Genomic DNA, 125795 nt, shown 5'->3' on the forward strand with positions numbered 1-125795 from the left:
GGCAGTTTCATTGTTCATTGAACAGTGATGCCAGATTGGAAAACCAATCCCACCTCTGTGTCTAGAAGGACCATGTTACCTTAGACCAGCTGTGGTCCACACAGACACATTTGGGAACTTCCCAGAAAACCTGAGAAGTGGATGCTGTAACTATTAAAGATTATGAACTGTTTTGTGGACTTTTCTGGGACTGGTCTTGACAGTAAAGCGTCAGGTAACAAATGCTTGCAAAACTGAGAACACTCTCCCCAATATAAAAAAACCTACATTTTTAAAAGGATAAAACCCCTCACTTATTTTACAACAAAAGCAAACAAACAAACAAACAAACAAACAAACAACAAAACCCCCCCAGCCCAAGTTATTTAAATTATCTGAAAACAGCTTTGCTTAGCACAGCCAAAGCAAAGAGAGTTTTAGATTTTTTGGGGGGTAAGTTTTACAAGAAAGTTTGCTCTGGTATTCTTACTGAAGGCATTATCAAAATGAAAAAAAGAAAACCTCTTTTTCTTCAGAAAAACACAAACAGATCTTGTTTAGTAGCTTGCTGAGGTTACAGCCCTTTCAGCACTGGTGTTCTTAGAGCTCTTGGGCTAAATCCAGCATAACTGGGCATTTCACCCCAACTTACAATTCAAAGTGAAAGCTTAGTGTTGGGATGGGTATGAGCAGGAGCAAAGCTGGGGGACCAAAGCCTGGCTTACAGAAATGTACAGTCATGATTAGCTGTTCAAGGAACCTTTCTGCAGCTGTCAAATAAATTCCTGCACTTGCTAAGCATTGTGTGTCAGTGTAATTTCTTGGGTTAAATTTAATTTCTGTTGCAGTCCTGTCAGAGGAGTGACTGAAGTGGCTAATTTGGCCTCTCTTATTTCTTCCTTCTTCTCTCAGTTTGCACTTAGAATTTTCTAACACATCTTTTTTTCGCTGCCTCCCTCTGTCATACATTTGCTACTCAGGAAACCACAGGCCAGTTGTTATGAGAAAATTTTTCCTGTCACCCACGAGTGCTGTACAAAGTGTGTTTATACAGCATTTTGGAATTTAAGCGGCGGTTTGGGAAATGTGTAGACTTCCAGATGATCATTCTTATGACCACATATATGGTGTCGTGAAAGTATTTCAGGTGTAAGACATGTAAGAGATACAGTTTAGTTCTTGCTATTCTTAACTGTTATTCTGGACTAGCAAGACATCAATGTGAGATGCCCAGTGATCTCTTTGCAGCTCCTGAACAATGTATCCAGTGGCACTGGTCACCTGGGCAGGGCTTGGTGGGTCAAACCTTGTATTTGATGACATGACTACTCTGCTGTAAACCAAATGGTGGATGCTCACTGTTTCAGGTGTGTCAGTCCTGTAAAGGCTGCTGCAGGGCTGGAAAGGGCAGGACTGTGCTCCTGTGACTGATGAGACGCCAGCACAGTGGGAGCATGGCTCAGCATCCTGAGTCATTAAAGAGCATTGTCCCTCCAGCATGCTCTCCAGCTTGTTCAAATATGCTTCATTTTTGCTGTATGCTGCCAGAGATGTAATCCCTTGTTAATTGGAAAGTATTTTATTGCTTCTTCTTTCTGTCTCTGTTTTCTCCTAATGGACAGCACAACAGGGAAAGACAGTGTGTCAGGAGGGAACAAGTCTCAGAAAGGGACATTTTGAGATGGGTGTTTTTGTACTTGCTGGGAACTTACAGCCGCCTTTTCCCTCATGGACTGCAGTGTAGGCACATGCAACTCAAAATAATCAGACCGTTAAGAATAAAGGCATTGGATTTTTTTTTTTAATTTAAAGAAAACGGCTTTCTTTAGTTTTTAACAATATACACAGTTCCTGAATCCCACTTGACAGAAAAAAGCACTGTTTTTACAGCTATCTTACCTAGTTTTTAACGTGCCTCTCTGCCATTATCCATGAGAAAAATATTTATTTATTTTAAAAACAAACTAACTTCTGTGTGAGCTGCTGCCTGACAGAAAACCAGGAGGCCTTTGGGAGATTCATAATCTAAAGCATTATTTTTGCTCTTAACCTTTTATAGCAGGGCACTGCATAGTCAAACCAACCACTTCAGAAAGCATGTCACCATTATTAATTCCATTTGTTGATGTTAATTTACCTGCTTGAATCTTTCTGCACAATTTTTTTGCAAGTCTTCTCTAGCCATTTGTTCAAATCATCTTTCAGAGGAGCAGCAAAGGTTTTGGCACTCAGATACCAGACCTCTGTAAGAGGTTACATGGCTGTTAGAAGTTTAATTTTAACTGACATCCTACTTTTCCTATATATATCTGTGAGAAAAATTCCCCAAAACTGTCAGGAGAGGCATAACACTGATGCCATTTGGAACGAGGTATGTTGCCCTCTTCCTAACTGTGATTCAGACATTAGGTCTGTACAAAAAATCTACTGCTATTTTTTTCCTTTTATTTTTTATTTTTTTTTTATTATTTCTTTGGTGATATAAAAATCCAAGACATTGAAAATGGCCATGCTGTAGGAGCAGAAAAATTTCCTCTAAGGGTGAAAAGAGAAACAGATGAGTTAAGAAAAAAACAAGGACTCCCTGACCCTGTATTTTCCGTAGTATACCACAGCAGGAATTAAAATGAATGCTAGCAGATGGGCAATGGAAAAGTTTGCTGCTGCTAACACTGAGGTGATACTGCTCTATGTAACTGCAAAAGCAAGGACTGTTTCCATTTCACTCTGCACGTTTGTTTTGCTTGCATTTTCCAGACTAATCTCCCAGGCATCTGCACGTGCTTGGCCACTGATACTTGAAATAAGTTAGGAAAGAAGCTTTCTCTGCCCATCTCTCTCTCCCTTTGGTATGTGTCCATTGCAGCAAACACTGCTGTACTTCTGTATGACTAAGAACAACTCTCAGTACTTGAAAAATAAACAAAAATGTCCTTCTAGGCTGGTGTTTGCAAGCCTCTGTTCAACAAAATATTTATATGCCTGTTTAAATTTGTCAGTGGAGCACTGAAGCATAAGTTTAATGCTATCCACATGCTCAGTTCCATTAGGTTTAATGGTCTTTAAGCCCACATTGAGAGTCAGATGAATGCTGTTGGATGTTCAGAAGAGTGTTGGCTTGCCTACAGTCTCATGACTCTGTGAGCTGGGTCATACTTGCTGGGCAGTTGCTCTTCTGTCAGCATCAGTGATTCAGAGTCATGACTGTTAACTTGAAAGGACTGGTGGTCATTTTCATCTAGCAGAAGGATGTGCAGGGTGGAATGGATGAGCTTTCTGAGATCTGAACTTTTTTTCTGGGACCTGTATTTGGTGGCTGAATGGCTGGGAGGAGAGCTTACTTTTACTTAAAGAGAAAATGGAGGCAAAGGCATTGATGGGAAGCTCTTGCCATCTTTCCCAATAACATTTCATTCTTGAGAGGATCTGCTGTTCACTGCAAACTTCTCCAGCCCAAAGCCAGGCTGAGAAATATTTCAGGGTATCAGACTACCTTATCTCAAGCAGGAGTGATTTTGTGTTTGGAGAAAGTTAGAAAGCACCCAAATGCACAGGCAGGGAGTGCATCCAGCCAGGTCAGTGCATTGCTCTTCCAAGGGACAGGACAGCAGCCTGGAGCACTGATGGACTTACCTACGGAGACAGTGGAGTTTTGCCATTCTTTAGTAGCTGAGAATATGGCCTGAGGGGAAATGGAAGAATGCACATGACAAAGGAGGCAGGAAGGGAGGGGGGGCATTTTTGGCACAAAAGGAGCCTTTACTTTACCAAGTTTTCAATTAAAAGAAGAGAAGGGTGGAAAATAGAGAGATGAGGGGAAATTGCCCACTGATTACCAATACAGATGGAGGGCCAAAGAAAACAGACTTCACAAGAGGGTTATGAAGAGGTTACCATAAAGTTTCTCTTCACCTTTTGACCTGTATTATGAGTCACTCCAAGATAAGGCTGAGTAGAGAATTGTCATATGGGAAACTAAGCAAAGGCAGCTCTTCTAAATAAATAAATGCTCTGCCCAAGAGGAATTACAGACATGGAAGTTGATTTCTCTTTCTCTCATGTCCTTTAGTTTTGTGTTTCTGGGCACTGCTTTAGGCACTTGAAGTGCTGGAAAAGTTAATTGTCTATACAGTTATTCCCTCTCTGCTTGGGCTCCATCAGGCATTAAGCAACTTTATAGAAAGAATCCCACGAACTTCTGGGGAGTTTCTAACAGGCCAACAGAAATCCTTGGCAGTCTTCTCTTGATGTCTGTAGTAGGATCCATCCCAAGTTCTGCTGCTGATGCTGGGTGGGTGAGCTGCCTGACACCAGGCAAACTTCTGAATTAATGACAGCCTGTGCTCTTATTCGGATTTGCAGAAGTCAAGCGTAGAGCCAAGGAAGGCAGAGCAGAGCAGATCAGAGCAGTGACTGGCTTCTCTCCACCTCCCCCAAGTGGGTTTTGCACACAGCTACTCTGGTAGCAAAACTAAGCTAACTTTTAGTTACTATGGAGTGTATCTGGATAACATCATGACCTGCCATGAATCCATGACTGCTCCACTGCACAGAGCAGCACTTGGTACAAAGGGAATGAAAATGTCTTGAGCTTGTCCTGACATGCATTTGGATAGGGCCTTGTCTGATTCTTTGGACCTTGACACACAAGATAGTATTGCTCTTTTTCAGTACCAAAGAAACCCCTCCCATGAGATCATGTTCCCCACTCTCTCTGATAAAAGTAATTTGTCTGCTCACCAAGGGCTTAGTACTCGAGCAGTTGTCACTGAGCTTGTCCTGACAGTGTCAGAGTGGGGTGGATGTGCAAAGCTGAGTGCTGTTAAGCCAAGCCATGAGGAAACAGTGAGGTTTGCTACACAGATGTATTTTTGGAACTCCACTTCTTTATAAAGGATCAGTGATAATGAACCAGAACGGAAGAACTAACAAGTAACTCAAGCAGATGGTGTTTCCCCATACTCAGTAATTTCTCTAACACAGTGCTTCAGCAGTGCCTGTTTGCTGAGGAATGGGTGTCATACAACGATAAGAAATGATCTGGTTTTATTTTTAGTTATGGTCTTTCTTCATACAAGGAGTTTAGTTTTATCTGCTCTGACACCATCACTGGACAAATTTCAGTTCTATGAGTTTTGTTTGGATTGGAAAAGAAACTTCTACATTTTCTCCCATCAAAATTGACATTCATCACCTTGGAAAGAGAGACTATGAATAAAAGACTAACAGTGCAAACCTCCCTCTCCCACTACGTCTCCCCTTCAGCTCAACCCCTTGCAGGTAAGTCACTGCCTTCGCTCCTGACACCTGACAGACATCACACAGTTCATGTGTCACTGACTGCCACCACACCTTTGAATTTGCATTTAACTCAGCTCTTCTCTTCTGCATTATCTACTTGGACAGTATCCTCTGCGGGATAAATGACTGGAACAGAGCAGTACTTTGATAAATAAAAAAACAATTGCAATAATGGCAATAAAACCAGTGTTAGTAACTATGGCAGCAGAAACAGAATGAGCAGGTTATCAATTTCACTCTTTAGTGAATACAGTTGCTTGGAAAATTAAATCAGATTAATCCCTTATGAACAGCCAATCAATTTAAAAATTGTATGCACAGGACTAAGGTACTTGTCTGTTGTGTCATGGTCATGGTCCTGCAGGTGCTCTTGGAACATGGCAGACAGAGTGAGATACCTTTATATGGTTCCAGGAGAAAAATGTGTAGTGTGATTGTCATCACCTTGCAGTCCCTGCAGATACACACAGGGTAAGCACCACTGCTCAGCCTGTGCAGAGAGGCCCATTGGTTGGCCATAGAGTTACCTTGCACTGACAGCTGGTCACACACCTGGACCTGGACCAGGTGTCATGAATAACCCCGGATGTCTTTGTGCATTGAGATGCCAGAACTCCCTCAGAAGCCCAGGGCATAGCATTTTAGTAGGATTTAACTGACAGGAGAAAACCCGTGTTTTCAAAACAATTTTGTTGATCTAAAACCAAATGGCAGATAAGCTTTCAAAATATTAAAAAATAAATCCTTGGAAAACTCAAAAGTTTGACCATAAATGCCCCCAAAAGTTTTTTTTTATTGTTTTGATGGGAGGAAAACAGGCTGGAGGATCCTTCCCAGACTCATAGGTCAAAATTTCAACCTCAGCATCTCTACTAGCAGATGTTTAATTTATTGCACTGAATTGCTGGAGCATCATGTTTGAGGCTGCTTCTTTGATTGATATGTGAAAGTTAAGAAGAACCCAACCAAAACACCACAAGTCCCAAGGAAACAGATCTTATTTTGCTGTCAACAGCCTGACAGAGAATGAGGCCCCATTTTCCCTATAAGCTATCAAAGACTAACTTGATCAAGCCATATGAGATAAACAGGGAAAATTCGGTCATGCTGGGACAGGAAACACGCCTCCAGCAGTGGCAATGCAGTGTGTGTGTGTGTGTGTGTGTTTGCTATGGAAAGGACAAGGGTCCTGCTGTCTCAAGATGCAGATTTCTGCTTTAAAATGCTTTTCGAGCAAGTGCAAACATGCGGGGTCTTTGCTGTCCCAGCCATTGATTGTAGTGGGAAACCAGGACCTTCTCTAGAGGAAGAAGCTCATGTACTGTAGGGAAAATAATTCTCTTTGGGGTTTTTAGTTACTTTTTTTAGTAATAAAGCTGAAAACATCAGTCTGTTTGAAACTTTTAATTAAAACACTCAAGTAAGCCAAAGAAGTTTTCTCAAGTGATAGATGTCCTTAGCAGGACCTCAAGAAGTAGGGTCCTGTCTGTTCTGTGTTCCTAACTGCTCTGGCTGAAACAGGAGAGTATGTGATAGTTATCAGGCTATTCTGGCATTACAGTTTTTCTCCAGCAAAAATTCCATCCTGGACTTAAGACAAGGTTGGTCAACGCTGACATGCTTCTGCAAAGCTGTTTGGTTTTCAGTAAAACATAATTTTTGAACAGAAATGTTCTGAAAGGCATTTCGTTGGGTCAGGTGCTTTGGCAGTGCGTCCAAATGTGGACAGTAGTAAGTGTTTTTCCAGCAATAAAGTGTTCTGCATTTTTCAGTCAAATAACTGGGGGAAAAAAGCATTTAAACATTACATTATAAAGGAGAATCTGCTCCTGCAGTCAGATAAACCTACACTGAAGAGCTGCTTTGAACATTTTAATGGCAGTTTTTATTTCATGTCCAGATACTGGTTTGAGGTTGAAAATGTTTTGCAAATGTATTTTTGACAGAATAGCTCCTGAGGCACTGAGATAAAGGCAAATAATATGGAGACAGGAGGTGTGACTTCATTCTGTTTGTGAAAGCATTTTGGCTTTTTCCCAGTCTGGAACAAAAACAGCTTTAGGCTCCCTCATAAGTCTGTCCCATAGCAGTGTCACTTCCTGCCTAGTCAGATAGCAGTGTTGACCAGGTGGCTGGTTTCTTTTAGCACTTTGGTGGATTCTTGAGAAACCGTGGAATGAACTATGAAAAGGAATAGCACAGCCCATGCAAATCCCCTAGATGCCCTCATCTTTCATGTTATATTCAATTCATCTCACCCTGGCTGTGATGCTTCTTTTTCTAGCCTACCACAGGCATTTTAATTGACAATATACAAGTGCCCCAGAGTTTTCCTGTTTCCAGCTCTCTCAAGCACACATGGACAAAAGAGCCCATCACCTTCCTGGAAAAGATTATGTGTGAATCAGAGCATGTGTGCAACATTTTCTCAGAGCCTCTTGTAGCTATTGGAGGGACTTCTCGTGGGGTAGAATGGAGGCCTTTCAATTCCCCCAGGCAAGTGTTGAAAGCAGTGTTCAGACTCAGGACAGCATCAGCTACCTTTAAGTAAGAATCAGAACTTTTCATTCCTGAATATGCAGGATTAGAGGCATCTGTTGAAGAAGCAAATCAGGTACTGTTCTCAGGTTACCATTCTTAATGTTGAAGGAGTTTGACCGTAGGATGTAGAGCTCTCACACACAGGGCAGGAGATGGATTTTGTCAAGGAGAAATTTGCTCCCTTCCCTGAGGTCATGGGCAATCGGGAGACCCACATCTCACCAAGGTGTCTACATTCATGTGGGGATAAACTGTAGCCTCCAGACTTCTTGCAGTGGGGGAAATCTCAAACACCTCAAACGCTGGTGAATCTTCAACATCTTTATAATCAGCTTGGATGTGGGACTAGAAGGAATACTAAATAACCTTGCCAATGACACTACACTGGGAGAAGCTGTTGATGCCCTCCAAGGCAGAGAGGCCCTGTAGAGAGACCTTGACAAATGAAAGGACTTAGCAATCACCACATAAGGGCTGGATTGTGCACCTGGGGTGAGACAACCCTGCATGTACAAACAGACTGGGAAATGAGACTGGAGTGCAGTGCCGTGGAAAGGGACCTGGGGGTCCTGGTCCATGGCCAGTTGAACACGAGTCAGCAGTGCCCTGGCAGCCAGGAAGGACAACCCTGACCTGGGGGGCATCAGGGACAGCATCACAGCTGGGCAAGGGAGGGGATTGTCCTGCTCTGCTCTGAGATGGGGTGGACTCACCTCCAGTGCTGGGGGCAGCTCTGGGTGACACAATATAACAACATTAAATTATTGCAGAGCTTGCAAAGGAGGGCCATGAGGATGGTGAAGGGCCTGAGGGGAAGCCCTGTGAGGAGTGGCTGAGGTCACTTGGTCTGTTCAGCCTGGAGGAGACCGAGAGAAGACCTCATTGCAGTTACAGCTTCCTCATGAGGGGAAGCAGAGAGGCAAGGACTGATCTTTCCTCTGTGCTGCCCTAAGGAATGGCCTGAAGCTGTGTCCAGGGAGGTTTAGTTTAGATATTAGGAGAAAGTTCTTCACCTAAAGGGTGTTTGGGCACTTGAAGAGCCTTCCCTGGGAGGCTGGCTCCCCAGGCAAGTTGTCACAACACCAAGCCTGACAAAGTTCAAGAAGCATTTGGACAATGCTCTCAGGCCCATGGTGTGATTCTTGGGGTGTCCTGAGAAGAGCCAGGAGTTGGACTTTGATGATCCTTCTGGGTCTCTTACAGCTCAGAATATTCTATAATTGTATGAAACTTCTGTTCTAGAAACAAACATTAACCTTTCTTAGCTGTATTTGACTGCTTATGAGATAATTTTTTCAGTCTGTTTTAGGACTGGAGAATTTCAGTAAAATCAGAACATATACTTTGCATTAACCAACGTATGATGTGTAGAAAGATCTGAATTTTAGGATTTATTCTTTCCCTGTTTGAGAGGAAGATGTCTGCTTAGTCTTCATTCAAAGATAAAGAGAAAAACACTATTTTTGTGAATTTTATTATGGTAAAAATATGTTCATCATGAAAGGAAATGTCCCACATATTATCGGTGCTTTGCAGTACACACACTGCAATTCCAGGTAGCCAGAGCTTTCTTCCGGAATGAAATTAGGCAATGGCATAATTCATTTCATGCACCACATGTGCTTTCCTTCATTTTGAGGATTTCATTGTGCTTTGCAAATGTCAATTGCTTAAGGCACACAGCTCAAGTAGGTATAATTTATGGTTTTTCATGATATTTATTACCGAGATCATTTAAGTGGAACCCAGGTGTTCTGGGATAGAAACCCTTCCTCCTCAGCAGGCAGCACTCCCTGGCCCTCAGGGAGAGACAAATCTCTTCAAAGTGATTCCCAGGAATTCATTTCCTCAGCTTGTGATTAGGTTTTCTAGCTTTCCTCAGTTCTGAATTGTGGTCTCTTACATTTATGCAGCTGGGCATATATCTGAGTTCTGGGGGCATGGATGCACAGATTGACAATCCTGATAAGATTTCTTCTTTTGTGTAGAAACATGACATGGGTGTCTACTACCTGTTAACTCCACATCAAGTGGGACATTTTTCAGTCCTTTCTTTTGACTGAATGTGAGATAATAAAGAATGAATGCTCATGCCTGAGATCGAATATTGCATCTGCATTTGACTTTGCAAAGTGTTTAAGCTACTTTAATTCTAACCTCCTATTTTTCCCCATTCATGAGAGTGGGAACTGACAGAAGATTTCTGAGGCTTTAAAAGTAACTGAATTGCATTGATTTTGCTCTGGTAAATTTTATAATTCTTTAACAGAAGTAGGGTAGCTAACTGTTTCAACACTGTAGTTTTCTATATTACTAGTTTTAGTCATCCTTTAAAGAGAATACCAAGCTGTGTTCCAAGCAGTGCCAGCATAGTTAAGTCCCAGTTCATAAATCTATTACTATTATTTTTGACAGCAATGTGCATCTTTCAGCACTTTTCAAGATTAATATGAAACATCAGAAATTAGGCTATATGTATGGATATCTTTTACTAACCTGTCTGAGTTTCCGCATAGAATCCACATAGAATTTTAGAATGGAAAAAATAACACTTTCCAGTATTTGACCTCTGTTATGTAAAATGGAGATGGGAAAGCATCAGTTTTTTGAATGATGTCTTAGCAAGGGACCAGGGATTCTGGAAAAATCGAAAAAAAATGTATTGGATGGATATATAAAAAAATTATTTCCTTAGTTTTATGGTTTAACTGATTTCCAGGTCTTCTGTCTTTAATAAATGGCTTCATTTCATTGCAATTCCCCCTATGAGATCATCTGCATTTGAATCAAAATACTGAAATATGTTTTGACCAATATGACTATTTTGAGATATATTCACAGAGTACATTGACAGAGGCATGTTCTTAACTTGGATTTTGGCATCACAACATATTCATGGAGAGGAGAGAAGCAGAAAAGTTTCCACAGCATTATTGGCAAGGGGAAGATAGAAGGGGAAAAGGGCTAGAGCATCACCTCACAAATTAATAACTTCAGGCAGAGGTTTGGGACTTGACTGGCCCTGCCTTTTTATGCTGGGATGTGACTCAGGACCCCAGATCCCTGAACAAAGTTCTGTAGCTGGACCATTGGCTGTATACTGCTACACTGGATGTGTAGCATAAAGAAAAGTTCTGATGGAAGCCTTGGGGAGAAAAAATAGAGAGGTTGGGCAACTTGTCTAAGACAGACTTAGGAAATCTTCAATGGGTTCATGACTGGCTGACATCAGTAAAATAAGAGAGACAGTGAGAGCATCTGCAATGTGATGTGCTGATCTTGCCTGTAGGAAAGGGTTCAGCCTCAGCAGATAACGATTTGACACGAGTAGCCTTTGTGGACTCCCTGTTGTGTTTGTGCTCTCTGACCCTGTACACTGCCTTCTGGACCTGGTCACCTACCCTGAGCAGCCCAGCCTGACCCCAATGGGACCTTCCAGTGCTTTATCTTCCTGATATGAAGTTAGCTGCATCGCAGACTGCTCAGGCTTATTGATAACCATGTGGAAATAATCAACTGCTACAAGCAGCCTTCGGCACAGCAAGAGCTGCTGTTCAATGCACAAACTAAAACAAACCATCTTTCCTTGTGAGAAACTCTTAGGGCTCAGCCCTTATCAAACTAGGCTTAAGATAAGCGCAGCAAAGGTCAGAGTTATTTCTAAGTGATGAGAAATAGTGCTGCGACACCTTTTTTTTCTCTGGCACAGAGCCAGTCAGTGGCTTCGAGCACTAATCAGAGGGCTGAAAAACCTCTGTTCACACATCTTTTCCTCTCTGTGGGCCTGCTTGGACCTGCATCTGCTGAAGCACACCTGGTTCTGCCAGCCATCATCATTTGCCATTCATGATCAATCTGCAGACATCCCTTAGCTCAGGTTTTCTGGTTCCCATTCAGGATAGAGACCTTGGTCTTCTTCTTTACCAGGGCCTTGTGAAGATTTTAGACGTCCTGCCTCCCTTGTACAAGAGGGCAATCTGATTGCTGGAGAAAGAGCCACCAGTCCAGTTAGAAAATGCCAATGTGAAACGGTGCACCATATTAGAGCGGGGAGCACTGCATTCTGTATTTAGAAAGGACAGGAGTAAATCTCAAAACCTAATGGTGTTTTACTAATAGGCACCAAAGTCCTAACTCATTTACATAGTGCCTTAAATCAATAATTGCTTCCTGTGGGCCGAAAAAGTGCTGTGGGAAGAGATCTGTCTTGCTGTATGTTGCTTTCTGTTGACACAGAAAACTAAAATTTAGGGCAGTGTGCAATCACACGCTTGTCAACATTTGTTTTTCAGAAAGCAACAGATTTCAGTTTTGGCCCATCACTGAGGCACATCTCACTTCTCAGGTGTAATAGGAACAGTATATCCCATGTGGAGTTACATGAAGGAGAAAGAAGAGGCACAAGCAAGTGCTCCTTGGTGCTGTAATTTTGGAGGTATGAACCAAAAAGGTTCAGTAAGTGGGAAGTAGCACATGGTCCTGAGGAGACACAAGCAGGGGAGAGGTACAATAAGGAACTGCCTCTGTCACTTCTGCAAGGAGAAGATTTAGGGTAGAGGTGTTTTAAGGAAGAGAGTGTTTTAAGGAATTTGGGGAGCAGAGCTCCCCACGTTACACCCCAGAGCATGGGGACGGAGGGTAAAAAGGTGGAGGAAGCAGGAGAGGGGCAAGTGGCTTGTGGAGGCAGCTGTCACCCCCAAAAGGGCTGGAGCTGGCAGGTTAGCAGGCTTATTAGAACTCCATCTTCTCCCTAAGGGAGAGCTTTGATCCCATGCTGTTAAAGTCTTAGTATTGGTCATCGACTAAAAAGCAGGCCAGAAATGTACAGCTTTATTGATTCTTGTGAAAACATTTACACAGACCAGTTTTCATTCTTCCTTCTTGGAAACTTGTTGGACCAGACCTCTTCAATTTAGACCGCATCTCCATTCCTGAGGCATCCTGTGATGGGGAGTATCAGCTCTCTTGAGACCAGAGGTTAGCTGTGCTTTGCTGCTCAAAGAGAGCCAAGTCCTATAGCTTGCTTTTTCCTTTTAGCTCGGTACACAAAGAGCAGATGCAGATGGGTTCTGACATATCAGTCCCAGCTGTTGTGCGTGATAGGCAGGAGAAGGAGGGGACCAACAATCATTCTGCCAGCAAGGAGTTTCTACATAAGAAAATCCTGCTTCTAGAGCACTGGGAATTGTAGTTTTGCCCACTACAATAAGAAAATAAAGTGTTTTTCTTTCTCGTGCAGAAGTGGGAAGGACAGTGAAGAAAATATTTTGTCACATATCCCAAAGCTGACGGTTAAATTGTGATCCTCACAGTATTTCCACATGTACAGTCCTGTTGATAAGACAAAACACAAGATTACTGCAACAACTATAAAGGTTGGATGACTGCACCCAACCCTCAGGCTGTGTGCTAAGTACTGCAGTATTGTCTTCATGGAGGAAGATTTATTTATGTGTCCCAACCTGGGTCATATGAAAGGCTCCCACAGTAAAGCAACATTTAAGAAGAGCAGAAATTAGTTCCACCAGTATGCCGAAAGAAAGAGCATTTTGGGAAACACTTAAGAAAAGCGATTTTGTGTTGTAGGAGTCCTCTGATACAACAAAGCCCAATAAAACAAAGGAGGACACGTACTGCTGTCACTGAATAAATGGGGCTTCTGGTGAATGAAGAGTTTTCATTGCTATTGTTCATCAAGAAAACATTACCTGTGATTGTATGACATGTTTTAATCAGAAAAGGTCAAATAGGCAGTGTGGCGCTATATTAATGGCAGACAAAGCTGCTGAAACCTTTAGAGGTTCAGCTTGCCCATGGAATACAGTTTAGAAGTTTTGCACTTTCATGTGTTTAATCAAGTATTTACTTGCTCTTTTGAATATCTGTAAAAATGTAGCAACATGTCCTTCACTGTTAGAAAAAAATTGACTTAATCTATCCTAGAAAGTTTACTTTGGGGATTCTTCAAGTGATTTAGAAAAAATTGAGTCTATTTCTTGACCAAGATGTCCAGTACTTAACTAGGAAAAGACATTAGGAATAACTTTGCAGCATAATGGACAGCTTTGGAACATACTTCCCATGGAGCCCATAGATTTTCCATCACTTCAGGTCTGTAGGAAGGGATTGGACAAGTTCCAGTCAGTCATTACTTAGCTCTCCCTGCCCAAGGGTATGGGAATGGAGTGGACAGTCATTCTGCTCTCCTTCTACAAGGGCAACACACGTTCCTCCAGAAAAAAATAGAAGTTTCATGTGTTGTTCTCATTAATGATCTCATTGCTGAAAAGGTCCTGAATAAGCAAGAGGATTATTTTAATGAGTGTAAAACACAACTTTAAAGTAGCTGAGCTAAGTCAATAAGTATTCTTTAAAAGTTGCTAGAATTCATTCTGTGTGATGGGGTCCTTAGGGAAATTTTGCTCACATGCTTGATTAAGCATCATAGATTCTAAACTGGCTTTTGAGTGGGTTCAATTGAAAATCATGAAGTATAGTGAGGTTAGAAGAGACTTGGGGCCATATTTTATGAAATGAGCCTGCAGTTTATGTAAGTGGCCAACTAATCTGAGGGAGCAATTAATCAGGTTTTTCCTTTGCCTCTTTTCTATGTCCTTATGTGAGGGGGAAAAAAGCTGATGTGATCCAGATGGATTGAGCATGATAGTCAGATTATCCCTGTGGATGCCCTTCATCTGCTTACACTGCTCAGTCAAAAAAATCATTTGGCACACCATATCACATTCAGAAGAGCAGGAAAATGTATACAGATCAACTATAATTGAATCTTTTTCTGAACCAAAAATATGCAGGCTAGGCGACTTTTCAGGTAAACATACTGTTCAAATATTGGCTGTGATATCTAGAGAAGAAAGGTTTGTAATTACCTATTATTTAAAAACTTAATGTATTAAAAATTGCATTTAAAAATCACTTATGGGTAGTTTGTTTTATTTATCCTCTTATCTCTTCATCGCTCCAATCAAAAGTGTACACAAGTCTCTGAAGGCAGCTACCCTAAAGAAATATTTTTTTTGCAGATTTCATATGGCCCCACACCTCAGATTTAATCTTGCTCTTACCTGGAACCAGGTATTTTTTCCTATATCAGCTCTAAGAAATGCTGATCGATGAGAGAGAGTTGTCAGGGTTTTCTCTTAGCATTTATATTCTTATTTTCTTAGTGTTTATACCCAGAAATATTGATCTTGGGGGCAAGAAACCAGCTGTTGGCCTTTTATACCTTTATATAATTTTAGCAAGTGAATCTAATTTTAAAGTGCCAACAGAATAATGTCATAACCTGTACTGAATGAATTGTTGTCTCTTTCAGAAGGGCTGGCTTAGAACATTGGATCTTCAAATGATGGAAAACTAAGGACCTCTATAGATTAGATCATAGTTATAGTATTTTCCACAGTGAAGAAGGTAGTACAGTTTATACTATATAAAAATAAAAATAATTTAAATTAAAATTAGAATTAAACTATTTGTGCTTGTATTTGAATATCTATCTCACAATGGAGGAAACCATGAGAACATGAAATTCTCCAAGATTGCCAGAAAGGGTGCATTTTTCCCCACTTGATGCCAAATAACATTGCTGGATCAGAGCAGAGAGGTTTGTCTGCTCCTCTGGGAAGGTGACCAGTCTGGCTTTGCTGGGGCAAAGACCAGTTTGACCCATCCAATCTCCTTTCAGAGAAGAGCCCCCTGGAAATGATGGGGGTTGACCTAAGATTGCATGTTTGTTGTGCCATTTTGGGCTTGGCATTCATTAAGGACACTGTCAAGAGCAGTTGCTCCAGACTTGACAGGACCCTTGGTAGAGATGCTGAATTGCTGTATGTTTCTGGGGGATAGAAATCTAACTAAATTCAACAGATATTACTGAAATCAATAGCTTTTCCTTCTGTGTAGTTGTACAGACCACGTGCCTGCACATCAGGTTTAAGAGTTTAATTCCTCCATTAGCATTGCATGTCTTAAAGATAAAAGCTTGAAGGATACTTTCTGGTCCAGTGAAACTGCATGTGTGGCTTTTCATTAAAACCTAAGAGGGTGTGCAGCAGAAGGCTGGCTAACTCATTGGCACAGTTTTATGACAAGGATTTGCATTTTTATCATGTCCAATTTTATGACATGGATTTGCTAGAATGCTGTGGTCTCTGGGAGAGTGATCATGACAGGTTGTAGGAGAATGAATTCGTGGGAGTGCTCAAAGTTGAGCACTGGAAGGTATAGATTACTGAATATCCAGTCTGAGGCCTCTGGAGACAGGAGGAGACTGCAAAGCAGAGACATCTACTCCAAGGAGGTGACCTGGACAGTAGAGCTGAGCATCATCAGTTTGCACAGCAATGAACACTTCTAAGTTCAATAGCTGTGCAGTCCTGAGCAGCATCCAGATCCTCATGGGTATAAGGTGGGGCTGTCAGATCTTAAACATGTGCCTTATTTTAAGAATGTGGACAATGCCACTGACTATGTGGTTAGAGTGTACTCCAGTTTTCTGTGTGCTGCCTGCTGAACAGGCAAACCAGAGGGTAACAGTGCATCTCCACCACTGCTACTCACTGGAGAGTGGCACCTTTGGCTGTGGCTGGGCTGGCACCAATGTTGTGCACCAGCTGTACCTCCCTGTCTGAACACACAGCATTTTACAGGAGCGCCACTGCAACAGCATAGTGGTTTAGTTTGAAAAGCAAACCTGCTGGCAAGATGAAGAGGTAATCTCCCCTCTCTCTCCCATTTGTCTTTCAGCTGGAGGGAACCATGCCTGTCAGTATGTTGTAGATTATTTGGATCCTGGCAGGAATATTCAAAATTAAATGGCAAGTGAGTAGGGGTGGAAGGGGAAGGCTTTGATTCAAACATACTCTATTCCTTTTATTGTGTGCCAAGAGATCTTGTGATCTGAGTGAAAGCTGTTATTACTCAAACCTTTACTCTAAGTCCTCTAGACTTTTCTCTACACCTGGCAATAGGATGGGTGGAAGTTCTATTACCTCACTTATGTACCTAAAATTAGCCATCAAAGTCCAGGTCAGTCCTCTTAAGTCTCCTGGGGAGAAGATCTTCAGGTGTGATTCTCCATGCCTTTAAGGCACCTGGATATCCATTTTTCTTCACTGGGTTTAGAAGAATGCTTGGGGGAATAGAGGTTTGGATGTTTAGTGTCTCAGACCACCGTACTTTTATGTGTCTGAAGTTAATAAAACATTTTCCTTACTAAATTGTGATAGAAAAACGTCAGTAGACATGCTGGATCAGACTCAAATTTCACCTACACAGATGGACTATTACTTGCCTATGTCCAATGTCAGTGGCTGGGAAGGACACAGAAGCGGGGTGAGAGTTCAGACTACTTTCATTCCACTGTAATTCCTCATTTAGCACTTCACTTCAGCAGGATCTTCAATCTAATCTTTCATCAAGAAGTCAGAAATCAATAACCCCAAGACAGAAGTTGTTTGCACACAATTCTACTTTCAAGTACCTGTTTCTGGTATTAATCCAGAGGTCCATGCTTTGCTTATACCCTGAAAGTTGCAACTCCAGAGACAGTGCTAAACCACATGTTGTTTTTTGATTCATTTGAGCTTGAAGATTAATTAGGAAATTAAGATAAAAGTTGTAGAGTTAAAATGAGAAAAAAACTGAAAAAGTTAGGTGTTTAAAAAGGGTACAGCCAGTAGTGTTAAATTTACAAGGCTGTTTAAAAAGGTCAATTTCAGCCACAATGTGCACAGATGCATCTCTACTCAATAATACTAATTTAAAGGAGACTTAAATTTAATCCTGCATGATCCTGATCCCTGCAAATCCTTTCCATGTCACTAAGCAGCTCCATATTCCACTGCTCATACACCGTGAACATTTACCACCTGTGCACTCCATCTTCACGCTGTGTGACTCCACTCTGCTGCTTGAACCTTCCCAAAATATGCAGCAAGGGGGTTTTATCTTCCCCACCCAGACTTTGTGCTAACACTTGGAGAGGTATCTTTGCTGCTCTCCCTTGCTCTCTGTGGCTGAGCCCAAGAGCTGGAGAAGGGAGTCAGCAGAGAAGGGAGGCAGCCAGCACCTCACTGACGGCTGATCTCATGCTGCTCTGTCTAAAGGGCAACTTACCTGCAAGTTCTTTTAGTGTGACTTGTCAGCATCCAAGTGGCTCAGACATAAGAATGAACATTACCTTCTTTTTATCTCCAACAGTTAGCAGAGGGCTGTTTAAGGTTTTTGCTTGCCAGAACTCCCCAGGTTTTGACACATAACCAGACATGGACTTCATTTTTACATCATATATTGAATATACTTGGAGTTTATCTCTTCATCTACATTTTTTTCTTACATCTTGCCTCCTTTTTTTCCTCATTAAGGTTGTAAAATCTGTTTTATATGGCTGGACTAGAACCCACATTTGTTGTTGGATGATATTTCTTCAAGCTAAGTGAATAAACAGTGTTATAGTCAAGAGAATAATCTCAAAGTAGTTTATCCAGTATATCAGAGCCTGTCAGCTGACACAGAAGTGGTTGTGTCATGTTTGCCCACAGAAGTGCTGGAGCAACACAAGCCAACTCTCCTTTTATCTGTTATCACTTCCCCTTTGTAAGCTGAAGATGCTTATGTGCAGCATAAGTGTATGGGTGCATTACAAACAGTCAGACATCTGCTGGGAAGAACAGTTGTACTGAAAATTACTATAATATGTTTGGGATTCCCAGTTTGCCTATTATCTAGAAAACTGGAGTCTTCAAAGCAAGGACCTCGGTACAAAGGTCTTATCCAGCATTCAGAATTGAGTGTCTGAGAAACAGAAGTTGGGGACACCATGAACAGATAATTCCAATGTACTATTCATTAGCTTCTGTTGAATGAAAATCAATGATCCCTGAATTTCACAGAGATTTATTAATCTGGAGTTCTCCTCATCTTAAGTCTTTTTTCTTTTTTTGCCAAGTATTATAGGGAAAAGACAGAAAATGCTACAAGGTCCAAAAAAATTATCCTGAAACAAAAACAAACTTTTCTTTCCCACATTCCTCATCCCCCCAGAAAATTCAGCTATCCATTACAAAATTAAGTAAACTATATTTTTCTATTTTTGCTCCTTAAGAAATAAGAACACTATGAGGGTTAGAGGTAGGGTAGAGGGTATCTGCATGCAAATGGAGGAGCGGACAAAGAAACTTAGGCCATATGTCTGGAAAGAGTTTTTCACTCTTCCAGGGACAGATGTGTAAAAAAAAACCTTTCCAAGACCAAGAACAACAGGGTGTTCTCATCTGTGAAGGGTCTTCTCCAGAGTGATGTTAGTACAGAGTAGGGTTCTCTGTGTGTGGGCTGGACTGCCTTCCCACACCCCAAGTCCAGCAGGATTCACAGCCAGGCCTCCCAGGCTCTCTGATGGGGTAGGGGAAGGCAGCCATAAGGGCGGTGGGACTTTTGGCACAGCCTCTACAAGCCTGCCTGAGCCCTCCATGCCTTTTTGGGGGGTCCTCAGGCTCTGCCTCCCAACTGACTCTTCTCTACAGGGAGCTGGACTAAAGTTACAGGTCTGGGACAAAGGGACACTCGGACAAGTGCATGTCCAAAGCCAATAGTCCCAAGAAAACATGGAGCTTGGAACTGCTGGAGCGAGGCCTTCAGTGCATTCCAGGGTTAAGTCCTCCTAAAACGGAGATTATTGGCTCTAGGAAAATGCACTGTGGACATCTAAGGCCAGGGGAAACAAACACAGGTCAAGAAGCTCAGCTTCTCACACCTGTTTCCTAAAAAAATGTAGCTGGAGTTTGCACACATTGATCCATGTTGCATTGCATTCAGGTAATCTGTTTTCGACTAGCACAGACTCCAAGGGAAGGAAATGTGTTACAAAAACCCCAGTCCAACATATTTTACTCATTCTTATTCTCAACCACTTCATACTTTAATTTATTATTTTATTATTTATTAATGTATTATTTAGTATTCATTATTTACTATTTACTATTTATTATTTATTTATATAATTTATTATTGGAATTTATTATTTAAAATTCTAAGCATGGAGGAACAGGAAACTGAGTGTCAGTTCAAGTATGTGAGATCACAAGAACAACAGCAAAAACCTCTGGAAACTTTACTGATGTCTGAAACTAGATGCATGTTTCTCTGAAATTAACAGGTTTGTCTATAAACAAGGCATCTCTGTTTACATACAATTTCTAAAATATTACTGTAATTCTATTTAGATTATATTTAATTTACTCTGTGTAGCTAGGATCTCTCTGTCCTCAGTTGGAAACAGTGAGTTCCTCTCTTTGAGCTGCTTATAAACTCATCTCAAAGAATTAAGTCCCCTCCACAAGTCATCTGCCTTTCCTGAATGTGTAGGTACCACATGAGCAAAAACAGTAATCATGAAATTCACTTGGAGATCGACCACTTTTCATAAAAACCCACATAGTAAAAATAAACAGTAAATATTTGTCTTGTGGAAGATGTTTACATTCTTATTTTTTTCAAGTATAAATAAATTGGGTCGAAAGAGGCTATTACATTAACAAATGGCAAGCTGTTCTCTTAATCCCTTGTGCTTCCATAATGACAGATCCCATGGAGAAAGGACAGACACAGGGAGCTAACAGCCTTTCCTCTCTCAGCTGGGATCTCCTGTGCAAATATGTGCCTGTGGATATAACCCTTGTGTGAAGCATATCTTATTTACAGAGCTTGCTCAGCCCCCTGAGCAAAGCCAAGATCCGTACTGGGGCATCGTGTGCATGTTCTATCCCACATCCCTTTTCTCAACAGACTTGCATGGGATACCCCCCCAAGTCAGGGGAAAAAACTTCAGCTCAGGTCAGAACTCTACATTGTGCTGGGTATGGTGATACATAGCTTCTTGACTTTTCCCTCTCCAAATTTTTATAGTTTTAATTTATCATTGCATCTCACAAAAGGCATATATCCAAAACATGTTTGTGGCAGTAATGCTTTTATAAGTACTGCCCATAACGTGTTAATATGGCAGAGGACTAAACTGGACTTTGAAGACTTGGTTAAAATCCTCTTTCCCACATTTTGTCTGTGTTGCATCTTCACAGGTCCATTGCAGATCTTAATTCAGGAAGTGTTTGCTCCATTGGTGCTGTTTTGAAATATGTGGAACAAACATTCCAGTGAGAATTCAAGCCAAACAGTAAAAATACTTCTCATGGTTTTAATTTTTCAGAGGTTTCACATTCACACCCAAAGGGTGTTGCAAGATGAACTGGAGGTCCTTGAGGCTGACAACCTTCTTTAACTTAGGTCTTAAATCTTGTATCTCATTGCATAGTTGAAGCAAGAAAAATCTAAAAATCTATAGTGCTGGTGGAGTCACATACCACTGCTAGTGATTATTTGCTCTGGAAAAGGAAGCTATGCCTAAGTTGGGCAGCTCACTTGAAAACCATGAACAGGGGTTTTCATATGCATTTCACATGTCTTTATTCTCTGAGAAGTTTCCTCCATCCTCAGGTAGAAAGCACAGTGACAACACTCCCTGAAAAAACTGGCAGGAAGGAAACAAGTATTTTGCCAAATAGAAAGAGTAAGAAGTGCATGTTATAATTAACAGAACAAAATGTTTTGCAGTTTAGTCCCCTCTAAGTCAACACCACACTTCAGCTCTTTTAGCTGACGAGTTAGATATAATCAGACTCTGTCTTCCATCACTGAGTATAATTATCTCATAGATAGTACATGGCCATCTTATTTTCTAGTGGGATTAGCACCATCCTCTCAGTGAATAGAAATGACCTCTCCAAGTGCTGCTCAGCCTTCACATCTGTTAGCAAACACCTCCTACAGAATGCTATCCCAATGGCATTTGTTTGGGAAGTGACAGAAACACTTCTGCCTGTCAAACAGCTAGGGTTTACTGCATTATTACAGCTCTGAATGTGCACAAAAAATTGATACTTGATGACTAGTATTTTCTTATCTTTTGAGGTTTTCACCAACAAATATACACAATGGATTTAATTAGACTGTGTATCATTTGATTTTTACATAATTAATTGAAACCACATAGAAACTCTAAAATTCCCTTTTGTTCTGGCCTAGAACAGAGCAGTGAGAAATGTAAAGAAGTTCTCAGGCCAAGTTAGGAGATCTGAACCATTGCCCTCCCATTGCAGGCTGTAAGGATCCTGTGTTGTAGGGTGCTGAGCATGAGCTACGAGGCTGATGCTGTCCCTCTGTCCATCTGCCATCAACCACAGCCCAGGTGCGCTTTCCAGAGCGCAGCGGACAAAGGTGGGACACCCGCTGTCCTCCTGTGTGTCATGGGCTGTTTGTTACCTTTCACTCCTTTATCTCATAGTAAGGGATGTGATTTCAGCAGGATCCATACTTCAAGGGAAAGTAGAAAGGCGAGGAAGCGATGTACAGAAATGTCCCTTGGTGGCCTGTGGCGTGGGCAGCAGGGAGGCTGGGACAACCACCTGCCCTTCAATGCTGCTGTATGGAGAGGACTGCCTACTCACTCTTGGTTTCTGAAGCAGGGAACTTCTTGCTCAGTTTTCAAAAGAAACATTCTGGGTGGAGGGACATTTATAAGAACATCTGATCCACATGAAAAGAAAATTTGAAAACACAAACCAGAAAGTTTTCTGGACCTCCTTGAGGAAAACTGAAGAAATTGCACCTTTTACAAAACAAAGTACTGAAGACATAAATCACCTTAACTCCTTTCCTACAGCAATTGCTTTACCAGAAGGTACTTTTTGCTATATGCAGCAGTTGGCTGGGGAAAAGACAGATAATATAGCTATCTGGGACAGCAAGACCTGTATAATGTGTGCTAATTCTTGCCAGTATTTTTAGAAGCTGCAAAAAAAACCCCCAGGAATCCTCGGATTTAGAAAGGTGTTGGTTAATTGTAGCTAGACCTGAAGAAACAGGAGTCTTGTGTCCATCACTATAGTTTGCATTTTGCTTCCCAAGTTGTTCCCCATTTCCATCAGTTCACACCTCTGCTCCAAGTTGTCAAGATCATTGTGAACTCTTACCCTGTATTACAGTATTTTGGAAAGTTGACACCAGATTTAAATTTAATAAGAATGCTATTTCTTTCATCTTTCTGGTCATTGAGGAAAGCAGTGAAGATTGCTGTCCACAGGAGGGGTATTTCTATACCCAGCTTCTAATGCAGTGTTGCACCACTGACAGCTACTCCTTGTATATGGCTTCCAAACAAGTTTTGCAACTGCTTGGTTCCTATTTCCCAAGCTGACTTATAAGAATATCTTGCAAAACACTAGGAGAAAACCATACAAAGCCATGATGTATTGCATCTGTGCTTCAACTCCTTCTCAAGACCTGCCATTCTGTCCTTGAAAGGATGAAGAGTTCTTTGAAATTGTCTTTGAGATATCTGTATTAATTGCTCATGTACCCCATACAGGAGATAGAAAAATGTTTTCCTTCCATTTTCTTCACCAGACCCCTTCAGAGTTCAGTAAGTTGACCCAAGTCATTGTGGTAATGCTTCAGAATTTTTTTATCTGGGAAACCAGCTCTCTTGGTGGTCTGTGGATTCCATGCTGTCTATTCGCATCTGCTGCTTTGTTTGTTAATCACACCCACTTCCTTGCTCCCCAGCTGTAGGGCTCCCCATCTGAGGAGCTACCAGCATATTCCATACACTGTGTGCTATCAGGGAGCATGGGGGAATTACAATCTTGCAACAGCTAAAGTGGCTTTTTACCAAAAGGCAAAACATCCATAGATGCTGTGAGCAAGCGAGCACTCAGAGCAAGTACATGTAAGCTGACTTCCTATTTCCAAATAAATCAATCCCATTTTCACCCACCCTTGAAGACTCCATGCAACTCTATGGACTCTATTTCACACCATCCATCTGTGTATGGTTAAGAGAGTTTGTGCACAGGAACCAAGGCAGTCGTCATAAATCATATTATTTGCTATGGAAATACTCAGCAGCTTCAGAGTTGTACAGACAGTTATGAAGGGAGACTGTGAAGCTGACGCCTAAATAAATAGCCCTCTTAAATATTTCACTCAGTCAGTTCCTTGGGATGGCTCAGGTTCAGCAGTGAGTAGTTTTACAGCCACTTCATAAGAGAGGAGGGAGGAAAACAGTAATTAAACTATCTCCTTTTGGCAGTGCAGCCTCTGTCGCTCAAACTAATGAGGAAGTTTGGTGCCAGACAGGAAAGAACATGGGAGCACAGGATCTGCAGCACTCCCCTGGCATGCCCTGTCTTCAGATACCTTTAAAGGACAGGCTGTACCTGAACTGAATTCAGCTTCACATCTTTCCTGCTGAGCCTGAGGAAGAAGCAGGTATTGGGGCTCTAAAGGAGAGAAAAGTCTCCAATACACACATACTTCCAGATTTCTGGGAAAAAGCTCTGTGCAGCTAGTTTTGGCTGGACTCTCCAATTTCACAATTATTTAATATCATTTAGAAATTTTTGAAGCTCACTAACTTGTGTTTCTCTCAGAAAGCTGCCAGCATACTGAGAAATCTTGATCAGGTTTCCAAAACCTGATGTTTCACTGATACTCTTCTAGCGCCCTCTCAGCCTGCTTCCCAATCAGCCATACCCCTGGCCAGTTCTGGGTTACAACAGTGTTTTGGTGGCTACACAAACCAGTAGACGTGGAGATGTTGGACTGGGACGGCCACTGGGACTCTCTGTGGGCACAGAGCACCGCCACTTGGGCAATGTTTGGCTGAAGGGAGTTTGTGTCTGAGCTGTATGGGGCCCATGCCCAGGACCACAGTCACCATCCACCACAGTAATGCTGACAGCACTCCCACAGGAATGTCCTCTTTGACTTTCCTTAGTTTACTAGTTCTGCCTGGAAGGCTTTTGTCTTCACCCAGAAGTATACACTGAGCTTAGGTCTACTTTTTTCACTGGCATAAGTCAACACCATTTGCCAGCAGGGCCTCAGAGTGTTGTTTCTTTCTCTTTGCGTTAGCAGCCAAGCCAGTTCTGCTGGAACTTCAGTGAGGGAACTGAACCACCTTCTGCCACCTCTTCTCTTTCTTTCTCTGATCTGCAGCCAAGCCCCAATGCCCAGAAGTCCTAGGTCACATTAGTTTAGAAGATGATGGGAATTCAGAAGTAATATATGTGGTGATTTGCTTTTGTTTCCTTGCCTCAAGGTTTTTGAGTCTTCAAGACCATATTTTACTTGCCTGCATTGATCTGGATCACCTTTTAAAAAAGATCTGTCTAGAATTCACTCACTCTCATGGAACAGTGTGTTGAAAAAAAATTGTGTTGTATATTGCACTAAAATAGTCACTGGTCTTGCTGCTCCCTCTATTAATTTTTCACTGTGGATTTAAGGGACATATTTGTCCATGGTTAGTCACATTCTTCTAGTCAGCTGAGACCTCTGATATTTGTTGTCATTGGTATGAATAAAGTTGGCCAAAAGGAAAACCTTTGTTCTCAGATCTGCACCCAGAAAACCTGTCTAATTTACTGCAACTGGCTTTCCTGCTAAAACAAAAGACAAAGACGACAAAGAGGTTTCCAACATTTCAGTAACAATGTTTATCCAAAAAGCACCAACTAGTTTTTGTTCTATGAGACATTAACTTGTCTGTGACTAATCCAGCACCCTTTATCATTGCAACGGCCCGGACAACACCCATGGATCCCAAATTACTCCTGTTCAAATACACAGAGAGAAGGAATACTGGCTTTATTTCTTGGCTTCAGTCATAAGCTGTGTGGTTGAGAGACATTTGAGTACCAATATTTGTTTTCAGTTTTGTTGTTTATGTTTTCCAAAGACTCTGTATACAGTTAAACTGCCATTAAATGTAATATTTTCCAAGTCTGTCTTGCTCATTTCACAGTAAGATACAAGCTGAAACCATATCATCTATGAGAAGGCTGTGTGTTTTCTAGAATTGGGTAATGGAGCATGCTGAAGATACTTCCATGTTGCCAAATACAACAGCAAAACTCAGAGACAGTGTGTCACATTTCCCTTATAGACTGATCCAGCATTCTCAAAAGCCTGGAAAATCACAAGAGTAAGCAACCACAATAGTTAGTTTCATCAATGCTACTAATTTGAACCAGCCTATAGGAATCTTTGATTGCTCTGTTTTACAGGCAGGGAAATGAGAAGTGACCTAAACTGTCACAAGAGTGGTAAGGTTTGTTTCCCACCTGACCCAAGCCTCTTGCATGAAAACAAGAGCAGGAAGGAGGGGGCACCCATTCATTTTGCTCCAGTCTGGCCCCACCTGGGGAGTGCTTTTGGACTTTTCTAGTGAAGAATACCATCTGGTGGGTTGAGCGTTCTGGTGGTGTTCTCACCTCTGTTTCATAGCCCAAATGCCATTTCTTTTTCAGGACAGGTCTTTCAAAGGGCTTCCCATTTCATGGATGGCCATGAATTTTGGCAACATCCATGAACTGCAGAGTCTTCTTCCCTCCTACCCCAAGGCTCTTGTTGCCAGCAACATTTTTTTATTTACAGTGATTTTGCAGCCAACCAGTATCCTGACATCTACAGGGGATTATTTTTATTGCATGGCTACATGGGTTTTGTCCTTCACAAAACAAAGCATTAACAGAAAGTGGAGACATGTACCAGGGAAAGTAAGGCCTCCCTGGCTGGGTAGCAGCTACTGCTGGCAGAGTAAGTGATACAGCCTGCCAAGGAGTCCCAGCCAGGCTCCTGTTAGAGACAAACTTCCATGGAAAGCACGAGGTAAGGATGTTCCTACTTAAACTGAACACCCACTTTGTGATCAGCTGTGAGTTGCCACGGTTTGGCAAACCTATGCAATATCATTAGCATTATCTGGATATGCTTCAATTTCCTGCTCTTACTGATTTCCTTCTCAAGTTTTGAGAGACTTCACCAAGAACCTGTCAACCAGCACAGAAAGTCAAGAAAAGCAGCATGCTTTCCACATCCTTGAGAAAAGACAAAGTTGAGCAAACGCATGCATAATTACCAATACATCACGAAGAGGCATGCATATGTGTTGGAGCTTTTTAAAAGAAAAGTGCTGCAACCCAGATTAGCCAGTTCTTAATTTAGTTTCAATTAGAGTTGGAAACCAATTCAGTCTAAACATTTTAATTGATGAATATAGTTCCTTCATGCCAGAAATTGCCTGTAAACAGACTTTGACTTCTCCAGAAATATGTACTATTAGCTGAAAGTTTTCCACAAGTAAACATCTGTCTGTGACTGGCTCACAAGTTGATCATCACAGCTATTTGTTCATGCATCTGAGCTCCAATATTTGAGCTACCCAATTAATTAGCCAAAGTCACACGGCACTGCATGTTTCTTCAGCCAATGCCTGTTGAAAATATTGTATTTACATGATTAATCAGCACTGGCTTGCAGCAAATGCTGTCAAAAAGAAAAGCTCACCCCACCTGTGACAACAATAATAGGAAATATAATAAAATCATAATAAATTTAACATTGACCAAAATTTTAGAGTTCTTCACTCAACTTTGGTTTCAGCCTAATTTGCCACACTCTTAAACTGTGTTCATAAAGAGCTAAGGCTTCTGTAGTCATAGCAACATCAATATAGGTGTATACATTTTCGTATTTATCCCTAAAAAGTCTTGAATCCCCTAGCCAGTTTTTCTCAGATTTGACAGAGGAGAGATGCAGACATAAATTTTGTATTTCAGGGAAATACATGACTGTACAGGAGGCGCTGAATTCATTAGTGCCACCAAAAAAAGACAAGATTCAGTATAGCCCTTCCCTTACCAGAAAGAGCCCAGAAACTCCAAGTTTAAGCCTCAGCAATTTAAAGCAAATCAAGTTTCACTGGCACTATTACCCACCAACTCATGGATTATCTTCATTTTCATCATACAAGCTAGGTGCAAACTTGGACTTAATTTAGGAAAGGGAAACATGTTCTGTTTCAGATTTTTAATTTTCTTTTTAATAATGCCCCAGCCTTTACATATACTTTCTCTAGTCAACCTCCTTTGCCAATATCACATTCATCCTTTCATATATGGGCTTTGAGCAATGCACCTTGAACAACCTTGTAATAAAAGCCTTTATGAAGATTGGAGACTTGTCTTTCTTGTCTTTTCAGGTGCCACAAGCAGAAGCTGAAGGATTTCAGGAAAGTATGAAACCCCTGTGGTATTGCAGTATGGGTGGGACAAAGCTATGTTTCAGAAATTGTGTTTAAGTTTGAAGTAAAATGCTGAGTAATTATGAGCATCTTTTCCATCCAGCCTTAGTGGTTGGATGTACAAGATACCCTTTATTTTCACCCAAAATAGGCTTGTTTTCAATCAGCATGATTGAAATACATGGAAATAGATGATTTTGCAGTCTGTAGCTCAGAAAGTGTATTATTTTCCTACATGGGAGACTGAAACTAAAGGCTGGAGAAAAGATGAAGGACTTTTCAAAATACTTTTCTGGCTCTGACTTGTCTTGCATCAAAATGCAATGCAGTACAGGAAGGAACTCTGTTAAACCCTGTTCAAGTATTTTTGAAAACCTCACCCACCCATTTTTATAGTGTTAGTTTATATTATTCCAGTTTGCCTAAAAACTTAAAACAACTTTTTGGTAATTACACAAGTCTCAGAACATCATGACCTAGGAAATGTACTATTGAACCTCCTTCACTGTTAAATATTGCCTTTAAGGTTTTTTTAAATTTCATGTTGAAATCTGCTTCTCTGGTTTCCCAGCCTCCTCTAAGTGTTACCATAGTTTTACCATGCTTATGGTGATAATAAGGGATACACTTATTCAGACAGGACCCTTGGGTGGTTTATTGAACTGCTGGTACTGCCAATATGACAGACACATTTCTCTGTTCTTCAAAGTCTATGTACTGAAAACAAGAGTTTAATTTGTTTTACAGAGGGCAGAACTGTGCCCATTACAACCCATTAAAGGTAACAGAACAAGTAATGATATTCAGAGAAGAACTTGGGCCAGAAACTGTTAAAGAAGGTAGAATCATATATTCATTAAGACTGGAGAAGATCTTCAAGACATACAAATCCAACCATCAATCTAGCACCACCACTTACATTCACCATTAAACCATGTCCTTAAGTGCCATATCCATTCATTTTTTGAACACTTCCAGGGATGGTGACTCCACCACCACTTCCCTGTTCCAATGCTTTAGTACCCTTTTCACAAAAAGTTTTTCCTAATATCCTCCCCTGATGTGACTTGAGGCCATTTCCTCTTGTCCTGACACTAGTTGCCTCAGTGAAGAGGCTGACACACACCTTTCAGGTAGTTGTGGAGAGCAACAAGATCTTCTCTGAACCTCCTTTTCTCCAGGCTAAACAACCCCAGGTCCCTCAGACACTTCTCATAAGACTTGTGCTTCACACCCCTCCCCAGCTTTGTTGTCCTGCTCTGGACTTGCTCCAGTGCCTCAGTGAGGGACCCAGAAGTGGACACAGGAGCTGAGGTGTGGTCTCAGTAGTGACAAATACAGGGGGACAATCAGTATCCTGGTCCTGCTGGCCACACCATTTCTGTCACAGGCCAGGATACCACTGGCCTTTTGGCTACTGGGGCACACACTAGCTCATGTTTAACTGTCTATCAGCCAGCTCTTCCAGGTCCTTTTCCCCCAGGCAGGTTTCCAGCCACTCGTCCCCCAGCCTGCAGTACTTCATGGGATTGTTGTGACCCAAGTGCAGGATTCAGCTTATTGTACAATTGAACATCATACAATTAGCCCTGGCGCACTGATCCAGATTCCTCTGCAGATACTTCCTACCCTCCAGCAGATGGACACTCCCACCAGCCTTGGTGCGGTCTGTGAACTCGCTTAGGGTGCATGCAATTCCCTCAGCCAGGTCATTAATGTTAAACAGGACTGGTCCCAGTACAGAGCCTTGGGGAGCCCCACTAGTGACTGCCCACCAGCTGGATTTAGCTCCATTCCCAATCAACCTCTGGACCCAGCTATCCACCCAGAGAAGAATACATCCATCTATGACATGGGAAGACAGTCTCTCCAGGAGAATGTTGTGGAAATGGTTCCAAGTGCTTTACCGAAATCCAGGTAGACAGCAACCACAGCCTTTCCCTCATCCACTAGGTGGGTCACCTGGCCATGAAAGGAGAGCAGGTCAGTCAAATAGGATCAGCCTTTTACAAACCCATGCTGGCTGGGCCTGACCTCCTGGTTGTCCTGTACTTGTTGCATGATGACTCTTGAGATGATTTGCTCCATGACCGTAGCTGGCATCAAGATCAGGCTGACAGGCCTGTAGTTCTCTGGATCCTTCTTCTAATCCCTCTTAGAGATGGGCATCACATTTGCCAGCTTCCAGTCGCCTGGGACCTGCCTGGTTGACCAGGACTGCTGATAAATGATTGGAAGTGGCTTAGTGAGTTCTTCTGACAGCTCTCTCAGTGCTCTTGGGTGCATCCTATCCATCCCCATGGACTTGCAGTTCACTGACCATTCCCTCCTGGACTGCAGAGGCTTCATTCTGCTCCTTGTCTCTGTCTTCCAGCTCAGAGGGCTGGGTATTTTGATCACAACAGGTCTTATTATTATATGCTGATGTTAGTACCTGAGGGCAAAGGTATTGCAACACTTTTAGGACAATGGTTTTAAAAATCTCCAAGTATAAATTGAACCTCCAGCTTCTTCATGACTAAGTAATTATGAGTGAACTTTAGTAAAACTGTTTGAAAGATTTAGCAATTTTATTTTGGAAAGGCTTCTCATTTTAGCATTCCTCTTGGAGAGACACTTGATCAGTTGCATCTGCATTGGAGAATGTATAAATCAAGAAAACCTTAGACAACTCTGCAGAGACTTGTCTCCAGAAGCCCCCAGTAGCAGAATTTGACACCTTCCCTAGAGACACGATTTTTGTTTTGTTGTTTTGTTTTTTTTTCCCTAGGTCCTCTTCCCATTCTTTCCACACCCATGAGGGCATTTGCTTCTGAGTCATTTTGAAAAGTCTGGATTTCAGTTATTAAACATTTCTGGGTTTGATCCTCTGAGAGATTTGCCAAGGTGCTGGCAGCCTGGAAGCCAGTCTTTCAATTCCACTGTTCAGCCTCAGCAAACAACAAGTAACAGAGTATTTCCAGCTATAAGCCTTTGGGAGTCCAAACCTCTCATGGTAGGGAGCCCACTAAGTTGAAGAAGGGTGCAAAACAGGGAAATTGTGACAACCGAGACAGCTTTTTGCTGCATGGCATAAAAACGGGGCTGCAGATTGCACATCTTGTTCTGTGCTGAATGGGAAAGCAGTCCCTTGTAGTCTGGAGTGTCCCCAAATGGTCAAGCCAAGGAGCATCTCCAAATCTGGTAGTTATTCTGCTCCCCTGGGCAGAAAGACATGCTCTCACAACCCCATCCACATGCATTCAGTAGTTCCTGTTGCAGGAGTCATCCCTGCATTGCCCTCCCAGCTCCTCCAGGAACCCCAGTGGGACAGGAAGGGAAAGTCACCTGAGGGACAACCTTACTGCTTGGAAAGAGAGGGCAGAGGCCAGTGGCCCAGCCCCAGCCCTTCTGCTCCTCACCTTCCTTCCTAGCGTGGGGGCCAGGAGCATGCCAAGCCTTCCCCACGGATCAGGATGTACAGAGCAGTGGATTTTGTGGTGAGCTGGATAAGTGCGCTGCGCTGGGGTGACTCAGAGAGCATGTCATCCATGGCATGAAAAATTATGTTTGCTGAGACACACTGCCCAAGACAGCATCCTTCTGGAGAGAACTCACCAGTTTGGAAGGACATTCACTCTATGCTCGGGATGCCACACAAGAATGTGTTAAGATTTAAGCTGTGGCTTTCTGTTGAAGTAATGAAGTCATGCTCTGGGTTTTATTATTTTTCTGGTGCAGAATACGACCACATGCATAATTCTATCCCCTCCTGCTCTTTTGGCAGGTCCTTCACAAACATATGTTGTCTTAGACCCAGAGGACCCACACCCCTTCATCAAAGGACAGCAGTGGGAAGCACACAATCATACACTTTTTTCATGACTCACACATCAGCATGATGTCCATCGCACCACGGTTGTTGACTAAATAATTAATAAAGGTTGAAAGAGAATGAAGGGATATAAAAGCATCAGCGTGACCTTGTCAAGAACTGGCTACCTCAGACCAATCTAGATTCTTCCTCTGAAGGGATAAGCCATCTGGAGAATAAAGGAGCAACAAGCAAAATTTTCTTGCTTTGAGTTTTTTACACTCTCCACCCTGATTTCTTTTTGTGAAAAAAAAGTGAAATAGTTTCTGTTGAACCACCATGCATGACCAGTTTTAGAACCATGTGCAAGGAGCAGTCATCAGTGAGTCACCTTGTCCAACGAAGCAGATACCTTTGAAAAGGAAATCCTAATCATCTGATCTGTATCTTTTTCTATTTTCTGTTTGGATCTTGGCATAGAGAGAACTCCTGTGAAATTTATTCACAAGACAGACAAGAGCAGGCAACAAATCTAAAATTATTTTTATGAAAAAGAGAGACAATACCAAAATTGCATTAGACTAACTTTTATTTTTGATTGTGTGTAGCTATTTGACCTTTCTCTGATATATTTTTGCCTGGCTAAATGCTTTGCCTTTGTATCTGTGCCTTTCACTTCTGCCTCACAACATTTGCTCTTTCACAAGTTTCCTATATAACTTAAAGAAGAAATCCACTTGATTTGTGGCAAAGGAGGTTTTGAATCAATATGAGAGAAGATTGGGATGGAGAGATGGTACAATCTTGCCTACTGGAAGCTCTAAAGAGCAGATGTGATGAACATCTGTCAGGCTTGATCTCCCAGGGCTAAATCAGTCCCACATTCCAATGGTTAACATTAAGAGAACAGCTGTGGATCCAGCAGATGAAGCAAGGATATGTGTCTCCTGAAGTTGCAAAGCTGTTGGCTGTATTATAAAATCAACAGCTGGATTTTATTGGAAAAAAAACAATATTTCCCATCTCTCCTTGCACAGAGGCAAACAAATCATGCTGCATCTGTGTTTTTGTCAAAAAGAAACGCTTCCGCTGTTAAAGTATGATTGCATTAATTTAGAAATTCTTCATAGGTATGTTCATGTGTATACATGGCTCTAGGTATATTTGTAGTTGACATTTCAAGATAAATTAATAAAAGTGGACGTTTTGCACACCCCACTGACCCTCTCAGGACAGCTGTAGAGATGGAGCAAATCAGCTTAGACACCGTTTTCATTGGCTGAACAATTCATGCCAAAGCTTGTGCTGGGCTTCCTAGCAGTGGAAGAAAACTCAAAGTGGTTGCCACAAGAAGGAGGGGCAGGTCTGGAGCCACAAGGCCTTACCATGCTTGTTACAGGAGAGAAAAAGGGAAGGAGAAGGAATGGCAAGCAATTATCCCTACATCTGTTACATTCCCATCCCTCCTGTCACATTCCTTCAGAGGTGGCAGACCCAGCACTGAAAAAAAAGCACAATGGAGCTTTGACCACTTGGCTGAAATCTTCACTTGACTGCTGCTCTCCATTACTTATGTCCAGAGTCTAACTTGTCCCACTTTCTTTTTTTTGGTGAATTATGATTTATCTCAATTAATTCCTACTGGAACATTTACATGATCAGAGCCCAACTGCAGGCTACAATGCCAAGTGCCGACTCTCTGAAAGCTCCCAATGGGACACCAAAACAAATGCTGGAAATAGCATGATTCTCTGTGTGTGATGCCTGGCTGAGTAGCTTCCAAGTGCTATATCACACTCTGAAGGAATGGTGTTTCTGCACTGGGCTGTCAGCATCCTCAAATAGGAAATTCTGGAACAGCAGATTTTGGTGACTTGTGTCCTGGGGAGTGGCAAGAGCTCTGCTGTGCAGGACAGACATCATAGCTTTAACCTCACTGTAGAAACTAAGAATTCCTTTACTTCTTGATGAGGAAAAGTCTGCTTGTCCTAATGCTTGTGGTGGCTCAGAAGAGATTAATGCAACTCACTCTCATTTTACCACTCTTAATGGTAAACCATTCCCAAGCTGCTAGGATGGGTGGAGTATAAAACCCCACAGAACTGAATCATTACAGCAACACAAATTAGTCTGTGAACACCATTTTTCATCTATTTCATTAAGTTTATAGCACAAGAAATCAGCCTTAACATATATAAATCTCTGTGTTCTTACAATTAACAAAAGTTTCATTTATTTTATGGGACTTTATGGACCAGGCCATAATATTCCTTTAGTATTTATCTTTCCCTGTTTGCCAGAAAAATATTCAAAAAGCTTTTAAAAAATGAGAGCAAACTGGCTGAAGGAAAGCACATCAGGCCAATCTCACCTGTTGAAAAAAAGGTTTCTTTAGATGTTGAATGTCTCACATACTGTGCAATCCATTTTGATATGTGAAGATGCTTGTTCATTAATTCAGACCTAAGTTTTCCAAGTTTGTAGAAAACTTGGCAGGACACTAAAATAACTCTTACTTAATGGCATTTCTTTCCTGGTCTGCCAGCTTGAAATTTAAAGAGGATGGCGTCTCCATGGCTGTGCCTATGGGTGACTGGGTGGGTGTCTCAAGGGACTTGCCGGGAGATGACACAAAGTCCTCATGTCTGGAACTCAGCTCATCACTGAAGCTGGAGTTATGGGAGGACCATTCAGTAGCTGTCACTAGCTGGAGGAGCACCAAAGATGTTGAAATGAGGGTTTGCAGGAAATCATGGGGGGGTTGGCCATCTTCCACTCACTGTAAGCTAAGCCACAGGGGAGATGCTAATTACTGTTTATGCAGCCTCTTGGCAAACTTGGCAGCCTGCTCAGAACCAGTCCTGCAAGCTGACTGCTCCCGACAGAGGCAGGATAAGCCCAGCCTGAGTCAGTCACAGAGCTGCATGCATTCCCTCCCTTTGAGACCACACTGGTGCCTCTGCCCCTGCCTGGCCAGGTGGTGATTGCTGTGCACTGCTTGTCATCCACAGCTTTGGGTTTTGGAGACCCACATGCTTGTCTCCCTCAGTCTGAGATTTTTCAAGCTGAGACCAGCAGGGACACCTGGAGGAAAAGCTGTACCCTGGGAGCCCTAGGCAGGGGAGCAAACTGCAGAGCATTCTTCCGAAACAACCATCATCTGCCCTTTCCTTTCACTCCATGGTCCTTTGCATATGGACTGCAGGGGCTTATTTATTGCTAAAAATAAGGCATTTCTCATATCCGCCCCAGCTGCATCCTTCTCCTCCATTATTCTTCTGGTATAAGAAAATGAAGAGGTTTAGAGAGAGATGACTGTGGCTGACCCAACACACAAGCCAGCTTATTTTAGAGAGCTGCTATTAACTCTGTGGTTCAATACTGGCAGCCAGAAAGGGAGACAAAAAAATGAAGAAGATTTTTTCCAACTGAATTCCCAAGAGTGTATTCAATTAGAGATGTTGTTTTTTGACCTTTCACAGGCTTCATTAAGGCCCCTATCACTTTTCCAGAAAAAAAAAAAAAATTTGGAAACAGATGGAAATAAATGAAAAATTTATTCCTGCAATGCCACACAGCCCAAAATGAGCAGTCTTGAGTGATCTCTGCTGAGTACCAGTGTTCAATTAAAAGGATGCTTATGAAGTCTTCATACTGTGAAACACAAATACTTGCCTACAGCCTACTGGGAGCTGCCTCATGAGAGAAAAAACATACACTCTGTTAACTCATCTGGTATGAAATTTAGTATGTAGGCTGTAAAGTGACCTAGAAGGGGGAGTTTATGGACACTGGCGTTAATCACTATGTGATGACACAAAGTGAGAGAAAGCAGGAAAGTATTATTCCTTAGAAACAGCTTTAAAGTACAAAGGAAAATTCCAAGAAAAATTGGTAAATAGGTTTGGGAAAGACCTGAAAATTTATTTCAAAATCCTAAAATCTGAGGAGTTCTGGGGGAAAAAGACAGTTGTACGGTCAGTAGTGCAGGCTGGTACTCAGAAGAGTTTCCATTACTTACAAAACTGAAATACTCCTTAATAGGAACATGTGATCCTGTGTTGATTTTTAGCCCATGTGTGACTTTGTTTAAATCCCTTTTGGATCTAGCCTTGAGGGCTTTCTGATACTCAGAAGAGTTCTTTTCCAGCTCAGAGAGCTGGAATGGTTTTTTGGAAGCATTCTACATCCCACCTGTGTAATGTTGGCTGTTGTAGCTGTCAGACGTTGACATCCAGTCAATGCACTTCACTGTATGCCACAACAAGCTGTCCCCTCTGAAAATGTCTGCAGCCCATTTCTACATCTTCATTTTGAGACAAGTATAACTAAACACTTTAGACCAGGGAATAAATTTCTATTAGGTTCCTTTAACTAATTTTGTCTCTATCCCTATCATATGCTTAATACTTCTTTTGTGTAATAAGCTGTGGCAGAAATAATCACAGTAATTTGAACCAGCTCTCCTGACAAACTTTCTCTAAGATATTGGAAAGGTGAGAGAGTGAAAATGCTTACAGTCTGTTGCATTTCAGCTAACTACTGAAGAGCTTTTGGATATCAGAGCAGGAACAAAATGCAGTTCTTGTGGAAATCAGGGTAATCAGACTGATATAAACCCAGGTGACCTGCAGTCAGTGTTCACTGAGCAAGCTCAGAAGTTCAGCTCTCTGGAAAACATATGAACCAATTTCCTTGTAACCTGCTGCAAATATCCTTTTGGAGACATTAGTGCCCATATGATGGAAGGCACAGCTAACATTATTACTAAAATGAGCTTCATCTGGAATGAGAATAACTGTGGTTATTTTATTATGCCAGTCAGTCTGTTTCTGTTGGGTGAGATGTGTATACTGGTTCTGCTATGACCAACATTATTTCACATAGTCCTAAAACTCTTGACATAGTCAGCTGTGTATATTTCTAAATGTCTGTTCTAAATAAAAACATAAGCCCAAGCCATGTCTTCCTATGGAAAAAAGATACTGCTTAAAGATTGCATTTTTAAGGATCTTCACTTTATTTAATGTGTGAACACTTGAAAATCATTCCCTGACCTATGACTTTGTGTACTTTGCAAATATTTCTTAAGTAAATTTTAGTGAGAACAAGAGAATAGGGCTTAGAGTTGATCCTAGCACCTTCTGTTACTGCTTACACGAGGCCAGTCACACCAAATGGACTCACACTCAGCTTTGTGTAAAAACATCCACTTCTTACTGAAGGGCAATGACAGGAAAGAGGGAAGGAAGAATATTTGGACCTGCTTGTGGAGACTTGCAATTTCAAGCAAAGCTTTTAAGCTTATAATAATTTCCTGCTGCTTCTAAATATCTCCCTGTAAACTATGTTTTAAAAGGAAACAAACAACAATAGCAACATAAGTTTGTAATTGACACCATCAGTGAAATCTGCTCCTCTGGAGATGCCACAGGCATGCACTCCCTTCCTCAGCTCTGCAAGTACTCAAACATTTTCTACCTGTCTTATCTGATCACATAATGCTGACACAGGGCTGCTCAGGCATGAGCTGTGCTACAGCTGGAGGTGCTTTGTGTTGCATCTCAAACTCAATTCACAGAATCATGGAATGGCTTGGGTCGGAAGAAACTTTAGTGATCAGGTAGTTTCAACCCTCCTGCCATGGGCAAGGACACCTACCACTAGACCAGATTGCTCAGAGCCCCATCCAGCTTGACCTTGAGCACTGCCAGGGATGGGGCATCCACAACGACTCTGGGCAACATGCTCCAGTGCCTCACCATCCTCACAGTGAAGAATTCCCAAGATCTTCCACAACCATTGTGTCTCTGGTTCCACAAGCTTGCCCCAAGGAAAAAAAATCTGCATCTGGGTAGAGCAGAGCTAGAAGAAGACCCTTGTTGTCCTTAATGGACCTATGTAGAGGCTCGACACCTCTTCAAAACTTTTTCCAGCATGTTCCTCATTAGGCCTCTGTGTGTCAGAAACCATCCAGAAGACAGGAAATATGAAGAGATTCTTTAAAAGATGTACCCAAGGCTTTAGAGGAAAGACAGGTCAGTATTGAAATTTACACAACCAAGCAACTTCCTACTCCATCCCCATTTCTTTTCAGAACAATATGTGTTGCAGTTTAAGAAGGGACACCAGCCACTACAGAGCAAGAAAAGGAAGTTGCTTGTTAGTAGATGAAATCAGCAATTGAAATTGCAAGAAGATGGAAAGAAGAAACATGAATTGTCTCTGGTGAGATCAAATGCCCCTCAGCTGCAGTGGGTTCCCATTGAAGCAGGCAATGTAACCTTGCCCACAGCTGAAGATACTTGCAGTGATATTCACTTCTGCAGGCTTTAGAAACCACTAGCTCAGTCTCTTCTCCTGGAGGAAAGCACATGTAGCCAGCAGAGATGCAAAGCTATTTAAAGAAACACTGTGAAAAGATGAGGAAAACATTTCTTCTGTGCATCTAAGCATTCAGCCTCTTCTGTTTACTTTAACCAGGACTTTGGGGATATACCAAAAAAAGGAGGATTTATAGCTGCATTAAGTCCAACACTGTATCAGTGAGCAGCATAAAGTCAGTAACACTTCATACCAGTGTTCCCCTTCTTCACATACTTCTTCCCTATGATCCAGAAGCTTTGGGACAATCACTGAATTTCAGTTTTTCAAATAAATGACTGGTTACACGAAAATTATATTATACTTTTTATTACACTGGTACTGCTTGCTGTTGATTCACTTAGTAACTCTTGTCTTGAACTGAAACAGATGGAATTAGCACAAATATGGTGTTGTTAAGGTTCAGCATTTGGCAAACCAAAGTGGTTTGTTGCTAGGAGAGAAATTTCTAACAGCACGTTTTGTTTTTGAAACAAAAATTAATGTTTTACCCTTCACATGTTGATACCCAATGTCATGTGTCTCTAGTAATTCACTTCCTTCCTTGCAGCAAAATATTCCACTCCCAGAGTCCAAACTTTCCTGTCTGCTTGGGAGCTATGAGAATACAGCATACAGGAAAAAGTGATGTTCATCCAGAAACCAGCCATTCCTCAATGTTAAGGCTAGATATTGATCATCTTCATGATGAAACATGTCTGCAAAAACCAGCATCCTTTGTTAGTGAGGAATCCAAGCCCCTTGTCTCCGATCCAGGGGTGTCTTGCTGGGATAACTATTGGCCCGTAATTGAATGTGTCCACCAAAAAAATTGTGAGGAGAACTTGAAGAAGCCACATCACCCTACTGTGGGCCATTTGGAGGCTGACAGGACATGATGAAGGCAGAAAAGCGTTTCCTATGTACCAGCTAGGCTGAGAAGAAAACAGGTTAAACAGACATACCCAAGCATGGATTTATGTTGGAAACCAGAGATATTAATCCAGTACTGCCACCAAAGGCCATGTGGTCATGCACCACTGAAAGAGTTCTGCAACAGGCACCTTAAACAACAGTGCTTTGTGATGAATGACTGACAACAGCACTCAAGCGCTTTTGGAAACAAGTCCTGCTGACAGATAACAATATACCTGCCAGCAAATTAAAAATGGGGACAAGCCAACTCCCATAACACCCATGCAATAATGCCCAAGGAGCAGTGCAGCCTTTGGAGCTGAGATGTTCCCTGGCCATGGCAGGTGGGGGTGCAGAGCATCTCACTGAACTGGGCATCAGCATCAGCAGCTGCTCTGCCCTTGCTGGCAGATTGCTGGGCTGGCTTTCCTCCCCTGCACACCCCTGCGCCAGAGCACCTCAGCTGGCAGCAGATTTCAACTGGAGGCAACCTACTGCTCCCCCTCAAAGTATGGCCCCCATCTCTGTTTCACTGGGACTAATAGCAAGATAGCTGTTCAGATGGAGAACTGCTAGAAATCCTGCTTGTTGGAGCTGGCAAAACCTGGGCCCAGGGGTTTGGTCCAACTCTGCCTTGCATGGGGCAGCTCCAGCCTGCAGTGCCACTGCTGTGCAAGCAAAGAACAAACTCATGGTTTTAACATGAGGACAGAAGGTACTTTACCCACCAAAGTGGAACAGGGCAGGCATGGAAAAGCCTTGTTACCAGAAGTGTGTTCTGTTCCTGGTCTGCGGGAAGCCTGGCACCTTCAAACTGAGTCACCAGCCCAGGGATCCATCCACACAAACCTAAAGGGCATCAACAGGACACACCAGAAACAGCCACCCTATCAATTGCACAAGTTCTGCATGGGACAGGAGAAGAATCCAGTCTGCTTTGTACTGCCAAGCTTGTGTGTGATGCTGCCCATAAAATGCTTTGCCAAGTGACACAGCTGGTTAAGCCCCTTTCCACACTCACCCTTCTCCTTGACTCCTAGTTTGTCGCTGTTCTTTGAGATCTTGGGGGCTTCAACAACTCTGCACCTTTCATCTCAAAGCCTCCAGAACAACTTCCTTGCTCTGAAACTGTGAGAGCTTATAATGCAGAAATCTTCCCTGGGCCTCAGAAGGATATATCTCTACAAGGATATTTTAATTACACTGTTATTATACAAAAGGCCCAGAAGTAGAAATAAAAATTAGGCCCCTGCACAAGTCTATTTTAGCCTGGTAGACACGCTGGAGGTCTCTGAAGATCTGTGTCAAGCAGTTCCCTCTCAGTTCATTTGCAATCATTATGGCTGAGTTCAGTGTACCTGAGCAAACTGATCTCAGCACTGATATTGCCAGGGCATGACTGAACAAAGAAATTTGCAGAGTCCCTTAAAATGTTGTCTTGCCTAGAAAAATACAGCACTAGGCCACTGGGACAGGAGCAGAAACGAGCATTTCCCAGACTAAAACTAGCAACATGACCAGTAGCACACCAGCCCATCATTAGAGCTGAGGGTGCTTTGTGGCCTCTGCTGGCAGAGGAGACCCCTGTTCTGAGCTCTGCCTACCATGCTATGTCTCAGCACTGCCCCAGCTGCTTTCCTGAGGGCTTTTGATGCAAGGCAACCCCAAACTTGACACAGACCTGATTCTCATTCTGCCAACCCAGAGCAGAGTAAAGCACAGCTTGGCAGTTGACCCTGTATGTGAAATTACCTTTTCTGCTCTGATAACCTGCTTCAAGCAGAATTGAAACTTTTCTGTGAGGAATTCTCACTTCTAAAAATAATCTCAGGGCAAGCAAATCCCATGAGGAATGGGCTTGATGTATAAGCATGTTGATATCAACATACAGTCATATATGCCCTCATAGCTGGCAGATTTTCTCTGAGACTGTATACAGAATATCACAAGTTTTGTGAAAGAAAGTTGGCTCAATTTTGCTGAGATGTCTTTCTTTTCTGTCGTGAAGGGGTAGTGTTTGAGGCTCTGACACAGCAGAGCACTTAATCACTTCTCTGACTTGAAGTACCTTTGTAATGGCTTGGTTGAGCTGAAACTATTTTCTGCACTTGGAAAGGCTCCTGGCCTTCCTTGGGCTGTTGCTGGCTTAGCAGCACGAGTCTTTGCTGTGGAACTGTGCCTGTGTAGTTCAGTCAGATTGAAAAATGAAAGCAATTTAAAAATCTGCTCAGACTGACGTCTCCTGTTTGGCTGACCTGGCTCAGCAGACAGGGCCATTGGCCCCAGTACGACCAGTGCCCAGCTACCACTGCATGCCCCGGGCTGGGGTTGTGCTGGGAGGGGAGCGCACCAGGCAGGGAAGGAGGTGGCTTCTGGTACCACTGGAAAGAGTGTAGGGGAAATTGGGCATTATGGGGAGGCAGGGGAAGGGAAAGCCATATGGACCTCTGCAGGAGGATGAGGTGGTGCCTGGAGCCAATGAGGAAAGCAGTTGAAGAAACTCACAACTGAGATGCTGTGGGAGAATAGAGAGGGAGAGGAAGGGAGGAGAGCAATGGGGTTGATTTGACAGGCAGTATAAAGACCCCTTCTTTTCCTATCCAATTACTGACTGCTTCTACCGTCCAAAATTAGCTACTGTAATCCATAACAATTACATCCCTCATTAAAGCCATGGAAGAATGAGCTGTCAGACTGAAGAGCTGTCAAGCCCTTTCATCTTAGGAAAAGAACTGGGGGCCCAGGCTGGTGCAAGCCACACCACAGGCAGCCTCAGCCAACAGGCAGGGATTTTCTCTGGAAACAGGCTTGGGGTGTGTATTGGAAAGGCAAAGAAAGGGGGATCTGTGCCCAGTGTGGGTGGCAGCTTGAGTTTGACAAGCTGCCATGCTAACAAGTTTGGGAACAGCTGAATTGGAAGGCACTTCTACTAGTCCTGCCTCTTTGGGAAATGGGGCTGCCATACTTCCCTAGGGGTCCATGATGGTGTCATGTCAGACATCCTCCATTAATATAACTGGTTCTTGCCCTAAGGGAAACTGTCCTTCAAGTGACTTCTTTCAGTCACATTAACTGGACAGTGTCACTGGCTGGGCCATGCAATGCAATGCCCTTCAGATGCATAATTTCATTCATTCATTCATTCATTCATTCATTCATTCATTCATCCAGATATGTTTCAGCCTAGAAGCATACAGATTCTACATAACCTTGGGGTGTGGAGGGGAAGGCAGGACTGATCACATATGCTATGCCAAGGCTAACTGCCATGTACAAATACGTGGTGCTGCATGTTGGCATGAACACAGTTGCTTCAGCCAGTCTCACATCAGCCAGAATTCTGCCCCATGGCCTGTGCCTGCCAGATAAGAAGTTCAACAGCGTGTACTCAACACAATATCTCTGATCACCCATGGTGCAAAGGTCTCCTTGCAACCAGACTGCAAGTCACCAGTTCCATCTCCTCCATATTCCCATCATTTGTTCTGTTTACATTTTCTCTTTTCTGGGAGATGGAATAAGACTTGAAGACTATTTAATACTTTAAAAATTCCATGCAGCCATGTTCTACTTAACAGAGAAATTTTACATGGAAAATGTGTTGGTTTTTTCCATTACATTAACTTCTCACAGCTCTGCTTGCCAGTGGTAGCTCCTTGCTTTCAAGCTACTGATGAGCCTCAGCATCTGTTCTTCTGGGCACCCAGACCGCTTGCAGATTCTTAAAAGCAAAAGCCATGACATGTTCTTTTCAGAAATGACTGGAAGTCTTCCAGGGTTGGAGTCAATAAGTGAAACAGGCCCTCAATGTATTGCTGAAATGATGTTGCAAGAAGAGTAGGTTTTCAGCTTGTCCATTCATTCCAAGGCTTCTTCTGTTCTAACCCCACTAGCGGAGTTCCCCCAGGCACTGGGAAGGGGTTGGAGAAATCAGTCTTTCTAGTACATGTCAAGTTGAAAAAATAGTTCTGAGTAGTGCTGACAGCCTAGATGCTCTTTAGACCTGCATTAGAGCAAGGTCTTCTGACTTGGAAACAAATCAAACTTTTAACAAGGCAAAACTTCGAGCAAAATCTCTGCATAAAACTCTGATGGCATTTTCCAGTTAGTAAAACTAGAACCTTACATTTTATAGCTGGAAAGTATTCAACAGCTATATGGGAATGAAGCCAAAGTTCTGTGACAAAGACAGTCACTCCTTCAGTGTCCAGCCAAGTTTTACCCATGGAGCTTTTTGACAATATTGCTTTTAGTCCTTAGTGAATCTCACACAGAAGGAGCACACCTTATCCATTGCTGTTAATATTCAGGCAGGCAGGAGAGTCCACAGTGAGAGATTATCTTTTGCTAATCTTCTCCAAATGAAGGCTCAGAATTCCTCCTGGACAGCAGAATTGAAGGTTTTACAAAGCAATGCACAGCACTCTGCACTTTCATCACTGCTGAGGTGTTGTTGGACATGTAATTTTTTCATACTACTGCCAAGTCTGGGAAAGAGGCAGTATGATGCCTGAATGTGAGTGAGAAGCAGCTTTCAGTGACTGCCAAGTTTTCACTTCGTTACTTGCTGTAGCAGTTCTGACTGCTCATCCTGAGCCATAGTCACTTCAGGGATACAAGGAACTGGAAACTAGTGTGACAGGAATGGAGACACAAGGCCAAAATTTATCAGAGTCTGCTTCCCACCTCTTTCCAGATCCCTCTTGAGAAAGTCAAGGAAAGAGATGGCAAGACAACATGAGTCTGTGTAAAGCTCCCTGACACTGCTGGCACAGTGTCAGTGTGCACGTGGCATAAGCCAGCCAAGCCCTACCTCAATGCACCTCAAAATGGGAAGTGGACAGGAACAAGTCAAAGTACTTCTCAGTGTATGTATCTCTTGGCCTGGATGCAAGTCCCTTAATCAAGCTTCTTTTTGATCTTTTTTTGCCTTTTCATCACGCTGGTCTTCCAAAGACATTTTGTCTCTTTCCATTTTCCCCCTTTTAATCATGCAAGTGACAGCAGCAGTAAGATGGATGTGCTTACAGCCCAGAGCTGTGCTGGTATCTCAAATTCCTTTGCGCTGCAGACAACTGCATGACCTCACCCACTGGTCACACAGCAGAAGGCCAAGGGGCTGCCAGCCAGCAATGTCCAACAGTGTGCAGGAGTGGCTGTTCCCAGTTCATTGGCACCTGAAGAGGTGAAATGAAACAAGGGATACAGAGACAGCAAGAGGAAAACTGTGGGGAGCAGGTTAGGGATGGACTGTGCCTGTGTGTGTCTCCACCCTCCAGCTCATCCATCTGGAGAGACTGAGCAGGCTCAGGTGTATGTGGGTGAATTTGCACCATACCTGGCTAGCCACAGTCTGGTACATGTGTACACTCACTGTGTGTGCCACATCCTGCTCCAAGGCACTTTAGTGTAGAGTTAAGTCTTGCTCCTGGTCTCTGCAGGACAGCTGTATCAAGTATTTCTGACGTTTGAGGCAAAGAGAGGGAAACAAGCCCACTGTGGGGCCAGCTTGGTGAGCATCAGTATCACATCCTTTCTTTCTCCAGCTTTGAAATTTAGACGTGGCAGAAGGGTAACTCCAGTTGTTCTACAGACTGTTTCATTGCAACTCTGGAGAAAGGTGAAATGCCCACCTTCATTTTAACTTGACAATTTCTCTGCTGTTATATAAGCTGAGGACATTGACAGTACCTGATCTTGTCTTTTGCTTTCCTGAGGCATATGATGAATTTCTGACTTCTGGCTTTACCTACTGAAGGTCTGGAATTTGCTGTAAGGTGTTGGACAATATGCTGTGGCTACCAGCACTTGGTGTGGGGGGTCTGCCACCCATTCCAGCACACACAGCCCAGCCCTGGTCGCCACCCAGTCCCAAAGATAGGACCCAGAAACCCAAGTTTTCCTGACCCAACACTGCTAAATTGTCCCAGATAACAGCAGAGGTGGGTTTCACTGTTTCTGAGTCGTTTAGAGATTTAGTAAGGCAAATCAAGTTGACTATTGCCATCCCAGTTTGGGAAAAATAATATTTAATAAAGGGCATTGTTTTTCTCCTATGCTTTCTTTAGAAATGCCCTCTAAAGCAATTTCAAGTAGTTTAGGAATGCTCATATTTCATCTCTGTTTTCAGACTCTTCTGCCACGCTGAGGGAATATGGTGAAAGTTGGTTTGCAATGAGCCAAACTCAGACAACTGAGGAAGGGATTTTTGCTGCCTCCAATAGATTTCTCCATCCACAATTTCCCCATAGGAATTTCCATATTTACCCATGGTGACTTACATATTTCTAAGCAAATCTCCTCTATGAGGCGTGATCTTGTGATATTTTTCTTTGCTTGGCATTTTCCTGGTGATTTTGTGATCGGATGAGTTACAAAATCTTGTGCGGACTGGATGTTTGTTTCATCACCTTCATTTAGTATGAATTGCCACTTCAGGAGCACACTACTCAGGAGCTGGTCCCATTACTGACTTTATGAATCTTTATCTCTTCCTGAAGCAGATTTGGAACTCTTGCAGTGCCCACTTCTTGGACAGTCCCAGGCCAAATGCACATTTTAATGGATGTCACACCAATGAAGAAGATAAACCATATCATATTGTCAAATGGCTCAATGTGTGCTCTTTCCAATACTAGTTCTAATGCTTCATGTAGTGTGGGAAAATATGAAACAACCATAGAGAACAGAAGCCAAAACTCCCTGAAGATGTATGCTAGTCAAAAGGCCAAATCTGAGATGCAGCTTTGAACACCCTTATCTCTCAACTTCTATTACAAGAACAATACTTTAAATAATAAGACAAGCACCTGTGGTTGCATCTGATAAACTTCCTCCTTTGTCCTGGGGATTTAAAGTGGCCACAGCTTGCATGGTAGAAGGATGTTCTAACAGGCATTATGAAAGTGATTTTTCCCTACTCTATTGTTTGCCTACAGGAAAACTGTTGCAAATGGGCAATAAAGGAAAATTGAAACTCTGCACAAATAGGTAAAAAAATAAATGGAAGGGAAAGGGGTGCCGAGAGTCAAAGAGGTAGAGAGGCTGCATGGCTTTTCATAGATCTTTCCTCCATCATTGTGCAGAATCATCAGCTCCACCCCTGAGGGCAGCTAAAAGTGTTTACAAGCCATTTTGGTACTAGGGAACACAGAACTCTCACACAGAAGAGGTCAAATGCCAGCACGAAAATCCTTGATAGCATACTGTGATTAAAGTAGGCATCTATATTAAAATGTACATAATAGCTGTACACGTCAACAAATTAGAGACACCCTGCTGGTAATGTCTCTCCAGTGCCCCAGTAACAAATTGAAATTTGTAATTTGAAAGAACACAGTCACTTCTAATCTGATCTCCTCCAAGTTTTCCTTTCATATTCAGAACATAAAATGAGAAGAATTTAAATCTGGGAGAGCTGAGAGTCTTTTTTTTTTTTGGTGCACTTTCTCATCGTTGCTTTAGATACTCAAATCACAATTTCTTTGCAAATGGAGCTTTTTACATCATTAAAATAAGTGGGAGACATAATGTAGGGAGTTAAACAACGCTCTTTCTAGTGGGAATGCCACAGAAAATGAGAGGTCGTGATCAATATTTTAAGGTTCAGATGAGCTAGGCAAAAAAACAGTCTTAGCAGCAAAGAACTTGACTGCTGTGTCTAATTCCAGCCCTTCCCAGGGACCTTTGCACGGAAAGGTCTGGTGTCCACACCCCAGCCTCTGCTTTTGGGAAAGGGGCTGATGGGACTGGAGTCCCATCAGCTCTGTTTGTCCCAGAGCTTATGGGAAAGTGTAGACAGCCACCTTCACCTCAGCTGAGCCAGGCATCTCCAAAGCAATTGATGGCAACCTTCATGCTGCAATGGCTGCTCTGTTTCTGGCATTCAGGTCACCTTACTCAAGGTATCTCTGTACTTACTCTATTATAGAATCATCATTCAATCATAGCATGTCCTAAGTGGGAAGGGACTCACAAGCATCACTTACTGAGTCCAACTTCTAGCCCTGCACAGGACAACCCCAAGAATCACACAATGTTCCTGAGAACTTCTTGAAAATCTTCTTGAACTCTGTCAGGTGTGGTGCTATAACCATGTCCCTGGGGAGCCTATTCCGGTGCCCAGCCACCTTCTGGGTGAAGAAACTTTTCCTAACCTTCCTTGGCAGAGTTTTGTATCATTCCCTCAGGTTTTACAGCTGGTGGCTAGAGAGAAGGAGACCTACCCCCCCTTCCCCATGTGAGGAAGATGTAGACTGGTATTAGTTTTCCCCTCAATCTCCTCTTTTCTAGGCTGAATAAACTAAGATCTGTGTAGATGTTCCCATGGAAATTTAATTTCCTGGCTTAGGAGAACAAAAATGGAAGTGAGACTTAAACTTTTCTGAAATTTACTCCTTCATTATATTTAGTTCTGCATTAGCTTTGCAAAAACTCAGCTGAATTTGGAATTATATCCCACAACCCCTCCAAGGAGAAGAAACCAAACCAGAATCTTAAACTATCCTTTGAAATTTCTGCCTCCTTCAAGGGTTTGGCAGGGCTAGGTCTTGCCCATGAAATGGATCAATCTCCCACTGTAGGACCATTCATTTCTTACCACCTTCTCCTCTAGAACTGTGGAAGGTTTAAAATTATCAGGGAAGTCCATCAATATATTTTTTTCCCCCAACATTAATTTTCTGTTCTCTTTTCATGTGAAAAGTTACCTGAACAAAGCACAGTGAATGATTTTCCTGGTGTGCCTTTCTACATTATTGTAAAATAGGATCAGATCAGAAGCTATTCAGGGTGGGTTAATACCAAGCAAAAACTAAGGTTTACTGTGGAGACCATCCAGTAGAAATTTCTTTTTTCTCACCACAATTTTATATGGGATTAAAATCATATTCATCAGCACTTCTGCAAATATTTTTCACCGACATTGCAACTGATGTTTTCTCTTACTGTTTTAAATAGTTTGATCAATTACCAAGCACAGCAAGCTCCCAGTAATTTCATCTGTGTTATAAGAAGGAAGGTGTTTTAACTAAGGTTTGGAAATTTCTGTTTACCACAGATGTATGTTCAACACATCCCTTCCAAGAGTTTGGAGCCACAGTTGTTAGTTTTCTTCTTCCTTGGAAGGATGCCTGGTCATAACTGAGGTTCTTTTGCTGTTGCACTGTTGTTGCATGTAGGAATATCACTGGTTGTATAGATTTTGAAAAATGAAAGTTTGGAAAGGAATGGAAGGAGAGTGAGGTGCTGAGCAGGAGCAGGGTATCCACTGCAAGGAAAATGAGGAAAGCTTAGCTATTTTTTTTAATGTAAAAATGTGCTGGTCCTTCCTCTATAGAGCCTGTTTCTAAGCATCTGAAGTAGTCCCAATAGTTTGGGACTGTTGCTTCTCACTGGCCACATACATAAAAATGTGGAAGTGTGTGACATTATTTTCACTTATCACCAGCAGCAGCAGGCAAATGCCTGGTTTCACTTCTGCTGTCCAGATGGAGGGATGGGAGCCAGGCTTACCCTCCATCTCTGTGCATCAGACTATCTGGTTAAGGCAGACACACTGGGCACCTGAAGGTGTCCAGCTGTCCTCCTGTCTTCTAGCTTGTATAAGATGATACTCACAGCTGGGTCAGGCTTCAGGACAACTTCACTGTGAGACAAGTTTATGACAGCGGGTTCGAATGCATGCTGGGCCTCTGGCTTCCCACCACATTCTGCTGGATGTTGAAATATTTATGAGGAAAACAATCTTCTGAGCTGAAAGAAAGAGATAATGAGCTACAAAAGTGCTGATTGCCATAAGGACTCATCCTCCTCTGGTGGACTTGAGTTTCTCCCACTTACTTGCAAAGATAAGCTTTCTGGAATGAAAACGACTGCGGTTCATTGTTTCACTTTTGCGATGAAATGGAAATAAACACCTCAGAGCCAGTAGCTCTTTCCAAGATTCATTCTGTCATTATTGTCCTTTCCAGTTCAGAAGGTGAAGTCTTGTGACATAAACTGGGTGAGATTTTCCTTAAATCCCCAATCTATACTTACTTTCTAAGTCACAGTACTTTCCAAATTTTACATGTTATCCTTATGTTTTTCCTTTTCTTTCCCTTTTTAATCTTCTTTTTTCCTTCCCTTTTTCATTTCCCTTTTTTCTTTTTTTTTTCTTTTTTTCTTTTTTTTTCACAGAGGCAGTGAACTGTTACTTTGGTTGATAGCAGAACTCAGACTCCATCAAGGTTCAAGCCACAGATTCCCTGTGGCAGCCAAAAACCACTGAGTAAGAGAGCCCAGCTTGGAAGGATTTAGGGGAGAGCAGTTCGGGGAACTCAGATTTAGATGCCTGGAAGATGCTGGGAATGCGATGCAACTCAGTTTAGGGCTTTCAAGATGTCATGAATTGTACTTCAGAGGAGGCAAGCTGGAGAATCACTGATTCTGGTAGGCAGGTGGATAAAAACAATGAAATTGTGTTACATCTCATTCTGAGATGCAATCCTAAAGCTAAGAAATACCATTCTAGGATCAGTTCAGGAAGTTTTGCATATCATTAAAACCCATCAGGTGGCTACTTTTCCCTAAGAACTGAGGATGCTTCCCTGGCAGCATTACATGGTCCTTCTGGCTGCCAGATCATTCCACACCAATTTTCTCTGAAATTATACAGCAACAGCCAGTGTGAGCAGAGAAGCCTCCACCTCTGCAGTGAGTGAACATGTGGGTCATGACTTTAAAGAACAGGAAGCAACACCTGTCTTTTAAGAGGGGTTGATGTGGTTAGAAGCAAACTGAAACAAAATGGTGCTGCTGAAGACTGTAAGTACCTCCAGCTGTCACTGCTGACACAGCTGCTGGAAGGAAGACAAGTCCTTATGGCTTTAGGGCAAAGCCTCACTCAGATGTACCTTCTGCATGGAGCAGGAGGCCACATGGGTGGTGGGTGAGGGTCCTTTTGTAACTGGCCTTTGTGGGAGCAGCCAGAACCAGCCTGGCCACCAGAGCTATGCCATGGGCAAACCACTGTCTCTAGCCTTCCCCACATCTTGACAGGGAGCTGCCACTGCACAGGGTCCTCACACCCCTGTATGGCTCAGTGCAAAAAGAAAATTTGGGGAATAGTTGGAACATTTGAATACTCTGGCATCCCAAGGATTTCCTTTCTAGCATTTGAAACAGAATTCCCTTTTGAAAGACTTGTTACTTGAGAAGAAAAAACATGTGGAAACATTTTTTAAAAGGTCAAAATCAAAATAAAGATTTGGAAAATAGAGAATCCAGTCACTCAGTGTAAAATGTTAATTTCCTTTGTAATTGTTATGTATAATTTTTCTTTTTTTTCCAGGACTTCAACATTTCTTCTTTTCTGGTCAGAAAAGAATGTCAGATCCTGACAGTCCTTGTAGGGCTGGAGGAGCCTCTTCCACCCGGCCCATGTGTGCACACATCATTCATATCAGGAACGGCCCCTTGGACCACAAACCAGTTGAGCAATTTGCTTCCAAAAGGAAACCACCACCAGACTAGAAAAAGATGCTGAGAACAAAAGTTATTGTTTAATGTCTTAAAGAAAATCAGTGTTGAAAACAGCTTCCACTGTATTCCATTTCCTACAGCTTTGTCATTTGAATACTAAGATTCTACTCTCTCTCTCTCTCCCACAGGCTTGACCTAAAGCTTACCTTTCTCCCAGTTATGTGTCACCTGACTTCCATCAATTTTACACTCCTTCCCTGACTTTGCTTGTTGGCATCACAGAGCAGGGACACATTTGTTAGCTGCTTTCCAAAGCACAGTAGGTTACTGCTCCCTGATGCAGGCACTATACCAGTACAGATAATAAATAAAGGGGAACATGCCAAGCCATACAAGAGTTAGAACTTTGAAGTTTTCTCTCTCTGTTTTTCTCATTGCAATTTTAATGGAGTTATTTTAGAAGCTAATATATTTCACCCTTGCTGCTCACTAAATATCCTTGACTCAGCAGAGATGTAGAGCTGCTGAATACACTTAAAGCAAGGAGAAATTGATTGCCAAACAGATGCAGAACATTATTACTAATTTCTTGGTTTTAATCATTCCACTCCAGTCAAGAAAAAAAAAATAAATCACTGAAGTCTGAAACTGGTAACAAACCCTATGGCATTTGGATTCTGTAATAAAAGAGAAAGCCTGTGTCTACAATCATCCAGCAATTTGTCCTTTAGCCTAAATATGTTTGTTGTCTTTGGAGTTAATTTTAAGACATCTCTATTTCAAAAGTGATCCTCTGACAAGTGGGGATTTCTAAGGTATGGGTGGTGCCCTCCCCCTGACCCTGTGGAGGCAACAATCTGGGATATCTCTTGGTTTCACTGACCAGGCTATTGGCAAATACAGGCTTAATTACCCAGCCTTAATTCTGTGCATCTGATACACCAAATGTGATGAAGCCACGACAAATATTTTGGTCCTACCATAGTGCAGGTTTCACAGTGGTGCTCCCTGAGTGCAAGGGGTACTGCCAGGAAGAATTTTGGCTTTTCACTCACCTTCACTCCCTTGCCTAAATGTAGATGCCTAAGGACGGGCACCCTGTGGGGCTGGGGGGTAAAACACCAGACCTACAGGTGACCCACAGCTTCCCAAGATCATGTCTAGGGACCACACAAGATACACTACTGCACCTTAGGGAGAGGCCTGTGTTTAGGCATATGAGTCGTACCTCTAGGAAGCAGCAGGCACCAACATTCAGGTGTTTGCCTAGAGCTACATCCCTCCCCTGCTTCAGGGTGAGATTAGTCTTTCCACAAAACCTGACAATTTATTTTCTTTGTCTGCACAGGAAATCCACCAAGCCATGCTGCAGGTGCTAGGAGAATGCTGTGACCACCACCACCACACAGATGGACATTGAGGGCTTCTTCATGTTCGTGGCAAAATTCTTTGGAAGTATTGACTTCTCTACAAGGAATGTTTTAGCCATTTAAGGTGGAGAGATCAGTGGGAAATGATTTTGTTTGTTGTGAAATAGATATCAGGTTCACAAATTTATTTAACACTGACTAGGATGCATTTCTTTCCCATTTTAGTTTTGAAGTCTGCTAAAAACTTTGTGACTGCACGTTCATTCGTCACAGTGATATTAAAGGCAAGCAGTGCTGAAGGCTGAAACCTCATCCAGCCAAAAAGGATGGAAAGCCTCTTATGAACATCAGTAAGGGCAAAATATTTCCGTGGACCTCAGTTCTCCAGCATATGATTGTTAGCTGGACTAGATCAGGCATCACAGTGAAAAATTCAGAGAAATTGCTCTGAGATCTTAAAGTGGGGTAGAAATACCCTCAAAGATATCAGGGATCCTATAAGGGGATTTTAAAACAATAGAGCAATAAAAAGCTGCAGGAAGCTCTCAGGAGTAGAAATGGTTCTGGAGGAGGTAGGAGGAGGGCAAGGTGAGGACATTTCTCTGAACTGCTTGAGGCTGTAGCTCGAAACTCGGTGAAAGTTCGGGGCTGTGCTGCCTTTATCCAAACCAGATTTACTAGATTCTCTCTCTGTGTGCAGGATTATTTTTTTGTTATTATTTCCTAGCTTTCCAGTTGTTGTATGTAATCTCTCCAAGGAATGCTCTGCTATTTTCAAAACTCTGTGCTTAATAACCAAGGTGGATTTTTGAGGAGGGCATGACTTTGCACCAACATACAGTGTAGCACAGCTGGAATAGGTCTGAGAGTGGGTCAGTGCTGAGGACCCACCTCGCATCACTCAGCTCTCCTCCAGCTTGGTTCAGATGCCCATGAAGATGTGGTGCATGCTACAAGGACTCTCAGTGATCCTTCTCAGCCTCATTTCACCTGCCAGTCTGAGTTCCCTGAGGCCAGTCTGCAGTACAAATCTTTGTAGGTTGTGCATGTGAGGGCAGATACTTCAAAAACACACTCCTGCTGCAACAGAATGCTGGTGTCAGCACAGTCCCATGTTTCTGTATTGCAGAGCCAGCAGAGTAACTTCCCTCTTTGCCCCCATTACAGCAGACAGAGCCACAGTGCTCCTGGGCACAGCCATGCTGCCCAGGAAGTGTCACTGGCATCAGAAGTGAAATGAGCCTGCAGGGCCAAATGTGGCTGCTAGTAGGACATTAAATATATTCAGCTCCAACTATTTTTTCCATAAGCCACAGGAAATCATGCTGATCAAACCCATCCAAAACATCTGTGTGTGCAGAAATTAGTGTGTAGGAAGTGATTAACAATTAGTTAAACATGAAGCTGTCATTGTCGGGAGAGGGAGAAAGCTCCTTTCCGTAAGATCTCCCAAATTAGTGCTAACAAGCTGAGCTAAAAAGGCAACAGCTCAGCTTGCACTCAGGTGCTGAGAGTTTCCTGTGGGGATGTGAGTACCATCTGCCAGGATGCTTGCAGTTCATCCAGCCTGTAAAAACATAAATCACCTAATCTCTGGACTGAGCTTGAAGGGAGTCAGTAGCTCAGGCTCGTTTTAATTGTAATTTATATGGCTATTCCTGCTTGGAGGAGCAGGCACCAAAGAGGGAAGACACTGCAGCCCTATTCTCTCTGTGATCACTGACCCATCTCTACCCCTACAGGGATGACAGATGCAGTTAGTTCAGTGGAAGATGGAGCTGTCATGCAACAGCACAGTGGTGCCCAAATGCAGCCCTGTCAGCTCTTAAGGACAAGTCTGTCATTCTTGAGGACAGTCCTTGCAGTGTTTGCCCTCTGGTGTTCTGCTCACCCTCTAACTTCTGAAGTCAAGGTAGCAGAAGTGTACCAGAGGAATTCTATTTCTCGAACCCAGCTTTTGCAACCTCATGGGAAACATTGTGAAAGCAGAATGCTCCAGTTCAAGAATGCAAATGAAGATAACTTTGAATTTGTTGTTTAAAAAAATGTTTAATTTACACAACTTTCTTGGGGGTGAGAAGCAGACTAACACTTGGTGATTTTGTGTGAGTTGCAATATTTAAATAGCATGCTCTAAGTCTAAGAGCTATCTAAGCTCTCTTTCCTATCTCTCTTCTAAATTAAGTCAGTACTTCACATGTGCTTGCAGTCTCCTTGTCCAGGAATGGATTCTCATCCCTGAAAAGAGTTCAGAATCTTTATCTTGGATGACCTGAAACATTTTCTAGCATCCATAAAGACACAGTTCCTCCATTTAAATTGGAAATTCCTTAAATACAAATGTTCCATGTTCTGCTCCTGCAAATGCCCATAAGTAAATAAATCGTAAGACCATGGGATATGCTGAGTTGGAAGGGAGCCATCAGGATCACCTGGCCCTGCACAGGACACCCCAAGAGTCACACCATGTGCCTGAGAGCACTGTCCAAATGCTTCTTGAACTCCGTCAGGCTTGGTGCTGTCACCACTTCCCTGGGGAGCCTGTTCCAGAGCCCAGCCACCCTCTTGCGTGAAAAACCTTTTCCTGATACCTGTACTAAACCTCCTCTGACTCAGCTTCATGCTGTTTTCAAGTCCTCTCACTGATCACAAGAGTGAAGAGATCGGTACCTGCCCTTCTGCTTCCCCTCGTGAGGATGTTGAAGACCACAGTGAGGTCTCTCCTCAGTCTCTTCTTCTCCAAGTTGAACAAACCAAGTGACCTCAGCTGCTCCTCATGCTGCTTCCTCTTTCTTTCCCCTCTTGAAAACCAGGACAATGTTCACCACCTTCCAGTCAGCTGGAACCTCTCTGTATTCCCAAGACCACTCAGAAACCACCTGTGGAAATTGCTCTTGTGTGTGCTTCAGATGGTTCACCTAAAAGGATATTGTTAGCAACGGTCAGAAAAATGCTGGTTATACTTAAATAAACCTTGTGGATTAACAATGCTTGGCTGCAAATACGATCAGTAAGAAAGTGGAAAGAATTGTAACATTTCTGCTATTAGTCAGACCCTGAAGAGCAAAAGGCACCATGAAGAAGAAAATACTCTGGAAATTAGGTTAACCAAACTTCACTGAAATTGCAATCTGTAGCTGCAGATGGAAAGAATACGATACATTACTAGAAATGGCCAACCTTTCCAGGTTCATTGCAGTAAACCCTTCAGCAGATTTCTAACTTCAATCTTCTTCTTTTCTGAAATGCAGCATGTGACTGCTTCAGGCTTCTGATCAGAGTGATGCCATTGTCCTGGTGGCAACTGTCCTCCCAGGCCTCTGTGCGCAGCTGACCTGAAGCCATGCAAGTGTTTCCCAAGCAGCTCCATGACCATTAAGTGCAAAGTATGTGAAGAAGGAATCACAGATGTAAACAGTCAGCTCAGCTTGATGAAGGAATACGGACATTTTCCTTTGGCTCTCACTGACTGAATAAAGCCAGCATTTCACCACCTCTCTGAATTTCTGTATCAATTTTGTGTCTCGCAGTGCTGGAAATGGCTCCGCTATAAGCAGTCTCTGTATAGTCATGCAGTTCAGTATATGACACGCTTGCAAGGGAGCATGGGGGTCTCATAAGGCAGAGCTTTGAGGGAAACCTAGAGGAGTGGTGCAGGTCTCTTAAGTCCCAGGAAACTCATGGTCCAGGAAACTCATGGTTTTGTGCACCAGTCACATGGATGTGTAGGAAAATGGATGAGCAGTTAAAGATTCAGGCTGACAGCACCATGGACTTTGGTCCTGTGCTAGACAGGGAGGAGGTGTCTGCCCAGAAAGGTTTTGGTGTAGAGCTGGGAGGTGAACTTAGCCGTGTGAATCAAATAAACAGCATTTTCCTCTGCATTCATCCCTTGAAGTTTTAGTAGTTATCAGTTTACAGATTCATTGGGTTTTGTGGTTCAAGGTATTTCAGCTATTTTTTAAAATGTGTCCCCCTGTTGCTCTTTTCCTTAGCTCATGATGGGAGACAAAGCTCAAGTACTGAGGCTGAAAGCTGTTTACTCTGATCCAAATTCTGCTGTCAGGCCTGCCAGGATAAAATCAGTGACTAATATAAGCATGTGCAAAATCAGGACTGTTCTCTTGTCCTTTCTGTCCAAAGGCAGCAGAGAAAGCCAGCAAATCAAGGGAGGTGTCTGCTTTTTCCACTCAGCACTGAACAGACCATGTGCAGAATACCACGAGGAATTTTTAAGTTCCCCATACTGGGAGCACATCAATAAGCTGGAGAAATTTCAGTGGAAGGCTACTATTATGGCCAGGAATAAAGTATTTGCTTTGTGAGTAGAAGCTGAGGGGGCTGGGTTTGCTGAGCCTGCAGAAGAGAGTTTCAGTGAGACCCGAGAGCAGCCCCCAACACCTGCTGGATTAAGTTGTGAAGGAAGGTATGGGTGACCAGGTTGGCTATGGAAGAGCTGTGGTCTGTGACATCAGTCTTTGGTCCCCAGCCCTCTGACTTCCCTCCATCCTCATGCCATTCCATTACTGGACATCATTAAAGGGCCTGGCCTGCCAGAGTGCTTGGGTCTACTTGGCTCTCACCAAAGAATATGTTCCTCACTCCTGCTCTGAAGAAAATGTCACATTTCAAAAGTGTTCAAATAGCTCAGCGTTTCCTTGACAGAAGATGCTAAATTCAAAACAAGTCTTTCTAAACACTGAATTCACAGTGAGACTAAATAGAGATGGGAGTGCTGGGGCTCTTTTGGTGATTGCTGTACTCCACAAATTTCTAAAGGACCTTTAATTGAAGTGCCAAACAGGGTATTTAATGTGGATCTGCTTTTCAATATCATTCTAGTTTCAGCATTGTATTTATAAAATGGAAAATTAACTACGGCTGTAGAAACTACTTACTACAGCAAACTTACCTGTGCCTTGCAGGAGGCAAGGGAGGCCTGGACCTGGAACAGGATGTCTCAGTCACAGAGGAAAGTGATTTGGCTTGAAAAGCATGGCATTAGAGCTGCTCCATACCACCACTCTGTGCTGTACTGGCAGTACAGAGCAGGCACAAACTCATCCGGGCCAGCCATGGTCTGGCTATAATGTAGATACCAACCTCAGAATGTTCTGGCTCTGTTGGGGCTTTGCACTTTCCACTCTTGGCCTTTTCTCCTCCTTCATACATTTGGGAGGACAAATTTAAAACATGGATGAGGGAGTAGTGTTCTGGCAGTGGCATTAGCAGGAGCTGTGTACTTTGGAATGTCTTCTCAGCACAGGCTAAGGAGTGAAACCACTGAAACCCCAAACCATGCTGATGACTTTTCATTTCTTGAGGGATTTTTATCCCTGTCCCTAACATCTTGGAAATGGCAAGGCTTAGGAATGTAGAATTATTTTTCAATGTAAGATGTTAAGGACTTTTGCAATGTTCATGATGAAAAAAAAATCTGATGCTTCAGTGCTTTGAAAGGTTTATTGGTGGGGGATGGGGTGGAAAGAGCATATGAATATCATACAAATTCAATATCAGCATATGAATAATGTGTGGATTACAAAAAAGTGGAAATATAAATTGGGTTAAATATCTTTTCTTATCTCTAGCTCACTGCACTTCTGTGCTCTTTCCAGCTCAGTAGGACTTCTAACTAGTTCACATGTTGCCTCAGAGACTCATAAAAGTTCTATAGCCCAGAAAAAGCCCCATAAAATAAGTAAAACCTCCCACTGTGAAGTTCAGCCTCCCTCCTACTCAGCAATTAACTCTTCTTCCTCCCACTTTCATAGAAGCTGGCTTTCCACACACAGGATGCCAAGTTTTCTGCTACTTTTTTTCCACACCAACCTCAAGAGAAGGACAGTGGATTTTTAACCATCCTGTCCTTGGACTGTGTTGCGTTCCTGTCATCTCCAAATCTTTCCTGCTACAGCTGCAGTCTGCTATGGGTCTGTCCCAATTCTATTTGCCATTGAAGGACTCTCAAATCTCCTTGCTTTCAACTGTTTCTCCTGAGGGAATATGTCTTAACCATACCTAAATATCTTCCTCTTTCTTACTACCAGCTTAGAGAGAAACACTCTGGCCACTGGAAGCAAAATTCTGGTGTAGGTCTTGGCATTTGGCAGTTCTTTCACCTTGTGTCAGGCACATAGAGAGGTTACAGTAAAAGAAAGTCCACTGATCTCAGGCATCTCCCACATCTCTTTTGGAGACCCACATTCACCTTCTTAATTTTTTGTGCCCCTTTTATTTTCTGGAGGATGAGAAAACATTTTTACCCTCCATTTCCTTTTCCCGCAGCTCTAGATTATAGTTACTTACTGTCTGAGCATGTTTGCTCAGAAACTCTGGAAGTACAGTGCAGTTTGTTTCAAAGACCATTTGCAAGTGGAAAATATCAAATGTTGGTAGTGGTGCCAACATTTATTATATGGAGTTTCCCCTGTAGCTGGTTTATATGAAGTATTCATCATACAGCATTGAAAAAAGCATGTGATTGATTGACTGGCTGTTTTCAGGAACAGTGGAGCCTGTTCTGTAACTGGCTCCCAGCCCTCAATAGCTGGCTAGCTTCTGCTAGCTTCATAGGGACAAACTGGATAAGTAAATTCATGTGTCTGAACGTGACTACTTAAGCTCTGTACAAAAAGTTGACAGCTCCAGAACACAAGTCTAAGCAAGCAGGACATCCTCAGATGTGGATGCAGCATTCCTTGAGTGCTTCCTGAAATTCCAGAGTGGGTTAAGCTGTCCATGTCAACACAGACATCAGGTAGTCCATCCACACATCAAGGGAGCCAAATGTAAACCTGGCATTGCTCTGCTGGCTTCTCTGTGGGTCCATTTCCTACCTAAGTGCAAGAACTGCAATTCATCTGAGGGCTGACTCTTTCTGTCAAACCATGCCTCTATGTTCTGCCGTGCATTATTTCCCATTAGATCTCTTCAGATCTTGAAGGAGAGACACTTCCCAGTTCAACGTCATAAAACACAAAACAACATAACAGGAGCCAAATAAACATTTCTCATAAAATAGGGGAACACAGCAGTAGTATGCATGTAGAGAAAGCCACATTATCTGTGTAACTAAAACAGCCTAGAATCAGCCAGGAAGGGGGGAAACAGCAAACAGACCCTTACATGGCACTATGCATGCTTTCTAAGATATTAATTTATCTTCAGTCACTTCCAGCTTCAAAGTAATTACCCTCTCAGGTGAAGCTCAACAGAGGGATCTCTGCTCACCCACAGCGTGAGTTTGTGGTCACAGCTGCTCTGCTCTCCTGCCAGCACATGGCAGCAGAAACTGCAACTTGAGACTGAACAAAAGCTTTCACTTCACTGCATCTGTAAACAGCTGTCCAATTTTATATACCAATTTAAATTCAAGATCTCTAATGCACTTCTGTCAACTGAAATGCAATTATAACTTGCCCCCAGTACTGTATTGAGTCAACTAACTATGAATTAATGCCCCTTTTTATATAGGAAACTTCAGCTTTTTGGAAGGTAGATTTTGCATTTTCAAGTGAAAAGGTCTTCTACTGCAATATAGGGAAGGAGGTGGGTATTAATCATCTGGTCTGAAGCCTCCAGCTCCAGACTGTCTCCTTGCAGCTGTTGACCCCTTATGACCCAAATGAAGGAGGAAGTTGCAATTCCAGCTGATATTTGAGACCCTGAAAAGGACTACAGACCCATGTGTGTGAAATGCACGGAGTCTGTACCAAACTGCCTTTTTACAAAGTGTTTTGAGGCTCAGTGACAACAATAGAAACAAAAGCTTGTGGAAAAGATGCAAGACTGAAAACAAGACCCCATTCTGAGGGTCTTTTCCTATAACTGGGCATCCTAAACACTGCATAAGTCTGTAGACTACAGTGAAACTTGGAAAAACCAATGACCAAATTTTGTCCCATGCTGAGAGATCCCCAAGATATCCAAAGTCCAGTCCTGTGAAACATCAGGAGTCCATGAGGGTTCCTAAGAGTCCCTTTTATACTTCTGTAATTGCATGAAGGAACATTAAGACAAGGATAATATTTATCAGGGAGTTTTCTTGTAGAGGAAAACCCTCAGAGATTGTTCCATTGGCATTCTTGCAATCCCCTTTCCTGTTATTCTTTGGCAGAGTGAGAACCAAGAGGATCAAATTGGCATGGTTTGGTGTACTGCTGTTGAACGAAGTGTTTAACATAAGGAGACCTCAGGTTTAGTTGCATACAAGGGGTGAGCAAGGGAGACTTGGCAAAGTCAGCAAAACCCCAGAGGGCACTGGGCCATTGTACCGATTCTTGCCTCTTTTTTCTGCTTGGACAACAAATGCTTTGGTTTTGATGTGTCTGGTAATAATAGCTATAGAAATAGTGGACACCCACCATGCTCACCTCCACAATAATGGAGCCAACAACTAAAGCCTTGAAGGGAGAGAGGCAAATTAGGCAATCTCACTTGTTTTACACAACAGCTATAAAAATCTTAACATTCTATGTGGTGCAGATATTAACCCACACCACAACATTTTTACCTCCCAAGTGACACATTACAGGATTATTTCAAGAAAATGCTTTTCACCAGCCTGAAGCTCTTCTTCAGAGCTGCGACCTCCCAGGTGAAAGGAATGTTTGCAAAAATGAAAATTTGGATGACGAGAAAGGAAATCAGCAGCTATACACAAGGATGACAGGAACACCCCCCAGCACAGAAAAACTAGACACCTGTCTTCAGCAGTTTGCTTTTGCTACACAGCAAAGATCCCTGAACCAAGAACATTTCCATTGGCAGACTGTAGTCTGTCTTTTTTTTGCAAAGGAAGCCAAGGTCTGGGAATCTCAGAAGTTTGAGGGATCACAAAAAGTGCATCACATTTTGATCACTCAGCTTAATTAACCTCAAGGTGTTTGGAGTAACTGGCAGTACCAAGGGACATTCAGCCTCTGGAGAGTGCAGTAAAAGGTGAACCAGTGAAAGATTTCCAAATGTTTTCAGAATTTTCCAAGTTGTAACCATCGTAATTCTTATAATACCTACTTAATCCACTTGTTAGAAACATCAGCATATCTCTAAAACTTACTAAGAAGTTGCTATATACCATGTATTGTTCATATTATATTCTTCAGTGCCATACATTTTTCTCCTCAGATGCAACTCAGACAACCCTTATGAAACATTTTGTCCTGACATCCTACGCTGTCCCTTTAAAGCAATTCTGTTTTTAGTACAGGTTGCTCAAATGTCTTGTGATATATTGATTGATGCATGAAATATTATAATATACTACATAATAAACGTAAGATCTCACTAACTGTATGAATAAATGGTATGTCAGCTGCTCTCAGAAACACGGGGTTTTTTCTGGTTTCTGAAACTTTGGTGCTTTAAGGAAAAACAGTCCAGGCAGATTTCTTAGCACACTATTCCAGAATAATTTTCGGAAGAAAATTTCAAAAGGAAGAAACCAAAGCAGAGTTTTCTCTGTAATCAAAGATCTTAAAGCATATTTCTAGTAGGGAAGCTGAAAATCCAGAAAAATAATATAACCTTAAAATGTAAAATAAGAGCGTAAACGTAATTGGGAAATGGTTGGTCAACACAAACCCAACCTAGACCATTTCTGAGCAAAAATCAAGCAGCAAAGCTAGGAATCTCCAGCCTTCCCATCAGAGGAAGATTCCCCATCATCTTGAAAGTCATTCCATGTTTGTTGGCAAGATGAGTTTTGAGCCTGTGCAGACTGAGGACCAGAAGAGTATTTGGCAGAAGACCAAAGGGGCTGCAGCATCACCACAGCTGATCTGTGCAGGAGCCAGGCTGATGCAGTAGAGTGGACAAGACCATCAGTGCACAGTTTTTCAAGGTAAAGTTTCAGAGCAGGAGAGTACCAAAAGATGAAGAGTAGATGTAAGAATAACTCATAACGCTTTTGAAATTAATGGACAGGTCCTCATTCTAGTTGGTTACTTTTCTGCTTCGTTTAGGTTGCACTGCCTAAAGCTGTTGTTGACAAAACTATTAATTTTGTAGATTTTGTTTTTTCTTGCATTTAGGGAGAGGAAATTGTAATATACTCAGAGCTTGGAACAATTTCCTCTTGTTTATTCACTGCTGATTAACAGCATAAACTAAACAGACCTCAGCTGACTTGTATTTACATACTCTGCTCTTTCAGTAGAGAACAAAAATATACACAGTGTATCTGCTCTGGGCAGCCTCTCCTGTGTAAGCTCTTGCCTTTAGGCAGCTCTGTCTGTATGGGTCACGATGGCACAGGTTTTGGCTCTCACCCTCCTCTTCCCTGGGGGAAAGGACTCCCCATATCTGCCCACAGATGTCTGTTGGGGTGGCTGTGCAGCTGTGCAGATGGCCTCTGCCTTTCTTAAGGCTGTCCCAGCCAAAGAGCAGGGCAGCTGCAACACTCTGAGGAGCCATTTCGAGCAGCCCCTTCCCTCCAAAACTGATCTGTGATCTACCCAAAGTGATCCTCACCACTCAGAGCAGTGTGGGCAAAGGTGACTGACCAGCTCGGGAGCTCGGCCCAAGCAAGACCTGCCACACAGGCAGTCCTGCTCAGCAGGGACACCCATGGGCAGCACATGATGGGCTCACTTAGGAGAGGTTTTGCAGCCTGGAACAAGCAAGACAGGGGTCAGCATGAAGACGAAGATGCTGGGTGAGGTGGAGGAGCAAAGACCTGACACCAGGCTACTCTCAATAAGAAACCAAGGTCAGAAATTCTTCATGGGAGTCTAGAAGACTACACTTCTTCCCTGCTTTTGCCCTCAGAGCCTCCCTCACTTCCTCACAAATGATCATATATTATCTTGCAGCTTCCATTTAGGAAAAAAACCTACTACTATTTTTTTTAAGATGTTTATTTCCCCTTTATTCAGTGCTCCACACCTGGATTCCTCTGTGTTCAATTAGAGATTCACCAGTACAATTCAGATATGCACATAATGCAGAAAACCCAATGAAGGCCCATGAAGGGGGTGAGGGAACAGGAGCGCTTCCGATATAACAAAAGGCTGGGAGACCTGTGACTTTTCAGTCTGGAGAAGAGAAAGCACAATGGAATCATATCCCTGATGTGGTAGAGCCAGGTCCTTCTCAGTGGTATCCAGTCACAGTTAAATCAATGGGCACAAACTCAAATACAGGAAAATCCATTTAAACAAAATATTTTTTTTTTTATTGTGGGATGGTGGTTAAGCACAGACACAGGTTGCAGAGAAATATTACATATCTTTAAAATGCAAGAGGACATGGTCTTGCTGTAGCTAACCTGGCTTTCAGCAGGATTGGACTAGATGTTTCTCAATGGTCCCTTCCCACCTCAGCCATTCTGTAAATTTTTGATGATTTTTGTCCAATAAATAAATCCACTGTGGAAAATGTGTGGAGATGGAACTTTGTTTTTTATGAAGTTTTAGTTCTGGTTTTGTCTGGCTGCATAATGCAGTGGTTGGTATCATTCACAGATTTGTATTCTCCAGGTTGGAGGAAGCGTTGAAAATGAGATCCAACGCACTTGAATCTCAAAGCAAGGCCAGTATCAAAGTTAGATCAGGTTACTCATGGCCTGTCCAGGCCAGTTATGCACACCTTCAGGGATGGAGTTTTTCCCTGCCTCTCTGGGCTGCTGTCCCCGTACTTGATAAGTTTGATGATACACACATTTTCTTAATATGTCCTGGAATTTCTCATGTTGCAGTCTGTATTCATTGCCTTCAGCCTTTCCGTGTGTGTATCGCTGTCAAAAGTGTGGGAACATTTTCTTTATAATTCCATTTGGCCACTTGAGATATCAAATCACCACCAGCCAAGCCTTCCCTTCCCAAGGCTGAACAAACTCAGTGCTCAGCCTTTCCCTGTATGTCCAGCCCCCTAACCATCATGGTAATCTTCTTGTTGCTGTCCTCCAGCTGGCCTCATACAGGAGGGCAGAATATACTCCATGAGCAGGCTCTCCTCTGCTGAAGAAAGAAGTACATCCCTGAGCCCACTGACTGTGCCCCTGCTCATGCAGCTTGGCCTGTGGCTCAGCTTCATGAACACAAATATGTGCTTCCTTGGCATATGACATGTGGAGGTTCTCCAGCTCTTCTCCTGAAGCTCAGGCCATGTTTGGAGCTGGGTGACACTGGCAACACAACTGGCCCTTAAGAGTGTCCTAGGGTGACTTTATGGTGCTTATATCCCCAGTCGTCTGTTCTGTTTGCGATAGATACTAAGTTCTACAAATTTAATTCCAAAAGTAAAAGGGGAGAAAAAAAAGCACAAAATTAGTTACTGAAAAATTACACTTGCTCCCCCACATCCTTCACACAAACTGTTGTCTACAATAGACAACAAGAAAATGTTCCCTTTTACTTTTAGTTAGTTTTTAACTAACCTGAAGCAGAACAAGGAGTTGTGGCAGCTGATGGTACCTGAGTGCCAGGCCCCCAAGATGCTGCCTTAGACACCTGACTGGCCAGTGTCGACACCAGGATTTTTGCACTCAGCTACAATTCTGGCATTATTCTCCCCAAACGCTCATTCTCATCAGGGCCATACATTTCACTGCCTGTTGTGATGCAGTTGGCAGAGTGATGTGGCAGAAGTCCTGTGGGAGTGCTTCCTGCTTTATGGGACACACAAGCATGGTGAGAAAGGGAGTAGCAGTACAAGGCAGGGCTTTGTTTTCAAATGTTACCAGCTAAGGGCCCTCAGACAAGCTGGCAGGCCTCAGTGGGTGGGACTTTAAACATCCATGGATTCCAGTTTTGCCTTAAGAAACAGAGCTGGACTACTGCCACATTGACCTAATTTCCTTCTGCATTTACCTCTTTCTCTTCTGTGAGAGGGAGACAGCTCTTTACTTGTACAACATCTATCTGCCTGGTAAGAAAAGAGGACATGGCTTCTATGGACAGGAAACTGTGTAGTTCCTCCTAGAGAGGAACTGCAAGGATCATTGCTCAGAGGGTCGGGTAACCTCCCACAAAAGTTTCTATTATCTTTCCAAGTGACACTCAGTGCTTCCTTCATCACCAAAGAGTTCTTCTGTTCACATGCTGGGTCCACATGCAGGGCTTTGGCTGTCCCTCAGAACCCTTGGCATTTGTCACATGTTGGCAATTGTTCCTGCTGCCTTTGAGGCAAAAATTCTAATTCTCACAAAAATATGGTACAGTGATCAGAGATTAGCATCTGGAACTGACCAGGCCAGACAATGCTTTGAGCAGCTTGCTTGTCTTTTCCTCCCCACCCCTTCCTCTGTTGTGTTTTCATCCCTTTCTTCTACAACTCTGTACAATTCCCCACCAGGCAGGGCCCTGGCATCCCTCCACCCCTGAGAGACTTGGACTGGAGGCAATGCAGGCCCAAGCTGTGTGAATTTTCTCTCAGTGGGGATCCTCCTTCTCCTCCATCCTGTTCCCTGAAGGTCACTTAGACAAGAAAGCAGGGGTGGTGCAACAGCCCTCAGAGCCTCTGAAGGGACATGGCATTCTCTGAGCTGGCACCAAGAGTTTGAAAACCAGATGCAGATGTGGTGTTGCCAGTAAGAGGGGCATGGGAGGAGAGCTGAGAGAGGAAAAATTCCTCTCCCATTAGCGCTACCCTAACTCGTATGACACTCCCCGATATGCAGGGCAGCCCCACAGCTGTAAATTGGGAGGCAGTTTAGCTCCCAAGTGATTGTGCTTCTTCTTCTATGCTGGCATGGCAGGACCAGCGTGTCATGGGGACAGCAGGGAAGTAGGGAAGGAGAGCGGAGGGTTCCCATTGTTCAGGACACTGACAGGGCCTTGGAGAGATAATCTGAATTGGGACATGGCTTTCCTGACCCAAATGGCTTTTAGTCACCTCTGTATTCCCACCACCTCTTAGATGAACAAAGAGTAAGGTCAGCATCATCTCTTCAAGAAACTACCTAGTATCACCATAATATGTTGACACTAAACACGGGGCAAACGATGCAAATGTGTCAATCGGCTTACCTTGTACAGCACAGAGAACTTATGCAGACCTCAAAGCAAAGGCAACAGACTCCATACTATTATACTTCACGTGTTTCCCTGCTGTGCCCTGCTGCTGACTCTGCCCTGGCTGGTTTAGCCCCAGAGAAGATTTACACTGAAGGGGAAGAGTGCACAGTGCTCTCCACCCCTATCCCAGCACCACCCAGTTCCTCCTCAGCTGAGGCTGCAGAAAAAACTGCCTCAATCTTCACCCCTAGTGACATCTCTGAATGAGACTGTCTCACCCCAAAGGTGAGACAGGGAATGAAGGAACCATGTCTCTTCAGATGAACAAATCAGAATTTACTGTGTTCTCTGAAGGTATAATGCAGCTCTTCTTCAAAGCTGCCCTCTGTGCAGTCATCCCAGCCTGTATTGCCAAAAGGGCCAACATGTGGGACTTTTCACTTCCCTTTGCTGAACTTCATGCATTTCCTGACATCTAATTTCTCCAGCCCATAGAAGTCCCTCTTTTGAGCAGCTCTCAGCACATAAACCACTCCCCAGCCCCAGTTTAGTATCAGTGGCAAGCTTGCTGATGGAGCACTCCATCCATGCATTCCATTCCATTGAGCGGGTCATTAGACCATACTGGACCCAGTACTGGCCCCTGGGGGTGGTGCTTGGAACCAGCTGTCATTTGGACTTTGTGTTATTTTTGATCACAACCTTTTGAGCCTCACAACACAGTTAATTTCACACCCACCTTAAAGACCAACTCTCCAAGCCATGTTCCACCAGTATGGCTACAAGTGGATAGTGGGAGACCATGCCAAGTGCTTTATGGAAGCCAATGACATTCCCTTTTCTTCTGTGCATGGCAGCAGCCACTTCAATGAAGACATTGACCAGGCATGATTTGCCCCTGGTAACTCCACACTAGCTGCTAAGCATCTTTGAAAGAGAACAACACATTCACATGCTTCCAATCCCTTACAAAAAGTTGACACTTAGTCCTGTCCCAAGGAGGACTTCCTGAAAGCTAACAATTTGTCACTTAGATTACTTGACACAGATGACCAGAAAGGATGAAATAGAAATGGACCCATGTATCATAGGTTTATTAGGGAAAAAAATTTTACTTCAAGACCATATATTTGGCACTGTACTGAAGCAAAAATATGTGAGAAAAATTAAAACGTTAAAACCCAAATCACCATGATAAAGAAAATGCTCTTTTAATCACTTTAATTCCCTTTTTTGCCCCCATACAATTTAAAATAACTACAGGAAGCAACTAAGGAGGTGTTAGACCTACTCTACATGTAAGCTGGAACAAGAGTGAAAGATGGACCAAAGACTGGATCTGTCCCCCAGGTTACTGCTTCTCTCCCAGGCTGCCAGAACAGGTGAGTCTTACTAAGATGAGCAAAATTTGTTGAGATATTACAATGAAACCTTATTGCAAGCTTCCAAATGCCTTCTGCAAAAATAATCATTAGGCCTTTCATTCATGTCACTTTCTGCTTTCTGGTCCACTTGGAAGAGATGTTGGTGGTATTTAAAAAGAATTGTATCCCAATTTGTGCCCATGGTTAAATGAGCTTCCTGCTAGTTGACTCCCATATTGGTGGCTTGGGCTTCTTTTTGGAAAGCAAATAACTTAAAAGCAGTTTCTAATTTCCAAATTACTCATCCTATGCCTCTGCACAGTAACATTAAAGATACTGACAAGGAATAAATAACATACAAAATAAGATGAGAATGGGTTGAAGGAAGGTTGCACTAAAATTTTAAATAGTAAAGGTTAGAAAGCTTAACTGATGCTGATGAACTGCTGTGTATGTGTTTTTGCTGAACTATATAGTGCTACTCTAACATGGATGGAGGGTTAGAATCCCACTGAATGTCCAGTCCAAAGGCTGCCAAGGAAATGGGACACGGGTCTTTATCAATAATTCAAATGTTACATCAACAGTACTCACAAGAAGAATACAGCTCTTTCCTTGGTTAATATATTGTGAATAGCAATATTTCAAAGAATTAACAGCACCTTTTACATAAAAATTCCAAATATATTTATCGAGTGAACAAGAAGATCTCAGCATCTCTAAGAAGTATTTCTGCAGATGTACAGTACTGTATTTATATAGATATAGATACAGATATATCTTAAAGTGAATTTACACTGTGACCTGGTGATTAGTCCAGCAGTGAGTGAACCCACAGGGTAAGTCTTCAGGAGAATATACTGCCTTTGGTGGGTAGCCAGTTACATGGCATGATTGCATAGGGGAGCCCCATGGGGCAGCAGAAGACAGTTTAGCATCCCATTAAGCAAGCACAGCATGCTTAGGTCGTTCCTGTAAGATATAATAAACTTCCAAATTTTCATGGCTAATACAGTTCTAATTTTCACAGGTTGCACACATTGCAACCTTCTCTTTGTGCCTTAAAGACACAGATGAGGAAGGTAGGACACCAAACTTACATCCTATCCCTGCTTCCAAGCAGAAATCAAGTAGCACCACAGATTTAGGCTGGTAAAGGGTGTCCATGTTTGTCTTCATGAGGGTTTCTTGAGCAGCTGGTCTTCACTGGTTTGCCCCATTTATCTTTTTTTTTTCCTTTTCCCAATCAGTTGCTCACAGTCCTCTGGTAGAAATAATTTCAAAAGCATGGTCTACCTAAGACAGGAAAGCAGACTGCTACCATTTCCCTGGGATGGGCACACCACACTCATACCAGCCCACATAGTAGTAGGGTGTTGTGTATCCAATGCGTCCAAATGATACAGGCTCCTGGCGGTACTGGCGGTAATACCCTGTCGGGAGAAAAACACCCATTTGTACTCCAGAACGCAGACACAGCAATTCAAACAAAGTAGCAGATGCAATGAGAGTCAATCCCACAGCACAAACGAAAACTTACAAACTGTCTGGCAGGGAGTTGTATCAAAAGGGTATTGGCTAGTGGCTAGCCCTGGTATTTGGCTGAGATCTTTCTTGAATCGTCTAACTCTGGTCCTTCATATTTCTTGTAGTTTTGATTGGTTTTACTTCTCAAAATCTTTATTAACTATTGTGTAATTCTGTGGCCTGCCAAAGAGCCTCTACATTTCACTCGAAAAGGTGGGCATATTTCAGCTGTGTTTATGAAGTTTCCAAGTCAGTTTAAATATAGGAAGGACTCTGGGGCAAAAAATACCATCAAATCACATTATCTCACAGGGCTTAAGAGACTATCAGCAAAAGTCAGCTTTTCACAAAACAAGATGGTATCATTTCATGCAGTAAATACTGGGCTAAGCCCTCCATTCCCCTTTTAATTCATCTGCAGAAAGAATGTGGCTGCTTAAAGCATTAGAAGAGGTGCAGCATTCTTGTCTGCATAGCTCGTGCATTGGAACATCTGAAACACCCATGGCTTGTGCCAACAATAAAACTTCTGTGTGCTCTCTATCTCTGTCTCCTAGACCTAGTATATCCACATCTGGATTAATCATCTGTCTTCTGAGTTAAGAAGTGCAGTACTTCACAGTGATATATAAATATCAATTACTATTTCAGTTTCATCCTGGTAACACCACCATGCAAAGAGTATCAACACATAATTTAACATGGAAACCACTAAAGCTAACTGAATAATTTAAACCAACACACTTACTGAAAAGACAGGTTGCTTTACAAAATGAAACCAATCATTGAAGACAGCCAGTCTTCTACTTGGTTATGTGAGGTGAGCAGTTTGCTCAGAGGAACTCCTTCAAGGTAAGAATTTTCCCTCTGAGAAAGGTATCTACCAGGCCAGAATAAAAGCACTGACCTTAAGTCACTAGACATATTCCTTTGTGTTTTGCATTGGTTGAACTAATAGAAATCATTCACAAAAGCTGTGTTTGCAAAGATGTAGCTGGTCCCTTTAGGCACATGGAAGAGGTTTTGCATCTTGAATCAATCAAGCAGGTCTTATCAATAAGAGAAAGGTTTCACAGACCTATAAAATTATTTTTGTTTTGTTTTTGCATTTTGTTGCTGCATAGTATTTGCATCATATGCCCCTCTCTGTCTCTGTCTCTCTCTCTCTCTGTACCCACAAGTCCTCTGGGACTTGCATAATCTATTGTCAGCTGCTGCATCAGCTGGACTCCCCGGAGAGCCGCCAGCAGCTGTGGACAGAGCTCCACTCTGTGCTCTGCTCCTTACCCCTTAATCCTACAGATGGGATAACAGGCTCCTGGCCAGCATCCCACTCCCTCATTCTGTACCTCGGATTGTGGGCAGGGCTTCAATGTACGACTGAGGTCCCGTTCTTCCATCCAGGTGTGAATCCACAAATTGGCAGTGGTCCTCACCCCTTCCCCAGCTATCCCCAATGCTGTAGAAGGTATCTGAATAGTGATACAGACAGATTACTTAACTCAGCAATACTTATGTTTGGGATACTCTTTACCACCAGGAAAGTAGGTGTGGAAGAAAGCAGGAAGAATGTTGCAGTGACATGCACAGTAGTACCAATGAACAGAGGCCAGAAAGAAGGAGAATGCTACCTTCACAGTATGGAAGCAGAAATTATGGAAAATAAATAGGTTACAGCTCAGTAAAAAGTAGTCCCCATTTTGCAAGTCCATCGGCAGTGCACCACGGGTGACAGGTGGAGAGTATTTCAACTGGATTAGTTGAAATCTATAATGTGAAAGTAAAAATCTCTCAATATGTCAATACCATTAGTTTGACTTCAGTCTCAAACAAAAATTGAAAATTGTGGAGCTCTCTTTCTCAGACAGGACTCTTTATCTCTTATTATTTAAACACTGTATTGAAACTATACCAAGGCACTACAATAGTCATAAGCAGAGTCTGAAAGGCCAATGAGATGATCCCGTTACCCCAGCTCAACAATATGGAAAGTTTTTTTCGTTATCTCTCAGGCAATGGCACCTGTGTAAGAGCTACTGCTAATTCTTCTTGAGAGGACTCTCATAGTGGTCACACAGTTCTGACACATATGAAATGAAGAAAGACAGGAGATGAAGAGACAAGCAATCATGTAGCAGGAAATTAACCCTGGTGCCTACCTTTCAGGTCATCGCTGAGGTAAATTTTGTACCTTAAGGAGTTGCAAAGAACCACTCCTACAAACTTGCGGTACCAAGTTCTTTTCACATACTGCTTGCCAGCGCAGTCTGAGTAGGTGGGGTCATATTTAAAAGTGAATGGGATCCAGATAGGCTCACCACCTTGGAGGAAAAAAAAATAAATTCCACATTAGGGACAGACTTTAACACTTCAGTCCAAATTTTGCAGAGTTTAACATCTAATAATATGATTCACAAAACATGCTGCAGCAGATTAACGCATAACTTTTTATGTTCAGAAGTAGTACTTCAAGGAAAAAATACTATTAAAAATAAAGTTTGAGATTTTTCAATCCCTCCTAGGGAGTAGACAAAAATAACTGGCTAAAATTATTAAAATATTATTTCATGTACTGAACAGCTTTAAGTAAACAGTCTTAATTGTTTCAGTAAGATTTCTTCTCCAGCTAGTATCACAGTTTCTCTTGTTAACACAGCCTGATCTTAGGTCTGACATATTTTAAGACTATAAAACACAACCCTTTTACAGAAGAACAGATGTTAAGAACTCCACGGTGAGCAACAGCCTGTGAAGCGTCTTCTTGCTATTTAGTTTAAAAGATCATATCACAAATATACTTTTCTGTTTTGTTTTCCCAGATTATATCTAAACAGATTAGCTTCCAATAACAGACAAGGGAGACTTTTCTTGGGGAACCCTAATCAGAGCACTGCTGCAGACAAGACTGTTTAATTGTATTGCAAAAGAAGAAATATTCCTACTGGCTTACCTAAATACTTGCTTTGTACTACCAAGATAATAGAATTTATTTTAAAATTGCTGTTGTATTCATGTATACAGAAAGATACAAAAAGCTTCCAGTGTGATAACTGGTATTTTTCTCTCTAGCTACAGCCCAAAGCCCTGTTTGTACTCTTCTGTTTCTAGTGGTTTACAAGTGAGATTGCAAGCTTCTTCTGTTAGGCATTCTTCCTCTCACTAGGGACATGGACCAAATCCTGCAAACACTTACATGTGAGAAGCACTGAGCAGCAATCCTCAGAGACTTCCAAGTACACAAAGATACCAGACTAGCAAGCAGAATAAAATGGAGAAGGAAGGGATATACTGAACACTGTTTTCATGGGAAGTGTAGCAAAAAATCCAGATCAAACCCTCTTAACTCCTTAGGAAAGCTGACAGGGTATAGTAACCATGAGGTCTTTTTTCCTGCATCTCTTCAAAGAGCACATACTGCCTGGGGTTACACTACCAAGGTTACCATCAGCAAGGTTAGTTCCAGCACCAGGAAATCAGATCTTCTGATGGTGGGCTGAACTAGCTTATTGCAAATTTGGAAATACAAAGCAAGCTAAACAGCTTTGTTGCATATTATTCATGTCAGTAACAAATCCTTGAATTTTTGAGCATTTATAAGGGCATGATGATTTCTACAGATGAGCACCAGAACTAGAGAGAAAGAAACCTGATCCTGCTATTCATGCAATGCTTAGGTAACTGAATACTGGACACAGATACTGGAATAACATGGTTTACTGCTTTTTACCAAACAATTAAAGCTGTTGTACCAGAGAAAAAGATGGGCCAAAATCAAGTGCTTATTTGAACATATCTTTACAAGATTTCTTTTCTTAGGGTCCTAAGACAAAAAATGTTTTATTAATTAGTCCCATTAATTACTACCTGTTCCTACTTAAAACTATACCTAAAACTGCATGTTTAAATGTTTCTAATTACTACATTCTGTTTTGCACATGCTTTATGAACTTCATGAATGAAACAACAGAGTAAAACTTACCAGGTGGCCTGACAATGAGGAGAGGATTGTCTAGAAGAAAAAAAACACATAGAAAATTTAGTATTTTGTTCCAAACCTTGTTTTATAACATGAAACATATGGAATCACTGATTGAACATTTTCAATAAGGTACTGCAACCTATGATGACATTATTTATTGAATATTCCCATCAGCTCAAGCCTCACACTTGCATTAGAAGAGTACTCTGAATTAACAATTTCTTTCTCTCGTGGTCTATTCCATCACTGCAACTATACTACCTGGCCATGCATTTAACAACTGGTTTTTGTACTTGTGACAGCTGCAAATGCACCTTTGGCCCTGACAAATGAAAGATTGGTGCTGCAAACTTTAGTATGTTATATAAAGCTCACAAAGGAGTTGCTTTTGGATGGGAAAACTAAGCATTCAGGCCCATATGCTGGCAGCAGGAAAATGATCTGCAAGATGCAGCACAGAATCATGGAATTGTTTAGGTTTGATAAAGGTCTTCAAGATCAGTGAGTCCACTGTCAACCAAGCATTGCCAAGTCCTCTACTAAATCATGTCCTTCAGTGCCACATCTACACATCTTTTAAACACCTACGTGGATCAGGACTACACCACTTCCCTGGGTAGCCTGTTCCAAAGCTTTACAGCCCTTCTCTAAACATTCCAGCACCTCAAAGTCTTCTTTGTAGTGAGGGGCCCAAAATTGAACACAGGACGTGAGGTGTGACCTCACCAGTGCCAAGTACAGAGGCACAATCCCTGCCCTGGTCCTGCTGGCCACACTATTGCTGTTACAGGCCAAGATGCTGTTGGTCTTTTTGGCCACCAGGGCAATGCCAAATATTATGCTTGGATTAATACTTGAGCCTCTTATTCATTTAATGAAAATCTGAATATGTTATCCAGGACCATTGACTTATCTCACATTTCACCTTCTGAAGTGAGCACTACAGAGTGAAGTCAAATGAGCAAGGGCAGAGACTTGGGGGTGTAAACCCCATGCCACTGAAAGGGCAAAATTTGCAAGAAACAGCAAGACCTTTCACTCAAGTAAAGACTGAAAAATTTGTTCTTTATTACTCAGTGGAGTCACGGGCCTCTGGCTCAATGGAATTAGAAGAAGAAATGGGCAAAAATAGCTCATTTAAACCTACTGTTTTTAGAAGGGGGTGTTGCTCTTGAGGGTACTATTAACCCTGTGAAAGAGCAGCATGCCTTGTTGAAAAAAAAAACCAGAGAACTTCGCCTGTCTGATGGAACTACTGTATTTCTTCCAGAGACAACTGTTTCCAACTGTTCAGCTGTTCATAATTAGGAAACTAATTTACTAAATGTTAGGTCAATCTATCAAAGACCTTAAATTTCCCATTGCTTCTGTATTGTTGAACATTAGTAGCCCTTTGTGTTTGAAATTCAACTTCCTGTTCCCCTGGACCTGACTTTAACATCACTTACATTTTCATAGTGGCATTAGGAGTGCATATTATTTTCCTAGCTTGACTGAAAATAAATAATGAAAGTTAAGAAAGAACCCCAACATAATATGAAAGCAGCAAGTCCAGCATAATCACTGTTATTGGCATGCTGGTTTAAGTCATAGTTCTGCCACATCTGTTATTATGAGTTTTGAGATGAAAATAAAAAGCAAACCATACCAGATTCTGTGATAAATGAGACTGAAGAGCTAACAGGTCCATAACCAAAAGGATTCTTTGCTTGGACTTTAAAATAATATCTGAAACAAGAAGAGAGGGGAAATAATATTGAAACAGATTCCACTGCAATGGCTAAATTATAAATAATACTAAAATAGGGTAAGAATCAAAGCAGAAGAATTCCACTGAGTATCCTTTGCATTAAATGGAGTTGTATACTGAGCCAGAGTACGAGCTGGCTGTAACAGACAAATGTCTCCTTTTTGAAATTGCTCCCATGCACATTTTTGGAACACATATTTATATATCAGCTCCTTTCCAAAACCCACATACAACGACATCCACTTTCTACAAAACAATTAATAGCAAAAGACTTAAAGAAAAAGTTGCAAGGAAATCAAATTCTGATCTCAGGAACAGTTTTAAACCAGATTAACTCCTAGGGAAACAGTGGTATAAACTGCAAACTGAAGCTCCATCAGATTTATATGAAATCAGAAGCTAAGCTTTTGACTTTTCTGTAAAAACTCCAGCAGCACTAAGATCATAATACTTGAGTAAAAGAAGAAAGCATCACATGATGTCTTATTGATTCCTCCAAAGTATTTAAATCACATCCTTAACTCAAAGCACATGAATCACCACTAGAACTCCATTCTTTGCTCAACAGAAGCAAATTTATCCTCACCCTTACAGAAGTATACATGTAAGTACATTTTTAGTTCATTTCCAAATACAGTGATTTTCAGTTGATGCCTAGCCTGACATTTTCCCCCAGATAATATTTTCTTCTTTTTCTTTTATATTTGTATCAATCCAACAGCAACCAACTAGAATGGAAGATAACTTAAAAATTTCCAGCACAACATTTTTTAGATTCCTGAGTTTAGGTTTTCCTTTCTTGCCTGCCTGCTCAGTTTCATTCTTGTAAAGAAATTAATTTTGAAAAAATTAAAATTACTGTGCCTCTGTAATATCCACATAGCATTTGGACCTTGATTTAGCCTCTCATCCAAAAGCAGACATGTCTAAAAGCTCTACACACATAACAGGGCAAGTATGAAACTATTCACAATGACAAACCAGAGGGGACATGGTTGAACCAGCCCTTTGGCAAAACTGATTTTCTTTTCATTAAAAGAAATACATTTTAATTGAATTGCTTTGCCTTAAAATCAAACTGGTCTTTATGAAAAAGGAGGAAAGATTTACAAATCCTTCTTCTTTGGCTGAAGGGTGGTAGTCACATGAACACTGGGTTTTGCCAAGAAGCAAGGTAGTTATCTCCAGGGTATGGGCTAAGACATCTCGTTAGTTCCTTAAAAATTACAGGTAGGTTGTCTAGATAAAATCAATGTAGAAGCTACCAGAATTGAAATGTTCTGGACTTCATCCATGGCACCAGATTTACCTTTTATCTGCGTTGAACCTGGAGCACATGCATGGTGAGACCCTCTGTGGGACACGTTCCCATGTCTGCATGAGGGCCATGTCCCCTGTCCCTGCTGTGTCCTGCAGCTGATACCAGAAAACTACTCCACTATTGCTTTCTGCAGCCAGTTCTGCCTTCAATTAATGAGTATACGATGTTCACAAACAACTCATGGCTTTTTTTTTTAAAGACACATATGCTGTGGCAAAAAGAAAACATGATAAATAGCACAATTCAGCAAGGCTGCACTTTTTGTTCATGCCCAGCACAATCCTTTTGCTGGCAGAAAAATTTGCCCCTGTTTTTAACCACTGACCTAGATTTTTTGTATAAAAGAGTGTTTAGCTTGTCTGGGGAAAAAGGAGAGAGAATGCAAAAAGCCTCACTCTGGTTCCCAAAAGGGCTGCAACACAGCACCAAACTTAACTTAGCTCAGTGTTTGCTGTAACTCCTTCAAAAAAGCAGGAGAAAAATATTTTCCAGTCCACACTTTCCCATAACGCTCCAAAGCATAGTGGAAAGTATGGATGCCTGACTTCCCACTGCCTCCAAAGTATAATCAGATACCACCTTTCAACACAGTGGCACTGTCTGAGTAACCCTTTAAATACACTTAATACATGTGTATTCATGGTAGCCTCAAAGCACTCCCATCAGACATATGAGTGCCATAGTCCCCCTCAAAACAGAAGAGAGAGCAGCCCAAGAACCTTGTGCACTTCTTTAAGTGGGGAAAAACACTCAGATTTATATCCAATGCATAATGCAGGAACTGATCACCTATGCAATCAAGACAACTTGTGCATTCAGCTGTCCTGCTACACACACAGAAGCCCATCTAGGACATGTGACGGCTCATGTTGGCTGCCTGCCTGCTTGTCTAAAAAAAAAAAAAAAATAACCAGTGATGGAGTCATGAGTACATTTTTCTTCACTAAATTGGAAAATTGATTCCTAAGCCTTTATACACACAAGAAGACTCTAGTTGTACCAAAAAGAGAGCCAGATCTCATGACTTGTTGACCTGTGATTTAAACATAGCCAATGCTATGACTGCTGTATTAAGAATATCAATAAAATAATGCAGTTGGGATATCTTTCTTTCTCAGACATGACGAATAAAAAAATAAATTGCCAAAGCCATTCTAGGTCCAGGAATCTGACATTTTCATTAGTCAAAATCCTTCAGCTGATGAATTTGCCAGGAAATCTTAAATCAGTATAACACAACTGGTTTTCATCACATAAATACATGAACAAAATTTGCAATATATAATTTGATTTACACTTTGCTTAGGCAGAACTGTATGAATTGTTACCATTAGGCACAGAAGAATCACAACATATGCAGTACTATTTGTTGTTAATTTTCAATACAGACAAGAAAAAGGCTTTTCCTCATAGGAATAAACTTCCTTTGAGATTTTATATACCAATTCTAGTGATATGTCAAGAAAGGACATAGTGTACTGTAACAGGGCATTGACTATATAGCATGTTTTTTCATTTAAATTGCATGACTAGTCATTCAACATACCTGTCATTTGGAGCAAAATTGTTCTTTGACTAAATTCCAGGTGTCTCCCTTCTGTTGGATTTAAATAGCTGGCACTCACAGCACAAGTGAGATAATCACTCAGCATGATAATTAGGGAAGCAGCTTTTTTTTTAAAAAAAACAAACTTAGCTGCAAATTCCTTTTTCCAGACTTTCCAAAGGCATGCCTCCATGGATCCTCATCCCTGTACTCTGTTCAGTGGCAGGCTGAGATGGCAGGATGCACCCCCACAGCAAGGGCTAAAATCCTACTCCTACAGCTATACCGTTCCTCCATAAGAAAAATGTGTAAATTGGTGCCTGCTTGCTCACAGGCTAATGCAAAGTGTCTCCCTCCATCTAAAACGGCCCACTACCACATCCCTCATCAATATTTACAACCAATTTTATAATAAGACATTAGAGCCAAGCTGGCAGAGGAGCTTCCTATGGAGCTGGTGTGAAGTAGGTACGTGACACACAGGTCTACCACTTGCACAGGACAATAGTTTCAAGGACATCTTAGCTCTTTTGTGTGGCCCTGGCGGCACAAAGCAGCCACCTGTGGTTGATACTGCTTGTTGGACACACCGTGGCTTTTTTTTAATGGAGATATAGAAAGGAAATAGAAATTTTTGGTGCATCTGACCCCTGAAAGAGAAGATCCAGGCTCTGTTTGCAGTTGTAATCCCTGAGTAAATGTTTAAGAACCTCCTATGAAATACACCACTGGAACTGGTAGCAGGCACTGTGGGATCAAAATATCCCCAGATGGAACAAAATCTAAGTGAACAGAGAGAAAGATTTCAGGAGACACTGAGATATGGGAGTGAAGGATGGTGTTTTAAATCATGAGACTAGCAACTCCCATCAGGCACTGACACAGCTTTCCTGAAAAAGACAGGAAAATATCTAACCATGCTCAGGAAGGGGAATGAAATGTTTATGGCAAGGATTATAATGTTTCTGACTGCAAAAGACTGGATTCAGTAGTTGAACAGATGCTGTCCAACCCTTTGCATCATCTTCTGGTGACAGCTTAGAATTAAAGTTAGAGAAGGGACCTTGTCAAAACTACTGGCTCAAAGATTTAATATGGTTTAAAGTAATTTTACAGTTTATAATCATTCATCACAAGGAAGCAGCTCCTGTGCCCACTGAAGCCGACAAGAGTTTCACTAATGGAAAAACTTCCAATTCTCAAATGGAGGTCAGACTGGGCCTCAGAAGAAAATTTATGACATGGATTAAACATAGATTTCTGTTCTGTTTGTAAAACCTAAATAACAGGCAGATGTTTTCCAGGATACATTGACAGCTTGAAATCTTCTTTGGTGCTGACTTCAGCCAAGATGCCAACCTGCTTCTCATATGCTGCCCATGCTGCAAAATTGCACCACCCGTAGCCCCTTGTGGGATGCCCAGTAGCCAACAGCATCTGCTTGCAGTAAATTACTTAATCAGACATTTCTCACAAAATGCACTAACAATGCAGACACAACATTTTTAGACTAACTTCAGCTTTCATGCCGCTTTCATTTTCTTAGGCATGGCATCTTTTTCTAGTGGTTAGGGAGTTATTTTTAAGACATAAGGTATGCAATCAATTCAGTCTGTGGGTTTGGAGAATGTAAACGAGAATGGCTGATACATGCAATTTCCCTGTTATAAAGATCCTTCGTACTCCACCACAGACCCCACATGAAGCCTTTATTGCCCTCACGGAGCATACAATAAGGGCCAATGGATTATACCCTCTTCAGGAAGACACTGGTGAAACAATATGCTTAAATAAATAGCACTTGCTTCAAACTCCCCATCATGAAACAGAACCTTAAGACAGTCACTAGGTTCATGGAGATGCATGAATCTATAACCTTGCTGATCCTATAAAACTCCATTCAAATACAAATTGTGACCTTCTGAAGCGTGGAGCTGATGTACATCTCTGACATGCTGGCAGCTCAACTCCCACCAATTCCCCTCCAGTGAACATAGTGTGGATAGCAGCTGCAGAATTCCTGTGAGCTTTCACTACAGCCACTCCTTCTGATGTTCTGGAGCCCTTTAGGTGTTGGGTATGAGAAGCAGAGAGTTATCTCTGCCCTTCAACACTGTCCTTTGGGCATGAGGAGAGGGAGACTTAACTGAAAGACTGAAGAGGTTAGGAGCTTCAGCTGGAAGGTGGAAATGCTACAGAAGCAAGAGATGGAGGGCTGCAGCCAGGAGAAGCTGGGGTGTAAAGTCAATGCCTCCCTGGTCTGTATGGGAGACAAAGTGAGAGTGGAGGAATGAATACTGGTGAAGGGGGAAAAGGCTGGGCATACAGAGGAGTCTGGGATGTGAAGCAGGACCAGGTTCTAGCAACAAGAGCAGAGTTGTTTAGGGAAAGGGAGTCCTCAAGTCACAAGGATATCGATGTACAAAGGCAGAACTGTCTGCAACTGCTTCCATCACTATCTAGGAACAGGAGATCTCAAACCTCGTCTACCTTGTTATAACAGGTGAAATCCACAGAGAGATGTGGCACATACCGCCCTGTATACATTTGTAACAACAAATGTTTTGTAAGGAGGAGTCCTAGCAGATGCAGGGTGTGCCACTGAAGCTCTCCACTGTGAAACAATTTTGATTTAACACACAATGAACCAGCCTAAGACCTAGATTACTAATCTTCTGAATAAGTGGCCTTTTTTTTGCCCTTGGATATGTAAGAAAATGCCTCATGAAGCGTGTGATTGACAGTACTGTAGACAGAACAGGAGAGGATAAGATGGACCATGTTTTCCTGTAACATCTTATTTCTGTTTTTAACTCTGCGGGTGCTCTGAGCATGCTTATTCTGCTTGTCCATTATTAGCATTCCCCTGCAAATTTTCCAGGTCTTTGACAGTGCAAGTGCCCTCTGCTGAACATGGCCCTTGTGCACCTGTGTAAGGAACTGCTCCTGAGGTTGCTCAGGTTCTGGCTCTCCCAAGGAGATGTCATGTCCTCAGAACTCTTCGGTTGGAGGGAAGTCTCTGTGGAGGAGAGAGGGGAGCACACCCCCTTCTTTAAACACACTGTAATTTCTTGGTGCTTGGACATTTTCCAGACAGCAGGAGCAGCTTCAGGGGTAAACCTGTGTGAGTCTATGCTGAAGTCTGGAGAAGTGATATAATGTGGTCAGAAAAATATGCCTCATCACACTTGACACCCAATTGGCTACTCTGCACTGGCTTCTCATAATTTATTTATTTTATCATTTTGTCTATTAAGGTCACGCTCAAACAGTTCTGTTTTCTAGGTTGAGGTTCTCAATCTTTTAAAGCTTCAGAACCTTACTTTTACCTATGAATTGTCTTGGAAAGAAAAGATACTTTGGCTGACACTGTTTTTTCCTTCTGTCTACCACAAACCCTGTATGCCTGTCCAAGCAGTCAGTCCTCAGATCTGCAGCATCACCATCAAGTAAGGCATGCTAACTCCAGCTCACAATCTCAGTGCATCCCTCCAGTGTGTGAGCAACACCTTCCACCTGTGCTTAAGAGACTGCAGCATGTGAGGAGTCTAGCCCAAGTGAGCACCAAAAAAATTTCAGACTCAGAATTTGAGACAAGTATGTGAAACACTGAACATCTCTCTAAAGGAATAATTTGAATGCAGTCCCTCTGTAGCTGTTTACTCCCCCCTGCCCCCAGTTGCCACAAATTATTTCAGTATCATGTGAAGCATGTGTTCTTGTTCTGCCATCTCAGTCAGATGTTTTGTAAGATAAATACCTAAAGCTCCTACTAAACTGACTTCTAAGCAATTGCCACAGCCTCATTTTATACCACCAAGCCTTCTCTGCCAGCATTATTTATGTGAACAGAAAGCAAAAAACAGACCAGTGGGGAGCACTTCCCCAGCAGCTTTTAGGCATCAAATCTTGGCCACACATGTTGGAAAGGCCCACATCACATCAAGTCACATCGCGGGTATATTTTAGTGCACTTTCCCCCCAACATTTGATTCAGTTATGCAAAAGACTAGAAAATGCATTTTAAAACAATATTTTCTTTGTTACTGATATGTGTTTGCATACATGCAAACATATATACATGTACACACTGCCATCTGCTCCAGGATTAATCTGGCAAAGATATCATGCTGTTGTGCAGTTTATAGAACAATTTGCTGTCCAACAGAATGAATAAAATCTAAATCAGATGTTTATATAACATTTATACTAAGACCAAGAAAAACAACTGATAATTCTCAAAATTAGTTTTATTTCCTTAACAGAACTGAAAAGGAGTGGATCAAATCCTTACCGTGTGTTGGGCTTCAAGTTCTCAATTGGCAAGTGAGTAGACCCTGCAGTCCTGGTTGACCACTTATTCTTTAAAAAGTCATCATAGGATGCACTGTAAACCAGATAGCCTGTAAACAGGAAAGAGTAATAGTTGTGAGGATTCTAATTAAATTTTAAATAAATTATATCCCTAGGTGTCATGGCAAATATTAAAATGAGTTGAAACATCTTTGGATAGGAAAGTGATTCCATGCCTAATTTTCCTGGAAAATCCTGGCCTGTAAGAATTTCATATCACTAGCTAATAATCATGGAACATTACACAGGAGGATGGCACCAGTTGTGAATTCTGATTTAAAACACAGTGAAGGCAAAAAGATGACAGAAGTAACCCATTCACTGTTTTAAGTGATACATTGGCTGCACAGACACTAGTACAAATGGTCATTTAGGAAAACCTTCCCCTTCTCCACTTTCCCATCAGGAGAGAAACCCTCAGAAGAGTACCTGTTACCATGTCTCCTTGAGCAGGTTTGGCCCAGTCCACAATGACAAAGGAGTGACAGCCTTCAACTGCCACAACTGTGATGTTGTGAGGGGCTTTCAGGGGACGCTGATCTTTCTCTCTGAAGTCATTGGGAATGATTTCATCAAGGCTCTCCACTTGGAAATGCTCCAGGGCCTCTGTCAAGGAGCAGGGGGCTGCTGGATCCTTATTGAGATAGGTCACATAAGGAGCTAGAAAAGACAGGGAAGGATGGCATTTAGTTATCAGTTTGAGGTATCCCAGAGTAGCACACAGGCAATTGCCTAAAGAGAGTCAAGTTTTGTGGTGCATTTTAAAATTCCTCACATTCCAGCCCAGAGGCTGCTGCCAACAAAGCATGGCTTGCAGCCAAGTTGATTGATGAGCAGGGAGAATGGGATGCCAACATTCAGGTTTACATACCCCACACTCACAACTGTACTAAATTATGCAAAGACAGAAGGACTGTCTTTGCTACAAGAGGCAGTAGAGAGCAGTCTGGCTGCAGCACCCTCTGCATGCTACCTCCAGCTGCTATGGAAGGTGGGATGAAAAGGTCACCCAAATTCTGCCTTTCCAACATGGAAACAGAGCCCTGACAGGGCCTTCAATCATTTAAGATTTTACAGGTCTAAGTGGTAGGTTCTTGCACAAACATTCTGAAGCTGGAGCAAATCAACAAAAGAAATGTGAAAAGTAATTCCAAGGTGAAGTCCAACCAGTTTAAAGGGATTGTTGTGGTCCCCTGGGTACTAAGGGACCAGGAGCCATGAGTCCCTACCTTCTAGGCATGGGCTCCCAACCTATAACTTCTATTTTTAAAAGCTTTATACTGACTGGAATTGCACTTCAGTTCAGGAAAAGATTAAACCATCTTTTTATTGCCTTAAAAGTCACCGTAACATTCAAAGTAAGGACTATAAAACTTGCTTTGGAAATGTTTATTCAGTTGCAATAATACAATTCACTGAAATGGTAATATTATTTCCCTAGTGCCTTGAAATGTTCATAAACCAACGTTTCTTGGTTTATCTTATTGGATTTCATGCCCTAAAGGAATTTTTTCCAGATCTTGCAATGAAGTTAATTTTAGCTTCTCCAGCTAAATGAATCAAGAAGCACTGTCAGTGAGAGAGCAGAATAGAAACATCATGACATTGTTTGGACAGGGAAACTGAAGATGCACTGGAAAAAGTTTTGGCATATATAAAAACAAATATTTCATTCCAGCAGCAGAGTTCCACTGTAAGCCACATGAAGCTTGTGGATATTGGAAGGAAAGCCAAGACATGTCAAAGATGATTCTCCATCCCCTGAACTCTTTCCTGAAACAGCAGGTGAGTCAGCCGCTGACCTAACCTCAGTTCAAGTGCCAGAAGTATGTAAAGGGCTTCAGGGGGTGTCACTAGCCTGGGGTGAAGGCTGGAATGCAGTGCCCTACAATCTCCAAATCCCACTGTTCTGGCCCCCAGCTGCTTCTCTGACAAAGGAGCTGAGCAGCTCTAAAGTCAGTGCTGCAACACCAACCTACACACTTGAATGGCTTGTGTACACAGAGACATGGCTCATGTAATGGGGGTTCTTTCACCAAATGCCTTCTACTGAGGAAATATTCAAATACCAAAATCATAGTTATCTCTACTGGATTTACTTTTTGGAAAGTTTATATCCAAAATACCATTCATCCCTTGACTTTGAAGCACCCTTTTGACATACATGCTTGTGCAAGGTGGATGAAATCATTGGGTTGAAGAGATCAGTGCAAAAGAATCAGGTCCCACAGAGGAAGACTCACACCTACTGGAGATTTGCCCTGCTGGAACTTCTGGTGTGAAGTTAGATGCAGTTAAGCTGAACTAAGCACTGGTGTCTTGCTCTCTTACTAACTTCAGCTAGACCAAACACAATGCAGAGCACAGAGCAGAGCACTTACACTGAAAGAACACAAAGAGGATTTTACTGGTTCAACAAAATCATTGTGGGCTCACACACAGACATGCAAGCATTGAAACAAGGAAAAAGTACTGCTGTTCAGGTTTTTAAGGTGGCGATCCTTAAAAGGACCACACACACATCTACTGGATATGTTTGTGCGATGGTCTCAGCTTAAGGGCTGGCCTTGCTGGAACAAGAATTCTTTGCAGCACAAGTAGTAAGCTGTATAATCCAAAGGGCATCCTTACCAGTGAAGCGTTTCTTCCCAGCAATATCATATTCTGACACAGGGCCAGTGCCACCAACACTGGTCTCTGGATAGACAACCTCCAATTCTGTCGTTGTAGAAGCAGTGGTAGTGGTGACAGTGGTGGTGGTTGGTGGCAAAGTACTCTCAAAAAATTCGTAGTCTTCAGAGGAAACATAAAAAGAAACTGTTAGCACACTTCATGTAATTTTGGCTTAACTGTGAGAAGGGAAACAATTCTGTCACCGGCCACAGTCCCAAAGAAGTGCCCTGACAGCTGCATATATCTTACAGAACTCTATGTCGAGGCTGGTCACACTTCAGCCTTGCAATGGTTTCTACCAAAATGATGGGCAGGGAGAACAGTCTTTGCCCCAGAATACTCATGTCACTCACACAGTTAAACAGGACAAAAATTAAAATTAAATGTATTTGTACAGCAATATCCTGAATGGCCATCTGCCACCTCCTCTCACAACCCCCCAGAGAAGATGACACAGTCGTTGAATCCCTGGCCAAAGCCCTCAGATGCCAAAGGAAGTAGAGAAGGGAGAGAAAAAAAAATGGTTTTCTAAGAAAACTCTGTGTTGCTATTCTAAAGCCCTAGAAGTGGTTCATACTTCTCTCAAACCCTCCTGCGACTGGAGGTGTGGAGTCCAATACTTTCCATTTGTGGTCATGAGGAAAGGCAAACTGTCCCACACGAATCTCATTATGCTCAGTCCTATTAAATTCAGTGCTCTTTGAAAGGCTACTGTGCTACCTGATTGGCACACAAAATGAAGGGAAAGTAGCATTTGGCATCCCTGTCATGACCTCATGCAGCCTGGGGAACTCAGTTCATGCCTTTGAGAGTTTTGTGCTTAAACTGCTTAAGTGTATGTATTCTACAGGTGACCTGTACCTACAGGAAGGCCCAGCAAAAGACCTGTGCAGTGAGGATATTCTGCATCCATGGAGATGTAAGGAATATGGGATGCATGTATTGTGCAGTTTCTAGTTCATCCCCTCCTCCCCACATTATAAATGTCAGTTTCAGTATGAAGTGATTGGAATTAAAGGTACAAATGTCTATGGTATCTTCCACTGCTGCACTCTCTTTTTCAATGTTTTTCTGTCGTTAGCTAGACTTAAGACCCCAGCACTACAACCACAAATAAAAAAAACTTTCATTGTTCTACAGTCATTAAATTCTACAAAAAACCGTTTTGTTTAACTGAGGTCTGCACTTATCCACTTCCATATGTGGGGGCAGGAGCAAGAATTTGAGGACCAAAAGGGATAGAACATCAGATGTTACTGATGGCAAAAAGGGAATTTCAGTTCTAATAACTGAGAATTTGCATTCCCTATGCAAACTTAAATGCTGTGACTCGATGCTTCCTCTTCAGCTAATTTATGTATGACCTTGATTATAATATCACTATGGCATGAATATAACTCTGAAAAAAAATTCCCTCTTTTCCTTTCATTTGATTTCAAATCTCTTTGATTTAAATTCTACATGAATTCAGCAGATTGGTTACTTTGTACATAGGTGATCTCATTCAGAATGAGCATGCTTAATTGTCTAAATGCAGACTGCACATTAGAGAAATAACAAGATAAGGTATTTCAATTATTCAGGGCTTGGATGTTATTTGGATTTTGTATATTAGAGGAGGTAATTGACTTTGACTGGGCTGGAGTCAGAAGTTGTACCACAGAAGGTGAATCTAGGATTGAAGAAGTGTGTGTATGACACAGCTCTGAAAAGTAATTTATTTCCTCAATAGGTTCTGTTAGTTTTCAGGACTGATACAAAGGGACTTTTATGGCCCGAAACAGATGGGTTTGGACCCTTTTTCTTCACATGTGATGCAGAACTGCTTTGCAGCTCACCACCACTTTCTTAAGCTCCCATTTACCAATCTGCCTCCTTGAACCCAGTTCCAAAGAAAGAAGACAGAGAAAAAAGCAACATGCCACTTGCAATAGACTTCTACTGTTAAACCATACCGTCATCATATATCACATATGCTTCTGGAGTTGCTGTCGCATCTGAATCCAGTCCCGAGAATGTATCTATTGACAGAGAAAGAAAAAAAATGCTATAGGAATTCAATAAAATAATTCTGGAATAAAGTTTAAAATAAAAATATTTAACAAATGAATCGTAAAGAAATAAGATAATTTTCTGGTTTCCAAATAACACAGTGACAGTCCGCTCTGCACACTGAGAATAACAGATGAGAAGCTAAGTGCAGCAGCCAGGAGTTTTGCTGGGGGAGAATGGGTTCAGGGCTGCTACACAAAATTAATAGTAATCACCTTCCAGAAGCTCTGCCCCAGGCCCCAGCTGCTCTGGAGCAAAGGTAGGCTGCCAGCAACTACATAATGGTCACATCTGGATTTGACAATATTTTATAGTCTCAGAAGCAACAAATGTGAAAAAATTATATGCCAAAAAAAATCAACCAAGCAGTTAAATATTTCTACCCAAATATTTTTTCAGAGGTATAAAAACAAGAAGCCCACAGAGCCATGACATTTATAGACCATGTCAATGGTCTTGCAAGGAATACAGCCCAAAAGGAATGGATTTGTAGAATGACGTAATTAGAGATGGATTTTCTGGGGTTTTGCTCTGCACTAGCTCTACTCTGATCCTGTGGAATGGCTGCCTGTTACAGGTTGGGTCACATAGCTGTAATCCTGAAGCACTGCTTCTGCATTAGTATCATCCAACATGAATTCAGTTCAGGAAATCAGAGTGAGATTGCTCCAGGATGCAAATGAAAGCATAGCAAGGACAGATGATTATGAGGTGCATATCAAAAATACTCTACTCATCCACCCCAAAACCCAATGCAGATGCACCAACGGACTTCTCAGCTGATTATTCCTTTATATTATTGCATTATCTCTGCAGGACATGAATCCAGCACCAAATACATCAGCCATCATGTATCTCATCTGTTGAATCCCAAAGGCTTTCCTGCACACTCTGAGGAAAGCATTTCTCCATGTTATTCAGGGAAACCAAAGAGTACACAAAGCTCAGAAGAGTAATAAAAAGCCATGCAAACAAAGCAAAAGCGCTGTGCTGTAACACGCTGCAGGTACCATCAGAAGTCTCCAATGCAATGCTGGGGCTGGAGAGTGGCCAGCATGTGGACAAAGACAAGAGAAAGACAGCTCTGACCTCAGGACACTTCACATACATTGGTCACATTCCTGCAACACTCAATATGGAGCCAACAGTGTTATTTTTACTAAACCAGAACTGCAAACAGTGCAAAGTTTCAACTGCCAATGTTAAATAGTTCAAAAATATAATCTGAATTATACATTTTCCTTTTGCAAAATTTTTTTAGAACCAACTATTACTGTATAACTGGGTTTTTTTTCTCCTAAAATAGTTTTCTTTTAAACACATTGTGTGATTTTAATGACAAAATAAGCTTTAAAACACAGAAAATGGGTTTATTCTTGTCAGACTTTCATATATTAGAATCTGACATTTCCTCATGGTAGACTTCTGCAGCCACTCTTCAGGAGATGGTCTGTCTGGAAGTCACTTGACTTCTCTGAGTGTAGTCAGTGACAAAGTAGATTCTTTGCTGAATTCTGCAGATCTACTCACAACTGGCCAACATCAACCAACATCTATAATGTATGCACTTCCTTTTGACTGCCTACATCCAAGTAACCAAGAGGATCAGATTTGCAAAAATTTTAAATCTTTCATGGACAGATTTCAACTCACCCATGCTTATTAGCTGGTAAGTCTTTGGCCTACCTACAGTCCAGCAAAGCCAAATAAAATTTTATATTTTTGTACCCTATTTCAGTGTCTGTGCTTGTTTAGTGTTAGCTGTGTCATGGTGATGATAAGAGAACTTCCCAACAGACCTCTCATTTTATTATTTTCTGCACATACTCCAGCTGCAGTTCTTCACCTTGCTCTATCACCTTTTGCTGAATCTCTTGAGTAAACCCTGCCTGTAACAAATGAGGCCAAATCTTCCTACAACCACTTGCTGCAGACTTTTGGCATTTGTAAGGACAGTCTTTTTGTCTTACTTGTCTACAAAATCCATCACTTGATTTTATCACATGTAACACGTGGTTAAGTCTCCACCTGATTTTTCCTTTGCGAGCTCATGAATAAAGGTTAGTTGATTTCACTGACAAATCACGCTTGTGTGGCCCAACTCCTCCTTGGAAATTAAAGACTGCTGAAAAAAAAAGAAAAGCTGACAAATTCTGCTGGATCGAGAAAAAATCCTGCCAGAGACAAAAGAATTTGCCAAAGTTTAAGCAGAACATTTGGAGCTGGGTTTTGGCACTTGCAGCCAAACTGTCTGTTTGTGAGTAAAGCACTTAGCAACAAATATCAAGCTTTGGCAGAAAACGTATTTCACTAAATTATGAGGAATAATTTCTAGACTCAGACTAAAGGGAAGGACAAGATAAAAATATAATTTAATACAATATGGAAATGGTAAAATGAAAATTGCATTGTTTTGATAATTCAAGTAGTAGTTGTTTGCCCCTCTTGAAATACACACTTCCCTTGTTAAACAATAACAGCCATCATTAAATAAATACCACAAAGATATTTTCTTTTCAAGAAAGTTTCTTTGTGGAACAGGCAGGCTTTTTTTGCTGTTTTTGTTATCTAATCCTGAAGCAGGTCTCTAACATTCAAAAAAACTAAAAAAAAGCCCCAAAGACTTCAGAGAAGTCTTCAAAATTCCGTGGTAGGGACTAATATTGCTCAAGCTATAAGGTAAGAAACTTTAAGAACCAGGTAAGAAGCAGAAATCCTTGTCCTTTCAGTCTTCCACTGTGAGGCATTTGCAGATGTCATGTCAAAATGCCAGGCAGTTTATGAGTTACTTAAAGGCCATTCTCATTGAACACACAGCCTGAATAAAAACCTAGTTTTCATTCATGCCTCTGTCAGGTTCAAAGATTCAGCAAGCCCATCTGGTAGATGGCAAAAAAAAACAAGTAGATTTTTTTATGTGTTCAGAAAAGCACATGAAAATTTCCCAGCCCACAACTCTGCTAAATTTTAACAGATTTTGCTGCTCAGCTTCTAGAGCCTACTTTCAGTTTAATCCCAGATATATGTCATGAACTTCTACTGTTCTAACAAAGTGTATTCTCAGAAAAGGTCCTCCAGGTACCAAAGAGCACAGGCCAAAAACAGAGGAAACATTACAGGATATAATCAACATTTAAGATAAACAAATGGAGCTGGGGGACGTGGGAGGGATTCTAACTACCAAAAATCCTTATTGCCTTCAGGCAACTTTAAAAATATGAGAGTGACTATATATTGTTATATTTGTAACACTTTTGTAAATAAATTAAGAACTGTGAACTTTCCATAGGAAAAAGCAAAACTCCTTCTACCTTGACTTAAGGGATACAGGTATATGGGAGAAAGGTCAAGGGGCTTCATTACCCACTAAAACTGGCCACTGCAGTTGTCAGATGTCTGACTGCCAACAAGCTGGTAAAGTTATGGCTGTGCTGCTATTACCCTTTAGTAGACTGAGTTGAGGATTACCTACAAATGGGAAGCATAAGGGCTACTACCATGGTGCTCCCTGATCTGGTTTGGCAAAATAAGCAGCTAATTCACTTGCAGTGCAACATCCAGGTGCTGAAAGCATAAAACATAATAGGGAACAGGCTCAACACCCAAAGACTCTAGGGCATTTATATGTGTCTACTTTGGATTTCAGTTTGGCACCACAACCTAAGCTTGTATAACTGTAACAGGGAAAAATTACATGCACTGACACTAGTTTGTATCTTTGCATGTTAAAGAAACCAGTGTACAACTCTCTGCCTTATCTGTGCAGAACCCGGGTTGCCTTTCACCAGCTTCATCTGTGCTGTGCTGCATTCCTGCTAGACAATCTATCTCCAAGGGCTGGCAAGAGAACAAGAACCTCACTTCACAAACGCTGTTTCCGCCACGGCTCAAAAGAGAGACTTTCCAGAGTTCATTGTGATAAGTGAAGACAAAATAGATAAAATGTATAGCTCCTCTGGGGTCTACCTGGCCTGAAATGAAATGAGAAAAACTTATATGCAAGTGCTTTGAGCACAGAGCTACTGCTTATACTTGTACCCATGTGAGTGAACATACATGATAAAAGTGGATCCAACACAATGTAAGAAATTTGCTGAAAACAACAAAATTCCACCAAAAACCCTCAGCTTTGGTGAAAGTTGGCATTTTCCACTGAAAATCCATTTAACACCCAAACCTTTCTTCGTAGGCTCTTATCTCAGCTCCTACCTTATCAAACAGACCAAAATCTTCAGAGCCAGACTCTTTACCATTCCACACCTGTGTAACCGTGCTGTACAAACAGCACAGCCATGGAAATTCAAACAGCACAAAAGGAAATTACCTTCTGCATTGCACTCTGGCAGGCCATCAAGCCCCAGGAGCAAGTTTCCTTCATCATCATACTGTCCATAGGTGCCAGAAGGACAGGTTGGTGTGGGTTTCTCAGTGGGTGGCTCAGTGGTGGTCGGCTCAGGAGTGGTGGTGGTGGTGGTGGTTGTAGCAACAGTTGTTGTAGTGGTTGTGGTGGTTGTCGTGGTAGTTGTTGTAGGTATTGTTGTAGTAGTAGTTGAAGGAGTGGTTGTTTTTTTAATCATTTCAAGACCAATCAGAGGCTTTCCCCCAAGGCTTATTATTGGTTTATCTTGTGCACTCGCTACAGGTTTACTAAATCTGCTATGTCCAAACAAAGGCAATCCATCAGGACTCACCACTGGAGCACCCTTTTCATCTAAGAGAAAAGAACAAAACCAAAAAATCTCACTATTAATCCACTTCAGGCTTATAGCATTAAGCATTACTGTGTTTTATCACAGTAGATGCCATAAAAGCACTGAATACAGCCTCCTGTAAATAAACTGACAGAGAATGAGGGTGTAACTTAGGGAAGAGCCATGGCTAAGGAAGCTGAAAAATGGTTCAGAAGAACCTCAGAGAAACTACAGTGGTGTTCACATTTTTCAGCTGTTTGATAAACACTCCAGGGAGGTTTCATTTCAATGAATGATGACATTTCATCTAAGTCACTCTCATAACTGCTAATGAAATGTATGATGAATACATATTCTGCTCCTTAATGTCAAACATGTGCAAGGAAAAACTGGGATGAGCAGGCAAGATGTTTTCACTGCAGATAAACTTGTGTGCCAAATTCTGGGCACTGTAACTATTCACGGTAGCCAGGTTAACAATAGGCACTGAATCAGTATTAGCGAGATCTGTACAGATAGGCTGACATGCAAACAGCAGTGCCTTCAGAGAACAAAACAGGATTTCTTATTATTTGTGGTTGGTTTTAGAAGAAAAAAATTAATAAACACATCCATATGGATGGTTCAGTGCTAGCAGTGGGGAATAATTATTTCTATGTATACAAAGACATAAACAACCATCAGTCCTAATTCTAATCAATCCTTATGCTGGCTCAGTTCTGCAGATCTTTCTAATGCTGATACAAGTGGGATGGACTTGAGTGATTCTTGCTGCCTTGTACTCTGGAGTCCCACAGGCTGACTCAAAGCCTCCCCAGGTCCTGCAATGTGCTGACTTTCTGGTGGAGACTTGAGGTACAAGCAACTCCAAATGGCTTTCATGGGACCTGGGGATGCCTGAAGCATTCAACAGATTTGTAATATGTGTACAAAAATTGTAGAGCTTTTTTTCCGTAAGAAGGAAGATTGTAACTTACCAACAATTGTACGTCCATCCCCTCCTAATTTCACTCGGAGAGGATTGCCTTGGGAGTCTTGGAGGTATTTTCCTTCAGCATTTAACACGAGCCCTCGGTCAAGATCTACAATCTAAAAGCAATAGATTGACTCAAGTTTAGCTAACCCAAGAGGAGGTGAAATGAAATTTCCCTGCAACAGAAATCCTGGGAAAATTCAGACACTAAGTGTGATGTTCAGGAATAGCTACAACACACTTGAACTTTTAAACCTAAGTGTATAGTGATCACTGAAATATTATTGCTGAAGAAAGCAGATTCCCAGGAACTGGGCTCCAGAGCTGCACAGCCATATTCATATCACCTACTGTAGCTCTCTGCAAATGAGCAAATCCCTCTATTTTCTTGGGCTGTGCAACTCCTAAGGTGAATTCCTGTAATACTGATTTCAGTATGTTGCTAAGTCATTTTAAAGATGGGGTTTAGAATTATGTCTAACTAAAAAAAAAATATTAAATATTAGACCAGTTACTTTATATTGAAACAGCAGTGAAAACAAAGTAGCTAAGATTTTAATTGGGGTAGGAGACAGAAGAAAAGCCTCTGTCTCATAAAGCAAATATGTCTGAGAGCTTGGACTGAATTCCAGAGCTAACTGCAGTTAAAATTCAGTCCTTGTTGCTATTTCAACCCAAAATAGCTGAACTGTATGCTGTTTTAACCTGAGGTAACAGACACTGAGCCACAGAACACAAAAATGCCAAAGGTGTTAAGTGCTTTGAGGAAACCGGGAAGGGGACAGAAACAGCAATTCCAGGTTGGCAAGACAGACTTATATCTGGTGCTGAAGAGAAAACTGCAGCAGGAAGGACAGCAGATGATGAGATCAGTCTCTGAAGCCCTCCAGGCCCCAGATTTGGCAGAGATCCTTTTGCTTTACAAGTTGTTAATCCTGCTTGCAGCAATGCCTTCTGCTTGAGAGGCAGAGAAATGTCCCATGGTATTCCAAGGACCTTTCTAGCCCACTTCCTGGAGTCCACATGAAAGATTTTGGGCGTGCTTTTCAAAATGCCTCCCTTGAATGCAACACACCTGTTGCACTTTTTAAAGTTCCTCTAATGATAATGGTAAAATTGAAGTGGCCATAAAATAGATGTCTTTATGTGTCATGCCATGTGCAAGCTGCTCTACAGATGCCAGGGAGGCTGATCACGGACTCCTACTTCTCAGCACTTGGGAGAATATGCAGGAAGCACCAGTTCCTTCCCTTGCTTTCTTTGGTTAAACACTTGTTGTAAAGGATTTCAAAAGACAAGGTGGGGGCATGCATGTAGGCAGCTTGTGGGGCTTTCCTATCAATGGCATCTGAGCTCTTCTGCATACACCTCTGGAAACACGTCTGTAAGAATGGCAAAACCTACATAAGTACATTTAAAGCATCATGACAGTTATGGAGTCACTTTCATTTCAGAAGTCTTGCTCAAGAGCTACTACTGGAGTGTGAGTCTGGGAGAAGCATTGCTGAACATGTCTTTCACAGCAGCTATCCCAGGCAGTCTCCACTCACGCTGCACAGCAGACAAGAGACTGCTGTGTCAGGAGTTCCTGAGTCACTAGGGAGCACAAATCTCACTGACTTTGATGAAAAAATGTTTCTCTAAATTTTGTAGGAGTAATGTTATAGTTCAAAATTCAACCCCTTTTAAATTTAAAAAGTTAAAATAACAAAACTCAGAATTTGTAATTAGATTTCAGTGGAACAGTGGAAACTAAACAACTAAGTATAGCTTCTCTTTACACCTGCATTGACTGAGGTCACGGTTTGCCTGTCTTTCCTTAATGAAAATGCATGTACAATAAAAGGCCAACAGATCTTGAATTTAGAAAGAAGGTCACCATACCCACTTTGCTCCTTGAGGACCATTGATTACTTTCTGTCCACTTGGTTTTCCATTATTACCAGGGATTACTTTTCCATTTCCATTTTTCGTTGTAAGGTTTGGTCTGCCGTTATAACCTGAAACAGGGAAGAAAACACACTATTCCTGAAGAAAGCTCTGCAACCTACAAGCCATATTTTAAATTGCAAGTAATTGCATTTTCTGGCTGATCTGAATATAAACAAGAATAGATAGAGACATCACCATACTTCACAAACCAGGCACACATTTCTTCTTGGAGCAACTGTTGCGAAACTGTGAGATATTTGCAGCTGACAAAAGAATCTGAAATTGTTTTTTCTGAAGAGGTTAAACACTCATTGTTCATCTCTATCATGTTTATTCAATCTCCCTATTCCTTCTTCATGGCACTACAGTCATTAAAATGTGATCTTTGTAAGAGATCTTTCAGAAGTGGGATGAAGGAAGAAAATATTATTAAACACAACCACTTGTTCAATCCTATCCTTATACGAGGCTATAGTAACAAACTGAAAGGGGAGGGCATGGGAATTATCTCTACAGCTATTTTTTTTTAACCTGGAAAAAGAAGGAATCTCCTTCTCTAGCTGAAAAAGCACTGCTAAGCAGAAGCACACTCAGGTCAGAAGTGGAGAAGCAGTAGCACTGAGCTGTAGGTCCCCCAGCTCTGAAAAGGCAGCAATTTTCACATCTTATCTCAGACACTTGCCTCCAGAAAAATATAATGTGAAAAAACATAGACTGGAAAAAGAAATAACTGGACAATTGTTGGCTATAACTTCACAATTGCATTGCTAGTAGTAACCTAAATAACTTCCATACAGAAATCTGGTTTTTTTTCATGCCATACATCTTATCCGCCATGGTATTATTCAAGGTCTACTCCCATCTTAAAGCTCTTTAAGCTGGAGAACCTCTACACAGCACTGAGTCTGACTAAAGCATATCAGGTGCAACAGCCCAGCTGTACAGTCCCCATTGAATAACACTGAGGCCACTTTGAACAAAACATTACTACCTACAGATAACACAGAAGGTATTTACTAAAACACTCAGGTCACTAAATACTACTTTAGATGCAGTGGAGGGAGAAAAGGTATTTCTACCTAGCAAAGTCATTGAGGCTGTGAGGGATTTTCCATAGATGATATAAGGAATCAATACCTTGATGTGTAGTGGACCTTCTATTCTACTACCCAGGTCTGCAGATATTCTGTCAGAAAGTAAGTCTCTTAGTTTTTAGGTAAATCACAGTCATGAAGTTATTAGATGGCCTGACTGTGATGAGCACAATTCTCAACCTGTATTGGCAACCCTCAGCTGTCACTTAGAAAAAAGAGAAAAGTGGCTTAAAATTTTATCAAAGAAAACATGTAATGCCAGGGCATCATGAGGAAACACCTCACTGTCTAGGCATGGGCAAGGTGGTACTACAGAGCCTGCAAAGGCCTTTCAGCAATCCATGATGAAGAGCTATGTACCTCAGAGGTCATCATATTCTGAGTACAAACAGGCTTTCAATGAGCACTCTGTGAAATCATTGCTCAATAAGGAACTTCTCCAATTTAGCACCAAACTCTGACACACTCTCTGTGGATCACAGGATCCTGTGCAGATCAGACTACAGGAAAAAGGGTCTGGGGCACCACATTACACCAAATAAGCAATGCCCTCAAGAACTGGGCTTCCCAGCAACCATCAAAAAAGAAAGCAACACATTATACTAAATAACTGAACTGGCATCCTGCAGGAGGACTTATAATCTAACTGCTGATCTTAGGAAAACACAATTAGTGACATTAGTACAACAAAGGCAGGGTACCTGGTCTATAAGGAGGTCTAACAAATTGCCTCTGGGAGGGGCTCCCTAGCCTGGAGTTCAGTAGTCGCTGACGAGGAGATGAAGTGGAAGAAACTGCTGGAGAAATGGTGTGTGTGGTGGTAGAGGCAGAAGAACGTGGCCAGACAAAGCTTGGTTTAGATGGGGTGTGTTTGCTAGAGGACTGAGTAATCTGTGATGCTACGGCAGAGCTTCTTGGTGATTCAGAATTCACTTTTAATATTGAAGGTTTTTCTACCTCTTCTTCTTCAGAACTTACTTTATGAGGTAGAAGAGTGTCCATAGATTTTCTTTTAGTGCTAGAAGTGTCTTCATATATGTTTTTGTTACCTCTAGAAACAGAAGGGGACCATTTTGCTGCCAAAGATGTGGGTTTCTCTTCCATTTCTTTCTCATCATATTCACTGTAATAATCATCCTCTTCATTAGAAACTGACTGATGAGATTTAGATGAAGAGAGGGAAGGAATTTTCTGAGGAAGTTCAGACAATTTTGAGGGCAACAGGCCGTATTTTTTCTCTGTTTGGGACACTGTTCTTGTAGCAACTCCTGAGCGAGTAGGTGATGAAGGACGAGCTTGTCTTGAAGTGGGTGACACCTTTTGATTATACTGGTTGTATTTTGCTGTATCACTGGCAGAACTGGAGTCTGGCTGAGTATGTTTTGGTTTGTAGGAAGGTACCTGAGAGCCTGGCTGCTGTTGCTTTGATTGAGATGAACTTGAGCTTCCCTGAGAGAAAGATGCAGATAATCCCCTAGAAGAGGACACCTCTTTAAGAAACACAGAGTGCCTGCTGGCTCTGTCACTGCCCTCTGCTCCATCCTCATCACCATCTTCCTGCAACTCTTCATTACTTTGGGATGAGACGTGAGATGGGAGGCGCCGGCCCCTTGAATGCAGTATGGAAGGACTGGTTTGTGCCCTCTGTGAAGGCTCTGAGTGGGAGGTCTTCTCCACTGGAAGTCGAGAAGAGAATGCCTTTCTAGGCAAAGACTCACTTGGTTTTGATCGAGCAAGTGTTTCTTTTACCTCTCGATTGCCCTGCTCTTCAGGTTTGTATTTGGAAAGAGAAGACTGCAAAAGAGAATGCTTTTCTGGAGGAGTTGTTTGACTTTGTTGTTCTTCTGAGCCAGAGTGGGGTGATTTTTCACCGTGTGTCTCTCTAGGGCGAGAATCAGAATCAACCTGAGGATTTCTCCTCTTGGAATAGATTGCTGAAGATGACTGCCTGGAAGAAGGCAAAGAAGGAAATAAGGGGTTTACATCTTGTGACACCTCCCTATAATTCTTATCAACATCCTTTCCCTTGGATTTGGCACTGGTGGAGGAGCGAGAGTGAGGTGAAGTGTAACCAGGAACATCAGACCTCGATGAGACTGCTGCTGCAGCTGCTTTCGAATCCTTCCATGTGCGGGAACTGGAGCCTGAGGATAGCCTTGTTTGCTGTGACCTAGAACTGGGCTGTCCTTCTCTATCCTCTGCTTCTTCATTGTCAAATTCATTATGGCTATCATGAGCATGGGAATCTGCTGATTTGGAAGCAGGTTGATGTGAATGACCTAGAGAGCCAGACCTACTGCGATGGCCTAAGACACCCTCATGAGAGACAGCGGACTGCTGATTTGGTGGCAAAGCCTGGCGACCAGGCTCTGAAGTTTTAGAAGACACTTTCCCCATCATGGAGTCAGGCTTCCCTTCCACATTACTTGCAAGACCATTGTTTTTGGTGGGCAGATGATGGGAAGAGGTCCTCGAAGGCACATTGTTGTTGCTTTGCCTCAGTTGCTTTGTTGCATTATCTGTGTGTCTGGGAACGGATGAAGCAGAAGAGTGTTGTGCTGCTGATGGCAACAATGCTGATGGCTCATGTTTCCCTGTGCTCATCTGGCTTGACAGCTCAGATGTACGGGTTCGAACAGACATCTTCCCTGAGGCAAGGACAGGATGGACTGGCCGACTAGGGGACAAGGGTTTAACATTCCTCCTCTGGTCCTGGGCTTTTGGCGGTGATGCTGTAACTTCCTGGGAGGAATTGCTATCATCTGTCACCTCAGTGGATTGGAGGTCAGGTTCCAGTTCTCCTGTCTTTCTAGAAGCTAACTCAGATTTACTTAGGGCCCCTCGAGTCAAGATTTTGTTCTTATATTCAGAAAGAAGACTCTTTTTATCACTGACACTAGGTGAATGAATAGACAACTGCTTAGAAGATGGTGACAGCTGGGCTTTGGAAGAAACAGAAGAACTTTGAGAAGGAGATGAGCCAGCATTCACAGTCTTTTTAGCCTCTGAATTATCTTGAATATTTTTCTTTTGCTGAGCAACTGAATCCTCATGAGCAGCTAGGGGCAAAAAAGAAAAGTGTTTATTCACAACAATAGAAGATTCATAAAAACTGACCAAAATCAGAAACCACCAAGGTAGCAAGAACAAAACAACTTATGAGAATATGAGACAATAATTCCTTCTGTATTATTTATGTATTATCAGGCTGTGGAGTCCAGCCAAGCTAAGTTTTGGGTTGTAGGAAGGTACCTATTTGGAATTACTGTAGCTTGGTTAAAACTTAGACCAATTAAAATCAAATCTCTCAAATCAGGGACTGCAACACCCTTTCAGGGAAGCCAAATCTTCAGCAGAATTTAGTCATGTTGATGGCATGGTGCTGCATTATCCCATGTAAGGCTGTGGCTCACCTTTTTAGCTAACCCAGCCATTATCCTGTGCCTACAACAGTAACTTTTTGGCAAGAGCCAAACACAGGGAGTAGTATCTGAGTAAGGCACTAAATGACTTTCAAGAGCAGGAGCTGTCAGGAACAGAGCAGACAAAGACCCAGAGAACTGCATTATTTGGCCTTTGGATAACAAGAGCATGTAATATTGTCATAGATCGTGGCATGCATTTATTCAAGAGGCTAAAATGTCCATAAATATGTCCTTTTACATGTCAAAGAGGGACAAAGACTTATTTGGACAATATAATGATGAAAAGAGTAAGCAGAAACAATATCAAGGAAGTCAAATCCCCAGGTCAGATAGAGTGCAGAGGAGTTGAGTCAGTAAGACTTAACACAACTGGGAACATGGCAAGAGTGGGTGAACTACAGCATTGGTTCATGGCTTGGTGCTCACCTGCTGGGATGGCAACACTGAAGGCTTTTGACTGAGGACCCGATCCCCTCCTGTTTGCTGCACGAATTTTGAAAATATAGCGCTCCCCGGCCTGCAGACCATCTATTATGGCTGATGTTGTAGCTCCAGAGTAGGTGATGGACTTTGCTCCAAATGGCTTGAGAGCCGGGGCGTATGAAAGAATGTATTCTGAAATGATTTGGCAGACGGTTGGAAGGAGGAAACTGAAAACAGTCCTGTTTCCAGCGGACAGACTGTATGGGTAGGATGAATTAGAACGTGCATTACTAAAATTAATACACTAGCAATGCACGCCGAGTCAACAGCTGGAGTATAAAGACATGAGAGAGAGATACACGTATATATGTAGGTTCAGTTGAATATTTGTTCTTACTCAGAAGAGGTACTTCTACCGGAAAATATCAGCACTGCAGATTTGCCAAATGGGAGCAACATCATGTCTGTCCAACAAAATCAAAATATGATACACCGTGCTTCGCCAGAGCTAGGGCCAAACACCACAGCAGAGAGAGCAAAGCTAAGTTTGCCACTTTGAAACCTGCCCTGCTCTCACCTTGGAGTTTTGAATTACTATGATACCTGTGCTCTGCCTTAGCTTTTTGTATTGAGAGAATTTTCACCCCATAGGAACAATTCTGGACACAAAGAGGAATCTTCCCGCTAAACTCCCAAGGAGTGCAGGTATGATCTCAGACATGTGCAAGCTTTGTTTTCTTTTCAAATCCTCTGTAAGGGGCACAGGTATCAGACAAAACCAGGGTTTTGATAATAAATTTCATGGGTGGGCTGCCAGCTTTCTCTCTCTATACAAAAACCCACAATAACACCTGAGGAGACACAGTGTCGCAATGAGAAAACTCTAGAGAACATAATGGCATCTTTTTTTTTTCTGAAAATGAGCCCATATTCATTGTGCTAAGAAATAAACCATGCACAGTTCATCAAAATCAAGGAAAAATAATCATAAATATTTTATATGCAAATACACTTAATGCTCTACTGAAAAACAAATCAAGGTATCAGAAGGCATTAATCTTTTCTCTTTGAATATTTTTTCTTTTTTTTTACACAGGAGTTGCTTTCACAGCAGAGACACTGTTGTAGCTTCTGATAACTCTCAAATAGCTACTGGCAGACATTTTTTCCCATTATTTTAGTATGTGGTATAGATACATAAAAGGACAGGGTTGAAAAACAAAAGGATCCAAAGACAAAAATTCTTGATTACCACATGCTATCAAAATGACTGTGAAATGCTAATTCAGTGATTTTAGCCAGCCAGTAAAAATATCTTGTCATTTATTTAGTTTAAAAATAAGTTAAAAACACCCCTCCTGTATCACTTCATACTCAAAAAATGATATATTAGATGTGTGTAAGCATTCAACCCTTGATTATTAAGTACCCTTAAAATTATTGCCTTGGATGACTCTAATAACAATGCAGACAAAACTGCACAAAGGGCTACAGATTGGTCAAAATTAGGAGGAGACTTCAAATACCAGATAATGTCCCTGCATGACCCTTCTTACAGAAATAAGGGTTCTTGGACACAACTGCAGCTTCATTGAAGCAATTGGCAAGAATTCTACTGACTTCAAAAATGGAAGGAATTCCACCACTGTCCTGAAGAACACATAAAGTAGGTCTTGCAGATGCAGCGTACCTCCCTCCAGGCCAATGATTTTTCAAATCCTCAGATGTTGTAGTGCTGATAAGGTACCTCCAAACACTAGTGTAATTTGAGAACACAATCCTGTTAACCACTGAAGAACAGGAGACTAAAAAATCAGCCTCATTTTCAGAGAAAAACAGGGAAAAAATATCCCAGAAAGAGCTTTTCCTTTTTCTTTAATTCTATGCAAAAACTTAGCCAACTGGCATATTATCTTCATGCCTATGTACAATAATGCCATAGTACCACAAGATTTATGCATGATATCTGCTGAAATCAGATTTGTGTTTACTTCTTTGTCATTCCATGACAAACTAGAAATAAAACACAACATGAACCCACTCACTTTCTTGGCAACTACCCAACTTTTTCCTCTTCAACTAATTCTTAAAAGTCTTTCTGGAAACTTCCTTCTTGAGCCTCATTTTCACCTGCCTATTAATGGAAGAAGAGGTAAAATGTGCATGCATGGTACCCCAGGAACCTGTGACATCCCAGGCAGACAGTGATGGTGGCTTCTCAGTGGCACTGTGGAGTTACTGGGCTGGAAACATGAAAATCTTGCTTGGGTTTAACCAAGTGAAAGAATCCTGGCACGGCCAAGGTTCCAGCTTACTGCGGGGCAGCAGTCTGCCTTTGAGAACACCAGCTCCTTGAGGGAGTTAGAAGCCAACAGTGAAGACTCACCTTTGACTTTTCCTTCACTCTCTGAAAGAGCATCCCAGGATGCTGCTACAGAAGTTGGTTTCCCCTTTAATGGCCAAACATCCAAATTTTCAGGTGCACTGGCAGGAGCTGGGAAATATCCATGCACAGAAGAGGCAAGTAAGAATCAACACCTTGGAAGAGATTCCAATACAGCTACTTCAAACATAAATGTGACGAGTACACGTGGCTCAGGTCCATGCTTGTCTCTGTCACATCTCTCTCTCGGACTGCCATAGTGAAATTTTATTCCATATTTTTAGGAATAGGTGGTCTGCACAAGACTGTTGTTGTGGCTTAGCTGGAATGATACGGTAATTTGGTTGTTACCAACCACTCCCCTGTACCAAAGGGGCCTGACAGCTTTCCCATGGTGGAGGGAGGATTTAAGCTTTCTGTCCACAGAGAGGAATGGAAGCCAGGTTGCTCTTCTCTAAGGAAAGGGCACATCTAGATGCAGGGGTCCAAGGCACTGGCCCATCCTACAAAAATACCTAAGCTACCTCCCCTTGCTCTCCTTGTATTACAAGAGCAGCTGGGTGTGCTCCCATGGTGTGCTCCATTTCCACAGGGATGCAGGCAGCAGCACGGAGGCCTTTCCCACACTCTCAACCCTTTGCTGTCCCAAGCAATCCCTTGGCTCATTCTGGCTTTCTCTCAAGTCAGCCCTATTGCACAGCTCAAACCCTACGACTTCAGTTACCCCAAGGACCCTTTGAATGCATACCTGCCTCTGGGGTCCGCTGGTAAACAGACACACTCCATTTGCCTTCCTTTTCTCCCTCCAAGATTTGGATGGCAAACTCGTACATAGTGTCTGGCACTAGGTTCTCCACCAGTGCCCGCCGGTTGGACACCTGCTTGTAATCCCACCTTGCCGACTCCCCCTTTTCCCGATAGCGAACGTTATACTGCCTGCCATCAGAAATACAGGAAAATACAAGCTCGCATGTGGAAGCCTAGCATTAGCAGAACCAGAGTGGGACAGGAATGCTGTGCCCTCAAGTAGCCTGCTGGGGCTTAGGGAGGAACCTACCGAATTGCAAACAACAAAGTACCAACAACAAAACCCAGCGTGTTTTTTCCTTACACTAATGGAGTGTGATTGCTTTCACCTCAAAGGATGGACCACTCTTCCAAGAGTCTTACTCAAAGCACCCTCTTCCCTTGGGGAAAGCTGCAAGATTTCCTGAACTGAGCCAGGTTCCACACCACCATCTCACTGCCCCATGGCCATGAGCATAGCTGGATTGTTGGCAGGTCCTTGCTTCCACAGCAGCACCAGTGGCTCTGTTCCCACCTGTCTGCCTAGACAACTGCTTCCACAAAGAAATAGAGAAAACAGTAAAATTACTGGTTTTCCTGCTGTGACTCTCAGGGTATTTCAGCACCAGTTTGAACAGCTCTTCAGTTTTCCCAGGCTGAGCAACAAAATCCAGTGCTTTCAGATCTTGGGCAGTTTCCAGCCCATTTCCTTGTTTGTTTTGGTCTCCAACTGCTGCAGCATGCTGCCAACAAGCCAAGCTCTCACTCACAGGAGCCCCAGCCTGCTCTGCCTCAGCTATATGGGGCTTCTGGAAGGTCAGAGGATGTAGGGTGCAATGATGGGTATCTTTCCCACTGCAGTGATGCTTCCTCCACCCACAGTATGGTCACCTCGAAGCTGTAGTCTGTTTTGACAACTCAACACCTCACCTCCGTGGGCTGTGCCTTGTCCCCCACTCCCTTTTACCCCATGCATCTTTGGGGATTTGCTGTCTGTGGTAATATATCAGCACTGGAACAGCCAAATACCCAAGCTGGTGCTGGCAACATTTCAGAAGAGAAGTAAACCCCTGTAGAGCAGCACTCACACAGATCTCTAAATGCTAACAAGCAGGGCTAACTAGGAGGCAAGCTAAATTATTCTCATAAACAACAGCAATTAAATAAATGCAAAAGCATTCAGTAGAGCACTGGCAGCAGCTCCCCTTCAGTACCCATTAAAAAAAGCCAGGGCTAAGTACCTATTTGCTGCAACATTCCGCTTTTCATACAGGGGGTCTGTCCAAGTAACAAGCACAGACTGAGAGGACATAACTCGAACAGTTATGTCTTGTGCCACCTCCACCTCTTCCTCCTCTGAAATGGCAAAATAGAACAGCATATCACCAACAACATTGGAGTTCTCATAAAAACAAGCAAATGTCTTCAACTGACACGATAATATTCACACAGCACAGTTGACTTAGAAATACAGGTGGGAGTGGAAAACTAATTACATTGATTACTGGTGGTACTTCATGGAAAGATAATTTCTTTTGTTAGCTGTGTGCCTGCAAGACCACACTACTAATACATTCTAAAGTCCTTCAATATTTTATTCATCCCCAAACTGCTACAGCAAATGTTTTATTAACATACTGATATTCACCATCTCTGGCAAATGCACTGCTAGAGGTACCTGGAGAGCAGAAATTTTGTCTTAAAGGAAAATTGTAGATTTCAAAATCAGATTTCATTTTGAAGGGCAAGAAAACCTTCTTCAAAAATTTTTTCACAAGGGAGAATCAGTGTATATTTTATGTTTTTGAGTGTTTCAAACAGGTTGTTCTAATTCAGGTTTATTTTTTTTATGGTATACAAGAAAAAATGGAAAAAATCATTGAAGTGGGCTGTTTTTACATATCAGAGTGCCTTTTGCAAATAATTCACAAAATTTTAAAATTAAGTTAAACTAATTTGATGATTTGAGGGTTTTTAATGTTGACGAAGTTCCCTTTTCTATCTGTCCATCAGAGTTTTTTAGTCTAGTCTATCTACTGGCCAATGAAAGATTTACTACTTTTCCTTACTAGTGTAATAGTAACTATTTCCAAGTCTCCCAAAGGCACAGAATGTACAAGGCATGACCTTCCAGACAGAGTTTTATAGACAAGTAACATTGGAAAAAATATCGGTGTCTCAGGAAAGGAAAGGAGCCAGTAAACTCTGGAGGATGACCTCATTCTTTAGGGATCATACTCATATATAACTGAAATTCAGGAAGAAATTGCCCTTCTCTTCATCAAGTGGCACATTAGCCCAAAACCCAGCACTGCTTGCACAGATGGCAGGCAGCAGGGAGGAACATTTCCCCTCTTTCAAACAAGTTTTTAACAGAGAGGGTTTTCAGACAGTTCCAGGTTTTTGAAGCCAAAGAGGTACTATACAAAAATGGCCAAGAGGATCCATCTACTACCCACAAGTAGCTTAGGGAGCCTATGTAGAAAGTTTTGCAATGGGAGCACCTGAAGAAAGAGAGCAAGAGAAATGGGTGAGCATCACTTCTCCAGAAAAGGTGTGAGATGGGATTTCAATACAGTCCAACCACAATTCTCAATTCTGGCATAGGTGTTCACTACCATCAAAATCTCCTAAACACTTTGCCATTCCCATGCCATTCATATCACAGTGTGAAGGGGTGACAAAGCACGCTGGCATGGAGATGACAGAATGTCACTCATCCTTTTTAACCATAGCAGCAGCATGTAAAAACTTCTTTCCAAAAGAAAGTGAAAACTTCTGCTGACCAAGTTTACACTTCTGGTAACCCCTTTCAGAAAAGGGGTTATAGATCTCAGGAAAAGAAGGCACATCATTTTGGGGGTCCTGATTTGATTTAATCAAATCTTCTAATGCAGTTACTGCAATGCATAACATCTGTCAGTAGATAGAGAGGAGGAGATTAAAGAAAAAAAACAAACAGGACCTCAGAAACCAAACTAACCATGTTACAAAGTTGTACTATTTTATTAATCCTGCTTGAATTAGAGAATTAGAGACATCCATCAAACTCTTTACCAGAGAAACAGCTAGTAGTTCCAGCACCAACAGACTTTGAGTGTAAAAATCACAAAGCTATCTCTTTGCATCCAATTGTCTCCACTCATTGACAGTAGATGTGAAAAAAACATACCTGTGACTTTTCTTTTAGTTAAAGATGACCTGTAGACAGGCTGGCTCCGTCCTTGTGAGCTCCTTGATGGCATCGAAACCACATGAACTGATTCAGAGGCTGTGCGTGCAGGAAAAGAACAGAAGGTTTCCTGTAATCTTTTTCATTTAAAAGAAGGAATGGATTTCAGAGCCGTCCCACCACATGCAAGCAGGATCTGAGCTATGGCTCTCCTCTCCACTCTTTCCCTCTGCTGCTAATATGACAAACTTGCACATGGTGTCTCCTTAACTTAGCATCAGGTTCTCCTACAATATCTACCCTATTCACTATACAATATCCTCCCTCTGCTAAGATAGAGAACACAATTATAACAAGTATTTTCATTTATAGGAAGAAGGGTTTGTGATAGATAGGACAGCATGTGATGTGTGCTCATCTAGCAGCCACAGGGGACTACAGAATTGTGCTAGCTAAGCCAGGTGCCATCAGGGAAATTTGACTCACCCAGCTTTCTTGTTTCCTGGTTTTGTTGCTCTTGTGGCATTGGAGCATAGCTCATCCTGCGGTTGCTCTCTCCATATCCACGGGGATAACCTTGGGATCTGCTGTGTGGACCTCTGAAGCCTGCTCCATAAGGTGGTTTCCACCGAAAAGGTAACTTGCCATCTGGAGTCTGGGCTCGCACTCTCAGAGATCTTCTTGGCATGTCTTTCTCTTCACAAAATAAACAAACACACGCACACAAATCCCATGAAAGTTACTAGGAAGCACATGACACATACAGAAGTCCACATATGTCTGTTGCAAGTACATCTATTAATATCAGAATAAAGGGCATTATTTTACAGATTTTTAATTTTTTCTATAAAACCAAACTGAAGTAACAACAAGCTTTCCAAGTGGGATGTACAATACTTGACAGTATCTTTTCCCAGGCCCTTCAGACAGACTGGTGTAAGACCTTGCAAGTGAAAACGTATTGTAATACAAGGACTCCTGCCAGAAACTGGAGATGTCTTGTAGCTTTTCTGTTTAAATCTTTTCCTTTTCCTTTTTTTAAACCCCCTTTCCTTAGTTCAAGCACACTGGTACATTATTTTCTTGGGAAGAGCTAAATTTCAGTGTAAAATGAAGCACAGAAATTTTACTATTAAAATCAGGTTCTTTTCTCCTAAACCCATCTCTAATGGTTCTGCTCCCCAACAGACTTATATCTAATATGTCTGTTCTGCACATGCCTCAACTCCTGACTTTCCAAACTCCCATTATAGGATCCCTTGAGCACTGTAAAAGGTACCTTATGCAAGTTGGGTATTTTTTAACATTTGCTGACAAGTTGGAAGTGTTCTTTTAAGAAGTGACACTAATGCAAGGCTTGAGAGCTCTTTCAGTGAAAAAAATTTCCTAGTATCCAATCTAAATCTCCTCTTGGGTAACTTGAAACTATTTCCTCTTGTTCTGTCACTTGCAGCTTGGGAGAAGAGACTGACTCCTACCACATTACAGCCTCCTTCCAAGCAGTTGTAGAGATTAACAAGGCCTCCCTGAAACCTTTTCTCCTTTTCTCCAGGCTGAACATCTCCAGCTCCCACAACGTTCCTTTATAAGACCTGTGCTCCAGATCCTTCCAAGCCTTATTGCTCTTCTCTGGATTTCCTCCAGCACCTCAATGTCTTTCTTGTAGTGAGGGGCTGAAAACTGGATGCAGAACTCAAAGTAGTTGAGTATCACCAATCCAGGTACAGGGGTATGAGCCCTTTCCTGGTCCTGCTGGCTACGCTACCTCTCATACATTTTCCTCATGTCCAACCCAAACCTCCTGAACAGCTACCTGCATCTGCTGCCCAGCGTTAGAGCCCTACATGTGCCTTGCTCCCACCAAGAAGTGACTTCTGGAAGCCTACCATCAAGGAGCAGCTGGCTGTTGAGAGATGTTTCCCTGTCCTCCTGTTTATCAGACTGGGCCAGCCCCACATCCTGGGGCTCTCACTGGGGCCCATGTGCCATTGGTAGCCACCACATCCCCAGATCTCAATATTTCTCCTGAGTGTCCCAGCTCTGGCTGAGGGGGATAACATCTCCCCTCAACCAGTCACACTCTCCCAGGTGCCTACAGTTTTCCAGGCTGCAGTGGAAGAACACTGTGCTGGTTTTCTCTCAGCAGCCCTGTATGCTCTGGGAAGAACATTGCAACCCAACAGCTCTGCTTCCCCAGTCAAAGCTGCAGCTTTCATCTGCAATTAAAATAGAGAGTTCCAAGGGATGAAGGATACAAAAGGAACCAGCCCAGCCAGAGAGCCATATGGAAAACATTCAATCTAAAACAAATGTGGTTTTAGGCAAAGAGAATTGTATCAACCCTAAGGCTGAATGCAGGGGATCAGCTGAGATTTTAAAACCATGGCTTTCCAGGGCTTCAATTACTTCCCTCGTGGTAGCACCACACTCTACTACCCATTGTTCCCATTTCACTAGTCAATTCCCGTTGCTATTTATCATTCCTCATCACAGTTTGTCTGGAAGGAATCTGAAGGCACCCAAGGTGTAGTTATCAGCAATGGTTAAAATGAAATTGCTGATAACCGCCGATCCATTCAAAAACAGTATTTTTGTGTGATGTCTGTGCCAGGCTTTACAAGAAAGAGACTTCTCATTAAAAATGAAGAGCACTAGCAGGAACTTACCACAGCCCATCAGTCTGGTCTGGGATAAGGCTGAAGGCCCTGGCACACGGGGGAAAATGAAGCTGGGTTCACACCTCCCCGTAGAAGTACCTGCCAAGTTGCTGTCCCCCCAGTTTTAGCCATGCCAAAGGGTCAGAAAGGCATTTCATTTCACACTCCTTAAGTCCCCAACAGAGTCACTGTCTTCTGCAGTCACAGCCCCTGCACCTCAGCATCCCCTTTTCCTGGTCTCCTGCTCTCAGAAAAAAAAAATAAAAAAAATCTGTATATCCACAACAAGGATAATCCTGGGACTATAGACAGTGAACAACAAGAAATACTCATTGTATCCCAAAGATCAGAGTTTTGTCCTCCTGGCCAGGCTCATTCATGTTGAAAAAAAATCCCTCAGAACTACCACCACCAACAACCAAAATCACACCAAAAAAATAGAGCTGTCCTAAACAATCTACACTGACCAAAGAAGGGATTGGAGGAGGAAATAATAAAACCCTGCATCATTTAAGACATTCAGCTCCCAACATAGCCCCTTCCTGTGGGGATACTGAACTCCCCTGGAACAATAGTCTTAAACAGACTTAAAAGTACTTGACTGAACTTCAGGTTGAGTCTTCCCCATCTGCCCCTTATATACCCCTGTAAACATCTCTAAGTATTTTTTCTCTTTTGTTCCAAAACTGATTTAACAGCTTTCTGGACTTCCACTCTCGTCAAACAAGATCAACTGGTAATCACCTTCAGCACTCATCTAAAAAGCTACCTGCAATTACACTAAAATAAAATGTTTTTCTATATTCTGGAAAATGAGTCACTCCCCTGTACTCTCTTCAGTCCAGAAATCCAACATTACTTAGAACTGCAGGAATCTGTGTACAGTATCTTGGCCCCAAATGTTCAGTGCTGATTAAACCCTTGGTATGTACTTTTCACAGATGAAATGTCCACTAGTATTGCCAGAATTTCTCTGTGTGTCAGTACTGTAGGAAAGCATTTTACAAATTATATAAGCCCAAAGCACGAAGTCTAAGATGAGGGTAAAACACCCTCTGAACAACCACACAAGGAGGCAGCTTGCACTTGCCAAATGATACAGATTCTCCAAGGGTCTCATCAATTATCTAGCAAAGGAAAACACAAAATAGTTCCAGAAGAAAAGGGAAGTACTGACCCCTAGCAAACAATCTATAACTGCAGGGAAAAACATACCAAACAACTCAAACTTATCAAGATGCAAGCATAAAAAGTAGTTGAAATTTGAGGTCACAAAGTCAGGCAGTTGAATTTACCACCAAAGCCTAGGTGCAATTTTTTCCTTTTGCCTTCCATAGTAAAAAACAAAAAAAAAAAAACAACCAAACAAAAAACCAACCAACCAACCAAACAAAAAAAAAAAAAAAAACAACCAAAAGAACACTTTTCTACACTTTGTGCACTATAACTTCAGGACTGGAAAGCTGGACATATAAAATTTATCTGCTGCAGAGATGACACATAACTTGTGGTTATTATGGCATAATCAGTAGACAACATCCATAGAGTTTACAAACAACTACCAGTCTCTCTCTTCACTTCAAGCAGAAGTCTGGGAGGCTGAGTACAGTGACCCAGCCGTGGCCAAAGTAACAGCTTGGAGGCAGAAATTGTAGCTGCTAGGAGATAACAAAGTCATCAGAAAAGGCCAAAAATGGTAGTTGATAAATGAGATCCTGCAATGGGCAACTTCACCAAAACTCATCAGAATCTGCACTGCAACAGCAAACTGGTGGATTTTTGTGGGTTTTTAAGGGAAAGGTGGTGTTTCGGTTTTTATTATTATTTTAAATTAAGTTCCAAGTATCAAATGAGACTTACTGATTCTGAACCCTGTACTTGAGACTACTGCTGCTTTACCAGATAAAAGAGTATGAAAGGTTAAAGAAAAAGTACTGAACTGCTCAGTTAATTCATCCTTCTCAAAAAGTAGATTCCTGTCTTAAGTCCTTAACTGCTCCCTTAGCTCAACCAATTGTCCTCTGAGGTAAGAATCTTGCACCACTGACAATCTGCAATCCAATTTCAGAGCTGAGCAACTCAGTTTACATACACCCTGCACTTTTCCACCCAAAACCACCACCAGGACTAGAAAAGTACCTCAGCCAGATGCAGTTCCTAGATCTCTGAACTATTTCTTTGGGAAAAACACTCTGCATATTATGCATTTTCATAAGTGTCCAAGCCCTACCTCCATGAAAAGGTCAGCTGTACTTGTAGCAAAAAATTATAATAAATGAACAGAAAAAAAAAGAGACACTATACTTCAATTTTTTTAGCTGGAAATTCTAAATTTTATTCCATTTGTGAGGAAAGACTCTTTGTAAAACACTCATACTCATAAAACCTATTGTATTGGCCACTCCTAAATGCAACTGCTCATGCAGTGACACTCAAGTTCAGGACACACGTGCCAAACACATCCTAAGGCAACTCCACAGATGCCCTTTTTGGGCAGCTTGTGAAAACAAGACAGGATTCTGCCCAGGTGTGCAGAAAGACTGAGGAATACCAGTCCCATAGAGAACACCAGGGAAGTCAGAGAGTAAAGCCCCAAACTCATGTGGCATCATTCATGTACTGGCTGTATCATGGCCAGACCTTCACCTGGAAAAAGTTTGTTTTTAAAAAAACTTCACAACATGATCACTTCTTTCTTCTCCATGCTTCCAACAGGTGCTGTTTTCCACACAGTGCTTTACCATCTTCCAGTAGGTAAATCACTTTGTATATTGACTTTAAGGGTTGGGGCAATTTAGATACACCATCTTGTTTTTTCACCCAATTTGAAATTGATCATGAAACAGAGTGTATTTGACAAGGTGAAAGCAGAGCTTTAACAGCAAAGCCAGGCATCTAAGCTCTGTATTCCTTGGTGCAACTTAAGGCCTTCAACCTGTATTGATTATTCATGAACAGGAAAAAAACACATCATTTTACCGTAACTGAAAAGCACGGGGGAAAGAAAACATCTCATGTTTCTCATCCAGCAATCCATACAGGGGTGTGGCTGCTCTCCTCCTCACCTTCACATACTCTGACTGTTACCTGTCACCATACAGTTACCTCCAAGCCACATCAGCAGTAAAAAAAAAAAAGAAGAAAGAGGACAAACACAGTATCACAGAAAGATAGTTGTTTTCCACCCAAAAATTAATCTCCCGTGTGACTTTGGCTAAGTGTTTCTGGACTTTTATTTAAATTGATGGTTTGACCCAAGATCAGTTAAGAAAATGTGAGCAATTCCACCAGCTTCAATGAGGGCTGGATTGAGGCCATCCCAAGAAGAGTTCACTCCGCAAAGATATTTCCTGCAGTGGGTGAGCCAGCTCAAACAGTGCTGATGTGGCCCTCCAAACTGCAATGTGCTGACTGCTCTGAATGCACAAGACTCTGGGCTCAATAATTTCCCTCAGACCTGCCCTGGCACAGAGCAGAACACAAGCTCTATCAGGAATCTTCAGAGTACTGCACCAGTTAACACGTGTAAGAGCTTAAGAATATGACCAGAGAAAATAGGACTGAAATGGAAAAACAAATCCACCCTGAGGCTTACTGGGTTGGTAGTTCCCCTTGCATTTTAAAATGCACTGTTAAACTTTTCTCTGATCAACTGGGCTGATCAACTCTTGTAATGCCACTAATTTATACACTCAGCATCAGTTCTCCTGGAAATAAGTTAATCAGTTAAAGCAGTAGAGGCAAGGGGCATAAAAATCCTTTGTTTCTTGCAGGAAAAAAAAAAAGTTTAGCACATTTCCACACACTTCTGCTTGGCACAGAAAGCAGGGACTGGAACGCTTTAGCTCCTGCAAAGCACAATGGAATCTGTGCCATAATTTATTGGGCTCCGGTCAGGAGTTTTGGGCAGAGGACCAGTATCCAAGGGTAATGTCTGATTTAAGGACAGTGATTCATTATACATCTAAAGAGGAGTTACCTGGCATCTGGAGGACATTCTTTAAATTGACAGCGTCAACAGAAGTTTCCAGTGCTCCCTTTGAAGAGCCCTCTGAATGCTAAGCACAGTGGACCAGAGCATTTTTCAAACTCAGGAATGTAATTCTACATGATTAACATGTGTATTACAACTTAGGAAAAACTAACAGTGAATTACTGAAGGCTTCACCTTCTCCCATTGACATCAATGCACTGCCTCCCTTCTGCAGCAGCGACCTTTGAAGGGAGCCCACTGAGGCTGGGCTATGTCTGTCTCACACCCACTGGCTTTGGATGCCTCACATCTGAGCTTCTCCACTGATCAAACCACTGTGCAAAGACCCCCAGGAGCCTCACAAAAGCTGTCAGAGCACACTGCGGCCATGGCCCTGGTCTGCAAGTTCCCATCCAGGGTGGTGTCCAACACCTGCCTGTTCACTGAGTAGGAGGAAAGGTGGTACTGGAGTGACAACAGCTTTGGGGATTCCTTTGGGGACAGAGCAGGTGAAACTGTTGGCAAAGTACAGGGCTGCCCTCACCACTACTGGCTTTACCCACAGGCTGGACTGGGGGACTCCTTTCCCTTAAGTTATTAGGCTATAGTCGTTTGTCTGTTCTCCTCGAAGACTGCACCCTTGGTATCTTGCCTTAATCATGATGTTGCTCATCTACATCTGCTAGCATATTTGTACAGCCAAAACCTTTAAACTGCAAGACATCCTTGGCGACCATGTTGCTCACCAGGAGGTATGGGTACTACAAAGAACTCCAGTACCACAAAAGATGAAGTACACAGTCACTGCAAGCACGTATGGACAAGTATGGACAACAGGTATGGGGTTGTGCATATTCCTTGGCTGGACATCCTCCTCTTGTCAGTCACCACAAGGACAGAGCTGCCTTCTGACCCTGCTGCCTTTGTAGGTGTGACTGGTAGGCTTGAACAGGCATTGCAGGTGATGGAAAAGCACTATTTGTATCAGTGCAACCATCCATAGCATATACCTGGGCAAGGGTTTGTCAGTTGAGACTTCCAGAGAAAACCAACAATGTACCACACAAAGAAATGCAGGGATTGATTAAATGATTAACCACCTGTGGTTCCCTCTAAAATGACAGCTACAAAGGCATGAATAGTGTCTCCAGCCAGCATGAGAAAGGGGTAAAATCGTGACACTCGGCAAGGGAGAGGTAAGACTCAGTATGCTGTGCTTTGCTGCATACATTAAGCAAGCAACAAAATTCTATGAAAACAGTTCCTCCAACTGGACCCAGAGATGCAACAGCAAAAGCCATCTGTTCTGAGCCATACAGCTCCCAGAACACCACTGTTATAATGTAAAACTTGCATTTTCCATCTTTCTTTTCCCACATTCTTCTCAAGAGATGCTGTGGACAGCTATGCCTTAAAATACAGCCTTGTTTTATTTTACATAGCTGTGCCACTACAGCATACATCTTTCACTTATAATTGTCACTTGGAGACTGACATTAGTCTCATGACCACTTAAAAAAATATGCCTCACTACGTGCATTTGAGTTCTTTGAATCAAGACTGCATTCAAAGCTCTTCACTGCTCTCATACCTTAAACCTTCATGGTTCCCAGCTGAAGCCTTGGTAGAACACTTTGTCTCCAAATTGTTTTGAAACCTACTCCTGTTCCAGAGGTAGAGGCATCGAGTCATTGCTCCTTGAGGTCCAATGAGAGGACAGAAACCCCTGACAGTCCAGAAGAACTGAGCAGGTGGTTTTCAAGCTCTCCTGACTGCACAGGTCTGGCCCTGGGGCTCCTTGTTGCCACCCACACTAATGTGCATGGCCTGGGCTCCAAAACATATGGTTTACATCAGGCCACGGTTTCAGTTCCTGGAGAAATACAGCCCACTGCTCAACTCAGCAGCCACTTCTGGGAGAGCAAAACATGAAACCTATTCCAGCAGCAGGCCTCCTGAAAGCTTCCAAACATCAGGCAGTGAGATGGACATGGATGGATATAGCATACTCTGTAAATCAGGCACAGTATGTAGGGGGTGTGACCCTTCTAAAATAAAATCCTCAATCGCTAATAGAAAAGGGAGCAGCACGTATTAAGAATGTGCTTTGTATGTCATAAAAACTTTAATTATTCCCAATTCCCTAATAAGTAAAACATGGAAAAAGTTGAACGTTTGGCAGACCCATTTCAGAAGTATTTTTAAAACCAGCTACCCCAAAACCAGCACTGAAAGGTGGCTTTTAAACCTGTCACTCAAACTATCCTTTTGCCTAGATACATTTCTTCCACCTGGCTAATACTGGTCTAATACTAACTCACACTGATATTAGTCTATTCTTCCTTGGGATTCTCGTCAACACACCTTTCAAGGTCCTGGTAATATTAGCTTGCTTACATTTGAAGTCTTAGAAGTTCTTCGTCTGGTGAAAATAATTTTGTTTCTGGTGGACTGTTCTCTTTTACATGGCTTATCCGTATCAGCCAGATATACTGCCAAAATGACTGACAACATAAGGATTTTTCTTCCTATGCAGGACAGTCATTAATTCTGACTCCAGCTGTTCCTCGAGAGTCCAGGAAGCAGTCAGAGGATTAGGTGGTATCACCAGCAGAATTAGGCTTACAGCCTTTAAGTTTTTCATAACAAATAAAAATTAGATCTATAATATTTGACTAAGTTTCAAATATTAATACAGGTATCCTTTCAATCTTTGTTTACTGACTCAGTCTAACCTCTTCTAAAGTTAAAAATGGAAGACTGTAAGGAGGGACTGGATGCCTGTGGTACTCCAATTTGATCCAAAGGTCCCTGGCTTCAGTGGAAACCTCTACTTTATCAGGCGTCTCACTGGAAATTTGATTTGCAAGAAGGGGGAGTCACTGATTTTACAGAAAAACAAGTTTATGCCGAAGCTCACCTATTTCTTCTACATCAACAAGGAGGAATAGCTTGAGATATCAATGGATCTGATAAAGCCATTGATCCCAAATGATTCCATATACATCCCTTCAACTCCTCATCTGCATCATAAAGGGAATATTAAGGCTTCTCCACTGAAATGCACCTGAGGCTTCCCACTGCTGATATCGCACTGCCTCATGAGACTCCTAGTTGTCTCAACTGGCAGCTCCTGTGAACTCAGATTCTTCCTAGTGTGCAAGAAACTCATATTTCTTTGCTTCACTGGGCATTCGATTGTAGAAATAGCACAAATATCAACCTACACCATCTTAAGCCCTGTTTCTGAAATAAATCTGAGCCTGAGACTGCTTTAAATGGCGCAGTCTGAATTTAATCTGACTGCAATCACAAACATGACAAAAGCACAGGATAAAGTTAGAGCTGAGCTTGTTTTCCTCTAGATAATCCTTGTACAGACTGTCCTCTAGCCCTAGTCACACATTCAGTGACTGGAAGGAAACTTACCTGAGAAAATGAGAAAATTAACCCACCGCACAAAGCAACTCATGCCATGGCAAGAAATTGTCAGGAATGAAACATCCCCTTCAAAATCAGTGTCTTTCCACACCATGTTCATGACTGTAGTCACCACATTGTTTTCACTACACTTTGATCTTGTTTTCATATTTGTGGTTTTTATTTACTACAAACTGCAGTAACTTCTTTGTTTCTAACAGTCTAAGATTAAGCACACACTACATCAAAACCATGTCAGGAAAGTTAAGAGCAAACATAACATTGCCACAAACCTAACAGACCTAAAATTTTGGTTAGTTTCCTCTTTAAAATTAGGGACACCTGACTCATACTACTTTTTGATATGTATTTTTGTTGTCAAAGAAGGTAATGAAAAAAACCTGTCCATTTAAGGGAAGTGGACAGCCCAGAAGATATACCCTCAACACAGTCCTGAATACTTGGAAGCCACATCTTCCCTGGGACATCCCTGACTTCCACCTGCAACATCCTGACACTCTCATCACAGTCTCCTCTAAAGGCTGGGGCCTTTAACAGCACTGGCCCTGGAAACACAGCTTAATCAGTCTGAAGTTTTAAGCAAGTTCATATTGCTCTCTCTGTCTGCAGGAGAAGGTAGGAGAAGAAATCCCTGAGAGATTCCAAAGGCAGCAGGATTCCCCCAAGCAACTCCATGGCTCTTGAGGGCAGACCAAAGGGCACTCATGCATCCATCTGTCACTGGTGCCTGGGAAAAACTAATGGGTTTCAACAGGCTCTTCCATGCCAACTCCTGCAGAGTAGGATTTTCCCTTTACTTGCACTACCCCAGTCTACTGCCTGACCCTCAAACATTTCAAAGGCTGTCAAAGGCATGGGGATACTCTAAGTGCCACTTGGAACCCAGGCAGAGCCATGCACAACACATGATGAGCATTCTTACTCTCCTCTAACAACCTGGCAATTTTGTCCATGACAGCAGCTGATAGGGTGGCATGAAGACAACAGAAAACTCACACCAGGATGGATATTATCCCGCTTGTAAAGGATACTGACTCCCACACTGAGAGCTGCCACCTCTGAGACACAATCTCTACGTGTGTTTCTATGACAAAGAATGGACTGCCGATACAAATGCACATAGTAAAATGCCCCATGGCAATAAGAAGAAATAACATCAGCTGCTAGCACTTCTCCATTTAACTGAAGTTTACTCTAGTTTCATGAAAACCTGGAATAAGACAATACTCAGACTGACTTAGTCTCAGTGGCTTTCTCATATTCTGTGAAGCTACCACCGCGGAAATATTTAGTTTCCACATGAGGAAATACATGTAGAGCTTCCTTTAAGTTGAAGGTGAAACTCCAAATACAGCTGATGCCCACAGGTATCTAGGTATGGCTAAATGGGAAGGATGACAGGATTACAAGCCCACAAAAGCCCTTCTCTCCAGCACTAACACCAGCATGGAGCTTGCACAATGCTGCTCTGCCCAGACTGGACATGGGTCCTGGGTGTGTGAGTTACTGCACTGCAGCTTATTCACATTTACTGTCACCTCACACACAGGCTTGTAGATCAGACAGCTTATTTCCCTCTAGCTGGACCTCAAAGGATGCCCACAGGTGAGGCAGTAAAAAAACAAGTATTGTTTCTAGGCTGTCAGGCATCCCCTCCACCACTGCTCCCTCTTTGAACTGGGTTGGCAGGGGACACAAGTCAGAGGCAGAGCATGCGCTTCTGTGAGCCAACCTCTGTCCTGCTCCCCACAACTATGGCCATAGATCTCCAGTAAGGAAAACACACCTATTAAAATTGCACTGCTCATTAGGAGGCTAACTAAACCATGTCAGCATCTTTATGCTGTGCACCTGGATCATTTCTTATGAACCTAAATCATCACTCCATCGCTCTCCTTTCATATCTGTGCAATCTCATTAAAACCAGTGGCACGTTATAGAAGCAGTCAAGCGAAGAATGAGGCCCTGCTCATTCAAAGCTGAAGAAAACATTGTATGTAATTATCCTGATGGAAGATATGGACTAGGCTTAGGGGAAGTCACACCAGGAAGCACAGTTCTCTTTCTGCACCACCTTTCACTCCAATCTCATCAGGCAGGGGTTACCAACATCCATAAAGCACAAATCTTCACATGCTTTCTTTGTATTATCCACTTTATCTGAGAATTATAATTTTAATTATACGCTTCTATCCAAACACCCAATTTCTTTCCAAATTTCTCTCAGCTGTGGGTTGCTGGGATGTTTCATGGCCCATCCTTAAAGTGGGAGACAAATGGTAGCCGACAGCCAACTCTGTATTGGTTTGTGGCAGGCTGTGGGAGGAAAGGGACAACTCTCAGTCACCTTCACATCCCCTGAAAAACCTGTTAATCTCAGCCATTTTAACACTTAGCAAGAGAATTACATCAGTCATTTGTGGACACAGCAACAAGTGTTAACCAAGCCATAACAAGTAAAAAAACCCCAAAAAACTAATGGCTTCAACTGCTATTGAAAAATCTAGGATTTTGAAAATTTCAGAAAACTGATTTTCACTTACGCAAAAAAATGAAAAAAAAAAAAAAAAAGGAAGAAAATTATCAGTAAGATACTCCTGAAATGAAGACTGGGTTTGAATTCAAAGCATTGGCAATCTGGATGCTGTAGCTCTGCTTTTAGTTCATTTCTTTATGTATATCACAGACTTCAAATCATCCTCAAGCATGCTACTTATTTGGGGTGATTGGTTTGCACCTCTCTCCGAAACCACCTCAATATAGATAAATTTGCTCCCTTACCCAGGGAAATGGCACAGATTTTTTTATCTACTGGAGAGTCATATGTTTATGTAAAGTCTTTCCACTCCATCTCTAGTTGAAGTGTATGTTCAACTTTCCATTCAAAACTGCCAAAAATGCCTCAGACTCACAAAGTCAGAGAGCAGGAATTCAAGCTTCATCATGCATTGAAGCAAAATAAAATTTAGAACTCTCCATTTTTATTTCATATTTCAAAGCCTTTTATAAATCAGGAAAGTTAGTTTCCCAAGGTGCAGCTTTGCTAAGAACAAAACTCAGATTCAACATTAGTCTCTGCTCTTTCATTAGCAGCTCTCAGAGATTAAGTTTCTTTACAGAGACTGGAAAACATAAATCTTAAAATAACATAGCCTTTTCTGCTTTGTCTTAATGGAAAATGCAAATAAAAACCACTAAAATATTATTTATCTATCTCTAATATAAAACAGTTCACTATTCATTTCTCTGCGTAATACCTGCTCTGATTCTTCTGACTAACTTTATTCCATATTATTTATTGCAAAAGTTCTTTCAAAAAGTACACACGTAGCTTTGCACCCTAAAAGGGAAGCTGGTGGTGCAGCCTCCAAGGCTCCCAAAGTGCAAAACTCAAAGATTCTAGATAAAGTACATGCCAGGGAAATGGACAGAGTACTATGATCACTATTCTTTGGAGCTCTGTATTAGGTTGGGCTCAGATAGGCACAGATCTTCATTACTGATAAATTATTTTATTACTTCACTTCTTTTCCAAAGAGCAACTTCCTGCAGTCATATTCAAAGCAATGTCTTCATGCAAACCCTGGGCTGTTTCACACATTAAAAACAGTTCTATCATAGTTGAGCAGACACAACTGGCACACATGACAGCAGCCACTTGGATTTGCCCCATCATGATTTGTCAAGTACTGGGACAGCTGGCAAAGATTTTACCCAATTAATAACCTTGAAAAGCATCTGAACATTTAAAAAAGATGCAGTCACAGCTCTGCAGGTTTGTAAAAGAGAATTTATGCCATTTTCCTTGGGTTAGCCCAGGGATATCTAGAACTGAAAATATACATATCTACTTTGGCTTGCTCTCCAATGTTGAGGTTCAAGACTTGCAGCTTCTCTCCACAGAGCACAGAATATCCCTGATCAATGGTATGTACAGCAAAAGGAGCCTCTGGGGAAGAAAATCAATCCTTCCTGTTAACAAAGCCTCTGAAAAAATCAGGAGAGCGAGCCTCAGGAAGGACTTTCAGAGTCTTTAACATGCCATAGCTAGCAGCCTGCTAGAGCTATGTACATGGACTCCTATTTTATGCTATTCATGTTTGGTGTTTGAACACCCAAAGTGTTTGGAAGATTTGGAAGCAAGGATGCAGTGGAAGGGTGTATGGTTGCAGCCCACACTCTGACTGCTGCTAGGTGACCTGTGACACCAAGCTGGCTGGTGCAGCTCAGAGCATTGCCCACTTTGTGAGCTCTGACCCACCCACCACCAACAGTGGTGACCTATAATGATGTGGTGATGAGCAAAAATACTCCCTCTCTTCAAACCTGAGTTTCTGATGAAAACCAACCCTTACTTCTGTGGCAGTGGTATCCTCTACTGTCAGAGGGTTTCCACCAGATCTGCATGGCAAGGACAGATTACCAACAGAGTTATGGGCAGCCTGAATCTAGATGTTCTGTGTAGCCAGTGCTGGGGAAGCAGCCCTGCAGCAACAGCAGAGACAAGGTCCAAGCTTGGATCCCTCAAACAAAGGCTGGCTGCTAAGAGCAAGGCAAGGAAATTTGCACTATTTTACAAGTAGCTTAAGCAACTTGCTACCGTTTTGTGGGTTGGCCATCTGCTACCACTCAGTAGCACAAACATTTTGCTGAAGCTGCAAAGCTTCCTGAAACATAGTGATTTCCTTCCATACAAAGGGACCCCAAATTACTCAAAAGCTCCTACAGACATTCCGAAGTTCCACTATTTGCCTTCTCAGTTTTTATAGGGACTACTTGCAAAAATAACAAAAGTTCGGGGGTTTTAAAAATATGTTTCTACAGCACAAGCAGAGAAAAAATGTATTTGCAAAAGATCCAACTGCTGAAAAAGCCAAATGGTTCACTTCATATTGCCAAAACTCTTGCAAACTCTATGTCTAATTTTATGAGGCTCTTATGCTTGGATTCATAGGCTTTGCTTCTGCCACCCTTACTACAATTACTAGCAGCTTGTTGTGTAAGGGTCCAGTCCTAAGAAAACTCCTGCTTCTTCCAAAGGAAAGCAACAGGTAGAATGGTAGGCATGTGCTAAAAATAATTCCCCTGTCTTCAAACACAGCACCTTATTTCAGAAACATCCATACTAACTCATCAGATACTCTGATGCTTACACCCACCAGACCCCAAGGTCCATCAGTTATCTGAGCTCTCACTTCAGCTCTCTTCACTAGCCTGAATCCTTCCTCTCCCCTGATGGTATTAGAAAAAAAAAAATCTTGTTTTTTCTTGCATTTCCTTCTCCCTTCCTTCTGCTGACACACACATGGGTGGTTCCTTCCCTCCACTCCCAGTGGGAGTGTGGACGCCATCCTCTTCCAGACACACTCCCACTGTGCTGCTGTGCAGGCACAGCTGTGTCCACACCATGTTGCCTGTGACTACCCTGTGCAAGCATAACATGGGACAGCTGGCTTGTCACCACCACAAGGAAAGACTTAGGCCAGTTCAGAGACATTTCTCTTATAATTTCACTCAAGTAGAGGTTTGAAATCTGTTTCCATTCCTCCAAGGTTTCACACTCATTCCCACGTCACATCATCAGCTGCGGGTTTCCCCGCAGCCAGCCTGCACGATGTGATACCAAACACAACCAGAATCCCACAGTGTCTCGTACCACTCGTCATCCCTCCCTGAGGGCAATTTAAACAGCGGTTTTTGCAGAGGAAAGAAAGAAAGTGTGTTTGCAGAGGTGTCTGGCCCTCAGCACTTCCAAGGGGCATGGAACATCCTGCACTGGGGGCTGACTTGCTGGGAGGGCAGATGAGGAGCACAGACGGTCAGAGACATCTTGTGGCAATAAATTTGTGCTCAGCAACTGAAACCCAGTAGCTCTGACCTGACTGGGAAGGGCTTCCATGAAAATACGTACAGTGCCCACTGGGCATTCAGTCCCCTGACTTCCATTTAAACATGCAGTCAGGCTCTTGGTGAACTGGATTAGTAGCTGTTAAGTGTGAAGAAAAGAACTCAGTGCCCTGGCAGAACACTCACCACATTGCAAACAAAATAATACATCACTGTACACATCTAACATGGAAATTTGGCCTGCTAATATTGCTGTTTAAGGTTTCGACTTTCCAGTTTTTCAATATTGTTGCTGCACTATCATAGAAGAGCTTTTTGGTTAATTTCATTTTCTTATGGTTTTGTTTCTTTGTAAAGACAGCAATTTTGTTTCTGCATACATTTAGCTTTGGGCAACTGGGCAATTCACAAGACATCAGTCATTACTTCTGGTTTGGAACATTTCAAGTAGAACAAAGTAGGGTCTTAGCTTGGGCAGTTCTTCAGCACTACAGCATGGAAAAAGCATTCACATTGTTTTTAAAACAGGACCAGTAGAGCTTGGGAAAGGTGAGATGTCATTTTCAAAGCTTGTCTTAGACTTCTGAATGAAACCAAGCCTTGTGATTCCCAACCCCACTAACACAACCCTAGACACATATCAAATACATATATTAAAAATACATACAACCTGAAATCATCCTGAAGTCTCAGACCAGCAAAGCCAAATGGAGCATTTCCATCACTGCCATTTGGTTTTAAATTGTTAATCGCACCTATGCTTTTGGAGACCAGAAACATCAAACCAAAGGCACAGCTGGGACAGAGGCTGACACGAACCTCAGCTGACGCAGACAGCAAGGCTGCAAACACATAACCCGGAGCACCCACTCCTCCAAAGTGCAGTGAGCCCTCACTGCTGCAGCCTCTTGGCACATGAGCCGAGGGCCATCTGCAATGCATCCCATGCTAAAGACTACACAATTATGTCACCGAGCTTGGCATGGCTTCAAAAGGTAAAGAAAGGGAAAGACATGCAGACTATGTGAAAGTGCATCTTGGTTATTCATGCAGGGGCAGATTCTGATGCTGTTAGGTACTTCCATGGGGCTGCCACATAAAGCAGAACACTACCCAGCAGGAATTACAGCATCTAAATCCAGCTCTCCATCTGTCTGGCTACAGCCTGTATCCCACAGAGCTCTCAGACCTGCCCCAAGATCTCAGCAGCAAAGGCAAAATTAAACACTCTTCCTGAGGCTGAAAACATGCAGCCTGGTTACTTCTCAGGCTATGGGATGGGTCCTAGGGTTGGGAACTGGGTGTTGCTCCCAAATTCCCCTCCCTCAGCAGCAGGAGCATCCAGGGGCTCTGAGAGGGTTGGCAAGGCAGGTGGCAGGGCTTGGGCTGCTCACTGGGTACCACAAGTTTCCAGCCATGGCTGTATGTTTTGCCAGTTACATTTGCTGCTTTCCATTGTGGGAATTTTAAGGCACACTCTATGTTTTTCCCCAATACTAGCTAAACCCTTCTGTACGCCCTTCCAAGGACACCACTCTGAAAGAAGGGATTAAGCACTTCACAACAGAATTCCAAAACAAATTACATTGACTATTCAATTTCTCTTATTTATGTCTTTTTTTTTTTTTCAGACAAGGAAATACTAACATTCCAGCTTCAGCAGTCCTGCACTTTCTCCCAAAAATAAGTTTCAGCCAAAATATTGCAGTCAACTGTACAGTAGACTTGATGAATAATCATTAGAAGAATGGCCTCTTATTTTACAAGAAATGTATATATTAAAAACAACCAATTCCTCCAATGGAAAAATAACCAGTTTAGTGCAAGAAGAATACACAACAGTCGGAAAGATTTGCTGGAACCAGGACCATTGCAGGATGCCCAAGAGGACTATGTAATAGTGGAATAGCTGCACTGGAACTGTGAAATATGAACACACTCCACAGTCCTCAAAGAGTAATTTACTCTGTTTAATGAAGAGCTGTTTTGATGACTCACCAAAGAGGGGCAATTCAAAATGCACACTTCTCCAGACCACTTTTTAATGTGTACACAGTTAAATTTGGATGTATATTTTATGTGTTCTTCCAGGATAAGGAGAAGCTTGGACTGCCTTCCTTACCACTGAATTTCAGAGTTACGTTCGATGTAACTAACAATTTCTCTTTGTTTAGGAAAAGCTCTCTATTTAGAGCACACAATTTCTACATGTCTTGGGTCTTTCTGCCACTTTTCCTAGCTTCTCCACTCCTTAAGACTATTTGCTTAAATATAAACCTGCCAAATGCAAGCACCTATGCCAAAATGGAGACAGGACTATTTCAGAGGCACTGGAGAGTGCGCAGCTCTCACCACAGCACAGAAACTTGTCACAGCCAGGGTCCACAACCCAGCCTGGCACATGGGAAAAGCTGCTGTGTCCCACTGCACAGATGTCATTCATGAAGAGCTAACAGTGGGCCAGAGGTTACAAGTTCAATGAGAGTGAGGTACAGTGACTGCTGCTTGAGAAAGGCACAATTTAACCCAGAGAGATTTTAACCATCCCCAAAACGCTGTCAACAGTACAAAATGCACTGAAGTTCAAACACACATTTGAAGAAACTCTGAGTAGGATAAAATACCTTATATGACATGACAGACAGCAGTTCCAGGGAACTGGAGAAGAGAATTTCCAGAGCTACATGACCTACCAGTCATGTGCCTTAGGAGGGCAGGACACAGGACAAGAGTTCAAGAGGGAGGGGGGTACCAGGTCCCGTCCAACAGAGAGGAGGCAGAGGGAGCTCAGCAGCCTGCACAGGTCTTGCTGGAGACCAGAAGCACATGAGCTGCCAGCACAAGCTCTCCTCTCCCCAGGCAAATCAAGGCCATGAAATGAAAAGGACACTGTGTAAACGCTTGACGTTTGATGTCGCTTTTGTTAACTCTGCTACCAGCATAGCAGTTAAGCAGTCAACCATGTGGTACACTGTAGAAAACATTATTTTTTCATTACAAGCTTGCTTGTCAAAAGTTTAAAGAGGAACCATGGAAAGCAGACACTTTCCAGGTGCTTGTACGTCCCCCAAAGGAAATGAATCCAACTACAGAGGTGCTGCAGGCAAGAGCTGCTGGTGCCTCAAGCAAGAAAAAATGTGAGAGCTGGGATCAGAGTGTCCATAATCAACCTAGCCAGATACAAGGGCAGTGCAAAATCCTACTGGTCCAAATGTGTCTGTGGTAAGAGGCAAGCAGTGGGGATGCAGGACACCACCCCTCTTAATCCCTAGGCATCCAGGGTGTGGAGGAAAGCTAGGAAACGTGTGTCCTGAGACTCAGAACAGACAGCAAAGCAGAAGATCTCAGCAGTTCTTGGTTTTCTTAAAATCTTGTGCAATTTAAACCACTGTCTTGATCTTGGCAGTACTTATTTTGGCATGTCAGTTTGTGAACATTCAACACAGACTGTAGGTTTTGCAGCCAGCAGTGCAACAGAATGAGCAGCGGTATATCAAACACATATAAGAGAATGCAAACATGATTTCAAAGTCTTTCTACTGGGTCATGCACAACAAAGGATCTTTCAGACAACCTCACATTTCTTCGAGACACCCATCACTCCTCCACTGACCTGAAAATATAAGCCATACCACTCCTCAGAGGCTATGATGTTAGTGCAAACATAGCCAAAATGCAAGCTCTCAACCCACATGGAAGCAAAATACTTGGGCTTCTCATGAGACAGAGGGAAAGGAGCTCCCCAGCTTCAGTGTCAGCTGCACTCCTCTGTATTTCACTGCCTCACAACCCAGCAGCTCATCTCTCCCTCTCATGCTGGGCAGGGACACTGGCTGTAGAGATGAAGCCATCTTTCTCATCTTGGGGAATAATGAAAACACTCGTAGTTCCAAGTGAATTAAATTTCATGTGCATTCAAAGGAATAAAAACAATCGTGCAGTGCAGCACACCAGTGGAAGTGTTACTGCTTTAGGGAGCTGTAAAAGAGAGATGACACGTGGCAATTTCAGGGGTAGAAGACAACAACGAGTGCTGGTACATGCTTGAAGGATCAATACAGAGTCTCCAGAGTTGGGAGAACCCTTTCAAGGCTGCACAAAAGTGTGGTACGCCTGCAGCTTGGGGGAGAAAATAGAAGCATGGAGCTTCCCAAGGGGAAGGCACATTGATGTCCACACTATTTCCTCTGGAGAAGTGACCACTTCTCCTGCTTAGGGCACTAGCAGTCTGTGGGAAACATGCCTATCATCCATGCTCCCTCCTCTTTCCCAGCAGAAAGCATAACAAAAGGTAAATGTTCCCATGATACATGCATGCACCTAGCTATGGTTCACTTGGGCAGGCAAAGGGGAGAGTAAAGGAATACTAATTTATGAAGACAAGTAACTCAAGTTAAACAAGATAAGCAGATCCTGACACTTCAAAACTTCAAAGGGAGGAAAAAAGCGTTGATTTTGCTGCAGTTTTTTGCATATTTGGGATCACACCCAGGCTGCTAAACACAAGTTCGCTCTTGAGGTCTTTGGTTAGGAAGAGGCTCCAGTCCTGCTTATACTTGAGCTGCAACAGCATAAATCTAATGCCAGCACAT

General features: G+C 42.2%; 1 protein-coding gene across 1 annotated transcript; it reads right to left on the minus strand.

Annotated features, from left to right (window-relative positions):
* Positions 1 to 68522: 68522 nt before the first annotated feature.
* On the minus strand, positions 68523 to 105973 carry FNDC1 (fibronectin type III domain containing 1). The gene is made up of 20 exons (XM_062488857.1): positions 105772 to 105973; positions 105286 to 105384; positions 103355 to 103469; positions 102076 to 102263; positions 101331 to 101438; positions 98948 to 99136; positions 95798 to 98155; positions 93955 to 94070; positions 92075 to 92186; positions 90731 to 91117; positions 89770 to 89772; positions 86310 to 86375; positions 84313 to 84474; positions 82111 to 82341; positions 81623 to 81731; positions 74360 to 74439; positions 72712 to 72741; positions 70892 to 71053; positions 70082 to 70204; positions 68523 to 68638 (listed from the first exon to the last, which is right to left on the minus strand). The coding sequence occupies exons 1-20, from the start codon at positions 105971 to 105973 to the stop codon at positions 68523 to 68525; spliced, it is 4956 nt and encodes a 1651-aa protein (XP_062344841.1).
* Between the last annotated feature and the right edge of the window lie 19822 nt (positions 105974 to 125795).

The sequence above is a fragment of the Cinclus cinclus genome, chromosome 3, assembly GCF_963662255.1.
Source record: "Cinclus cinclus chromosome 3, bCinCin1.1, whole genome shotgun sequence".
Lineage (NCBI taxonomy): Eukaryota > Metazoa > Chordata > Aves > Passeriformes > Cinclidae > Cinclus > Cinclus cinclus.

Coding starts and splice junctions, on each gene's coding strand:
- FNDC1 (XM_062488857.1), bottom strand. CDS start 105,973: ATGCCAAGAAGATCTCTGAGAGTGCGAGCCCAGACTCCAGATGGCAAG. Junction 91,118..92,074: donor GGATGGACGTACAATTGTTG/GTAAGTTACAAT, acceptor CTTTTCTCTTAG/ATGAAAAGGGTGCTCCAGTG. Junction 82,342..84,312: donor TGGGAAGAAACGCTTCACTG/GTAAGGATGCCC, acceptor TGTCTTTTCTAG/CTCCTTATGTGACCTATCTC.